Source organism: Lepeophtheirus salmonis, chromosome 10, assembly GCF_016086655.4.
Source record: "Lepeophtheirus salmonis chromosome 10, UVic_Lsal_1.4, whole genome shotgun sequence".
In the NCBI taxonomy this organism is placed as follows: domain Eukaryota; kingdom Metazoa; phylum Arthropoda; class Copepoda; order Siphonostomatoida; family Caligidae; genus Lepeophtheirus; species Lepeophtheirus salmonis.
Genome location: NC_052140.2, coordinates 10,884,146 through 11,028,324, shown reverse-complemented (window position 1 = coordinate 11,028,324; position 144,179 = coordinate 10,884,146). Strand labels below are relative to the sequence as shown.

The window sequence follows — 144,179 nt, the reverse complement described above, 5'->3', positions numbered from 1 at the left end:
GCCATACTCTGTATATCAAAGGCATTAAGATATTATGAGATCTTGGGAGGTAATGAATGACTTACTATCAGAGATAATATTTTTGTATAAAAAACAAACAAATTATTTTAGTAGTAAATAGTTGCAATACGAGTTTCTTAATTTCTGTGAAATTTTCATTGAGCGGAATCCCGTTAGTAAATAAAAGGTACTATGTTATTTGTGGTTTTTTTATACTTTAAGATTAAATAATTACTTTCAATCAAGGCATGCTCGTTTGCATATAAATTTTTATTAAATATCCAGGATAATTATTATCATTACCATTAACAATGAGCTTTTCTTCTAGAGGCCATGGTTCTTATTTATTTATTTTAAATTTTCTTACCTGATCCAATCCAAACAATAGTCTTCTTCATATTTTTGGGAAAAATGGACTAAGAACGTAGGTGTGAGATTCCTATTGTAATAAAGTTACATCATTCATAACATTATTCTAACTTGTTGACCATTATTTATTTTATTATGGATGCAAATACTGCATCATTTGCAAGACTTAAATCGTAAAAAACTTTAAACCGAGTTATTCTTCAATTTCTTAATGTTTAAGTAAATGAATTAAAGGTACGTGTACAATTTCACGCATCACGGGTGCTTACTAAGTGAGATGATTTATTTGACTTATAAAGATTTAAAGTAAGATTATGATATTCACATTTTAAATGTCAAAAGATTGATATGTCATTTTGTGAGGGAACAAATTTATCAATACAAAGCTCCAATTCTTTTTAATACTCCTTGGAATAACACTGATCAGGACGAACCTAATTCCCAGGGAACCTTTCAAATGGAAGAATCTCCAAAAAGAAGAGGATGTAAGTCACGTATCGAAGATAAATTGGCCTTTGGTTTCTTCAAGAACTGAAAATATAGACGGTTCCCGTTAATGGAGGCATCCTTAAAAAAACAAGAATTGATATGAAGAATACTTAGAATGTCGCTATATAGGAATTTTTCAATATGTGTATTTAACCAGAAGATTGCTTAGTTCCAACAGTGTCTGACTTTCTCGACGACGAAATTGTTGAAATAGCCATTCATAAATTGAGAATTCCTTTTTTTAACCAATCTCATGTCAGCTCCGAAATGGAACCTGGCAATGAACTCTTGGGGCAAAGCAGCCCATAAATATTCTAATTAATTTCAAACATCAACACCTCCCTTTTGATTACAAGAGCATACTGTCAGAAAATGAATTTAAAGTAGATATAGAGGGCATTAAAAAGTAAATTAAATTCCACTTTACAAAATCTTTGCGAATAAAGGCATTGAAAATTGTAACCCAACACCAAAGAAAAATCATATATCCCCTTTAACCTTTCTTTATTGCTTTGGAAGCTCATACATACTCCAAAATCAAAACAGCTATAAATACCATAACTCATTGGGAAAACCCAACACTACCTGCTAAGAGACTAATCTAAAGAATTAGCTAGGACAATGTTATGAAATCCATTGACAGAAGAATTATTTAAATTCTAACTCTCATCAAAATAGTTTTGATGAGAGTTAGCCACGAGATATATATTTAAAAATAAATCAAAACCAATCCCGGAAGATAAAATGTGTTCCTTTTGCATGAATGCATTTTGCATAAATAAACTAAGATATTATCAGGAATTACTCCAGCGTCAAACCTCAATTCTACTTTGTGTCGAACAAAAAATTTCAAATACAAGTACTGCCTTACCGATACAAAAAAAGTGGTCCAAGGGGCTTAACACACCAAATATCTCGCCCCAACAATAGTCATTTGCGTTGTGGCCTTTGTTGGAAAGAAGATGTCTCTATTGTTTTTCAAGGATGGATAGAAAATCGGGGAAGAGGCATAATAGAAGGTGATTTGATACATAATCTTTCTATGGCTGAAGGCCAACTATCCTGAGGGTAACTACGTGTTGATTCATGACGGCACCCCCTCTCACACGTACGCCAAGTGTCAAAAGTTATTCGTACAAAACATAGCTCGATTATGTTCCAAAGGGATATGGCCCCCTTTCTCACCAGATTGGAACACACCGGACTTTTCTATATTGGGCACTTTGGAGAGAGAAACCAACAGGATCTCACACCCAAAAATAGACTCACTAAACTCCTCCATGGGTGGACTCCTTATCCGAGGAGTTTGTCATCAACTCCTGCAAGGCCTTCCAGCGACGCGTAAAGTCCATGATTGATAATGAAGGTGCCCATATACAGTTAAAAAAAGTTTTGCAATACTCATGTCTACATGTTTTGTTAACATTACTTTCTTGCTTATTATTGAAAATATAAAATTGTAAATGTATTTCTCAGTCAATTAATCGTGTTTGGATTTTTGTAACTAGCTACAACTTTATTTGTCTTTAGATTTTATCTTTTATAAAATATATAACTTCATTTTTCATTTCATTACTTCTTTTTAATTAATAAAATTGTAAATCTAAAATATCACCCTGGTAAGTGAATGCTCATACTTTTTAATTTAAATAACCTGCACGCTATTTTTATAATAATAAAAATAATATTCTCTTGAAGGATGAGAAAATTTAGATAAAACAAAAAGGATTTGCTTTCAATGTAATGATATTGTTCTCAGTCAATATCTCTGATAATTGCCTTCTTATCTCTTCAGTATGCTTACATTTCGAGAAATCATTTTAATTTTCCCCAAAAACAATGTCTTTTTTTTGGTGTATTTTCCCATAAATGTTTTCAAAGGGTAAATCATTTATTATAGTTCAATAAAATGCACCAATCTGTGGAGAAGTCAAAACCAAATACTGCTAAATACAAAATTCATAACATCTTAAAAAATTAAACAAACTGTATTTTTTCTTTTGTTATTATTATAATTTATGAAAATAAAATAACTTCTTTAATTTATAATATACAAATATATTTTTCATGATTTGAACTTTGATGAATGATTTAATTGAGCATCAAACAATAATGATAGAAGGATCATATTGATCCATTAGATTTAAAGTGATGCATGAATTCTAATCCTGTTCACTTGTGTAAATCAAGTATTTGGAAACAGATTATTTCTGGACAAACCAAAATTTTGATAATTTTTGATAGTTTGGATATCATTAAATATTTAATAAACTAATGAACCACACTTTATACATCTAAAACTTCTTCACCCTGTACAAATCAAAAAATATTTTAGTATAGCCTTAGTATGTCTCATTTATTACATATTTGAGCTAATATTATAAATTCACTTTTTATTCAAATGGAATATATTTTTTATCAATTTTTGAATTAGCAATAAAAATGTTCCGTTCAAATGGCATATATACATACTAATTAGTAGCTTAGGCTAAAAAATTTATTCTTAATACTTATTTATATAACTTTTCATTTTCATAGCTTACCTAGAAATGAAGTTAATAGACAAATTAGTGGAGTAATATGCACCTGAGCTCTACATCCATTCCTTGCATTGTAAACAAAGATGAAACCCACTATGTAGAGTGGTTTTTATTTTTAAAGATTGAATGAGAAATGAAAATAGTGTGCTACTACTCCAATTTTAAAATTTTTGTTCAATTAATTATTTCTACTTATATTCAGGTTTGTTTGAAATGGAACATATGTGGTATGCTGCAATGATCCTTTAAGGGGATAATTAAAAGTTATTAAAAAATAAACATAAAAAGTAAAAGTTTTTGGCTAATTTAATGCAGAAGTTTTGTTGAATCAGTGATTCATCAAAAAGGAACGTCACAAATCTAATATGAATTTTAAAACAGTGTAAAACAAAACTAGAAGTTCGTCTTATGATTATTTAACAAAAACAAAATATTTACGATTCATAAAACTTGATTTATTACTGATTGGATAAAGAAAATTATGTTGGTGTACCTTGACTTTTAACAAATCACTGGTAACGAGGCCAGGTACTCTCGCTCGTAATTTTTTTTTTGTCATTAAAAAATATCTTATATTTCTTCAAATCTAGAAGTATAAATTATAAAATAAAAAGGTTAGTAATGTACAAGGAAATAGCAAACAATTAAAATTAGGTCAACTACTATAAGATAAAAGAAAACAACTCATAAATCCAGAGATAACGTAAGTGAATAAGATCATGGAGGGAGGATCTTGAGCGAGTTCTGATAAATAATTATTAGTATCTATCAATATGGTGTATTAATATTTAATCCTATCAATGGAAAAGGATTTAGGGATTATAATTGTCTGAGAGACATAATCATAGAGCCACAAAGAGAGCTCCTGGATTTTGTGGTTCACTACATATATTGTCCACTTTACTTTGGTGAAGAGCCACTCAATCTTCCACCTATCCTTATATAGCTAACGCATTAGAATGAGTCAATCTGAGGGACTCAGTCTCGTCTCAAAGTTCATCCAGGTCTCTTCTTCCACCATAGTAAGGCCTGGGGAATTTTTTTCACATTCGTAAAATTTTCAAACTCCTACTAGTAAAAATTGATATTAATCTATTTAAGATATTCCGGTGACGTATTTGTGAAAATGCAAGGCGTTCCTAATCTATATATCAACCATTTTTGGCGTGTATTGGTGAATGGATTCTTCGAAATGACGTTTGGATCTGCAAGTTCCATGGCATTGAGAATACTTACCCGTGTAAACCTTTGCCTTCGATAGATGAAGAATCTTTCTTTTCACGAACAAATCTATCAACTCAAAACTTACTTTATCATTTTGTATAAAATGACTATTCAGGCAGTAACTTTGAAATCTCGTCCCTGATACTATACTATAAAATAGTAATTTTGATTAAATGTAATTTAATAGAAATAGAAGCTGTTTCATATTTAGGATAATGATAACTCCATTGCAGTAACAACGGATAAACAACAGCTTCATAGTAACATAATGAAGTATAAAGTTATTAAAAAAAATATTGATAAATGTTTATTAATTACTGAGCCTTACATAATTATAAACAAAGTAACTATGTATGCCATAATTAATTATTCGTGTAGTTGTATATGGAAATAACCATGCCGAGGGTTCCATTAAACTCTGAATATATGAATTTAAAGCTGCAACTAGACATAATTCATTTATTTATTATAGAATTTCAATAAAATTAAAAGGTATAAATAGATGTGTGTCGATGCTCTTAATCATTAATATAGCCGCCTTTGCGCCAATTATGGCTTCCAGGGTCTTAGTGTTTGGTGGATGCACACTCCAGTTCCTCCGAAAAGGTAAAGTCGAGGGGGTTGGCATTAGGGTATTATGTGGGCCAAAAATATCAAAATAGAGTTCAAAAGAACTCAAAAGACTAATTTAAAATTTATTCTAAAAAGTCTTTCAACGGAAAGGATGGGGCTCTTTTATTGTTTTGGTCAAAAGTGGCCTCTCTACTATCACAAGGCACTTTCCACACACTTTTTTATAGCTCGCCAGACATTGTGGTGTGAAACCCCCAGATCTCCTGCATCGGGCTTCATGGACTTGAGGAGATTGTCCTCGGCTGTGTTTTCTTCAACTCCCCCAGGTCCAATTTGGCCTTTTGAAAGAACCTTTCTTCCTCTCCAACGTTTAGGACTTGATGGCGGCGTAGACGGTGGTCGGAGAGACGCCCAACTGCTTTACGTGAGTGAATGGAAGTTCGTTGATCCCGTTCAAGTGTTATTTTCTCGACTTTTATGTAAACTAACGAGCTCAGGTTTTTTCAAAGTAATTGTTTATGCATTAAAATAACACAATATAAATTAATTTCAATAACTCAACCTTTCATATTGATTGAATTTTTAATGCTTCATAATTCAATGGAAACCCGGTAAAACGGGGGAAACAGTAACTGCAACACAGTTTTATGTATGTAACAGGTCAATTTAAAAGTTCCCGGCCTACCATGGTTAAACACATTTTTTGCAAAATATAGTTGTTGTTTTTTTTCAACATAATTCCCTTCAAGGGTGATATGCTGATTTTAGCGATCCTCCAACTTTTCGATACCATTTTTTTTAGTACAATTTGTTATTTGCTTCAAAATAGTACGCAGTTTTGGCGATCACCACTTCATTTGACGAAAATTTCTTTGCATCAAGCATTCTTTTGAGGTCTGAGAACAGTCACTGGGGCCAGACTCGAGAATACATTGGATGAGGAAGCAATTCCAAGCCCAATTTATGGATTTTTGCCATCGTTTTCACTGACTTGTGACAAGGTGCATTGTCTTGGTGAAGCAGCACTTTCTTTTTCTTCAAATGCTGCCGTTTTTCGGCAATTTCGCCTTTCAAACGATCCAATAACACTATGTAATAGTCGCTGTTGATGAACCTTTCTTTTTCAAGGTAGTCAATGAAAATAAAATTATTCTATATGCATCCCAAAATACAGACGCCATAGCCTTGCCAGCCGACTGTTGCATTTTCCCACGCTTTGGAGTGGGTTCCTCGTGTGCAGTCCATTTGGATGACTATTGGTTGGACTTTGGAGTAAAATGATGGAGCCATGTTTCACCCATTGTCACATATCGAAGCAAAAACTCGGGTTTATTACGCTTGATTTATTTAAATATCCTTTGAGTGGGACTCAAATTGAACGTAGAGTTTCCAAAAAGGATATTCATAATACTTGAATGATAAATAAATAGATTTGATTAAATAGGTAATATTGACGATAATATTAGTCTTTTAAATCAGAAACAATAGCAAAATCACTTTTGTCTCTTTACTCTTCACACACAATTAGATAAATAACTTATAATTGACTACAACGATGTAAATTAAATATGCAATGTATTTACAGATTGTGACAGGGAAATTTTTGGCGTCATAAAGATGATTTTTTTGCATTAGTTAAGGTTTCAGGGTACATCTACAGCAATGTTCCAGTACATTTGTTGTTTTTTCTTGCGTATCGAACAGATTTTATCAAAATCGGACAGAAAATGAGTGAATAGGTATCAAAAAGGCAATGGTGTCGGATTTTTATGACAGCCATATTGATCCAAGAAGAATTTAAGACATTAATTGCGTAACTTTCAGGACAGTCCAGAATATCAGGGTGACCAAAAAGAATATGAAAGGATTCAAAAGGAAGGCAGGAAGTGGAGAAAATGGTTTGAAGCGAGATGAAATATTTCTGAAGCCCCTGGATTCCAAGTCAAGGAAGATCCAACAACATCAATTCTCCACTTGGTAAGAAGTTCAACGTTGGCGATATCACTATCAAGAAAGCTGTTCATGATGACCTCGGCCCTTAGAACTTTGTCAGGACTCCAAAACATCTCCTCCCTTATAGGATGAAGGTCTTAAGGCTTGAGAGATGCAAAAAAGTAAATGATAACCTGAAAAATTATCCGTCGACTGTGAAGATCTTCTCAGACAAAAAGATGATCCCATTGACCAGGTTTTGAACCGCAGAAACGACAGATTTATAGCAGTATAACCTGGTGAGGTTCAGGTACCTTCAGGACAAAACATCCGGTACAAACAATGTACTTGAGAGTTTAGGCCTCCGTTGGGAAGAAAATTGATCCCTTCTTTTTCAAGCCGAATGAGAAAATCGAAGTTGAGGCCTACAATGAGGTCCTTCGGTGGAAAATCTTGCCTTGGCTGAAGGCTTCCTATCCTGAGAGCTGATATATGTGGACTAAGACGGTGCCCCTTCCCCCTCCGTACGGCCTTGAAGACACAGAACTTCTGCAAGGAACACTTCGCTGACTTCTGGGACAAGACCTTCTGGCCCTTTTCAAGTCCTGATCTCGATCTGCTCGCCTTCAGTATGTGGAGTGTCATAGAATGTAAGGCATGGAAGACATCATACATAAACTTTGGAGTAGCTGAAGGACAGCATTTAGAGGCAATCGGCCAATTTGTCAGTCGATTATATTGTGGAAATTTGCACCAAGGTTTCACATCTTGGGGAAGCTATGATAGAGGCTGGAGGTCTTGCCATGTTCGTTTACTAAAAGTTTTTCAATAACATTTTCCATTATAATTTTCTTGTAAAAAGTCATTGGTTTTACTTTTTGATCGTGAAAAATTTCCCTGTCACACTCTGTCATATATGAATTGGGGGTAAAATAATGAATCTATATTTTCTCTTTTTTTTTATTTTTGTTCTAAAAAAAAATTTTTATTTTGAGGAATCATATACATTTTCTTATTTTTTAAAGTTAAATCATTCATTTAATCCAAGTAATATTTTTTTAAGACAGGTTATTAATGATATTTTAATAATAATATATAAGCTTGCAAAAAAACTTTAGTTAGACTTTTAAACAATCAATCTTTAATTGAGTTATAATTAGGAAGGAGAAACAATGTGATAATTAATTGTTCACTAATCTGGAAATATGAACAGCTGTCAGAAGATATTTTTTTTTTTTAGTTATTTTTGTGCAAACCTCTTTTATTGTAAATATGTTTAGAGTTTGCATTAAACTAAACTTTGTTTAACTAATTCAAGAAGCACAATAACAAAAAAACATTATACACCTAACAATTACGGATAGCTTATTAATAAAAGTTAGTATTTATCTTTAATATATTTAATTTGATAAACTGGGTAGATATATTAATAGAGTGGATAAAATATGACCTTGGATGGGTGCAATACATTTTGTTGTTGACTATTAAAAGAGTGTTTTTTTACGTAGCTGTAATGATAATTCTTTCATTCTTGAAGAGAAAACATCAAAGTATACAAGTTATCACAAGTGCATCTTCTCATGAATGAGGGAGAATAGTTCAAAAGGTTCGTCTGGAAGTTATATTTAGTTATGTAAATCGTGTGTATACTTTAGCTGGTCCACTTTTTGAAAATGAGGAACTGAAGAAATGATTTTTATTTCTCAGCTGTCATAATGATATATTTTTTTTCAAAATTATCTCATTAGTTTATTATGGATTAATAAAAAGTCAAAAAATAGCAATGGATTTACTAAACGTCGGAAGACAACCGATAACAACATCACAGATAGCTTATAAAATAGGGATAATTCGTCTAAAAGGGCTTCCAAACATTTTCAGTCTTGATTGTTGTTTTTTATGTTCAGGAGAAGGTGTAATGGAGCCTCAGCTCACATGGACTAAATCAGAAGATGAAACAGAGGATGAGGATTCGTTTGCAGTTGAATTCAAGAAATTAAGAGGTTTTGTAGGAAACTTCACTTGCACATGCCGTACAGCCAGTGATATAACGACCAAAACTCTGTTCTTTGTTTCTTGAGTTTTCGTCAACGTCTAGTAGTGAATTCAAGTCTTTTGGCATTTTCTAACTTTTTAATGGATCCCTCCCCTTGTCTTTGCAGAGCCTCAATCATGAGTTCCTTGAGTTTATCACGACGTTTGCGATTGAGAAGAAGCTTTATCACCTTGCAGTACAGATTAGTTTTGTACATAGATGCCTCGTGGTACATGAAAAACATGCCGATGTGTTCACGTCAAACTTGAGTCCGCAAAAAAAAAAAAAAAAAAATCCAGCCGTTATAATTATTATTAAACACCGAAGTAGTGAACTTATTTTCCTACTACATTCTATTTTATTAAAAAACCAAATAGAACTCATTGCTCATATATGCTCATAAAAGACCAATATTAGTGGTGGAGTTTTAATTATAAGTACTTGTTGGACTCAGAGTAGAAGTGAGAATCGAAATTGGAATCATTCTTGGCAATATCTTTCCCCCGAAATTTTTAGTCTCTTCGGTAATGTCCGTGACTTGATCCATAGAGAGTGGGGATCCAGGCAACACTACTTGGACATTAAAGAACTACCTATGAAGGAAGGGGATAGTATTCCTCATTTTGAGTTTCGTTGGGGCGAAAGAGCGGAAATGGAGATTAAGAAGTAAAAGATTTTAATTAATGTATGTCTGATGTACAATTGCCCACCATCTTATTTTAATGAGTTCATTTGTTTCTCCTCTTCCTCGTTTGTCTCACCTTCTTGTAGCTGATCTAATGAAAGATCATGACATCTTAGCTGGGCCCCTCCTAAATATTCTTCAAATTGTAAGGGTTATAATGTTGTTTTTCGGCTTCTGTTTTTAACATGCTCAAAAGACATGCGATTTAATTAAATGATAAACTGCGGTATGATTATAATGATTACGTCATTTAAATATTGTATCATTTTTTTGAGCGATTCCATTTATTTTGCAATCGTAATTATGAATTGAAGTGCTAAAATGCTAAAAATATAAAACATTGAAAATATAATATGCTTTTGTTTTTAAATCTGAACACCTTGAGTTTAAGGTTCGAATAAGATATAATTTTTTTTTTTTTATAATAAAAACATAAAACTTTATTTCATTTATATGAAATATTGACTCGTATTACTTTTTTCAAATTTAAGAAAACTTTTTTTTGTTTTTGATAAGGTTGCATGTCCTTTATAAAATAATAGCTACAACATTTTTTATTTGTAGCTACTTTTGGAAAGTAAAAAAACAATAGCATTCTTCTCAATTTTTTGTTTGACACAGCAGGAATTGAACAATTTTGGGGCAAGTCTTCCGGGAAATCTTTGTTTGAGGATTCTAATCATCCTTCTTGTAACGATTTTTGATTTTTGTGTCGAATTTTGTCATGCACTCGATTACTTTAGACAAAAGTGTTACGAATATTTCACTATTTAAATCGAACAAAAAAACACACCGTTTTTGTTTCTGATTAAAAAAAGACGAGGGTATGTTTTTCTAAGGAAATATAATAAGACACTGATGTGTTAAAGTGATATCTGTACATTACTTAAAATCCATTAGTGTGTGTTTGTATTTCAACCGATTTTTAGTTAATGTTATGTGGGTAGAGAAAATTGCTAACGTATACAAAACTACCCTCTACTTGTATGTTTATTATATATTTTAGGTTTGACTCAAAATATTCATTTATTAGCCTTCCAATTTTTAAATCTTGGGTGGTGTCAATTTTGGATACTAGCAGTCTCACAAGGAAAATTCTACAACACCAATATTCTAAACTGTATTTTTTTTTAAATTTATTTATATTGTGAAATAAATCGTTTTACAAATTTCAAAAGTATTTGGAAAACAAATAAACTAATTTTCAAAGCTTCAAAACCAAAGGGTTCATTTTTGATCAAGCAGTTCACAAAGGGAAGTGTTTCACCCACGTCATTCTAATGCATAAAAGTTTAATACTAATTATTCTACTGTTCAATTTTAAATGTTTGTGTCTAGATAGATTTGGATCAATATCTATATTCAATATCACATTCTCAGGCCTTGAACTGAAAGTTAATCGTTTTCAAATCCTGAATATTTTTTCTCGGAATTTAAATATATGTTCTGATTTTATCCTGCTAGTTGTATCCAAGAATATGCTCTGGTATCAGTTGTATCAAATTTTTGCATGAGACCATTACAGACAAAAATTATTTTGTGGACTGCATCATTTCGGTGGACAAAGATTAAAACACTCTTAAACCTAAGTCTAAGAGTAGTGTTTATAAAAAAAGTTGTTTTTTATTTGGTGCTTGTCCCTTTCCCTGAAGATCTCTTAAACTCCATATTTCATATAACAGCAGACGTAAGAGATGAAACAATTATACGTTGTAAAAATTTAAATAAATTTATTGCATGAATGAAACTAGAATTGCCAAGTTATTCGATTTTTAATAAAACAATAAGTAGATGAAGTGTGCATTTTATAATGATTAACATTATATCTACGTCCTTGGATTAAAAAGATTACATAACGATGTGGTTAGTAATTGATCCTTGCGGCATCAAATTGTGTATAGCCTTGGAGATAAGGATCATTAAAAATAACTAGTATATGCTTATTTTGTAGAATATTGAAGAATATATAAGATTAGTTAAATAGATTACTGTTAAAAATTTAAATAGATTTACTCCTTAAAAATTATTTACAATTATAAATATTTCAATATGAAAGCCTTTTGAGTTCGATTAAGATTTTCCTAGAATTGTAATCGATTTTTGCCACACTTATAGGCCCTATGTATACATATTAAAAAGAACACAATTTAACCAACCTTCCCTTCTCATATTTCTTTCTGAGCCTATTCACACGTAGTTACTGCACTAAAGTAAATATTAAAACTGCTTAGATATTCAACCTTCAACTAAGTTTATTTAACTTCCATGGTAATGTTAATTGTTCATATAAATATATATATATGTATAAATGGAAATAACTTAGCATCGGGATGAACTATTTTATATCAAAATCACTGAACCTCTATATTGTAACCATACCTTTTTAATACAAATCATTATTTTATTATATCGTTAACTAGTTATAAATCAATATATATTTTTAGTGTTGTTACACTTTGTCAAGAGACTGATTGCTGAAAGTGACTATTGCCAAATTATTACCTTGTCAAATGACCACTTTGTCAAAAAAATATTTGTTATATTTGATGATGACTCATACTGCAATAATATATTATTATTATCATTCATGTTAAACAAATTTTACATGATAAAATGTTTAATATTTAGGTGCGTATTCGAATAATTAAGTTTTTATTAATTAAAAATTGTTTCATTTTCGTTATGGGGATGCTTCAATAGTTGGCTCGAGTCTCTGTTACAACCGTTGCAATACAAATCATGACAACTACCCAATAATTAAAATAATAAATTTGAAAACATTTAGGTATGTTGTTGTTTGGTGAAGTGTCCCTTGACAATAAGATTTTTAGCAAAGTGTCCTGAAACCATTTTTGTACAAAATGTGACTCTTCTTTGTAAACGCTATATATCCTTTTAACTTGTGGGATTCATTGTTATTACACTCGTCGAAAGCTCAAAGATAATAAGTATAAGAGTGTTGGTGTATAGATTTACAACTTCAATATAAAGATTCTTTATCAATGGAAATCAGCTTTACCAATCAATTAGATAACTGGTAGAACAAATTAATATCAATTCTAGTAATATCTGATGAGTAATCGCAGATCACATTTGAAATGGTTATTATTTCATCCAAATACACTTTCTACCCATCTAACGTAATTGAAAGATATACTCTCAAGATCCTAGGAAATGGGTTGAGAAACGAGGTATTCGACTTAAAGTTTACTTCGATCTTGCACGTATCTTCCTGCGCTGACAATTTATCCTGTGCATCCTCTTCTTACGCCACTTCACTCTCATAGTTTAAGGCTATGCAAATTAGTGCATGTAACTACGTACCAAAGAAAATAATGATTATTTTTTATATGGATGGTGAGTCAGTTGACAGAAAAAGTTATATTCTCTCTTCATTTTAAACATGAAAATTTTGTAAGATAAATTAAGTAAAACAACGAGTTAACGAACAAAATGCAATTATTATAATAAACAATTTAATCATACAATTTTAGAGCTAACCTTATTAATTTTAAATGCACAGAAATCATTATTTATACGCAGTTAAAACTGGCAACTCAACCCTTTAGCCAAAGACGATATTTACCTCTTTTTATAGAGGATCAAAATGAGGAGTACAAATTTTGGCATTTTCAGTATTGAGTTCGTCTTTTCTTCGAGCAGCCAAAATCCAAACCTTCCCTCTTGCAAGGTCTTTCGGAAGTCGGTGACATGAAACGCTTCTTGGATTTTTACAAATAGCCGCTGCACATACTTATATAGTTTTATTTACCTAATTATATTAAATATATAAAAGATCAAAAATATTATAACTTATTATTTAATAACATGTGTTACATCTATGTCTAAATAATTTATATATTAAAAATTAACTTTGATTATTTTTCGTTGCTGTATTTTGAGACATTCTTTATTAAATTCCTATTGTTCATAAGATCCCAACTATAACTTTTCACTCTCGCTGTAAAACTGTAAACAAATGGTTGATTCCTCAGGAAGACAACGACTTTGAAGTCCATAGTGATGATGATTTTATCAGGAAACGTATGTCAGGAAACAAAACTCCTTTGATGTATTTAACTATTTTAGCCGCTCTACTAAGAGAGGCTACGGAGTTAACATTGTAGGTCATCTGTGTTCTCATGGTTTTTATTATGGAGTATTTTCTTTGTTTAACTTTTTTAACAAAATTTTAATTTGTTTCATATGGCTTTTTATATGTTACGTCTTCGATTATTTATGTTTTGCAGGTCTCCTCTTTTCTTTTTAGAGTGGCTTTCCACTTGTGCAGACAGTAAGACCTCAGTCACAATACACGGTTTAATTATATAATTTTGAGCACCAAGAGTTTGGGTTTTTTTTAAATCTGGAAACAATCTCCCTTCTTCATTTGGTGTTCCACCAATGGTATTTTCCTTTATTTTTCCTTTTCCAGAGGAAGGAGACCTCTGTCTTTTATATGATACCTATATCTTCTTTTCCAGGTAACATTGATATTGTGTTGCTTCTTTGCCCCCGCGATTACTGAACTCTTTACAGGATGGAAGGATAGTGGGGAAAAATCTAACTGATATAAGTGTCTTGTGTATAAAAGTTTTTCTACTTCACCTCGTATGTGCCTAAGAAATGAGATTTAAAAAACATTCTACAGTTATTGTGAAAAAATAGTTACAAATTTTATTTTCAAAGTAGGCACCGTTGCTAGCCACACATTTTCTCCCTCTTTCAGGCAATTTATGGATGTTTTTCCAATAAATTGTTCGTTTTTGGCTGCAAACCAGCCATCGATCCATTTTTTGGCTTGAGTGTGATACTTGAAGCGTAAATCATTGAGTGCATGTCCCATCCATGCAAACAAGTGATAATCAGAAGGTGCTAGGTCTGGTGAGTTAGCTGCATGAGCAAGAGGTTCCCGTTTGTACAATTCAACAAGCTGGCGGGTGGCTATAGAGTGACCTGGTGGTGCGTTGTCCTCGAGAAAAATTACCTTTTGTTGCCTGACTTCCTATTTTGAGCGTTATTGGTATATAGCATGGTTCAAATCGGCCAATTGTTGTTAATAGCGATTACCAATAACGGTTTGACTGGGTTGTAGAAGGTCATACTATATAACACCAAACTGGTCCCAGACTCGGTGGCCGGCCGCGCTCTTCATTTCTCACGTCAAAATCACCACTTTGGAATTTTTCAAACCACCTGAACAACTGTGCTCTTCTTAGAACATGCCCATCGAAAGCTTTTACCAACATTTGATGGGTTTGAAAAGTGTTTTTCTTTAATTAGTAATAGAAAATCAATGATGTCCGCACATAGTAGTTTGTAGGCCCAAAATTATACATTTTTACGGGCGAAAAAAGAACGTTGTTGAACAATTAAATATTATTGACACATGTCGACATAAGAATTTAGATTTTTGGACCGTTTTATAATGTCTAACTGGGATACCTAGGGACCACTGGCCGAAAGTCTAATTTCATAGGCGTATGCCTAGTACACTAATTGTTGGTTTTTATAATTATAGTTTATTTATTCTTATGTTTACATACCCTATCTACGATCAACGGGAATTTTCTAAGAGGAAAAGATGAGCAGATGCTCATCGTTTTTAATTCTTTTATCTCCTTCGTTTTCTTAAGTCGAAGGCAGGTGGGAAATATAAATTGCATGTATAATATTTATATTAATGTAGATGAGTTGGTGTTATAATAATGGTAATAATTATAATAATAAACAAAACAAAAAAACTCGTATCAGCTGCCTCAACTCCGAACGTTACAGGTCTCAAATCAATTTGTAGGTTCTCTTCACAGGATATGGCATAATTATTTACTTGCAGTCCTTTAATCTTTTCAGGTTTTTCCTCCGTTTGGATTTTCCCGGAAATGAAAATATTCGAAGAATAATGTTCCGGAAATAGTATGGGATTTTTCAATACATTGTCATCGTCATATTTACCACTTAGATAAATATTGGATTAATCTTTTCCTTGAACTGGGGTGTCCTCCAGAGATTTCATAATGACAGTGTGCCCCTCAGTTCTCTCACATTGGTTTATATAAAACTTTCCTGCCTCAATCTTTTGAATGTGCTTTTTGAACAACAAGATGGGGTTTATTTATCTGACTATTTGAAAAGGGTTCACTCTATATTTCTAGATTTGAACTTCTTTTCGTTTGAAATATAGCTTCCTGTACTTTGAGCAAAAGAGAGCCCTACAAGTTGGTTTCAGCTGCCTCTTTTATTGCTGGATGTTCTGAAAAACTTTTCTAAGTTTTCGTTGATCTCACAGGTCACAACAAAAACACTATTTTCGTAATGAGTCCTAAAATCGAAACAAGTTAGGCCTCTGACACTTTGGAAATGTATCATAGAGCTTGGATTTTGAAAAAGTGGTAAGTCAATTTTTCAAGAGAAGAATTTAAACCTATGACATCAATTTTAAATTTTAATACTGTTGACGTCCATTCGTAGTACATGTGACGAGTTAAAGTTGAAAATTTTTGTGTGATGATAATAGGCGTTTTTGTGCAATTAATTGCACGGCCAAGTCCCATTTCTGCACTTATATGTAATAAGTCATAGGCATGCACTCCCAGTTTATTGATCGCTACTTCCTCCTCTTGAGTACTGCCATCTAAGTATTTTATTTCTGCTTAAATTAGGACCATAAGGAAGATTTTGGTAAGTATGAAATCGAAGGACCTACTTTATTTTTTCCCACCTTGAGGTATTCTTTATTTCTCGATAAATTATGATCTGAGATATTTTTAGCAACGAAGGAAGAAAATGGGGGAGTTCCCCCCTCCTAATCACTCATCCAATTGAAGATTGATTAGCTCTTAACGGTTACTAATATAGATTAATTTAAGTAATTGCTAAAAATAATCAATCGATAGTTCAACTACTTGATCAAGAAGAGTAAACAACCGTGATTGTTTAGTTACATCTGCTGGATTTTTCCAACTCTTTGGAAGCGCGCTAACCAAGGAGCTAACCGTGATCTTACTCTGATATAGGTAAATACAATATTTTCATTCGGCAGTATAGACAAGAGATGAGAAGGAGTACACACTCACATTATTAGGGGAAACAAAGGACGTCAAAGCGTGGGAATGTAAAGGAAGGAGATCCCTTAGTAAGAATATAACTGTTCTTGATCCCCGACCTTTGTAAGTCTCTATTCCACTCTGGGGGTAATCCTACGGTGGAACTGAATATCTAGACTAATCCCCCAGAGTTTTAGGCTTCCGATGCTGAAATTCCTCACAACAAAGTTTAAGTCCTCAGAATCAAACAAAATAGACAAGAGCAAGGATGACACTTCCTCACTCTGTCATATACAACTATGAATAATATTTAATCTTATTTAAAAAAAAACGAAAAACATATTCTGTTTTGTTTATTCTGTATTTACATTTACAAAATTTATTGAAAAAATATCAAAAATACTAGTACAAGTATAATTTCTTTTATTTGGTGATACTTAAAGAGACAGTGCGGATGTTGGCCAATATTGCATTTGAAACACCCAAAGTACGCCTTTTCCTTAGACATTAGACCTTGGCAACGTTTTAAAACACAAGTATAGATCTCTTAAAGGAAAGTCCATTGTCCCTTCTCAAGCTCATTCTAGATGTTTCTCTTAAAAATAAATAGAAATTGTGTAAATATAATGGATAAATTATAAACGAGACCAATTTATATTTGTTCTGGCTCTCCGGGCTGCTAGGCTTGAAGAGCAGAACTTCTACTGATTTGCTAAAAAGAGACCACCCCCTTCTCCTCTATAGACAGCTGTTATTGCATACAAGAAATCAATTCTTTCTTTACCTTGTTTTTAGTTTTATAAACATTATAAGGAAACGTAAAGTTAATATACTTTTTTCAATTATTTTCTACTCTCCTGCCTTAAAAAATGGAATATCGTTGAAACTTTCTCTAAAATTATTTTTTTAAACACCTAACGTCAAAATAAAATAAAACTGGGAAAATTAATGTAAATGATTAAAAATTAAAACTGATCAAGATCAAATATTTAAAAAAATTCTAATTTAATTTTAATATTTAAATCCTATCCTTAACGATATATTTGCCTTTTTCTGACAGCCAAAATTTTTATTTAAACAACGTTCTTGATTGGATCTTGAATCTAGAGAAATGCAGCCCCCCATAATTTAATTTATAATAAGTATTCCAGAGGAGAAAAGAACCAAAAAAAATAATCAAAGTTCTTTATAAATTGAAAAAATCATGCTTATATGTCGTAGTAAATTAATTAACCTATCGACTGGAGTGGGTAAAGAAAAGGTGATTTTTAGGGAACCATGAAAAAACAAGTCAAAATAAATATATGATATTTTTTAAATATTATCTTTATTTGAATTCAATATGTCCTTCCTCTCAATCCTCCATACCCTAACAAACTGATTGGCAGCTCTTGATGATGAAGGCCATGCCCATTGTGACGACACTTTCGTAATCGCAGCTTGGAACCAAACTAAGTTTGGCTGAGAGATACGCCATATATTTTTGTCTAAGACGGCCCCAAAAAAAGTCCAGGGGGTTTAGGCAAGGGGCGGAAAGGCCAACCGGAGGTAGGCTTTTCTTATTTTTGCAGCAGAAGATTTGGTTCTTCGACGCTGTATGAACCAGTAATATATTTCTTGATGTAGGCAATCCTGATAAACATTTCAATGGTCTCTACAGTCTTCTCGGCACTGACACTGGCGGGGAGAAGATCGGACACACGTTGCTTTTTTTATTGTTCCTCCCACATTTTGATACTTGGAGTAACGGGATGCAAACAAAACTTATTGATTGATGTTTTAGCTGTCCTTTAATTGCATTGGAAAACCTTGTAATAAAAAATAACGCAATGAAATCATACTGGAAGTTTTGGTGTCTACTCTTTATATGTGAATAAAGAAACATCTTTGATACTTTATTCTTCAAAAATGAATTTCAAACATAAAAACCTTTGAAATCAAAACAAAAATAGTATTTTAAACACGTTTAATCTGTTAGAAAAGGGATATCAAATCGATTTTTCAAAAAGGGACACATTAATTACTTAAGGTAAAGTCATCTGTAAATTAAAAAATATGTTAATCATATGACGGTTCTCTCTAATGTAGAACTATAAAAGAACTGACAATACAATAATTACTCTTTCAAAAATGTCTTCCTTCGATAAGATTTAATAAGAGGCTCTTCCTTTATACTTACTAATTAAGGAGATCAGTGATTTTAAGTTAGATCTGAAAGGAATACAAATAAATCGTAAATAAGAAAATAGATCCTTCTTGACCAAATTAGATTATAGTTACTTAATTATTGCTTTTGGAGCACTCTTTCAAGTCTCACACCAAAGAAAGGAAATTTGTATGACAAAATCATTCATTTAGTGCTCCAGAGCTCTATGATAACTTACTTATATCAAAAGGGAGTGTTTAAATGGAAAAAATTATAAACCCCGTCCACTTAGTACATAACTCACCATTTTTTTTATAGTATTGATTCTTTTAGTTTGTCATAAAAAGTATACACATGAACGTGCTGTAAATATAACATCCTTTGTTACAAATGTACTTGGTGCTTCTAACAGGCCTATTACAGCAAAAGTACTTTTATGGCTATTGATAATATAAGTATATATAAATTTATACTTTATAGCCTGTAATTACTTAAAGTTAAATGAGCTAAATAAATCATCTAAACATACCAAATTATAAACATTAAATCTTATATCAATACATTTCTAATTTTATCCTAATGAATAAAAGTTTCATAGAGTTTCAATATGAAATTTTGACATATTAAATTGTATATGTAATATTTGTAGAACTAAATGCAGTCAATTCATGGACCACCTCAAACAAAAAATTAAATTAAATTCTGGCAAAAGAATCAAATGTAAGATAATGAGACCAGGCTTCATTTTCGAACTTATATTCCATTTAAATTTGAGTCAAATACATTATGTACATCATGGGGTTATCTCACGAATATAGATTTACTCTCTTTGTTGTAGGCTGATGTAGATTTCTGGTTTTTTTTATTTATATCCATTTTTGCACTGATTATGTTAGGAACAATTTCTTAGCCTTATTTAGAAATAAGTCCATAGTTCTTGTTTTTTTTCCATAATTTCCACCACTTTTGGCCTTTTTTTTTATCCCATAAGGGCTTTATTCCTTTGAAGAAGTTACATATATAAATAAACATTTTTATTTATAATTAAATTTTCTTGTGTGTGAACAACGACTCGTCCTAACCGTTTTTGGGAGCCGATCAAAATCAATTCCTTTCTTCCTTCAAGTATGGCACAATTTCACATCATATGGGGTACATCTCAGGATGTGGTCCACTCTTGGAATTATCACTTGATTCCAACATTTTATTCTCTCAACAAGGATGAGTCTATGTTTTAAAATTTCATAATTATATCTGCTAATAATAGTATCTATCTTCTTTAGTTTTTTTACATTGATGGAGATGGTATTTCCTAGGATTGTTGCTTCCTCCACTAGATTGAAGGATCATAGATTTTGTTGAATCGTTTTTATATTCGTAAGCATCTGAGAATTATATGCATTCATCCTTAACCCAGATCTTTCTCCGAATATTTCCAAAACTTCTCCCAGCCTCGACGCTTGGGAGGAGTCAATATTTCAACCAATTACAATGCCAGTTCCATTATCTGCATGCAACGGTCATTCTTAGTGGTTGCAATATTGTTCAACTGCTTATAATGTATTAAAATATGTCTATTTTTTGGAATTTCTTTTGACATAGTTCACTCGCCACCTTAAAAAATAATGTTCAATAACAGAGGGTTCCGAGCTCAGGAATATACATTTCATGCAAATGGAGAGAACTTTGAGCAATTCGAGAGGATGAGAATCATATATTAATATTTGGAATAAAAAGTGGGATTCTTTACTTTGTTAATTACAGGAATTGGGCTTACAACTGAACTGTCAAATACTGCCCAATTATATATTATCAGCTTTTTATAATAAGTACTGTTATAAAACAAACATGAATACCTCGTTTGTGGTTTATAGGTCGTTATTGTTTTTATTTTGGTTGCAATTTATGTTACCTTTGAATATTCCAAATCAAATATATAATATTTATTACTATAGAATGGATTAAATGTTTGTCTTCTGTAAGAATACTGAGGTAATTAGGCACTTGCCTCACAATACACCTGTTTGTATAACCATACCTCTTCTTTAGTATAACGGAGAAGTGAATAGAAATTCTTCTAACGGGTGGCCCATCTAGCGGTCGCATTTTTAACTACCATTTTTTTGACGTCTGACAGCTGTAGTAACATTCTCATTGTGTCTAATATTTTGTAAAAGGCTTACGAAATAGTTAAGTTTACGCTCGAAAAAAATTGGGTAATACCGAAGACTTACTTACAAAATGGAAAGTCTCCAAACGAAACTGCAATAAAATTACGTCGGTTGAAATAAAGCGCCTTCCAGGCAGTTTGTGGATAAATATGTTAAGCGTGTGCGCGAAACTGGTTCGTTAATGAATAAAAGAACGCGTTTTATGTTCGTCCAGTGCACTCAATCAAAAACATTGCTGCTGTTGCCGAAAGCGAAAAAACGAGCGAGGAGCTGCCGTTACGGTCAATGGTGAGCGCTATTGGGCCATGTTGGAAGATTTTTTGTTTCCCCAAATGGAAAAGGAAGACACCGACTACATTTGGTTCCAACAAGATGCCGCTACGTGCCACACAGTCAACGTTACAGTGGATCTTTTGCACACTGTCTTCGGCAATCGTATCATAAGTCGAAACGGCAAGGTCAACTGGCCACCTCGTAGCTGTCGTTTGACTCCGTTGGACTATTTTTTGTGGGGAACCGTCAAGAATAAATGTTACACCAACCATCTAGAGACGATTGACTATTTGAAACACGAAATTGGGTCGACAGAATGGGCTACTGTAAGACCACTTACGGCAGCTATATGAATAAAGTGGTGTTTCATCATGAACCAGAATGTTGAGGCATTCAAAAAAAAAAAATTTAAAAATATTCATCGGGTTTTTTTTATAGCGCTATCAAAAGGAAAAATTTTTGTGGGCCACTCTTTATTATAATCGTTGCTATATTTTGTTTTGTAATTTTATTATACTAATTTACCTACTTTATCTGTGGATCTAATTAATGACATAGTGATAGTTTGTTAGTGTACCCATTGAAACTTTGGGACATGATTCTATCTTTTTTCCGACAGAAAACAAGTATATAATGCGTTTAATAGTAATATACATATTTTGATTAAAACATTCCAAAAGAACATCAATTTTCATAAAAAATAAATAACAAAGACGTATAAATATCCTTTATTATATATAAAGACAAAATATTTTTATGGCTAAATGGCTTAACGTAGAATATTATAATGCAAAATAATTAATGAGAAATGTCCTGAGGCAAAATAGTTTACGACAAAATTACTATGCGCCAATATTTAAATGAAGTAAAAGATACTAGGCCGAGCATTCATGTGATAATACATTTTTGAATTATTTTTCCATATGGTATATAATTAACAAAAACTCTCTTCCAAATATTATTTCTAATTTATGAGCATTTGAAGCACATTTTTGTACAAAACTTGAAAGAGTGTGAAAAAAATTGTATAATCATACAAGCACAGTCTTTAAATTGACATTCTTACTAAAAATTAGAGTGGATTTGATTTATAAGTTCGAGTTTGGTCAAGTTAGAGTTTGTGAATTATGTGTCGAGTAGGATTCAGACAATTATTTTATAGTTTGTTCGAGTTATCAATCCAACCCTAAAAAAAAATTTTAAATAATATATCGTACATCTTCTTTTTACACCGCATAGATACAGCTATAGAAAAAATACTTCAAATTTTCTCAATAAAATATAATTTATTGTTATACCAAATAAAACCAACAAAAAAACATCTAAGACTATTTTCTAACATAAGACACTGTTTTTGTTTTTTTTTTATATTCAATTCCTTAATATATAACACACAAGGTGGGGATTTGTATATCCATAAATTTTAGAATAATGTATTTCCCAATTTATTTCCTCAAATTACCTCAGCAGTTTACAACTTTTATCTTTTGCTGTTACATGACTAGGTCCATATTTGAAGTGAATCACTCAAACCAAGCACCTCCAGCCTCCGCCACAGACTCCGACCTGGCCAAATCTTGCACAATCCTTGATCTGGAAATCCTTATCTGTGTTAGCCACTCCCTTGATAATGGAACACCACAAGGATCCAACAGTGTTATATGCACGTTTGTTGGACTTTCTATACACACATAAAAGTCCAAAGGGTTCAGATCTGGTGGGCTAAGAGGCCACACTTCGTTTGAGCATAACAAATCCATATTGTGTGAACGCCAATTTTGGATTCTTGCACCTCATCTCACAGCCGACGGCAGTTTGGATAGCTTGTGGGTCTAGTTTCATCCTGCCAACCTTGTTACAAATGGATATGATTCAACCACATCCTCCAACATTTCCAAAAATTACTGCCATTAATTTATAATCAGTAATTACCCTGAACGGTCATTTGTTTTCCTGGGAGGTGTTTCCGACCCATTAGACTCCTTGAAGCCTTGGCAACATTAGAAACAGTTGGCAGCTTTGTAAGTTCAAACATATCCTTGGTCATGCACCCAGAACGGATGCACACAGTAATGGCAGCACGACATTTGAATTTGGAATATACATTTGTAATTTTTTAATATAGTTTTGGAAGCTAATTGTTATGAGCACAATTTCACAAAATTGATCTTAGGGTTGCCAAAATATTAAGGTAAATATTTTCTCTGGATTTAAGATCCCCATCCTGAACATTTTTGAGTAAAATAAAAGTTTTTATTTAATATCTAGTCCTAAAAATCAGATTTAGGTCAAAAACCACTACATTAGTAGATCAAACAATTATAAAGCTAACATAAATATTCCTCTTTTATAAAAATCCTATTCTTTTCTTGCAAAAAACTAAGGAAGTTGATTTTGAATAGTTTACTTAGCTTTATTTCATCATAAGCAAAATCATTCTATATAAATAGGAGCAGATAGTAACTGGGTCGCTGTTCTGAACTATGAAGTTGATGCATTTAAATGGGTCTATTTTGATGCGATTGATCAAAAAATATCAAATGGAAAATGGGTCAATTATGTGTTTGTTTATTTTTTCATACAAAGAAACATTGACGAAAACATTTTTGCCGAAGGAACACTTTGCTGAATGAAAAGTTGGCCAAATGACAATTTTTCCAAACCGACACTTTGCCAAAAAAAAAAAAAAAAAAATTAATAATAATATACTTTGTAATTATGAATTCCATCCATGCTACTATAATCTTTAAGTGTAAAATCATTACAATCATTTTTATTATGAGAAAAGAATGCAATTACCTCAAACTAAATAGTTGTATCAAAATCATGAGAATCGTCAAATAAATTAATTTTGTTGTCCTCTGTCAATGTTGGTATTTGTTGGGTGAACATTTTTCTTATTTCTGTTTGCTTAGAGTGTAGTGGATGTTTCTCATCCAATGAAAAACCCATTTTATGAATTATAAAGTTATACAGAAACAATAATTAATAGAGACTTAATCCTACAAGTAATGTCAAATCATTTATTTCTTCAATTGGAGTACTTTGAATGACAATTATGACTGTAGTATGAATTATTGTAACGCATATATTGTTTTTTTGGCCAAATGTTTGTGCAGTAGAAAAAAAAGCAGCAATGTATCCAAAAACTGGTTTTTCTGCGTTAACTCTGTTGATTCACTTACAAAGAAGTCCTTTTTTTTTTATTCCAACTTAGATTAACAGGTTACAAACAGGTTCTTTGATGCAATCCTTAACTCCTTGGCAATCAAAACAGTGCTTACATGGCGGTTGGACTCTACAATGCTCATCTTTTTATTGCAAATATGAACAATAGTTCTTGTAGATGGCATTACAATTTTTTTATTTGAAAGTTATGATTTTCAAAAAGCACTTGAAAATAAAAATATTAAAAGGGAAGAATTACATAAATAAACATTATGAAGAGTAAAATAAAAACTGCGCTAAAATATATTTTATGTATCAGACACTATCTTTCGCTAAACTATCTCAATTTGATTGAATATCTTGTATTAATAAAATAAATACAAATTTAAAACAAAATCATAACAAATCCAAAATCTTTATATAAATTGGATGAAACAAAGAATATAGTAATAAAATTATATAGAATCTTTTGAACATACAAGTTTGACAAATGTGTTAATTTTAAGATCAATCTTCCTTTTTTTCTTTTGAATTATGGAAGCAATAAGCAATATACTTCAGGACCGAAAATGTGTCAGAAAAAAATTATTTTATTATGAATATCCCACGAAATAGATCAAATTTGCAGGATCTTCAACTCAAACGTATGCTATTTTTCTCATTCCAATTGTATCGTGTGGTGAGTTGAAATATGAGCAATTACTAAATCAATAATTAATTTAGGTTGCGTAATTAAAATTAATTAATATTTTGATAACTTAAAGCATATGCATTTAGTAACAAGCCAAAAAACCAATGAGCTCTTTAGTTTTCGTAAAAGTCGAGAAAATGAACGTGATCAAAGAATTTCCATTCAAGCACTATATGCAGTTGGGCGTCTCCAAAACCACAAATTACGCGGTCAACAAGTTATTCTTATGTTTGGTAAAAATCGAGGATTGGAAGACCTTTCAAAGCATTAAAAATGGGCAATAGATGAGACAATTAAAATTTCACCAGACATATACTATTAAGTCGTTACAATTTACGCAATCTTTCAAAAAACTTATATCCCAAGAATATTTGCACTCCTACCAAGTAAAAAAGAAGAGAAATATTTAAAATTTTATCAAAAATTGAAGGAAATGATTTCAATATCTCCTGACTCTGTTTTAGCTGATTTTAAAAAGGCCCCTATCAATGCAGTACAGACTATTTTCCCTAATTTTTTATTGATTGTTTTTTTTTGAAAAGAAATAAAAAATATTTATATACAAAAAATTGTCGATCTTCTTGATAACAGCGTTATCACAGAGGGAGTCACTTTAATTTAAAATTGAGACAATTTTCTTCACTTGCATTTCTACCACCAAATAATGTAATCGATATATTTGAAGAACTAATTGAAGATTAAACAATCCCCATTGAATTTATTGCATATTTCGAATGGAAGTACATTGTAAAATTAAGAGGAAGAAGAAACAAAATACGAAGAGATGCACCAAGATACCCCATCAAATTATGGAATGTGTTTGATCGAAGCAAAAATGGTGATCCCAGGACGAACAATAGGGTGGAGGGACTCCCTAATGCAATCACTAAGTGTGTTGTAGCTTAATCTTTGGCATCTAATTGAAGCATTTAAAAAAGAAGAATTTCTGTCCAGATCGAAGCTTGTTCAACACGATAGATCGGTTTTTAATTAATAAACAAATATAAAGCAAATTCTCAATATTGTTGGAAAATATGATGATATAATTTTATACTTAAAAGATTTATCATATAATTTGCATTTATTTTAGGTCTTTAAAAATTATTGTATAATATTTTTGTAGGAATTTATAAAATATAGGTATTTGTTTAAACAAAATTATAACTGTTAAAATTTTATTTCATTTACTCACAGAATTAGATAAATGTTTTCCAAAAAAATCAGTTAGATACTCTAACCTTTCCAAAAAGAAAAACAAAAAAGTAATTTAAAATTGATTGTACTCAATTAAACTATTTTGTGGCATTAGATGGGTTCTTTGGATGTTTTGAGGATCCAGGGGTACCCTCAAGTACCTCGTACAAGCTGTGTGGGTTATCATATTCCTTTTCGATTTCTTTTAATTTTACATACCGAAAATTCTTACGATTTTCAACCTTCATAACTATGTAGACCTTGAACTTTAAAAAGAAGTACCTCAATGTAAACAACCTACTCCCGTATTCCCTAGTCTAGATGTTTTTTTTGTATGTATATGATGCATTTGTGGTGGTTTTTAACCATCCTATACTACCCCCGGGACATTGGCCAATAAAAGAGTATTCAACCATATTTTAAGAGGCCCTAAGCTATTTATCCCCTCTCCCCTTACCAATCTTCTCGATCCCTTTATTATAAGATAGGATTGAATTTCAAAAAAATGCAATGAAATTGTATTCCAATAATATTACTAACAATTGAATAAAATCCTTTGGGGGATGGAACAAACAAATTTGTTTAGGTATTGGTCAAAAATAATATTAGAGGAATTTATAATGTGTTATTATTCATCATGAAGTTTTATCAAAATATGGGCAATTTTTTCCCCTAGTAATTTTCCTCCATAAAATTTTTTTCCCTGGCAATCTTCCCCATCGCAGTTTTCCTAGTACCAATTTAATTTAATAAGTTCTACAACCCATTTAAATATTTTAAGTGGCAATAAAGCCCTTTATTTTAAAGGTTGGACATCCCAGATAGTGAAAGTAATTACCCCAATGTTCATTGTCAATTATATTCCGAGTCAATCAAGGGCTTAAACTCATAACACTTTAACTAATCCTACGTGTTACTCTTTGTATTTAATGTACAAGTGATTAATTTGTACTCAGATGTTCAAAGAATAATAAGAAATTTAGCAAATAAAAAACACTGTTCAGGTAGATTGCAACTTCAAAAAGTTTTACACTCGTGCAATGTCATAATTTTTTTACAACCATACAGCAAAATACTCTTCCATAAAGATCCTTGATAATTGACCAACTATTTCGACTTGAAATACATACTTTTGGCTGAAAAACAAATAAAAAGAGGGATGTTGCTCCATTTCAAAATAAAATTTAAGGAATGTAGTTATTTTAAATTTATATATCTGGATTTTCTCCGGTTAGTATGATCATACATAAATTATAACTCTAATTTGAATTTAAGATATTTTTTTAAAGAATAAGCTTTATTCATTTAGATTACTGATTTTTTCTTTTTTTACTCAAAAATTTGTCTAAAACACTTGGGGCTGGAAACAAAATGGCCCTGATTTCCATCCCCCTCCACACCAATTGATGGAGTATTTTAAGGTTATCATATTATAAAAATGCCTTTTTGGCCAAAATGTTGTCATAATTTTTGAAAAATAATAATTAAAATCTGTTAAAAAAAAAATGGTTTTTATTACTTTTCCTCCATTGTTGCCATTATTATTTATTTCTTGAGAAGTTATCTTCCTCTCGTAGTATTTATAATTATATTCAAAACCAGATTGAACATTTTTGTGTACTTATAAAAAGCTATGAAGTTTCGTAATAAAGTAATATTTTTAAGTCCTTCTTGGGGCATAATTGAAGATCTGCATCGGAGTAATCCTTGCCAATATCCTTGTTCATTTCCTTAAGCCCCTCTCCCCTTGTTACAGCTGATTGTATATGATCTATAACGAAATGATATAAAAGCTTATCCGCTCTCCTCAAAACCATTCTTCAAATTCTCAGGGTTATTATCATATCGCTTTTCGTTTTTTTTTATTTTTGACATGCCTGAAATATAAAATATATTCATCAATGCGGTCTAGAGAAACTTTATTTTAAACTCAATATGTGTAGCTTAGATAGTCACTCGATCCTAGTGAAGAAAATCAATTACAAAAAACTTTTTTTCGAAATAGCCACCCTATGGCCGTATTACATAGAAAAGATGAAGAGCCACTTGTGCAGAGGCGTCACCGACAAAGTTCTTCACTGTTGAGGCCATCCACAACCCCAAAGTTACTGTATTTTACGTAAAACTATCGACACAATCTCGAAAGAGCATTACATCATCTCTAGGAGCCAGAAGTATCACATTTTGGTACGATTTTACGTCAGATGGCAAGACAATGCCTTTCATTTTAACCCTCCGTCAGGGAAAATGCTTTTTTATAACGCAAGGACCAAAGCAAAGGTATTTAATTAAGTAAAAAAAGATTATCTATTATAATAATTACGTCATCAAATCCATTTTTTACATATAAATAAAAGATCTAGAGTGATTGATGTATAAAAAACTATATTCTCTTTTTTTTGGTTAACTAACTTTTGGCTTCAAAAATGCATCTTACTTTTGTTACGCGTATGTATAGTAACTTTATGGCCTCAGTCCTGTCATTGAAAAAAAAATCAAAGAGATCAAAAGGAAAAACAAAGGAAGGACTTTTTGGGGAAAAAATTAATTAAAATAAGTAACCTTCGATTAACAAAGGCTTAATGTAGGAATAAATCCTACACTAAGCATTATCAAAAATAATAAATAATTGTATAGATTTTGATTGAATGTTTTAGAAGCATACTAATAATTATAAGCGATGAAATGTAGATTTTATCAATTTTTGGGTATATAATGTCCCAGTTCATTAATGCAGGATTAATTGAGGAGGGTATGGAGACCAATCAACACGCATGGTTTCAGGACACATATGAGGATGCCCCTTACATCTTCAGCTATCATCTAGGAATGGGGCAATATCTTTGAAAAAATTGTCTGTGTTGCTTCTTCCTAAGGGCCACTTTGTTTCGGCCATGTGATCTAGGCAAAAAGTGTCTATTTTGTTCAAAATAGACAAAACAAAAATGTTGTACAATTTGCCCATTTCCGCAAAAATCTGTTCATAATAATAAATAGTTAATCAAAAATATGTTTTCCCCTAGTTATTCCCGACCCTGTAGAATATCCCAGTTTACTAAAACGGAGAGTTAAATACTGAAATTTGAATAACACTAAATCTACAATTTACATAAATTTATTCATAGGATATTAATACTTATATATATATATTTATTAATAAATATTGCTTTCATATATATTTGATAAATTTCTATAGTTATCATTGGCAATAATTAAAACAGAACTACCCTGAGTGGGAATTTGTCACATTGAAAGTAAAAGTTAAATGATTAGACTATACATACATTTTTAATCAAAACTACATAGATATATACATCATATATAATAAAAGTAAACATTGAAATAATCAAAATTGTTGAAAATCTTAAAAAGTAACAATAACATATAAAAATATACCTATGTTTTTTATTGTTAGCTTTTTGTTTTTTTTCAAAACAATGCCATGTTCCATGAATTACAAAATGAGTAAATTAATTGATATAAAATACAAAGAATTTAAGTAAAACATTATATACAAAGAGTATGCTTAGGGATGGGAGAATTGTCAGAATTGAGGTAAGAGATCGCAATAAACTATTTTACTCAGGGGCGTCTGCAAAATAATATTTTGGGTGGGACTGGTATATGTGAATTAAAAAAAAAAATCCAAAAATTAAATTTTTTTACTAATATTTTAAATCGTTTAGCTATTCAACAAAAAATTACTATTTTTTAAAAAATTTAATTATAAATATTTATTTTTTGAGTAAAAAAATTTTAAGAAATAAACTTCAAATACCGTTTTTTTGTTTGGAAATAAATTCAAAATTCCTAGCTAATTACAAAAAAATAAAGTGTTTGCCCTGTTGTATAATTTAACGAATGAAAATTGTTATTTGTTGTTGTAAAAAACAAAAAATATTTAATTTTGGGAGGGCTACAGCTCCTCCAGTCCACCCTCTGCGGACGCCACTGCTACTCATTGCTTGCTGATCATAGTATCACCTCACATAAAAATACATTTTATTATTTGTCAACTTTTGAATTGATCAGTTAATTATGAATGAATTAGCTCTTATTCTGCCACATTTCCCACATCTAATGACTAATATTTCTGTATTTGGAAGAGTATTTATAACTTGTTATTAAAAACATATACTTCTTGAAACAAACTAAACTCACTCTAATTTCAACAATTTCCTCATCCCAAATTATGTTACAGAAAAGTTAATATTTACACAGGTTAAGTTTTGTATCTCAAACATCAAAACTCTTCATTTCTTTTTGACTTTGATTGCATAGCTCCTCACATGACCTCTTATCTTCTTGAACAACCTCTACATGAACATAATTCGGCTCTATCAGATCATGATGTCCATCGTTTTTTATGTTTTTGTTATTGTCGAATTCTATCATTGAATTATTATCCTCAGAGGGTGTTTTCTTTTGAAGAATTCTGAGAGAGACACAGCAAGTCTTTATTTTATTAAAATAAGTGAATAAAATATTTTTAAATACTGCTTTGAACTTTGGATCTTTATGCACATAGATGGCAATATTTGATGATGAGTTTAGAATTAGAAGCCAGTGGCTTAGTTTTGTGAGGAATTGAACCCATGGGGGCCAGTTCTCTTCTGGAGAAATAACAGACTCCCATATTTCATAGAGAGTGACGATAAATTTAACAGAATGACAAATGAGAAAGAACACGACAACAGAGACCAACATGGACGTCACTGTTATGTTCCTTTGTTGTCGTTTCGTCATTCTTGCTCTTTTTTTATTGGCTTCGTTCACCGCTCGTACAACCAACAAGTTGAAAACAATCATAATAATGCTTGGAAAGACACCCATAAAAACAAAGTTAGCAATGAGGATGTACCATTGTATATAAAGAGGATCCTTTCTCAATGCAGTTTGTTCCACACTAAATACTGTTAAGTTGGTAGAGGGATCGATCGTCAATTCGGGTCTGAATTCGAAAAATCGTGTAAAGTTATAGACAATGCTAAAAATTGCAGTGCCACAAATCAAACACCAAGAGGTTTTCTGCTCGGATCTTCCACAACAGCCTAACAATGCTGGTCGACAAATTGCGATATAGCGATCGAAGCAAGTTATAACAGTTGTATATACAGATGCTGTCATTGCTATTTGGGCTGCCGGGAGGAAAAAGGGCACGATATGAGGGTATAGGAGCTTTGCATAGGTGTCGCTGAAACATCTGGAAAAAAAATATATAAATTATCGTCATATTGTATTCACAAATATGAGTCTGGAGATTGATTGATCTCCAAACTTAGATAGACTAAGATAAATTGGATTTATTGGTATTGTAAATTATGGTAAATTAGATAACAAGGTTAAGATGATTGCGCATTTTCCAAATCTCTGGGAAATGTGCAAAATGCCCGTTACAATGGGCAGTATGCAAGATAACTGGACAATGTGTAAAATGCCTGGAAATTCATAAAGTTTCCAATAGGGTGGCCAATGGTAATTTTAACCTCATATACATTGTCAGGTAAAATTATTGTGAGTAATTCGATTATGAAACAATTAATAAACAGCCATTAGATCATAAATGATTTTATTAAAATAATATTTCAATGCAAGCAATTTGATAAATTAGTTAAGGAATATTAAACCTGTTGATAATTGTCAACATTGCTGCCTACCGAATGTTTAAGTGAGGTCCACTACTCATTCTAACTTCAAGTAGTATTTTTAGCAAAAATTATCACAATATCATCAAAACGCGTAGTGCACTCATAATACCTACAAACATTAAACCTACTTGATAGTATCTCGTATTATCTGAGACTCTCAAAATTAGCAGAGTTGCTTTTTTTAAGTAGTTTGACAGTGAGAAATTAAATTTGACCTTTATTTATATTTGGTCTAAAATTAAAATAAATTTGTGAATAATAATTTTGTTATTTTTCAAGAAATTTAACTTGATAGGTTTTGCACCCCATTAAAATATTTCCAATGGTAATCCATACCATTTATATTAAAAGGTTAGACATCCCTGATCAAGTAAATATTTTTTTTTTAAATTTATATTGTATTCAGACATTCAAACTATAGTATGATAAGAAATTGTCACAAAAGTCTCCATTATATTTGCGCAAAATATACCTTGGTCGACAAGTTTTGCAGGAGGATCAGAATCTATTGCCACCACTAATCTGACTATAGATGACCTTTCTATATCATATGGTACACCCCAGTCTACGGGTAGTAAAAGGGAACATCTGGTCCGAAAGATCTTTTTTCCCCAAATGATACTGCTTCCTTGAGCATCAAGGACCCCTTTCCATTTCCGATAATACGCCCCAGTCTACTAGTTGTGCAAGTGAACCGCAGGTCGAAATGGTGGGTGTGGTTTATAAATGGCATGCGGCTCCTCTGTAGCCGGAGGGTTCAAATGTTCTTATGTAGGTCAAATAGGTGTGCAATTTGAATGAGAGTGATACAATACGGATGTATCAGGATGAGACTTGCAACAAGTATAGATCTAATAAAAATTTACATTAGAATTGTTGATCTTATTTGATAATATTTTAACTACACGGTTGTATATTTCAAATAAATTTTATAAGTTTCTTTAAAATAGATGCGATAATAAACTTATTTAAATTTACTTTTCAACATCAAATGTAATATTTAAAAAAAATATATCTTTTTAAACATACCTAATATTACCTAAATATCTTTATTTAATATATTTTAAACATAAACACATTCACCAAATAAACTACTTTTGTAGCATGTTGTGCTATCATGGCATTTGCTATTACAGAGGTGTATCTTCTTCTGCAGATGAACTTATTTGTTTTAAGTCTGTTTAAAAGAATCTAAAGGGTAATTCAAAAGAGTTTTGCAACCCAAAAGAGGGTATTCTTTCACTGCTAATGTTAAAAGTGGCCTCTCACCCTCCAAAAGCTCTTTCCACTCACTTTTTTGATAGCTCTACGAAGAATCTAGTGTAACACCCCAAGATCTCTTACATGAACCCTCAAGGACTTGAGGGGATCAACCTGAGTTGTTTATTTTCACTCCTCTGGGTAGTGTTTGTCCTTTTTGACAGGTCCTTCTTTCTCTCCAACGTTTCAAACTTGATGAAAGCTTAGACAATGGTCCTGGAGACACAGAACTACTTGGAGTGTGCAAACGGAAATTATTCAATCACGTTCAAATGTCATTTTCTCAACTTATACGTAAGCAAAGGAGCTCAGCTTTATTTTGTATTGTAACTTATTGCTCGACTTTCATATATTAAAATATAAATTAATTTCAATCACTAAACCTTCATTAATTATTGAATTAGTAAGTGTTCAGAATTTAATGGACCACACAGTTGCAAAAATCATCAAATTTCTGAGCTAGCCCTCTTTTAGCCTCTAAGTGCATGTAAATTACACTTACCAACAATTTTGCTTATATTTTTAGTCAAAAAATATCAAAATACGAAGAATTTATTCATGATTTAAATTTATATTTTTGCTTTATTTTCTATGATTTTTATAAATCATAATTTGAAAAAAGTTTGTATGTAAGAAAATCAACATTTTAAATTAGAAAAATTATACCAACAACACAAGGATTCTATAAAAGCTAACAAACGGGGTTTGCCACTTATTTTACGTTTTGCGTTAATGTTCAAGTATTTGTGAGTTAGATTTTAGATTATTAATATCTAAATTAATATTTTGTACAGGTAGTTAGCATAATTAAATACTATTTTGGGATGTAACCCTATTTTTCAGCCTATATGGAAAATTGCCAATAATTGATCATAATTGTATCTACTGGCTAGAAGTAAAAATATTACCTTCTAATAAAACTTTATTTACGTATATAAATTTAGAGATGTCATCTTAAATTTATTTGTGATGAATTGTTTATTAATTTTCCGTAAGGTTGTGAATTTTTTTTTTCCGTTTAAACTTTCTTTACAAAAGAAAAGAGAGACTACAGAAGCAAGAAATTTCTCTGTTAGTTGATGTCTGGCACTTCTCTCAAAAATATTAACTGTTGAATGGCAACTTAACCGCTCAAAATGATTGGATTTGGTCAAAAATAATTGATTCACTCTCTTGGATATATTGGATGTACAAACTAGAATCACTGAGGATATAAAGTACCCTCACCTGGTCCAGTAATGTTGCGATTATAGTTGTCTCTGAGGGGATGGGGTCTAAATTAATAGAATTGAGCACTTACGTACTATCCTGGAGATAAGCCTCAACCATTAGCCAATTCCAACATTAGGTAAGGACTTAAATTTTGCAATATCAGAATGCTCATGTAAGAAATAATGATGTTGTCGTATCAGTGACAAACTTTAGGAGTGTTCATGTGTATATAACAAGGAGTTCCGGTGTTATGCTTATTATTCTAATTCAAATGCATTTGCAGTATCTGTTAAGATTTGAATTAAATATAAACACGTGTACATTTTGAATGCTTTTATTAGTAAGCGTTCTAAATATTAAAAATACCCATATTATTTTTGTTTCTCAAACTCCTAATATAATTACTTCAATCCTGAGGCAAGAATTCAAATGAATTAATATACGTATTGAATAGATTCACGAAATTTATGTGTAACAAGGTATAAGTCACTTCTGACATCTGTGATATTAAATATAAATAAAGGAGACATAAGTACTTCCCTATCTAATCATTCGATTAAATAGTAATTTAAGAGCCTCTTAGCTCTTTTTGAAGCCTTTGACTGACTTTAGACTGTCTGGATATCTCCTTCTCTTCTTTGGAAAGTTATCAAGGGATTTCATAATTGAAAAGTTTTTAGATGTTCATTTGTCTTCTACTAATTGTAATAACATATATATATTATACATAATTTTTCAGATTTGAATATCGCTCAACTTCTCTCTTCATGCATTTTATATATATTTATAAACAATATTTTATGTCTAAAATATACAAGAAGATAACATCGACACAACAGTGGGTATGAAATGGGAAACCATCACCTACAGCAAGTGGGGGAAGAGGATTAGATCACAAAACAATATCCTGAAGAAGGAACCAATAAGGGAATCGAAAGAGGCAAAAAAAAAAGACAAATCCTTTTATAAAGAAGAAGGATTCAAAGCAAGTCCCTAGCGTTATGAAAGGAGGGAGAGAGGGCCCAACTGATGAAACCCCTCCTTCAAAGAGGATTCATTTTCCTCAAAATGACTGCTGAGAACAACAATGAAAAAAAATAAATCAGGCCAAAAATGAAGTATCTTTACGTCGACATTGTTAAGGAGGCAAACGAAATTGTCATCATAAGACAGAATGGGGAACATATTTCCATCATTGAAATGAATAAAGTTATCAAAATACTTGGCAAAGACTACGTACGTAGTTTGTCTGCACCAATCGGAGACCAAATTCCAAGCTACGAAGGGCGTCGCTATACAAATGAAAGCGGTCATTTATGTAAAGGATGATGCTTCTGGAGAATATGTCCAGAAAAGCATTTTAGCAAATACAACTCTCCTTGCACCTCATGGGATGAAGTGGAGCGAATGAGCAAATTCAGAAAAGAGAAAAAATACCTCAGGGGTTTCGTTCGTGGGTGACTGATAACATTGTAGACGAGGTTCTTGCTCGTATTATAGCACACCAATGCAATATTCTTCAGATAAAAGGTAAGATAGAACTTGCAAAATCTGAAATTACTAACTTTTTTAAGGTACTCTACATATGTGTAGACCCACAGGCATTTCAAGCCCTGTAATTGATAGACTTCACTATCAGAATAGCTTCAGCAGCAAAGGTACATTTCCAAGATCCAAGGAAAACACCCATTATCCAACAACTGGAAGAAAATGTAAAGGGGACACCACAAAACCAAATCAAATGGATAATAATAAATCAAAATCACTTGTGACACTAGCATAAAAGATTATAATGCCACTGACGCCAATTGTGGAGGGACTTGGGCAGTCAATGAAGATGACAGACCAAGAGAACAAGCAACAGCAAAGACAATTACGGAAAAAGTCGATCAGGACCCAAAGAAACCAACAACGGAAGATAAAACCCCAATTTGGAAGAGTACGAAAAAAGAATCCATAATAGACATGTTCTTTGATAGTGGTGCAGGAGGATTGATGAAGCTACAAAACCCACCGAAAAAAATAGTGATGATTTGCTGCTCGTATATTATTACTCAACACTCTAAAGCAGCCAACTTGGAGCTCAAATCGAGAACATCCCAAATATCCCTAATAACTAAGCCATATCTTAGTAATGGCACAAAGAAAAGTCTCGCTCTTAAAGGATTTACAATCCACGACTCACCTAGGTCAAATCCAAGGGTTTGTATACGATCTGCTAACAATTTGCAAGCATGGTCAGCACCAGAATTTTCAAATAGAGACCTCAGCACCATATGTATCAAAACAGATGGGATAGTAACTTATATCTATATTGCTACCTTGACCGATTATTACCTATTGGAAAGGAATCATTGTTACATCTCATTAAGTATTGTGAACAAGAACAAAATCCACTTCTCTTAGTTATGGACTCAAATGCTCAAAATCAACTATGGGGTAGTAGAAAAATTGACAGAAGAGGAGAGTCTCTCGAAAATATTAGTGATGAAAACAATCTGACTGTTATAAACGAATGGAATGAGCCTACTGTTATCACCCAACGAGCCAGTTGAACCATCGACATCACAATTGTGAATCAACATGCGTTCAACAATTCCAGATAACAGGGCGGCATGTAGATCTTAGACCATCAATGTCTGACCATAGATATATAGTTATTGGATTAGGCAAATACATGCCAATCTCGGAGCAATCAAGAAATTTTACTGTTATATAATGGGGAAAAGAAAACGGTCCTACCTTTAACCCATCAATACCCCGTTGTGTGATCGTGTTCGTTGCCTTATATTTGTACAATTTTATTGTATGTATATATGGCAAGCACTAATATATATTTAATTAACGTATTGAGTAGTTTTATATGAGTAGAACTCAGTATTTCTTTTGAAGTTATCTTCTATGGATCATGATTAAGTTATAAATAAGTCATTTTTCAAATGCTGAAAAGTTTTTATTGATTTGTTATTTGCTTTGATTTTCAACTATAATTTTGTTTCTTGTCAAAATATAATATTGAATCGTACTTAAACCCTAAATGTTTTCTTTAAAAAAAAACAACTGTCTACATGTATGATAAAAATAAAATTAAAAAACATGCCATGTTCCTTTAACTTTATATTTGTAGTAACTTGTATAAACTTTTTTACTTCGTTTATAGAATCAGTTGTAATTATAAACTGAGTTTTTATGTTTATTATATTGTGAATTAAAACTATCATAGGAATCAAAAATCAAAAAGCGAAAAAATATTTTTGTATGATGCGTTTAAATATCTACTTGGTAAAAAAAGTTGCAATACCATCTATTAGAAATGTGATATAAGAGGAAAATACAGGGGATAGTTATTAGAAACAATAAATAAATCAGCATTTCAAAATTCAATCTATCAAATCTCTTTTATTTTCAATTTTTTTAAATCCATTTTTTTTTTAAATTTCTTTATAAAAATTGTTCGGTTCTACATTATCTCGGTTCTACATTGTGTACGTTTGACGTTTTGTCCGTTCAAAGTTTTTCGTTCTACGTTTTCTCTATAGAAGATTTGTCTTAGTGCCGTTTTTGAGAGGATAAAACTTTTTTTTTAAGGATTAATTTTATGAAATAATGGTAAGATTTATCTTAATTTTAGTTGCGGGTATTTGTTAGTATATCTACTTTTTTTTTAACATTTTTTATATGGTTTATTTATTACATTGAACATATATATATATAAATAAACCGGAGTAATTGGGTAAAAAGTACTTAAATAATCATTATAGTTGATACTAAATACTCCAATGTAAAATTTCAACAAATATTCACAAAATTGATCTTTGAGAAAACAACAGTAAACATGCAAATTCACCAAAAAATTTCTCCTGCTAAATTCCATGACTCACATTCTGATTTTGGAATTTTACTTATGAATGAGACATAGCGTGCTCAAGCTGCCAAGATGATAGATTTCAACTCATCTTTACGAATAGGATGATAGTTATGTAGTCGGTTGGCAATAAGGGCCTTACAATTAAGAATTGCAAAGTCCAGAGCCCTTGTTACCTCAGAAGTTCCAACCTTCCTCTTTGAAATTCCAGAAAGAACAAGACCTTTAACATATTTTTCTTCCCTATTCGTCAGCCCTTTTAGATTTATAGATACAAAATATTTAAGGATATAGATGGCAGGGCAGTCCACAAACATATGAAGTATATTAAGTAATTATATAGGTTTCCACAGTCCTTGCAGGGCCTAGTATATTTAATACTATCTGTGGAGATTTGTAACTGCACAGTAAACTTTTTATCATCATTTATTCCTCTCAGATAAGACACTATTTTTCTTTCCCAACCCAGAGGGAGCCCCAAACGCTTACTATGCAGCTCCCTGAATCCATTCACAGCGTCATCAAAGTTTAGGGGGACCATCTAAATGTACCATGGGCATGGCATAGAATAATATTTTGAAGAATTAACAAGTGGAAATCTTATTCTACCATCGTTGTGCAATTTTTCACAATTTAAATATGAACTGTTGAGCTACATGTGTTTTTCTCTAATTGAGAGATTTCTAAAAAATATTTTTTTAAATTATATTTTGTCGAATTATATCAATGGTTTTGTCATTTCTAAAAGAAGAGGTGAGGATCCAAATTTTTCTCTGAGCTGATCTTCAAACTGGAGAAATTAAAAATTAATTTTACTGGTCAGATTGGTCCCCATCATAAGCTTAATTTACAGTTCTTAGTTCGTTATACTACTTCTCCGTTCTTCGGCTGGATTTCTTGAAAGATCCGGAAAATTTTTTGACCAAATTTTCTGGCTAATAAAACAACCAGAAAATTAAACCATTTTACATTGGTATTTGGTAAATATCAATATGTTTAACATTTTCTCCTCTAAAGCAAAATATTTCTGGATTTTTAATTGTTAGCTCTAAAGTCACCCATTTAAAGTTATATCTAGGATGCCACTAACAGCTGTCTCTCTCTGAATGCTGTTATTTTCCTTTAGGATATTTGAGTAGTCTCTTACGTCAATCCTCGATGATTTCCTGATGTTATCATCAGGAGATTTTTAATGGTTTAGTATACATAAAAAAAAATTCCACTATTCATTTCTTTTACATAAGGACAGTTTGGTATTTGAAATAAAATATAAAAAGCAGAACGATATATAAAAATAACTGGCTTTATCCTTCAGATCTCAGGAGACAGCTTTCGATTCTAAAAAAACTGACTTGAATTACACTGTAGTCTAAAAATAACAGCGACAAAAGAGACTTCTAGCACTTCAAATACTTTTTACATATATAAAAATGCCAAAATAAACCATAAACACACTAAATCTGAATTTAATTTAGGCAAAACACGCTTTTTTTGAGCTCAACTTAAGCTGAAATATTTTGTTTGTGTTTGTATAACGCAATTCCTCCTGGAAATAAATATTCAAATAATTTTAGTTTTGTATACATTTCTCTCTCTCCCTCTTTATATATATATATATTTGCATGTATTATTTAAATAAAGATAAAATACGGAACGAAGATACACACGAAATTATTCTACCAAAATGAAATAGTTTAATAAATTTAATACAAAACAATTAAAATTACTTTCAATACAAAAATTAAAATTTATAATCCGAGATGTAATGTTACATCACAACAGTTAAACTTTTTAGCATATCATCGTTTAATGATGTAGTTTTTGAGTAATATAATTTGAAAGCTGAGAGGTTCCATCAATATCTAGTTAAAGTTCAGTTTGATAACATGAAAATGTTTCGTTATATTAGAATGACCTTGCCATGTTTTCGTTCAATAAAAGTTGAAGGATTTAATATTTAATTTATTTACTACATTTTTGTCATATTTTTTCACAAAATAATCGCTGTCTGACAGCATGAACCAATTATGGATAAATTTATTTATTTCGGACAGTCACTGAATTTTCGAAATTAGACAAAATAATGGTTCATATTTTCGGACCGTAGAAACAAATGAAAAATAATTCAATATATAGCTACATACCAAAAAGTAAACCATTCAAATAACTGTAAATGAGCAAGAAGGAGGTAGGAACAAGCGCACGGTACATTAAATAAAAAGATAAATCTCCCTTAGTTTTGCAAAGGAATATAACGGAGCTAGTTTGCCAAAATAATGTCATTGAAACCATGGATACCTCCATTATATGATGGATGGTTAAATCTATCTCCAGATTCTAACCTAGTGAAATATCGTATGGAGTCTCTCAGAGTCTATGTCGCTTCACTACTTGTGAAGTTATCAACATTTATTGTTCAAGCATAAATCATTGTTTTAGAACAAATGAATATCATTAAGTCTAACTAGATTACACGTCAATTCCACTTGAATCATTCTCAAGGTGTGGAGTTGAACCTTGAAGTCACTTGGATGAATACTTTTGTTGTGAGGGAAAGATATAAAAAGGCAGCAGAAGATTATTTAGCCAATAACATCATGCTCTGCCTCTTCCAATGGTGTATTACCCTACCAAGGAAATATATTCAAAATAATTAAGCAATTAAGGAATGAAAGTAATTTATATATGAATTGTATATTACATTATTGAATTAATTAATTTGTAAAACTATAAATTAAATCTTAGATTTATCAAATCAATGAGAAATTGAATTTAGCAATAATTGAGTAGTAAATTGTTGGATCCTAAATTCATGAAGAGCTAAGCGTTATGTATTCATTAAACATGATAAACTTTAGCGGGGTGAGCCACCAAGTCTAAGCTCTTGACTGCCATGTTTATTAATATCTCCAACCAAATGAAATATGAATCTTCCAACTTTACAAATTTTTAAAAGGAGATTATCTTTTGAGATTGATGATCAAGTTAGAACAACTCCATGATAGAGCTATTTGAGTTCAAATAATTTAGGAATCTTCAAACGATAAAAATGAATTGAAAAACAGTTTTTGTTTTTTAGAACCTTAATCAAAGCACTGATTCACATAAATTGCACAAATTAAAACTTAAAAGCTGTATTGCTGATGGCCTTATTCTATTTGTTTAATTTAATCAAATATTCTGTTAATTTTTTTTTGACAATTTTTATTTTTGTCGGCAAATGCACGTTTTTCAGTACAGCTACGCATGATAGTGACTAACTATACTTTAAAGAAAAAAAAAGAATTTTGCCTCTAAGAGGAAACCAGGCCTATTCCACAATTTCTACAGTCTTATTGCTATTTATGATAAGAAAGAACATTTTTCGTCTCTCCTTTCTTATACAAAGTTCAAATGAAGGATTCCTGGTAATTTCTTCTTGGCGTAAAACTCCAAGACATTTCATTATATCCCAAAAAAGTAACTCAAGTAAATTTGCATCATCCCAAAAATTACATTTACTGAGTGTGCGGTAAAATCCTGTACTTGACTTTACATTAATCTAGATTACTTTACCGTCAATATCCTAAATTACTAAATTGCTTTTTACAAAGTAAATTATATTTTGGTTAATAAACAATAAAAGTTATTTTTTTAAATCAACAATTGTAAACATCGATTTGAAGTGGAAATTGGTGTCTGATTTGCTGTGAGTTTCAATGAGATCATGAAAGTTGTACGGTGGTCCGGGAGCCTTTTTTACGACATTGAAAGCATGGTAGATTCAAATCAGAGTCTTGAGAGGTCATTTGGCAGTAGTCGATGCCAGAAAATCGAGATCATGGTGGATATGGACACTGCAATCACTACAAGTTCTGTCAAGTCGTTGAGGCAGAAGACCAAAGCTCTCAACCACAGTGATTGGACTGTGAGGAGGTATATGAAGGAGTTGGGACGGTCTTTTTATGTACGATGACATTGGTAAATGCTTTCAACTGCAGCCAAAGACAACTGGGTCAAGAGAGACCATAAATTGTTGATTTGGTTGAAGGATCTTCGTCGACTTTGCAATCCTTCTCCCCAGACTGTTTACCTCTCGACTATGCCAATTTGGATGACCTCAAGACTTCCATCGCGCAGCAGTGGGTAGTCATGTCCAAGACCTTCATTAAAAATTGCTGTATTGCCTTAGACCTAGGCTGGAGACCATGGTACTAGGCAAAATAAATAATTTTGTAAAATAGAAAGGAATATCAATAAAGACTCTTTTTCCTTCTAACAAGAGTTTACCCTATTTGTTTGCTGTCAGGTAGTTAATTATTTTACTCGCACACTGAACACAATTCAATGCTCAGAAAATATATTATTTCTCCATCTCCTTAGTATTGTCTAAGGATATGTCAAAACAATTCACTATAAACTCTATTTTCTTTTTTTTCTTTTAAATAAAAAAATACTTTGTATAATTTGTTTTAAAATAAATCACTACAATGGTGGAATTATGAAAGTAAATAAATCTGAAATAACAAGTCAACAAAAAGATTATTTGATACTGTTACAATTATTTTTTATAATCCGAATTGGTTTGGAAAATATATTTTATTTTATTTGGTTGTAACTATAATGTAATCTACATAATGAAGAACGGAAACCTTGAGCATACAGAACGGAAATTATACATTTTGATGAGGATATTTTCTTTAATTATATATTTTAAAAGATGCATGTATTAAAATTTTTGATGTGTCTTTTGTTGGTCATGATTTTTAATTTTTAAACACATTTTATTGATAAAATAATACAGACAACTGTCTAGTTAAATTTTAAAACTTTTACTTTAGACTCTGTATCAAATAGCTCAAAACTATTTTTCAGTTTTCTATCTACAAAAATTTCCCAATAATAAAAAATACTTTCAGATGCTTCAAGATGGATTAATTCATTAATATATTGCATAATAGCTAAATATTTAAATTGGCTCAACCGGGGGTAACTTGTCGCAGAAAAGCTGCAAAATAAATGATTTTTGGTTTTGTTTCTTTTTAAGATACTAAGAAAACAGCCTTGGGGAGAATTGCCAGTGGAAAATTGCCAGTTTGGAAAATTGCCCTGATCTTGTTTCAACATCATAATAACACTCGCATTTTTTCAAGATTACATACAACCTTCTAAGAAATAGATTGAGAGGATTGGAATAAGGGAGGGAGGAATAAATTTCTTAGAGCCTTTTAAAATATGATTGAATACTTTCACCCTTGGATTGGTCCGGGGGTATAGTGGGCTTGCTAAAAACCAATGCCAATTCAACCAATACATCCAAGGAATACCTCTATTACCAAAAAATAGTTGCATATCAGATTGCACGGGTACTTTGAGGAGCCCTGGATCCTTGAAAACCACCGCCAAAGCATCACATACATCCAAAGATCCCCTAATACTAAAGGGCAGAGATTATTCAGCCATATTTTAAGAGGCCCTAAAATATTTTGTTCCCCCTTCCTTCTAAATTACAATAATATTACTCACACTTGAAGTTACTCTCTTGGCAATTTCCTCATGGGTCATCTTCCTCTGGCAATTTTTTCCAGGGCAGTTTTCCGCGCACGTTTTTTTTTAGATATTGTATCCTCAGGATATAAATTTGTTAAAACATACGAAATAAATCAATTGATACAAAGCAAAGCCAATGTTTTCTGGGACAGAGGTATGTCTAATATTTTCAAAAAAATCGGATTAAAATATATTTTCACATCAGCCCATTTCTAGTACTCTCCTATAAAAGTTTTAAGACGAACTTTCAAGTGGATTTCGAGAAAAACAGCCTTCAAATGTGTATAATATCTAATATTACTATTAATGTTTTTCTATCTTAAAATATGTTATGTATTGCCTTTTATATACTTTTAGCTCATGACGTAGGGATTTGTTTTAAATAGATAGTAATGTACCTTTTGTTTTACGAGTTGATATATTTTAATAGTTATGTCTATGTACATCCTTTTAAAGTGTAATCCCTTATAGAATATATATTTAGTGTATGATTGTACCCCCCGATAAAAAGGTCTTCTTATTGGCTTTACTCCGGTCCGTTACTTCCGTCTATTGGTGGTGTTCGTAGAACACTACAAAATTGTATTAGCTCATTGGTAGTGTAGAAAGTCTCAGTTTCTTTGAGTCTTATAAGTATTGTAACACAAGAAATAAATTTAATAAATGGAAATTTGGTTTGGATTAGAAAGTATTGGAAAATATTAAAGAAATTACAGATATTTAAAGTAAACATCAACTTTATGTATCTAATTTATTGGCAAACAAATTTCGAAAACACATATCTGCAAACTTAACTTTTTTTGACAACTCCTATATTCATCGTTGGGGCCTATACAGAACTCACATAAATAAACTGTATTATATGAGCATATAGACAGATAAAAACATCCACTACTTGAATTGAACATCCAATATATTAAACAATATATTTTATTATATATTTTTCGCAATATATTGAATAAAATTGAAAAAAAAAAACTGCCTTTGGTAGAACTGCTTTTGAATTTGAACATTTTTTCTAAGATATACATTTTACATGTTTCTTTTGTTTGTTTGTTTTATCAAAAAATCCACATTTAACTCCTTGATTGATTGATTGATTCACTAAAAGTATTACAAATTTATACTTTTCCTTAATTTTCATTTTGCTACGCAAATATAAAAACATTTTATCATTTTATAGTACAGGGATTTTAAATCCATAAATTAATAGAATTAAAATAAATTTAATAAAATTAATTTCACAATTCACAAATATTTTGCCCATACATGACAGGGTCCATATTGAAGTCAATTACTCAAAACAACCACATTCAGTTACAAGCAAAACCTTCAACCTGGACTTTAACCCCTTGATGAGGATATTCTTATCCAAGTCGGCTACTACGAATAAAAGCTCACAAAGAGTTCAACAATGTTATGTACACGTTTTTCTGACTCTCTCTACCAGACACCTCACAAATAGCTATCCAAGGAACTCAAATCAGGCAAGATAAGACAAGAAAAATCAATTCATTTTAATCGTGTCTTCCATTAATTGATTGTCAGTTATTAGCCCAACACGATCATGAGTCTTCCTTGGAGGCATATCCTATGGAACATCTAAAATAGTTTATTTGGGGAGCTTTGTAAACTCATTTACCCCATTGGACACGTACTGGCACGGAAGTACATATAATAACTGCATAGAGTTCCTTACTGGAGGACATCAAGAATTTTGTTTTTATTCTGTTAAAGTTTTGTCAGCATAATCTGATAAGCACACTTTTATAAAAAAACATCTCAGTGTTGTCAAGATATTAAAGTCTAAACTAATTTTTGCTATGAGTTACAAAAATTTACTTTTACATAATACAGTTTTGATATTCTGATTTTTTTCATTAAGCGTCTATTCCTTGAAACAGTGAATCATAGAATAAATGGAAATTTTAGTCCGTTAATCAAAAATCTTTTTGTCTGTGTATATTCAAAATATTTACTGATTTTTAAAACAATAAGGAGACTTTCAAACCAATTTTTTTCCAACTGTGTAAGAGTAATATTTTTTAATGAATTGGAATGGTTACTCTTTGAGATAATTGAGGGAGTGATTGAGTTGCATGGAGATTTATTAATAATTAAAATGTAATTACCATCCATGCTAATAAAAAAAACAAAAAACAAAATTCTCAATGCGTTTGTTTAGGATCTGGAAGTGGTCAAAGTTTCTTCTATTTGCAATGCACGATTTCGTATTTTGATCATCCTTTCTTTAAATGCAATGTTGATTACTTTTGAAACTAATTACCTTTTGGATCTGTGAGTATTGAAGTAATTAATACTAAATCGTATTTTGGATTGAATACAATCCAATTAATTTTTTTAAACTGAAAATTGATATAACTAAATCTAAATAATTAAAATACTCGCATGGGATAAAATACCTCAATAACTTTTACATCTATGTTAATATTTAATTTTACTTGTTTGTTAAATCATAGTGAACCTATAATTTAAGTTATTCTGAATATTATATTTATCAAAGCTCTACCTGATGTGGCTTTTGTGTTACTCTATCTATGTATTCCCTTATCCTTAAAACAAAAAAAAAAAATAATATTGTGTGCAGAGATTTGGTAGGATGAGCCCCATTTCACATTGCAAATCAAGTATAAAAATAGCTCAAAGATCACTTTAAACAACTTTGGGATGATATTTTTGCCTACCTCTTCACCTTATCTTATCACACTTCTATTTATAACGTAGAGTATTGCCAGGAGGAGGGATATGTAGTTTCTGTCCTGAGGAAGGACTCCCTCTGAGCACCTGCAGAGGCCAAGTTGGAAAAAGTACCTAAAGACGTTCTGCGGACTAATTGCAACAAATTGGACAATATTTATAATTTTTTTTAAATAATATCTTGGACAAGTGCAATATTTTTACTAGTTGGAACTTTGACAGTATTTGACAAGATATTTCTCGAACTTATGACAAATTACATATAAAAGCGTTGTTGTTCGAAAAAGTTGAATAAGGTTTTAGTCGGGGGAAGGGGTAACATCAATTCATGCACCTCTGTGTAACGGTTCTATACTAAATCTATTCGTCCCGATTTTTTTTCTTTTGATGGAAACCACAACCCAAAACGTATTTCATTGTATAACAAATACTTGATATATGAAAATAATAACGTCATTTAAATTCTGCATTAATTATAACCATTCCAGTAATTTTACACTCGTAAATATCAATTATATTTCTAACAAAACTTGTATTAATATTTTTCATTTAAAAAAAAACACCTTTTTTTCAAAATACTTTTAACTACAGAAGAGTTGCGTTTTAATAAAATATAAATTGAATTCTTATAATAAAGACATTATATTTATATTTTTGATAAATATTTCGAAGAAATATTCATTACTTGATGCAGATTTTGTGAATCAAACTAGTTCCTCATCTGTTTTCATTAAATCCTCACAATTAAAAAAAGTAGTGAAGAAAACACATGAACGACTTTGAAGCAATACCGTCAATAAAGTTCGTAAAACCTTGATTAAAAATATCTAAATATACTAATAAATACTAAACAAGGCACCATTAAGGTAAATAGAAAATTGCAAATAATCTAACTTTATTATTCAGGAGCATGCTAAAAAGTATTGGTGTGATAAAATGTAGATTGAAAGGAATAAGAAGGATTTTTATATATCTTGGGGTGTATAGCAGGGTACAATTTTAATCTGTTAGGAGAAAACATGTAATTATTATAGAACTACTTGGGAGTGTTCTAATAACAAACTAAAAGTAACCCTAAGGTTTTCGTGTGGGTTGTATTCTAACCTATGAAAGGTATTGTATAGTTTGTCTGTGTATCGATGCCTAATAAATGGTAGGTATTACCGGTAGTATATGAATAAAAAAAATTGTAAGGTTAAAGAAAGTGATAGACTAATTAATTTTTGTTTTTGGATTTCAATAAGGGAAAGATCAACTACTTTATCTAAATTAACTGTATTTTATATCAAAGTTTATGTATTTTGTAAGTCAAATTTTAATATTAATGAGACTCTAATATTATGTATTAAAAATATGCCATAATTATTCCTTAAACTGCTGCATTGCCAACTTTTTTGTGTAATGTTTAGCTTAAAATATGTATCTTAGCAGTAAATCACTAATAACTAAGTAAAAATAGTTATTTTTCGAAAATTATGCCTTCTTTTCCTATCTTCCAACCTTAAGTATATGTAATTAATTATATGTTTTTAATTATTTTTTACATTATTAGAAATACATATCCCATTTTGTAGAGAGGAAGGAGCGGCTGAATGCATATGGTTACATCGAACTTCTGGATAAGAAGGTGCTATTTCCGGCTAAAAAAAAAAGTTGGGAGACCATTTTGTTTTCACTCAAGACAGAGCTAGATCATTACCTTTGATAGAGACAACTTTTGAGCTTTTGGTTACCTCAAAATATGACATTTGTCTCCTCTAGACACAAAAATCTTGGACTACTCTATCTAGGCGTGTATGGAGGAAAGGGGCTGTGATACTCCTCACAGGAGCTTCCAGCCTCTCGAGGCTATAAAAAAGAAGGAGTGAACCATGATCGAACCTTACTATATCGTGAATGTTCGCACAGGATTTAGGCATCGTATTCAAACAATCATTCAATCTAAAAAAGTTTTGGTGTGCCTTATTTTCAGATGATTTGTTAAATAAATGTCCTCACAAAACCTCACGTAAAATATTAAAGTGTGTACCTCTAGATAATATCAACTTATATGTTATCTAAGAATTTTTTTTATTGAAAAGATTTGTCAATATTTCATTTATAACTAAAAAAAAAGATATAGTTACCTATTTTGTTAAAAATCAAACGAAGTTATTTTAAAAGAAAATAATGTAAATATTTTGTAAAAATATTTTACCTATGTAAAAAAAGTTGTGAAATACTTTTAATGATATCTGCATATGGTTCGTAAGTAATAAAAGAAAAAGACAAAGCCTTACAAAAAAAACCTGGGATAATTTTAAACTATACGGGCGTTGAAGGACTTCTTAAACTTTTTTAAAATTTGTCAATCCATACTTTTTACCTTAATCCTTAGTTTAAAATTATGATAGCTCAACATTTCTGAAGGGAAGGATATAGATGTGGTAGTCTATTATGCATGGTTTACAGAAATTAGAGCGAACCAGAAAAATGGGATTATATTTTTTAATTTACGATATTTAAACTTTGTTAATACAATTATAATTAACTTTTCCGTAAAATTTAAAATTTAATTCAAATGGGACATCCTCAGTCTTCACAGTTGCCATCAGAAGTGACAAAAGTCCTTGACAGCACTACAAACAATTGCAGGACCGATTTGGTCCCATGCCTTAACTTAAGAATAATTTATACGCAAAAAATTGTGAGGCTTTACATTCGCCTTTGCCACAAGAACGGACCACGAAGAGTAGTCCATAAGATTTAAAATCCCAGGAGCTTGGAAGCAATTTTCCTCGCGATTTGGGTTTATTTCCTCCTTTTAACGGCTGCTTGTAGATGCTCTATTAAAACGTCATTACAGATAAGCTGGTTATGATGACCACGTTAAATTTTCTGGGTGATTTTTTTTTTTTTTGTATACCATCGTCATGGGATTTTTTGTTTGAAGGAACTTAAAGATTATTACCATTAATTTTCTTAGTCAAGATCATGGTCATAAATTAATGTTTCCATAACTTTAACATCCAAGAACTCACATTATTAGATCTCTCAAGCAATTTCAATCTTCATGTACTACCTCTTCATCGATAGGAAATACAAATATTAATATAAAATTTACTAACTATTATTTGTCAGAACTTTCTCGAGATCATCTCTTCTTGATCTAATTTACTTCTCAGATCGTTGGATCTACCAGCTTTTCTTTTTTTCTTTTTGATACCCTTATTTTAATCAAATTTGGTATGCAAGTTTTGTTTCTTTCTTTACCCAAAAACTTATTATTCTTTGTATTTTGTTATTTCAAATTTTTCTGCTGAATAAGCACATTAATGATCCACAATAAATATATTCCTTTTAGCAGTAAAAAAAAAACACTTTAATTTAATTCAAATATCACTTGTTTTTAATTTAGTATCAAGTTATCTTATATATATGAGTCGGTCAGTTTGAGGTGTTAGCATTCATAGAATTAAGTATAGTCGAACAGATGAGTCTGAAACAAGTAAAAGTATAATCAAACATTGATACTAGGATATTTTTTTGATCCTCCAAGACCATTACGAGGCTATTTTTGACCGAATTAAAACCTATTTTTCCGCTTCTCTTTTTATATCTCTCTCCTTCACTCTGTTCTTCACTTTTTTTTCATTTTACATCCCTCTCTCTGTCTCGTTCCTTCTACCTTCATTTTTTGTTTCTATTCCCCTCTATTCAGCCCAGCAACGCGGGCAGCTTCTGCTAGTATCTAAATAAAAATTAAACATATTTATATAAGTAATTGTATAGCAATTTTGATAACTTTTGGGGCTAAGTCCCCTCCCCCCTAAATGATGTCAGCTATTAACCCCTCTACATGTTACTATGATTGTTCAATTTACATCCTTCTCTCCCAATTCGTTACTTTATAGTATCACACAACCTTTCCTCAGAAAGAAACAGAAAAAAATGTTATAATATAAGTGTAGCTATAAATTTGTATTCTTTTTGATAGCCAATATTTCTTCCTTTAAATAATAAAATGGTCAATATAATGGAACATTATCCTATGTAGTATATTTATTTGTTTATTTATCAAAAATAATAGATTATGAAAGAACCATAACGTATTAAGTAAGAGGAAGGAATTGACAGCTGAAAACAAAGAACAAAGGGTATTTTTTTTAGCCAGGTAACACTGTTTCTTTACTTCTACCAAAATTCTTTATTTTTATTCCCATTTACTCAGTGCCCTGCTAGTAAACTATATTATCAAACATGAACGTGTTATCTTCCTTTAATTAAAAAAAAATAATAAACCAAATATTAAAATGAACCCATTTAATATTATTCAGAAATTTTAATATTTTTTAGGAAAACTAATTAATTTCAAGATTTCATTTATTTTTTTTAAATTGAATCACATATAATTATTTTGGGAATGTAAAAATAGAATTTTTTCAAAATTAATTTGTTAATATTATATAATATAACATTTTCTACAAAATATATAATTATTATTTTTTGTGTTAAGTAACAACTCCTAACTAAGTATGTAAATTTGAAGCATTTTTAGATTTGTGAGATTTGTTTTTGTAAGCTACAAGAAGATTTTTTAATCTTCCCAATCTGTTGTGTATTAAAAAAAACTTTCTGGTGTATGGTTTTACATAAACTCTATATAAACATATTCATAATACGAGAACTGACCAGTCATATACTAAAAAAACATATTTGGATATAAAAATCAATAAATACTGGGACTACTCTTCAATGTCCAATAAAAGTGTAGTCCACCGGGGCAGCATTAGGTAAGTCGGGAGGCCGGGAATACTTTGGAAAGATGCATGTACCTACATTTCTAGTGTGAGTTTGGAAGTGTGATAGCTGGCACCTTCCTGTCGTAGCAATCAGTCCTCTCTGTAGGTCCTCCTGGCCCAGGGGAAGACTGTCTTTCTCAAATACTAATGTAGGTGCCTGAATTCAACCTTTCACTATCTTCAATGAATACGAGACTGCACTTTTGTGTACATGTGGACTTTTTTTCACGTTATATGTGTTGGGGAATCTGCGAATGCAGAGGCAAAGGTAAAATAATCTTATTGGTGACACTATCTCACCACTGGAAAAAACTCCATCTGAGTCGTGTACAAAATATATATTGTTAGTTTTATAACTATTCCACTAATAAAAAGGCAGAGAAAATAGTTTTAAGTTGGTCAATGAAAAATACAAGGGAAACATGTTTTAAATACGGTGAGTGACGTCCTTGAAACTTGAATAAACTCTACTAGTATTAAAAATGTTCACAAATTCCCTTCAATAGTACTCATTTGAACCAAAAGTCAACCAAATATATCAATAAAACATTCTTATGTCGATAAATGAGCAGCTATCTTGCCATTAAAGATTTTAAGGATCAGTCTGTGGAAACAGCAAAGAAGAAAGACAATGTTTTTTATTAGCTGTAGTCCATTTGGGATCGTAATTGTATGTCTTAGCTAGATGAATCTAAAATATACAATAGATTCTGGGGTTTTATTAACAGGTAAACACTTGGAAGGCTTATTTTCTATTTGTGCAGAATGTAACCAAAGAAAAACAATCCTGCACATATTTTAAGAATGCAAGGTGTCAAATAAAATAATGAGAGTCGTTAGGAATGAGACAGGGGAAAGTAGTATTGTGTCTGCCTAAAACTGTGGTCCCATCCAGTCCAGTCTTAATTGATGGTCCTTAAAAAGGTAAAATCAATCCCTCGTGACGTCAATGACAGTGTTTTTCACTTTTTTTAATTATTCCATTATATAATAGAATAAATTATTTAACTTATTAACAATAAAATATGTTCGTATTATAATGAAAAATGTAATATTGTTTTCAAAATATATGAAATAATCTTAATATATATCTTATTTGGGTTAATAAACCATCAATATTTTAATGGAAAATTTCAAGGGCTATCGGCGTTAATGACCAGTCCTAAGAATGGACTAGGCTGAACTAATAAGGATCAACATAGCACTAGGAGAGAGAATTGAAATAAGTCCCTTTAACACTAACTTCAGTTCGGTTTTGAGGGAACATACAAAAATTTTATTGTGGCCTTAAAATTAATTATTAGACTCCAAGCATTGATTTCTATGTACAATAAAATAATATTTTGCCTACTTAAAAAAAAGTAAAAGATAGCTCATAGTGAGTTTGAATCATATCAATATAAGACAATCAGAATTATTTAAACTGAAAATTATACACTGATATATATAATAGATCCTATTAACTGAATATAACCTCGATACAACGTCAAAAGCACAATTTTGAGAACTTTATACGGAATCTTCAAACGACATTCGAATATGTAAGTTTGGAATACAATTAATATTGTTGAAAACTAATGATGGATTTCTTTGCACTTTGTGCTACACAATGGGTAACTCATTTTAAATTATGGCTGTAAAATATATTAAATTTAATTTGATTGAACATTGCACATATTTGACTTAAATATAGAGAAGATTTTTTTTTAATTTAGGAAAATTTACCATAAACGGAAGTTTGCACTCTACCGAGTGGCCATTCAAACTTTGTTTCTGTGTGTTTAATATTTTTACAAAGGATTGTTTTTATTACTTTTAAGAAATGTTTGTGTGTAAATATAAATAAAGATTTTTTTAGATTTTATTTCTGTATTTATTTGATGAGGTCTTAGAGATAAATTAATCTTTTTTAAATAAAGAATTAAGTATTCTTGATTTATTCAATTCATAATTAAAAATTTAATACTTACGGTATCGTAAAAATACAAGCTGAAGAGAGGATCAACGTTAAATCGAAAACAGCCAAGGCTATAAGAATTCTTGCAAAACTATCCCTCAGTTGAATTTCCTTATTTCGAAGAACCACAATCGACAAACTATTCCCCAATACTCCGATTGCTATTGTAACAGGCATAAAAAATAAGTCAATGATGGAGTCGAACATGGATTCACCTTCTTCACCCTCAGACTTCTGTAAAAGAATAAATATTAAGTGAAGGTATTGAATTTCTTAGATCCATAAATGATATTTCATAAACCAAGATTTGTAATGAGTCACTTTTTTTAAAACTAATTACAAGTTAATCCATTATGATATAAATTTACACTACGCTACAACATTTTCGTCGCCGGCTTAAACAAACATTTATTATTGATATTTAATCTATAGAACCAGAACGTGACGATTTAATTTTTAGTTGCATTACGTTGGCCTTCATAAGCTATTTTATATATATCGTTATTAAAGTAACATAATAATTCAGAGACGTGTTTAAAAAAAAAAAACTATTCACATGAAAAATAAAGTTAATATTATAGCTAATACTAAAGCCTAAACCTATTACCAGAACTTAATAAGTCTTTGGGAACTGAAAAACCAACGGTTTTAATTGAATTTTTAGTAAAACTTTTAATATTACCTATTTAAAATATTTAATAAATAGCTGCGTAAAAATATTTCAAATTAAATATAATTAAATGATTATTTAACTTATTGTAATAAGCGATTAATATTTTATATGAAGGAAAATTAACCTTAATTTAAGTATTTTTTATAGTTGATACTTTTTATTAGTATTTATTACAGATATTAGTCATTTATTCGACTTATTTATATTTTATTTTTGAACTTTTCCTGCATCTAAAATAATAATTATTTATTATATTTGAATTTATTGAAAAAATCCGGATAATCTCTCAGCTTCAGTGATACATATCTTCAGAACAAAAAAGGAAGTCTGCTCTTCTATTTTTGTAAAGAGGAAGGAGTGGCTCAATGCAGATACTCACATCAAACTTCTGGATAAGAAAGTGATTCTGTATCTTTTTCTAAACTCGATATATTTGTTTTTTTAGCATGAAAAATAAGGGAAAACGACAGTATTCTTTTGACCTTTATAACTTGCTCATAATACATAGTGATGAGGAATATTAGAGCTTATATTAAAGAAAATATTCAAAAAAATATGTACCTCCAAGATTCTTTGTTCTATTTTGTATTTTTTAAGTGATACCATTTTGAAAAATTAAAATTTTATACTCATTGTGACTGGATTGCTTTATTGTTTCAATCCTGGTATGTCATTCCAAAGGAAGGATCGTACTCTACTTGATTGTGAGGTCTGGTAGTTTTCCTGGGATGAATTCCACTTCTGTTGTCTCTGGTGGAATTGCGAATCTATATTCAAACATCTTTTGAAATAGATGATCAATTAAGAGATATCTTCCTACCATTACCTTAATCTTTCTTTTACGAGGCATGACCTAATAAAATTGGCATTGAAATTGGTGAAAATATTATGACTATTTGCTACTACACCCCCCAAAAAAATTGGATCACTACAAAACGGAACAAAAAGTTTGGAGATATGCGTTTTTAAATTGTACATTGAATATTTTTCCATAATATTAGCAATGATATTCCTACTCCAAATTTATTACGAATAAGTTATAAGGATCTAAAGAAGAGTGTCGTTTTTCATCATTTTTCAGGCTAAAAAAGAATAATAGAAAATATTAATACTCTAACGTAGTTTGTATTAATCCTAATTTTAACTTGGGAATTGTTTTATGAGTAAACAATGACTCTGAACGATAATTGTCCAGAATTATTCTAAACAGGAATATTTCATAATTCAGATGACTGAGAGCAAAGTTAAGATCTGTTTTGGATTCTACAATCAAAGATGAATTATTTTTTCGGGTTAAACTATTTAGATCTAAATGAGAATTCCCCTGAGTTATTCAGTTGATACAAGGTTTCTTGTTACCTCATATCCTGGATGTTGTTTTAATCAATTTGATCCTAACTAAGATTTTCGTATCAAAAGATAAAAAAAAATTTGACGCCTTTTGGTTTGTTAAATGTAAAATTAGTTTGGACTTTTTTGGGGGCATTAAGGCATGATTTCTTTACGTCAGTGTAAACTGACACTGGTCGCCTTAGGGTGTGTATTCCTTCTCCTTTTCGTGCAAGATAATGAATCAAAATTAGTCCAAAAATGCAAAAAAAAATTGTTTGTATTTTGATAGGCGAATGAAAAACAAAATTAGAAACTCAATATAAATTCCTATTTCTATTATATTTATTTTTATAACTAATAACTATAAACATTATATCAATCCTCAACTACATTATCTGTCATGAACAATTCAAGTAATGTAGTTGGAGAATCATGAGCATGTCGAGTAGGAACAGGATGGGGCCTAGAGTTTAAAATTATTTCATTTTGTATGTCGCGTTGCAGCCTCTACTTTCCATCAACTCCTTTATCTACTTTATTCTTTTTGGCCTCCAGTTCATGAGTACAATTGGCTTTGAGGAAGGACTTTTCCGTATTATGAGAAAATCATCATTACTTAAGTTCTCCTCATCTTGTTTTTCGTCACCACAAATGGCTCCCTTGTAGTATCATATTATGTTTGGATCTTCTTCATCAAACGAATCAATATTGCTTTTACTATTATTAGCTGGTTATTGGTCACTCATCCTTCCATGTTCGATATCGAGATCACATTCGTCAAGTTCATCCAAATATACCAGAACCTTAGACAAATTTAGTTTAGAGTCCATAATAATAAGAATGTATTGATAAACACAAATGTTGTAATATAATCATTAGTAATAGAGCTATTTTAAAGATGAATGAGAATCCTTTTCATAAAAAATAACGAAGAGATTCAATACATCCTACTATTATGACTTTAAAGTACTGTCCGACGACTTTTGTCCCCTAAAACTCCACTATGAACGTAGACATAAACATTCAATTATGAATAAAACCCTGTACCCTCCTGTTACCAGCTTCAGCTTAAACTAACATTCGAAAACATCGAATTTTGGAGCTTATACTGTTTGTATTTAGAAAATTTCTTTTTTCATGAGACAATATAAATTATAATTATTAATTTATATGATTTTTTATATTAAAAATTAAAATTTATCATATTTAAAAAATCAATTGAAATTTGTATAAGGAATTTTTCGTTTCCAATACACATTTGTAAATATCTATTTTAAAATATTAGACTTGTTAGATCAAAAAACTCATTTGTTGGGAATTGAAATGATATAATATATATATCGTATAAACCCGATAAAATGTCTGTTTAAACTGAAAGTGGAAAAATATAGGTTACATAACAACAGCGATGTAAACAATTCATCAAATATAAGTTTGCTTTTATCTTCATTGTAAAAGATGAAGAGCTGTGGAAGAGCATTTTCCAATTTTATCTCCATTCCACAGTAATCTCTGAATGTTTTCCTTTCATATACTTGAAGGTATAATAAATAACCACTACATGTATTTTGTATATGTATTCCTTCAAAATATATCATTTTTTTAATCTATTTTACAATTGATCCTCAACAAAATACAAGGAATACATAAATCCAATATTATATAGAGTCTTCTAGGAATTGGGAATGTAACTTTGGAAATGTTTAATTAGTCAGCACATTGAAAGACAATGTTGATATTCAAAAACTTCTTAAATCTCTACGAGTCCCCTATTAGGAGAGTTAAAAAGGAGCTAGAAGGGTCTGGAGGTGACAACATGATGTCCCACTATGCTTCACAGCTTTTCTAAGGTTGAGTCCATGCCCTTTTTGAGGCTAACGATGATTTTATTAAGTATTAGTATTATTTTGTATTTAGCTTTCATTTGGCATTTGTTTTATTAAAATCTGATGATTAGTTTACGAGCAAATCCATTTTCTTAAAAAATAAATAATAAATGATAAAAAGAGATCGCTCCCTCCCCATTCCTTATTTTAATTTTAGAGATCTCTTTGTAATACATTTTCAAGTTCGAATACATGACCAAATTCAAAGTATGTGCTTTGACACAACATATTCAAATTCACGTAGGACTGCTAAAGCTTGTTTTTTTCTTCAGAAAAACAGATAGCCAACATATTATGGAATGAGTCATAAGCACAGTATTCCATTCATGTTTTTGACCTATGTCTTCTCCTTGTGCTCAAAAAATTTAAAAGAAAATAGCCATCTATTAACACAGCTACGTATGATACTGGAATTGAATATCGTGAAATAGATCATCGTGAAATCGTAGAAAATATGTGATAAGAGTCCTTTGATGATGCTAAGAAATGTATATAAACAAATCATATTCGACACGACTATCAGGAATTATTAACCTGGTAATTATATTCCAAGGTGATGTACATCTACGAGGTGTAAAATTTATGTCACCTGCTGCTATAAAAGACGCCGAATTGCTATCAAAATTGGGATGGTTCGATTTCAATTCAGATTGACAAACATAGTTTAGCTAAGATTCAGTAATATTTGTGTTTTTATAATGCCAGTGTATATTCGAGCCTGGGGGTATGCTCGCCCAGCCTTAAGTGTATCTTATATTGACTTGAATTTCAAAAAAAATACCTCCATAAGTATTCATCCGTTTATTAAGACATGCCGAAGTCAAGATTTAAAAAATATGGTAATAATTATAGTACATGTCCGAGGAACTTATTGGCTAAGCTCAATTTGACAGTACATTGAGTTCAGATTCAAAAAGAGGTATGGTGAATGCCTTTCAAAATTTGAGTAATGAAACTAAATAAAGTCCGTTCTTTACTGTCACTGAATTAAAATACAGAAATTTTGAAAAATTTCCTTTATAAGGGAACATCATTGAAGCTTATATGCTTATAAGTATTTGAATTAATTAAAAATAATCCGTCAAAATTTTAATTTAAGTACATAGTTGTAATAGAACTTAATAAAATTTTATACCTTTATATTCAAAAATTTAATTATCATAAATAAGGAAAATCAATAAAGTCTTATCATTAGGGGAAAAAATATTTTCTTTACATTGCGATAATTCATTTATGCTTACCCAATTATAAAATTACTTAAAAGTAATATTATTCAACTAAAATTAGCCCCTAATATATAATTACAACTACTACGAAAACATGGGATATATAAGATGAATTTAGACTATAACGCGTTTTTTTGTTTATAAAAGTTCAAAAAAAGGTCAAATTTACAGTAATTAACCTTTTCTGTTTACTTCATTTCAAAAAAGTACAACTAATAATGACTAAAGAAACATAAATAATAAATATTTATATAATATCTTTTACGAGAAGACAGATGGATTTCGCAAAAAATGCAGGTCATTGGACACTTATTCTTTTTGATCAATTAGAACCCAACCTAAATAGAATTGCAAATTTATTCAGCTAAATTTATTGTTTTTTAAAATTTTTGTAACACAAAGTTCTACGATAATGTTAAGGTCGTAACTCTTTTAAAAAAAAAAAAAAAGTTTTGATCTGAATATTTACCAGCCGTTGCTCTAATGCTAAATATTTTTTTTTAAATCATTCCAAAATTTATATAGGATGTCTTTTTCCTAAAATAAAAAAAGTGGAATAATTGTACCTTAATATTTATCAAATTTAAATCATTAACTCGTTCCTAATACAGGAAAATGAACTCAAATGACTTTGATGCTAGCTTACGAAATCTGGCTACCATTTTTTTTCTTTTGGGCAAGTTTTGTTCAGATAGCTTGAAAAATACATTTAAAAAAGTACACAAGTTTAAAAATCATTACCACTCCCCACATGCTCAAAAGTGTTCAAAAGAGATTCTAGCCATTTTTGGGGTGTCTTTGTTCACTGTCTATGTCGTTAACAAGAGGATGAAAAATAACTAGTCTTTCTCCAGAGATTCAGGACATGGCAGAAAGTGCAAAAGGAACGAGGACTTTATTAAGAGGTTATAAGATTAATAATGGCCAAGCTATTTTCTAGAGGATATATTAGAAGAAGATGGTTCTGGCCAGAACTACTATGTAGGAGGCAATAAAACAGCTTAGGATAAAGTTACATATAAGATCATGAATGCTATCAGTCATAGAGAGGCTAGCTGCCCGAAATCGAGAGCGCTGCTAAAAGATTTTGAACTTAATGAAAAAGCCATTTAAATTGTACACTTTAGAAGAAACATGTCTTTACTTAAGTTCAAATTTGTAAATTTCAGGGCCTGTTACTTTGGCCCCATTATCTGCCAACCTGATCCCACAGTACTTTTATTGGTAGAACATTGTGGAGAACAAGTCTAGCAGCAACCATAGCAGAAATATAGACTCCTACAAGTGTTTCCTTAATCTTGTAACCCAATAGAATTTCAGCACTTTCCACAAAGGTTCAATGTTAGTTTATCCAAGGCCCAATCCTTTCATTTAATTTTATACTTTTTGTTATTCGATTACTTTATACTTGAATGTTCTGTTTTATAGAAAATTTCAAACAGTTATCATTATTCTGTTATTCTTAAAGATAAAAGCTTTAAAAAATAAAACATTTCTGTGATTATAAACTACAACAAAATTTTGTACTAGATGAAGTCATTTAGATGAACAAGAGGGCATGAATGAAAAAAACAATCTCATTCCGTATCTGTTAAATATATAAGAATGAATCATCCGCTGCCGATCCTCAATAGAAACTCAATTCCCCTTATGTTTAAAAAACTATTTGACTAATAAAAAACTAGCCTTTAGTAAAAGGGAGCATACTATTGAATACACCGATAAACGATAACATTATTTTGTATTCAAGGATGCAAAGCCCATCACACATAAATTTATAAAGAATCAAAAAGTTTCCATCCATTACCAAGTTACGACCCATAATTTACTAATTTTTCTTAATGTTATGGAATCATTAATTACTCCTTCAATATTAATAAGTATACAGCGTTAGGACTCAAAAATGAGAAAAATTTTAAAAAGCTGTTTTTTCACTTCTAGATATTTTTATTTTGCACACTTTTTATTTGAAACTTTTGTATCAAAAGTGAGTCATTCAACAATTTTCTAGTCTTTTTATTCAATATGTCCAATCCATTCTAAATTATGGCTTCAATAAGGGGACGAACAGAAACGCAGCTGGCCTCGCCATAGTCAGAGGACAAGTTGTTCCACTCCAACGTGATCATGTCCTTCAGAGTATCGACATTCAGGTTAGAAGTCTTGTTCGTCTTTCCCTCCAAGACACAACAAACCGTAAAGTCCAGAAGATTCAAGTTGGTTGAGGACGAAAGCCAGAAGTCTTCCGGCAAAAGGCAGCCATATTCTCCCTGCACAAATGATACACCTCCTTGGGCGTGTGGTAAGGCGCCGTCTAGGGAAAACATTGTTTTGCCTGGGGAAAATTCTTTTCAACAATGGCAAGACATGGTACCGAGGACCTTGTAGTAGACGTCTGTGTTGACTTTCTCGTTGACCTTGAAGAAGTATGGATGCATCATGCTGCTGTTGGACGCCAAGTCAACAATGAACTAAGCTGGATGTTTGGTCCGAAGGATCCATCGACCTAAGCCCGTGATTCAGTCATTGAACGATATCCAGTTCAGAACAGTATCCACTGTGAAGATGTTCTTGATGGATATCGACTTGAGCACGGAGAAGATTGAAAATTCACTGCCTTTTTGTTTATTGCTCGCACATTTTTGATCGCACATAAACAAAACATACATCAAATTGTAGCTTTTTATCAGACTTTTAGAACTGAGGCTAGACGGCCTCGCAGATTATTCTAAGTTTTTAGTCCTCTCCTTCTATATATTAGATTGTACCAAATGTGAATACATAGATAGTCGATAAGATCAGTTTGTTTACATGGGTGAAAAGGCTATATTAAATTAATTGAAAGATAGGCAAAAAGGGTTTATTTACAACTTTTCTTAAATCGTTTGAACTAATTAATTACACCTTTAATAATAATAACTATATACATTAGATTCTAGCGAAATTAAGTATTGTTGATTTAAAGTATATGTATATACAACTTTTAAACAACATAGCAAATTTATGTAATGATCAACAAAATGTTTGAAGGTCCGTACTTACATTAATATATACTCTGTTTTTTCGACATTGAATTTAGTTTTGAGGACTTTATCCTTCACGATATAATTTCGAAGAAGAGCGCTAAATGTAACTGTTCCTCTTTCCATAATGATCCGTAGGTGATGAATACTTGGATGGAGAATATAGTATGGACATGCTCTCTCACAGACAACTAAGTGCTCCTGCGAAACTCCGTTCTCCGTTTTTATTCAACTTTTGAAGAACACTATCTTAATGAAAAGTTTGGTGAGGATTTTTTATTAAAAGTCATCGAAAAATAATGCTTCACATAACTTTTATACAATAGTTGATCCTTCAGCTCTAATAATTGCCTTAATATGAGGCATAAAGCGCTTTCAGACCCTGACTAAGTAGTAAAACTCGAACTGGTCCACTCCTTATTGACGGGAGCTTCTAAAAGCTGGATACTCCTGTGAGGAGTAACACACCCCCTCTCCTCCAGATTCATCAAGGTAGATTAGTCAAAAAGGTTTGCCTATAGAGAAGAGGGAGGCCACATTTTGAGGTTCCAAAAGTAAGGAAATCTGTCTTTCAGGAAGGTCTGGGAGGGAGTTATCAGTGCAATGTCACAAAGTTCCTTCTTAAGTGAAGAAAAGTTGTTCCCAAACTTTTTTTTGGCCCAAGGAATCCCTTTCCTACCCAGAATATCGATATAAGTGTTTGCATTGAGCTTCTCCTTTTTGCCCATAAAAATGTTTTTGGGCAGGCTCCACAACGACAAAGAGCATTATTGTTCCTGATATATTGTTTGTTCTGAAGACATGTATCACTGAAGGTGAGGCACTGTCTGGATGGTCAGATGTGATGTAGTGGCAGTTCTGCTTATTATAAATTCTTCCTCAAAAGGGAGCAAAATTTTCCCAAAAATTGAGAATCTTCTTTGCTGTGTTCAGAGATAAGATGTCATGTTGACCTTTTCCGTAATTTTGAACCAATGTCATTCAATATTTTTAAAAATACCACTATATTATATCAACCCTGTACAATACAAATTTATACCAAAATCCTTTATTTCCATTCAACTTGAAAATTTTAAAGGAACTTTATGAAATAACATAATCTTTTTTTGTGAGGATTTAAAGTTATTTTCTTGTTTAGTTGAATAAAATGCAAAATAAAAAGTAACCTGCTATACCTATTTCCGTACTTTTGTCATTAAGGTAGAGTCTAATGCACATACAAGAAGAGTTAAAAGATCAAAGACAATATAGGAACAAAACTTGCATTGAAGAGAGTAAATCCCTCCAACACTCAAGTCCTCATAACCTTGCATAGGGGAGTCTGGGAACAGTCAAAGATTTCTTTACAAATATAAAGAAATTTATTGCCTCTAAATTTACAACAAAATATTACATAGAAAATATTGCAGATTATTGTAGCAATAAATTAATAAATTTTTTCAACTATTTTTGACATAATAGATAAAAAATGTTGTTGAAAGAGAAAAGTATTTTGTAATAACGTAGTCAGTTTTTTAATGCAATTTTATTGACGTTGTATCTGGTGAATTTTCTATTAGTTCCTTCAAATGGTTTTATCAAAATTCTTAACTCACTATTTGAAAATAGTTTTGTGGTTTTGTAACGTATCAAGTGTATATTTTTAACAACTGCTGCAAATATCTAATTATTATATATTATTTTTTAAAGCCTCCGTTATGGAAGTGGGATATAATAAATCCCAGGAATTAAGACCATACTTTCAATTCCTTTGAATCCAAATTTAATACCAAATCTTTTTGGTATTCACTTGAAATATTCAATTTGAGTATATTCATTTAAAAAATCTATTTGTTAATATATTTGTTAATTCTAAACAATTATTTAGGTATGTTAAAAAGTCTAAAGAAGATATAAATACAATTATGAAAATGAACTGTTTCTTATAATATAAGTACCTCAATCATTAAAATCCATGGACTGAGAAATCCGAAGATTCGTGGTCGAAAATTAAATTCGTATCTCCTTGAATCGCACGAACTAAGAAAGTGTTGCTTAAGACTGGCGTATAAAATATTACACATAGAGATTGTTAATTATTATCGCACTCAAATGATGTAACTCTTCATTTAGGACTGTCGTAGTTTTAATCTAGGACTCTACACTTTCCTAGATGTGAACTGTACGCGGTTCATTGACTGGAAAGGAATGACTACAAAACAAACATGACACTACTCTCATAATTTATTAGAGCCTGCAAACTTCTTCATCTAATAAAAACGGATTCCGTCTCTCAATTTTATATTATTTTCACAAATGAATAGAAAAATATTTCGACTTCCTTAGATTTAAAAAAAAAATTCATTTAGTTAGAAGGGTCATTTTGGGCCCAAAATGTCGAAGCCGATTTGGAGGTAATTTTAAGTTATAAAACGAAACAGATTCAGAGGGGATCGTGAGCCAGTTCTGTCAATAATTAGAAGTAAACATTCTATAAATATTGTTTAGTAGTATTTTCCATCGATGTACAAAGAGATGAGGATTATGAAATACGTAATCACGGAGCCACAAAGGGAGCTCCTGGTTCTTGTGCTTCACAGCGTATATTATTTATGTTTTATATTTTGGAGAAGAGCCACACAATCTTCCACCTATCCCTATTTTGTGAGGACGTTAAAATGAGCCAAACGGAGGGACTCAGTCTTGCCTCTAACTTCATCCAGTTCTCTTCATTCACAATTTTATAGATTGGGGTAGTTTGTTCACGTTCCTAGAAAAAAAGAAGCGAGGTCTTTAACTCCTTATGATAAAAGAGCGTTTTCTCTCTTCAGGATCTTCCTGTGACTTATATGATTTTTTTTATTTATCTTGCCAATGTCCTGCTGAGGATAAATTTGTATATTTAACCATTTTGATCAGGGATTAGTAAATCTAAATAATTATTTTGCTTACAATCGTTTCTTTGTTTTTCACTTTGATTTCTAAAATTCTTTCTTCTTTTGATTCTACTCCTAAAATTTGCATTAAATAATTTATAATTCAAAGTTTTTTTTATTTCTAAAATAGCAAAATGTAATGTTTTTACTATAAGAATAACCCATTATATCTTGTGAAAGTCATTTAAATTTTATTAAAAAAAAAAGATTTATTTTCATCCAAATGGTATGTTCTCAAACCTAAGATTAATTAAAGATATTTAACCTTAATCGACTATACTACATTCATATTTAATCATACCAAAGAAACAACTACACTAATTCAATCTTAATCGACTACAATACCTGTTTTTTTAATCATTCAACATCATGAACAATCTATTTCTGTATTCAACAAAATTATACCGTTCAGTCAAGTTCAAAGTCTTATTATGATGGATGTACATTGTGCATTGCGTAAAGTAGGTATAATTTAGCTTTAATTTTAAATGCAGAAATTTATTTTGGATATAAGTGTATACAGAAAAAGTATTTTCAAATACATAAGTTGAGCAAAATGCTATAAGTAAATCTAAAGCTCCTACACTAAGTACTCAATCCCTACAAAAATCTAGTAATTGTCAAGTGTTTAAGAATCAGAATCTATTTCTAATGTTTCGTCACATGAAACTTAAAAAAGCGCATCTTTCATGTCGGATGACCAATGGTTAGCTGTGGGAGTAAAAAGGGCTTATCTCAGTATGTCATTGTAGAGTATTATCCTCTGATAAACACTATTTAAAATGATCCAAAAGAGACTATAATTATTTAAGTTTTAAACACACAAATTAAATTATTTTCTACTCATTTAGAAATTATCGGGCAACCTTTTTGTTGTGTTCTGTAACCCTCACTTCGGGTACGACTGCCTTGTAAGAGAGTTGCTAAATTTGAGGAGTTGCATTGAAATACAATTTCTGTAAAAACTATTAAACAGTATAACCTTAAAATATATTCAAGCTATAGTAATCTTATGTACAAAGATATATTGTGTTAAAATTAGACGAGTTTAAGTTAATGTTTTGGAATTATGTACGGTCTACCCCACTTAAAATATATTCATTTAAAAGTATTGTAAAATACATGCATAAAATCCATTTCTATCTCGTTAATTAACATATACAAAAAATATACATTTGCAAAAGAGAAAAAAGTGAAATAATATATATTTGTAAATCAAAAAAAAAAAAATATATATATACTTTTTAATAGGGGAATGGTTTTAGGAACACTTTGAAGAAAAAAAATATATAATAAATATATTGGTTGAATATTCATACTGCTATATTATGTAATTACCTAGTCTTTTTCCAGAGATCCAGGACGTGGCAGAAAGTGCAAGAGGAACGAGGATTTTATAAAGAGGTTATAGGATAACCACTGGAACCACTAAAAATCCCTTCATTTCCCTACACATATATTACGTCATAAATAGGTTTGTTTATTTTTTTTGTAGGAAACAAAATGCTCAAATATTTCATCTACGTCTACACGTATATAAACAAAAACTGTAATAATTTCATGTCCGAATATTGAAATTATATTATTAAATACCATGGAATTCTAAGTGAATGGAAAACTTATTTTCTGGAAAAAAGAAAAAAAATAGTCCTTAATGAGGGTAAGTGCTATATTTTGGTTATGAAACTGATTCCGAAAATCTCTCCAGATCACTTCATTCTTTCCCCCAGGACGAATATTCGAAAAGTTCTTGGCTAAGAGTTATTCTTAGACAACGGAGTACTTTCTGATTATTCAAAGGTTTACTCACTCTTTTTTCAGCATGGTGATTTGTCCGTGAAAGTATTAACAAATGAAAGGATTTCGAAAATAAAGATACAGTCACAGGAGATTGAGGAATAAACTTCAAAAGCGTTATTTGACGCCTGTTGCTGTTCATAACAAATCTTCCAAACTATATCCCCATTCAGGCACGAAAACGTCAAAGATACGATTTTAAAGTCAATGCATCTGCTAGGATATCAAGTGAAAATGAAGCCATCAATCAAACAGTGCAAGCTTTTGTACTACTGGACTGTTTCATTTATTTCAATAACTTTTGCTCAAATTGTCAATTAAACGCTTTCAAGTAACACCCATTGAATAATTAAACTGAAAACTTACTTTAATTTTACTACCTGTTAGAATTATCTCTAGAATTCATTCCAATCTTTTTTTTTTTTTCAATCATAAAAATGATCCGTTCTTTGTATCATAAGAACTTCAAAGTAAGCCTCATGCTTATCCATGACATTATAGCAGAAAAAAAAAACCCCAAAATTTACCAAGAATATATTTTCCCTGCTAATAAAATTATATTTATCACGGAATAGGTAGAGTAGCTTGAAAGAGTTCCTTTATAATAATTATTTATAATAATTTCTATATCATAATTATCGATAATTTCCACTGTTGGCTTCCAAAATTTTTACCTCAACTAGTCAAAAAAATAAAAAAAATCCAAAACTTAACTACATAGCAAAATTAATGGTAGCGTTGGTTGGAATAACTTGCTTTACTTTTTATAAAGATGTGTCAATATACCTTATTTATAACCTCATAGTGAGGTTCTAAACTTGTTTCCTCAGAAAAATTAATATTACTTCAACACATTAATATTAATTTATCAAGACTGTTCATCAATTTTTATAAAAATAATTAATCTAGTTTTTTTTTTTTTTTTAATGATTCAGAAGAAAAAATTATAGGAGAGGTTTTGTGAGGACATTTACTTTACGAGGTCTAAATACCTTACACACATGTAGTCAGACTTGATTTATTCCACTCCTTCTTGAGGGAAGCCTCTAGAGATTGGGCACTCATGTGAGGAGTAGCACACACCCTCGCCTGGAGTGGAGGGTGGCCGCATGTTGAGGTTCCAAAGAGAGATATCTTTCTGAAAAGCCTTGTTCTTTGTTGAACTATGGCATGAAGCTCCATCTTGAGGGGGAAAAAGTTGTCCCTCAGCTTTTATCTTCCCAATTGAGCCGCGCCTTCCTTTCCACAAAACTTGGATGTCTGACTCAAGTACGACCAAAACTATGATTCCGCTGTTTTTTTGTGCTGAAAACATGTCTCACTCAAGTTGAGACATTCACTGGATGTTGGTCGTGATGAAGTGACTATTTTTTCTATTCACAGTGTCATCAACGGTGAAAATTTTTTCATCCGAAAAAAGAAAAAAATTGCCCGAATTTTCGTTCCCTTCAGAAAACTTAAAATATTTTTTTCTCTTTACAAACATCTCAGCTGGCCCTGTTCTGAGAAAAAATATTCTGCTTTCCTCCTCTGTTATTTTGCCCCAATGTCATTCCAGACTTTAAATTATTATATGTATACAACAAAATAAGTTCAAACTTTTATTAAACAAAATTAAAATTTTAATTGTTTGGAACTTTTTATAATGGCAAATCAAATTTGTCTTTAGTAAACCATTTACAATATTTTTTTATATATTTGTACAATTTATCATGAAAATATGAATTACTATACAAGCTTACACATAAATATTTGAGACATAATAAATCCTATGGTTTGGTGATGAGTCATTAACTACTGTACGAATATAAATTATGTCTTAAAGTTCATGCTTGTACGTGCCCACGATGTTTATCTTTTCTGTAAATCAATGTGCAGTAAAGAACTTTCATTTTTTTAGACTAATTTTACTATTTTCTTTACATACATTCGTTTTTAGACATTACAAAAAAATATATCAAATATACATAACAAAACGTGACATTGTAAAGATATTTAAAGACATCCTTAATACACATTCCGCCAACTGGGGTTAAAAGTTACCCCAAATATTAAATGTATTTTATTACTTGATTCTATGCGCAAATGCTTAATATTTTACAAACCATTGCATTCATTTTGAGCTATTTTTAAACAAAAATTGTTACCGAAATTAACTCAACATTGATTTGAAATTGCAAAAGATACAAAAAAAAAAACCATCAACAATGCATTATCAAGATGAATAAAAAAACTAAATTTAGTCAGATTTTATGTTTCAGGAGCATACTGAAAAGTATTGGTAGTAAATTGTAAATTCAAATAAAAATAATTTTTTTTCAAATCTGATGGTGCTAAATATTCTTATTCTATAATTTCTTAGCAATATTAGTTTCATATATGTATGTTTTTATAATATTATAGTTAAGACAAACTTAAGTTTTAACTTCAGGTGAAAATATTGTCTATAAAGAACAACTTTTTCATATATTTTTTATCTGTTCAGTTTCACCTTGAAACAGCAAAAGGACAAACATAGAGTCGTTACAGAATTAGTTGAGGCCGGCAACCATGCTAAGGCAATCATGCAAGTCAAAAATTATGCCAAAAGCACCGTTTACGGCGTCTGAAAGCAAATGAAGATGGATAAGGTTTTTTTTCATTCGTCATGTTGTTCATACAAAGCCAACAAGCGGACTGGACACTTCCTGGATTTGATAAACACGTCCTCCAATGTAAATCCGAGTATCTAAACTGCTCAACGAAGGTCTATCATTTAAAAGATGTTGGCCAGGATCATCAAAGGCGATCTTAGATTGAAGTCCGGAACATCAGGAAATAGTGTCACCTTCATACAACGAAGATAAAGGATATCAAGTCACAAAGAGACAAAAAACTTTGCCAAATTTGTAAATCAAATCCAGGCATCATCCAAATATTCAAGATAGTCAAATTTCATTTTAAGTGCTGTTTATAACGCGGGAATGACTGCTGGCTGGAAGAGAACTATTTTATCTTATAATTTTCTTTATTGGTAAGATAGAGTTTCACTGATTAAGTATAAGTTAAAATAATAATATTATGTTTACACCATCTGACGTGTCAACCTTTGCATATTGATTTAAAGAGGATAGTTTCTTTCAGTCCGTTTCCCACTGAGCTCTCTCTTTTCATTGGACAGTGGTAATGTTCCTCCTGTGATGAATAACAAGTTTCAGTTGAAGATAATGGTTATTTCATGTGTCTCTTTAGATATGAATGTCAATCTGCCTCAAATTTTTGATAATTCTCTCAACTTGACCTACTCGTTGTACTTAAACCTTCTTAAGAATGTTACCATGGCTAAAAATAACATACCCTTGAGATACAAAGCTCATGTGGATTCAAGACTGAACGCCTTTTAATAAAAACTTCCATGCATTATCTCGACAGCCAGATGGATTAAATGTAATACTATTTTGTTTACTTAGACTTAATCAGTACAACTCCATCTGACCGATTTAAGCAATGTAAAAAAATATTCTAAGCATTTCTTACCAATGTAACTCATGAATGCCGATAAATACTTTATAAATTAATTATTAATTGAGCTATTATGAATAAACAATTTTAGACATCCATAAATTTTTCTAGAAAATATACGTCTTTTGGATGAAAAAAAGGATGTTTTCATGCAATAAAACAAAGCAGATTTCAATACTTTTCATTCAAAATTTTACTAGTTTACTTTGGGGCAAAATGTTTAGAAATTTAAGTATTACAACAAAAGAGTATTCCAAATGCAGTTCAATAAAGTATGTCTTCATAAATTGTTAATCTCCAACAAAAGTTGTAACATTGACAAATTAAAATCCTTATTAATTGTAATCATTAATCTTATTAATGAAACTGTGTTATGGATATTTGAAAAATCAAATGGATACTAATTTTTTTTCTTAAGGATTAGAAAACCTTTTATTGGATATTAAATACTGAAATATAAGGAAATAAATCAGAGAATAATTTACAAACTAAAATACGGAAAAACGTTCGTAACTAAAAATTAAGACAACTAATTCCGGTTCCAATTAAAGTGGTAGAAAGTTTAATTATTAATTTTCCTTCGCCAAATTAATATTTGTATATATAACATTTGTCATATTTAATTTTTCCTTTAATAAATACTAATAAAAGCTTCCGTTTTAAAAGGGATAAATTTTAAAATGATTTTGTATTATATTCTAATAATTATTTTCCATTTTTTTTTATTTTAAAAATATTGGTTGTATCTTCAAAGATGAAAAAAAAAAATTAAAAGAATTATAGGGCTCTAAGTGCTGGTACATGATAGTATTGCCAGGGACCGTAAAATAAACCTAACGGTTGTATAGTGAATTACAAATTGACTTGAAACCCAAGGAGCAGCAAGGTCTTAAACAAGCAGTAAAAATCAACACCATGTTTATTCGTGTCAAACCCCACTTTGCTATAAATCCAGTGAGGATGATTGAGATTATGGCCAAAGGATTATTTTGAGCGAAGTTACTCTCCAAAGGATCATTAAAGATAACTTGGGTGCAAAATCAAGAAGAATGGGGAAGAAACATCTCATTACGACATTCAAAAAAGAAAAGGATGTCTAGAGCCAAGCTTCTTTTGAATGTGGCCAGTCATTAATGCTGAGTCAAGTTCCGTAATAATTTATTAGAAATATACTTTTATTAACACTGTTTATGTATTTGTTTTTAATCAAGTTTGAAAAGCAAGTTTCAGTATAAATTTAAATATGACAAATTATAAATTATAATTAAGATTGAAAAAGTGGATGAAAAATATTAATTATAAATTTTTTAATGGTTATAATCAAAATTTCCGGGAATTGAGGCGTGAAGATGAAAGATGACAATGTTTTCTCATAACCCTTTGCTATTTCAGATCAAATTCAAATACGAGTACATCCCAAAGGTGAATATTCATCTCAACATTAAGATTGATATTTTAGCTTTATAAAACTATTTTTTCTCGTATTATGTATTTATTAATTATAAATGCTACCATAAGCGAACTATGTTTTGACAAAAAAGTATCAATTTGTAATTTTTTTTCATTTCATTTTTTAGCTAAGCTCATCTAAAATTTAAATACAAATAACGACACTATCTGACTCTCAAAATAAGGAGGTAATTTACTGTAGAATAATTTAGATATTGTACTAGAGTAAAAAAAATCAATTGTATAATTTGACTATGTACAAGATTTAAGATTATCAATAAATATCATGTTTCACAGTTTAGTAAAAATTATTTATATTTCATTATGAAATTTAATTTGCTAAAATAAGGAATGGTTTATAACATAAACAAATTTATCAAAGTAATTTGAAACTGTAGATATTCTAAATAAAAGGTTAAAAGTAACCCTAATTGTAATTAGTATTTTAACATAGAGAAAAAATGATGTTTTTTTTAATTAAAAATATTTATTATTAATTGTATATTGAATCAATATTATTGATATTGTGAAGTTTTATCACGTTAAAGTGAGTAAAAATAACATTTGACTTTTGAAAAAAAGTTATAGGGTTGTATAAATTATTATCTAAAACAAATTGTCATAGATAAGGGGTCATGCGGCCACACTGGGAACGAATTTGTGGATGTCCTGGCTAAAATGGGGTGGGAAATGACTAATTAATCGCATATAGAAGTTCCACAGACTACGTTGCAGGTAGAAATTAAAAAATTAGACACCGCCAAAGGGGAACAGGAATGGCAAATTGATCCAAGTTGCCGTCCAATAAAATAGTTATTTACAGGTCCTAATCATGAATGGAAATTGCAATCACATTCTTGAACATTTCGTAAATATTTTGTGAGCTTTGTTTCTGGCCACATTCTAATGAAAGCGTCTAATAGAATTGTATTAGTCGATGCGGACTCACGCAAACTATGTAAATAATGATCCGAGTCTCTTATCCATTTCCTGACAGAATGCGACGCTCTTGCCAAGGCAAGAATAAGTTAGTGGGATAATTGTGAGAACGTTCGTTGGGGTAAAAGTGATGTACAAAGTTTCATCACAATACTCTTCTGCACTAAACATTTTGTGGACGTTTTTCAAAACGATGGCAACTTGTTCCTTCCACGATAATCAACTATTTAATTATTTATTTTATTTTTTAACAAAATATTATTTACCTTCATTTTTGTTTACTTTATTATATTTTGCTTTTATAGATGGTCGACATTTTTATTGTCTGTGTGCATTATTAATAGGCCTTTATTATTATATACAAGATGATTAAAAGGGTTAACTAAAATATATTCCACCTAAGGGTATATGCATCACGGGTTACTGTATTAAATTGCGATTTCCGGGACCCATATAGGGCGCCGTGTGTTTATGTTTCTTGGAAAAGGACAATGGAAAAAGTTATCATCATTTATCTTTGATTCTTTAAGTGGGAACATGTAAGATAATTTTAATAAGTTGAATTTGATAGAGTAATTATTAGAGAATGGAAAAAAAAGAAAATCCTCTTGAGAGTTAACCAAAAAAAAAGTATATATTTAAAAATTTTACTCAACAGTACTGCTTCTTGTTTGCATATACGTTTGAATTTTAGGATGTTTAAAATGATATATATGCTCAAGTGGATCGTACACTCGATTATATTGATATACATCTATTTTTTTGGAAGAAATGTTAAAATTTATATATTTCTGAAAAAAAAAATATATAAAGTAAATTGTTAAAAAACAAATTGAATACAAAATTTCAAATATTAGAAGAAAATTAAATATTTAAAGGAAAATATATATAAATAAAACCTATTTACATCAAATTATTTTAATGGAATTTGTATTGGAAAATTAATATATTCACGAAAAATTAAATTTTCAAAAAAATGCTCTTATATCGAAAGAGCACAGTCTATGACGTTAACAACCACTGGATGGAGGAAGGAGCATATAAAAGAAAACCTCACAAGTCCCTGAATAATAAAAAATGTACATACATATTCCTTCTAGGCCTAAAATATTCCTTGAAATAATCTTCTAGGAGTACAATTAACTCTCTCGGAAAAAATTGTCGAGTAAGCAATGCAACAGTCTCCAGGGCCATAAACACTGGCCTGAGGATGAAGTCAGACCGCCTCTACAAAAGACAAAATGAAGGCTACCCGGACTTCCAACGGAAACAAATTGTTGAGCAATTTGTAGTCCATGGCTAACCGAGTCATCTTTTGTTCGGATGAGAAACAATGTGCTGTCAACGGATTACACAACCTCCAGAACGGCAAATGGTTGGCCATAGAGAGATCAAATAATCCCAACATCTTTAAAACCATATATCTTGCCGTCTTCATGCCCCTTTGAGATCATTGATCATTCTTTTTTGGGGAGCTAGAAAGGAAGGTATCTGCCAATTTACACAACAGCATTGTCTTCTGGAAGGTTTTCATGATCAATTACTAGAACAAAGTCTCCCCAGAGACGTGCTCAAGTCTTTCAAATTATTTAGGCCACATATCGAGTGAATGATTGATGAAAATGTCAAACAGATAAAGTGATTTTTAATTTTGTATTATTAGAAATTGTAAATAAAATTTCAAACCTTAACTAGCTTGAGTTATTGATGAAGTTAAGGTGATAGGGATTTACTTTAACTACCTTTTATAGCAACATCTATCTTACAAAAAGAAAAAAAAAAAAAGGCCCCAAAATTCAAAACAAAAGTGTATGTCTTATGATTAATACAAAACTAGTTTTATTGTTTTTTTAGAAAATGAAAGTAATCCTGGTGCATCCTCTACATATCTCATAATAATCTAAATGATTTTATTATTTTAGTTCATTAATAAAAAAGCGGAGGAAAGAGAAGTATTTTGCATAAATTTTATGATGTCTTCATGCGATCAACAGAAAGGACATTAATTGTGCATCAACTGTCACTTAAGGGGAAACAAAATATTGTATTATTATTTGTTTGAAAGACAGTTCTTCCCATAAACATATATTATTTATATCAAACATCAAAAACTTTATCTATCTACACACATAAATGATTAACTACGTAATCTCCAATCATACGTTATACTTCATTCGTCTAAAAAGCTGGATATTTGTACATGTAAAAGGTGAAATGTGGGCTTTTGAAAAAGGGAAGGCTTGCAACAGTCCCTATTTATAACATCACAATCTAAAAATACATACAAATTTGTTTGTAAAAATATCAATAATGCAGCAATCCCAGAAGTAGTTTCGGTAAAGGTTGGCGACATCTTCCATATATACCGGCAAGTCGAATAAAGCGCAATTTGGATCTTTTTTCTTCAAAGAAGCTGTGGAGTCTTCGTTCCATTTATTTTATTTTTGTTATCAAGTAAGATCTCGATTACCTACGTTACATATTATCAGTAACAGTAGGCGTCAAATTGGACAAGTACTCTTAGAATGAGATGAGAAAATGAGTTTAAAGTGGAGGCAATAATATCAAAAACTTTAACGATATTTAATTCTTGACGATCAAAAAGGACTCCTCTTCTTACAGAAGACAACAGTTTTAAGATTGATATACTCAATGGACTTTAAAACAATAACATATTATATTTTTATTGTATCTTTTAACAACTTTGAAATCTTTCAAGAGTTAAAAAGTGAAGAAAACTTCTTTTTTTAATTATACATTTTTTGGTAATTTTATACAGTTGTACAATTTTATACATTTTACCGATTATATAATGTGGCAATTAATTAACAGAGTAGAGAAGATGGTTAAGAAACAGTGGTATCGGAGGATCACGACGGGTGATGTAATATTGTGAACGGTATCAAGTCACTCAGAAAAGTTTAATTTATAACAATTGATAGAAAAAATTCAATAGTGACAAGAAGTAATGAAGAATATGTTCAAGAAACTATTAATTATTATAGAAAGTTTTGATGAGAATAGAGAACTGGTTAGAGATATATATAGAGGAGTACATGTCAACTAAATTGAAGGAGAGTGCTACAGAAAATAATCCCGAATTATAATGCTAAAATTTCTATGTTAAACTTTTTTTTATTTCGTTATAAATTTGTAAATAGTGATTCCATAAGCATTTTTACTATTTTAACTTATTTTTAACATTTTTCATTTTATTGGTTGAATCGTGTACCAAAATACGTTAATCAATATTTTATTAAGATATTAAATAAAAACTTGTTTTTATGGATGAAAGAGTTTTTTCAAGATCATTTTTATGTAATGATATAGAAAAAAATTCTCCTATAACTGATATCATATGAAGTAATTTATTACTTTACTATCAGTGAATATATTCTTATAAGTGAGGAAAATTTATATATATTGAAACTTAGTTAGGAAAATACGATAACAATTGAAAGATGTGTTCCAATATTTCTTCCATTATTTTCTTTTTTTTTATTTACTCATAATTCTAAAGTTTTTTGGAAATATAGTCAGTTGGTTTGATGAGTTGGAATTTTGAGAAAAGTGCTTTTGTTGTCAAAAATGAATATTGCAAAAAAATGATTTGAATGAGTATATTTTATAATGTTAAGCTGATTGAAAGTTAGATCTTTACGATTTTATTCCTATGATTTATGAAAGTAAGATCGTTGTTTTTATTTATAATATCTAAATACACAATATTTTCAATTCTTTTATATTTTATTTTTTTATTTACAAAAGTAAATTTTCATGAATTAATGTTAATATATATTTTCAACAAAGTACAAGATAAACCAAACTTCGTGGGAAAAAGGCATACCAATTGATCTGTAGAACTTCAACACAAAATTAAAATTAAATGTTGATTACATTTGTATTTTTCGACGAATTATCGTCAATTCATATAAATAAAATATTCTTTTTTTTCTTTTATTTTAAAGGCCTACTAAATTGAATTTCAAGAAGCCAAAATCGATATTCACAATAAAATAATGATAAATTGATAGGTTTTATTTGCAATACTAAATTAGGGCCATTATAGATCCCTTTTATCAAAGAAAGGTTATAAAAATAAGCTGAAACTCTTCATCATCTGACTAACTCCAGAAATTTAAATACATATCTCGTATTGACTCAAATATATCATTTAACTATAGAGCTGTATGTATTTATACAGTAAAATAGTACATTGGGATTGTCTCTTGTTTTTTATTTTAGTTCAAGACTGTTTTTATGTCGACAATTTTTTATATAAACAAATGAAAAAAAGTACTGACTTCATTTACTTCTTTATAAAGATTACTTATTTTTTAAAGTGTTTGTTATGTTCATTTTTGCAAATTTTTGCTCGAAAATCATAATTTTGTTGTTCAAATATTGGAATTCAGTTGTGTATATTTGTATATTTTTTTAAATAAAATCAGTTTACAAAAACGTGCTTTTATAGGAAAGAAATATGTTTATATTCCAAATATAGAGATAAAGTATAATTTGAAAGATTGAATGAAAAGACCGTTGAAGTTATTTCACAGGATAAGCTAGAATATTTGCTTCTTTTTTTGTATCTGTGGTTTTTTAGGGTTTTTGCTTGACGATTTTGTCTTTTATGTAGCTGACCAGTATAGGGAGACATGGACTTAAATCCCCCCCCCTGAGGCATCGCCAGTTCCTTTGCGTGTGAATATTACATTGGAAGATAAATTTTCCCAACTGCAATATAACTTTAAATAGTAAATTGACATAAAATCTAACACAATTATAAGTTCAAAATCATCAGAACCATTTGCTCAACCTCAAACTAGTTATCAGGCAGTACTGGATGATAGTAGACAAAACCTTGTAATTATATGCCCCTATGACAGCAGCTTACAAACTTTTTGTGTTTATGGCACACCAAAATATAAACAATTTTTTTTTTGACACGCCCACTTTAATAAAACCAATTATTTGGATTATTATAAGCTATTGTAAATAATGTATGGTTGTCACAAATATTAAAGTACACTAGAAACTTGCCTTATAACACACTTTTTGGGAACAACTACTTGTTAGCACTTAATATTATCTGATTTACATGTGGTAATGTGAATTCTATCAATTTAATCATTGTTATTTTCTTATTTATACATTGTTTTCCTCAGCTACCATTGAGAGAGTAGTTTGTTCAGGTGGCAAATTATTTCAGTATAGACACTAGAGTTTAAAATATAAAATAAAATAAAACTTTTGTTTATGAATCAAATACTTAATAGTTGAATTATTGGATTAATCATTCTTTATATTTTTTAAATTTTAAACATCATTTAGGATATATAAGTTTTAATTTAATATTATACCTTATTTTTCTTTATTTTTGTAAAATAACTAATGTATATAAATTTCATAAATTTAATTGCAATTATAAAAAGTTGTGAAATTCAAAAACTCGTACACGATGAAAAATGATTGCCGTTCATTTTTAATTGAGCAGGAGGGCGCTCATTGCTTTAAAAATGAGCGAGAGAGCGCTTGAAAAATTATTAATTGAGCGAGAGTGCGCTCAGAATTTCTTGAGCAGACATATATGCTATGGGATATTTCATTAGATCTAAAAAAATATTTTACATTTCATAAATTTAATCTAATTAATTGTTTAAACTAATAAATTCCTTAAAATCCATTTTTGCTTAATTTATGTAAAAATAAATAATCTCAAAGCTAAATTATCAATTAATAACATCAAACAACGAAAGTATCACGAATAAAAATCAAAAAAGTATGTAAAAACTAAAGTTCAAAAACTACAAAATTAAATCTGAACGAAGAGGTAACAGATAATGAAAAAATAATTTGTTGTAAATTTGAATTATTATAGGAAAATAGTAAAAAAATAAGTTGAGTACAATAAAACTCTACAAACAAATTCGGAAAGAAAATAAAACTCGACTAGAAATTTTCTTATTTAAGTACATTTATATATAAATAAGGTTTTGAGTAACATGTTTTTACTCAATAATCCTTACAAACTCAAAAAAACATTCTAAAGAATTATCAAGAAACATTTTTTTTATTAATAAATTTAAAAACACATCCTTCGCAAACAATCTGCTCTTTTAATTCTAGAAAATACGAGTTGTTAAGGGTTTGTAAAATAAACAATTTATATAAACATGATTTTTAACATAAAATATATATCTTGCAAAAAAAAGTTTTTTACAATATATATCTTGATTACATTTATTTACATACTTATTAATACCGATGCTGTGCTTAAACAAACCAGTAAACAAACTTGTTGAAACATTAATTATATCACTAAATCCTAGCTTTTTTATCTTTATTCTAAAAGCAGACAACGCTAATAATAATTTAAATATTATTTTATTATTTTTTATATATATATTGGGGATGTTAAAAAAAAAGAAACGCATAGACAAGAAGGTAACCCTGACAATTTGAATAATGATTTGGAGAAGTGTAGCTTTCTGTTTCTATATATCTTTAGATCAGCTACTATCAGGTGTGATAATGGAGGTGGGAAAAAGGGATTTTAACAAAGACATTGGTAAGAATTACTCGTACGTGTATTCCTCAATTCTACTTTAAATTCAACAGTTACAATTATAACTCAGCAATAAATCCTCAAGTTAATTCTTCATCTTCTTGAGCACACACAAATATTCAATCAGGTTTTAAATATGATTGAATATATTAGGAAAAGAATTTCACTACTCAAGTGTTGAATAATAATGACAACATGTCAGGAAAAGAAAATTATAATGTAATATTTTTTTTCATACATTCTCAATTATACTCTGAGTTCGATAAATATGCAATAAATCTGAAAGGTTACCTTTTGTCTTTTATGATACGGGTGTTTAATCAGGTTTATAATATAGTAAGAGAAAAGATTCTCAACTCAATAATTGAGTAATGGCTAAGGAAAAGAAACCCAACTTCAAATAAGGGGCATGTCAAAAATGCTCGAGATTTATATCGCTGATATTGGGATTTAATAAAAAATGGTGCTCCAGAAAGCATCAGTATTCCTTTTTATTTTGATCATTTTTATGATATGATTTATTTATTTTGATCATTTTTATGATATGATTTATTTATTTTAATAAATTTTGTTATAAAATAGTCGGCAAATATTTCTAAAAATTGTTATAAATAAATAGTATATTGATTAATCAGCCTATTTGTCTTCTGTTAATTCGAACGGATGTACTTGTCGCATAAAAAAATTTACAAAGTACGTAAAATTGAAAATTGAATACAACAACTGGTTATAATGACGAATGCCTCCAGTATAACCCATTTGTAGTTCAAAGGCAGAGTTGAAAATATTAAAGTCTTAGGCCAGTCGTGTATTATGATTTGGAGGTCAGATCAGAGGCTGTTGGTAAAATAAAGGCTGGATTATCAATAAGAAAGGTTGTGTGTGAAATGGATATACCATACAAAACTGTTCATAAGTGGTGGATCCAAGAAAGGTGATATCCTGAGAGACAAAACTAGAAAGGAGTGAAAAAAATTTCTTAGAACCAAAGCAAAAATTATTATTTCCAAATCTTCGGGAAAAAGGCGTCAAAGCTGCAAAAAATTGGGTCGTCGTTTAAGAAGAATTGGCAAAACGTACTCCAAGGAGGTTGTTAACAGATATATAATCAAAACTCATGGTTATAAATAGAATGAGGTGTTATAAAATTTTATTTAACTTGGACAACCATTCTAGCAATTATTTTTGTAGGCAAATTATATTTTTATGTTACCTACAACTATTAAAGGAGTTTGAGAGGAAATCACATGATTCATTTATCATTACAATAGAAAGAAGTGGTAAAATATGTAAAATACTCGGCACTAATGGGCTAATAATAATATTATACATCCCATATTTCAACTCAAGATGCATTCTTAACGTTTCTACTTAATGCAATTAATTGTATTCATTAGTAAGACGACAAAAACACGACAAAAGATGAACGAAAATAAGATGATTTATATTTAGGTAGTTTCATAAATCAAGTGTTGTTTATTTTTTGTTTGGTTTTTTCCTTCTTCTTTTCTAAGCCAAAAGGCAAATCTTTACAATAAGTAACTTTTCTAAATGAATGGAAAAATTTGATTTAACCACACAAAGTTATTATCATCTTTTAGGTTTTAAATAAAAACAAAGAAGAACTAGTATGTTTAATTAAAATGAAACAAAATGAACTTGAAATGATTCTTTTGGAGGGATCAAATTTCTCTGAAACAGTTATGTTAATTATTTTCGACTTGCTGAGGTAGTATTGGAGGAAAAACGTAGTTTGAAGAGTAATGCCCATTTTAAACTAAAGCAGCTGTCAGTTAAAGATAATTTCTCAGCGCGGAGGACAATGAAAATAAAATACATGGTTAAAGTACTCAAGAATACAATTGATATTGTGAATTATTTTCAAGCTAGATTCCAGAAAATAGTAGGCACAAAAAGAAAATGTTTTCCTAGAAGAAAATCAATCTCAACTAAGCTCGAGAAATTGATATTTACAAAGGAAAATATCGTTCATTACATTAAATTTCATATGAAGGATAGTAAAGCATCAGGTCCTAATGTTACTTTGGGTATTTTTTTTTACTCTTTTTCCGGATGAAATTACACCTTATCTACAAAAAATTGGTTACTCCATGGAGAGATTCGAGAAAATGCTAAAAACGCAAACGAAGGGAAGGACTGCTCTCATTACAAAAAAAGGAGAGGGAACAGACTTTTATCCCTGGAGGCCAATTACAGTTCTCAACGAATCCTGTAGAATTCTTTCTTGAGTACTAGCCTATTTAATGGAACCAATATTGAATAAAAATATTGTAATTGCACAAAAAAGTTTTTCAAAATAAAAGAAAACATCGGATGTTTCTCGCAATATAGGATCCAATTTATTTTGGAAGAACATGATATTAGCAATGGGATTTTAGATAGGCATGATATTCACTCCTCAGATCTATTCAATCACTAGAGATTCAAGTTTCCTCTTGAGAGGAGTTCAGGTCTTTATATTATGACATGCCCTTGGCATTTGAAAATGGCATTGCTTAATTTTAAAGGTGAGACGGATATATATATTATGTGATATACGTAGGAGACGATTGAGTCTTCCTGAAAACTGGAAGAGCAGAATCAATTCATTGTTGAGAGGAATTAATGACGGAAAAAAAATCACAGTCCAATTAGAGATCTCCGCTAATTGTATTTTTTTCTCTAAACCATGTAAGAACTGTGGTAAAATATTCAATGACACTGTCCATGCGTTTGTAGATTCCCGTCTTTAACCATTCTGAATCAATTTATACAATTAAAGTAAAAGGTTTGATGGGGGGGAGATGGAAAGTTTCAGAAAGTGATTGTGCTGTTTGGACTTTCACGGAGAAAAAAAGGAGCTTTTTCCAAAAAAAAACAACAATTGACTTTGCTTTGCTAAACACAAAAGCTCTTACTGCGAGCAGGCTGACGTCATATGAGGTGAGGGGTATAATTTTGGCCGTATCTATGAGATATGGAGCCCATCACTGAAAATTCCAAACATGAGAACGGACACATGGACCACAGCATCAGAAGTCATCAAGTTTATTCCATCTATGGGATCCACCAAGGGAAAAGTTTTTAACAGAATAATCAAGAATTTTAAGAAAACCTTGTCGTAGTATTGTAATTTCATCGTTTCAATTTTATGTATTACTTTTAATTTGGAGATTTTATTTCCTTTGATGAATTTGTTCTGCTTGTATAATTATAGTAGATGTAGTTCAACTCCGGGGCACTAAATTTAAACTTTGATGTTTTTTATGTAAAATTAATTAATTACCCTGTACTTTATTATTATTATATTGAGATGAAGGAACCGAATAATAAAAAAAAAAATAAGGTTAAGTACACCAAAGAAGAAAAAAATTCAAGTTTTTTCTAACAAATAATCGTTTATAAACATTATATAGTTGTATCTTTTATTGATAGAGAGGGAGTTGAAGATTATAATTGCTTTAGAGACGTAATCATCAACCAACAAAGATAGTTTTTTTTTATTCACAGCGTATCTTATACTTTGTACTTTTGAGATAAGTCACTCAATCCTCCACCAATCCTTTTCATGAGAGGATGTTACAATGAACCAATCTGTAGGACTTGCGTTAAAGTGTATTCAGATTTCGTCCTCCGCCGGCCTAAGTACAGGGGTAATGTTTACACATTCATAGAATAAATTAAACCAGATATCAATTTCTTCATGACGAAAATAACAATTTATTTCATAAGGATCTGCCCAAGACTTGTTTGTAAATATATAGGATGGTCCTAGGCTGTACCTCAAACATTTTTTATGTCTATCAGTAAATGGTTCTTCAAAATGACGTTCTGTACTATCTTTAGGACCAAGTCTAATAAGTTTGTAAGTGTATAAATTATTATTATTATTATTTTAAAGCAGATTTTCTATACCATCTCTTTCATAACTTGAAAGATTTTGTTATACTTTAGAAATTTTTATTTAACAATAAATATGCGATAATAACGATATTATTATATAAATTATAAGTTAATGCTAGAGAGTATAAATTAAGCTGTTCTTTTTTTTCAACTTTTTTCGACATTTAATTGCAGGTAGTATGGGAAATTGTTCATATGGAAAACAAATGACCATGGCAAAATTTTATTGGATTGGTCACCCATCTGTATTAAAGTTTGATCAAAGGCTAACTTTTTTTAAACAAAGAAATAAATAAATTTAATAAACACGAAAATAAAGCAGTATTCTTTTTTAGACTTTGACAAAAAGTGGATCGAGTTTATTTTGTTTGAACAATATTTGATTTGTCTTTGAGATCGATGTTTGAAGCGAAGACTAGAACAGCTCCACAGTCATTTTTAGCACTTTCAAAAAAATTAACAAAGTTTTCTACTCCAAAACGCAGAAGAACCATTATTAGTCTATGACGTCACTATTCCTAGAATTTTCAATTTAATGTATTGTACTGACTGCTAGGGAAGTTAAAAATTTTTGGGAGAACACGCAACCACTCATCTACTATGATGTCAATATTGAAGAAACTTTTTATCTCTTTCAAAGATTTCTGGGGAATAATGAAAAGTTGACAACCTGTAGTGAAAAAGTTTCTTTTTTTAACATATAGATTGATTTTCAAATGTTGTTTTGTTTTTTATATAAATATTGGATATTTATTTTAATTTTTGAAGGAACTTCAGTATAAGGCTGTCATTTTTTGATTGTTTCTTATCCTATATCATTTCAATTATTGATAATTTTGCCATCAGTTAATATAATTTTATCATTTATATATCAAATTTATAAAATGATAAATTTGATGGAAACATTACCGACCAGTGTTAATCTTTTCAGTTTGACTAAACAAAACGTATGAATGTTGTTTTGCATGACAAGGACGATAAAAAATGAAACTTAATATTTTTTAATATTTCGTCTGAATAAAACAAATATGCAGTTTTCTGTATGAAATAAAGATGAAACTAAATGTTACAAAGATGGGACAAAATGTAATGAAATAAATGTTTCGAAACACGACGAAATCAAATAATACTGCTATAAATTAATAAAATCATAAAATAGATTCAAAGAAGAGCAAGTTGGTAAAAAAATTTAGATGTTTGATTCAAACAAACTATGAGTATTTTTGGCCTAAAAAGAAAGTGTTGCAACTGTTTCAGTCTCCCCTAGCTAATTGCAATTTTGTTTTGTGTTTTGACAAAGTTTTGCGAACGATCTGACATCTTTATACATGTAAGCACTTACATAATTACTTTATAATTTCTTCCTTGAAATTTACAAAGCAAAGAAACAAACTTAAATAGAGTAAAAAGTCATATATCAAGTAATTTGCATTTGAAAGAAAAAGATTCCTGTACAAAAAGAACTGTACAATTAGATAATTATTAAAAGAAAAGTTAAAAATCAGTTCTTTAGAAAAGTGTATGACAATAACGAAATAAAATTTACCTTATTAAAGTTCAAAAGACAAAAGAAATCTTGTCAATGAACAAGTATAATGTGGTACTTCACAAATAAGAAGCATAATTGGTACCCATAAAATCTAATAATGTTCAATTTATAATGTTTTGTATATATTCAGCGACGAATCGTAATTTTTTTAGAGAAATGATAACAGAAGTTTGTTCATTCTATATATTCGTTATTAACCTTTACAAAGGTCTTGATGTAAGGTCAGAAATATTTGGAATATCACGATAATGTTTGTTTTTGGAAAGTGGGATCAAACATTACAAATAGTTGGTTATAGAGGTTACAAATTTGGGTGTCTAATAGTGTTTGATCTACTTTCAACTACGTCCATTATTAGTGAAGGGAGTTAAGGTGAAAAAGTATGTCGAGGACAAGAGAGGCAAGGTCCCCGTCAGCGGCCTCTCCAGGGAGTTCAACGTCAGCAGAAGGACCATGGACCGGCTAGTTAAGAAAGATCTTGTCTTTAAAGTCTACAAGAGAACCCCTCATCAAGCCCTCAAGCATGTAGACAAGGAAAAACGCATTGCTAGGTTGAAGATTCTTCTCAACAAGCTAAAGAAAGAGGCCTCATTTGCCTGATTGTTCGCCACTTGACTTTGCAGTGTTTGAGCGTTTAAAGGGGATGCTGTCGAGAGTCCAATACAAGTCCAAAGACCATCTGAAGTCTGCCCTCAAGAATGCTTCAGCCAACCTCGACCAGAGCTTCATCGCCAAGTCATGTAGCAAGTTCCGGTCCAGGCTGGAGTTGGTAGTGGAGAATATGGGCAGCCATATTGAATAGACATGTGTTTAAGACTCTCATCTTTCATGTTAAATAAATTAATTCGTCGACCACTTTAAAAATTACAGAATTATTTAACTATTTAAAAAAATTTAGGAGTGTTCAGTTTAAGACGCGCACACATATATTTTGCTTGGTTTACGCAAAAAAATTAGAAAATTATTTAAGTATGGATATATTTGTATTATTTTCATCGTACTCTTTACATTTTTTATCAATCTTATTTCTGATTAAGACATTTTATGCCTCATCTCTTAAAATTGTCAAAACGACTTAGAACCTTGTACCTCTGATACAACTATTTGTGTCTTCATTTGAGAATACAAATAATAAAAATTTGATCACCAGGCTCATAGACTGGGAAAGTCATGTACCCCAAGAAGCTTGGTGTTATTACAGTACAACTAGAAGCTCAATGAACAACCTGCTCGAAAGAAATTATTCTTTTGAACTCCATGTGCATAGTTTTGCGCCCCGGTAATTCCTGGAGAAGAAAATATACTTTTATTTTAAAGAAATCAAGGGCAATATCAAGCTCAGAATGAGTAAATGTAATAACAAAACATTTACTTGTACATAATCACTCCAACTCATCTGACAAACTAAAGGAACTTTAAAAAAATGACAAGGATGAAGTACAAAATTGTCGATACTTTTGTATTTATTGCATAAAAGGTTTTTCTAAGAGTTAAATTGCAAAAAGAGTATGACTCTTCATATTTCTTTTACAAGTATTTTTATAAAAACATTCTAATATTTTGACTTTTTACCTCAATTCCTTCACAGTAGCTTCGTATAATGTACTCGTAAATCAAAAATATTTCAGAACCTTTCCTAGATTTTTACTACAGTATTGCAAATATAAACTAATAAAATCATGTTTTTACATTAATTAAAATTTTTACTGAATCAAAACAAAATAATTCTAATCAACGTATAGAAAAAAAAAACGTGAAAGCCTCACATATCTCGCAGTTTTTCTATTTATGTTTTTGAAATGTCTTTCTTTCTTCCTGAAAAATGATTTTCTAAGGGTATAAAAAGGCTTCCACAAGATTTATAATAGATATATGCCCTCCAATAGACTAGTCATAAATTTATAAAAATATTTATGACACACAAATATTTCTCATTTGATTAAAAAAAGTAGACATAATGTGTGGGAAGAAATCCTTCCACATGGCATTAATGAGTTTAAAGCCCACAATAGGTGGCAAATTATAAAGTTGTTGTCGGATAAGTGGATTTTTTCTAAGTTAATCCCACTTTGTTAGTGACGAAATATAACACTCGGATTTTTAGGTAGCCCTGTGGTCAGCTGATTAGAAGAGAAGAGGTTCGACACATCTTATTTAATCAGAGCAAAGAAGAATCATCCCTAATTATAGGATAATATAATTATATGAATGTTGCTTTAGTTAATCAATAGATATGTATTTCTTAATTGAAAGTATGATATATTTATTTAATTAATTGTAAAATAATAGCTTAAGTATGTTATCTATTTATATAATCAATAACCATCTTGAAATATATTACGTAATCAAGAGGATTTTTATTCAATTAGGACTATTTATAAGATTATTTTACATAAGCAAAGCATATCCGATTAATAACATGAAACGTATTGTATTTATGGAGACAAAGGTTAAGTATAATTAGATTGTTTCAAAGGAGGTGGACAAATAATCCATTTAATATGAAATCAAGTATTATCCTATACTTTTTTGAGAAATAATTTGATCACATTTCTACTCAAATGTTTAATATAATGGGAATAAATTATAAATTTATCTTAGTAACTTAATGATGTTATAAATTGTATTTAAACCAACTATGAGTTGTTCTCAAGGAAAAATATATATTGTCATGTTAGCACAATTTTGATTATCGAGGAGGTAAATATTAGTGTATTACTCTTTTTTGATTTCAAATTTGTCGGGGTTACTTGCAATATACTGTGAATTACATCTTGTTTTAATAGGAAATTGTTGCTCATCAACAGCTAAGTTTTGATTGGAAATATAACATGCTTTACAGTTGTCAATACATCTGTTCCACACAACAGAAAAAAGAGTCAACTTGTCACTTCTGGTTATTCCTGTTTCAAAAGTTATTTACTTTATTAATTCTTTATACTTGTTTCGAGAGATGATTTGGTTGAAAATTGGCGGTCCCCAGATCGTCAACCAAATATAATCCACAGGGTGCTCTTTAGCTAGAAGTCTACGAACATATATCCATATATTTCTTCGGTAGAAGTACTCCAGTCTGCGTTGCCTCTTTTAGAACAGGTCTCAACCTGAGTGCATTCAATTATGTTATCAACAATGAATTTGTCAATAAATAAAGACAATGCATCAATGGCATCTCCATGTACAGCACGCCTCATGGCGTGAGATATAGGCCCAGGATGATCTTTCATTATATTATGCGAAGTAACATGACAATTACAATATTTAAAGAACTGTCTTCTCATTTTGTTCCATCTTTGTCTGTGAAAACAGTTCCTAATATAGATGTCAAAATATCTAACTTTTGTTGGATATTTAATACCAAACTTTAGGGATATGAAAGTTCTCTTTGTAGGATACGAGTTTTAAGATGGATTTCCATGGTCGGTATTAACCTGCATAGTTGTTTAGTTGTTGAAGGGATTTTTATAATTTCCGATTTAGGCTTTTAGATATAATAATTTGGAAGTAGAATAAATGTACCGTGATGATATGATGGGAGTTGTTTTTGAAGATAATATTACCTGAGTAATTACGTAATATATTTTCATGACCAATTACGTTACATATTTTCATGACCCCGGCTGTATTACCTCTCAAGGAATACAAATGACAACCTTGAGAAACCTTCTTTATTACAAAGATTTAATTTTCAGAGAAGTATTCAATGTCGACAAATTCACTTAAGGTATATAAAACAAAATAATTTATTTTTTTTCAAGAAAAATAAAGAATATACTATTATTGCAAAGATGATATTTTTCAATTATATGTAGGCCTTAATGAAGATGGTTCCATAGAGATTGCAATGTATTTTTTTTTCTTTTATACTCATAGTTGTTTCAGTTAATTCACTTCTAACAAAAAAAAAATAGCGAAATCAACCTTTTGAATCTTTTGCATTAATGTTTACGTGTGACTTTTTTTTTTAGAAATGTCATTTTTTAAGTCAAAATTAAACTAACACACCTGGGAGTTTTGAGTATTTTAAGGAAAACCTTTTTGGATTTGGTTGAATCTTAGCGTAGTAAAAGGATCAAAAATAGATTGATATTTTTATGAAGGACTAGTAATTATACGATATGTATTGTGTAACTCTTGAACTATTATCAAATAGGGAGAAATAAAAAAAGGTTCTTAATTGACTAGTTGGTAGCTAGTCAAATATATCTCTCTCGCTCAAATGAAAGACTATTATTAGAAAAAGAAGTACGTGAAAGCAATATATCACAGATGTTAAGCAAATATTTTGTTCCATCATCAAGCCTGACACAGTTTTTTTATATATAGAGTTATATTCACCTATATAAATTTAATCAACGTATTTTCTTCATAAAAATAGGACAAATGGTGCAAGAACATATTTAATGTCATTGTTGTATGTTTCATTTTCCTACTCTGGGAACAGTTGAACCTTCACTTAAAGGGGATTTACCACATCTATTATCCATATACATGTCTTAGTATATATATATATATATACCGGGTGGTCCGTTGAAATCTGAACTCTTACAAAATCAATCAATGAAGGAGATAGTGAGCTTGAAATTATTTCATATTTCGATATATTAAAGCATAAACAATTAGTAACCAAACCAATAGGTCTCTAGATTACATAAAAGTCCCGAAAATCACCCTTTGAATGTGATCAATGGATTTCTGCTCTTCCACTCCAAGTAGTTGGATGTCTCCAAGACTACTGTCTACGTCGTAAGCAAGTCCAAAATGTTGGAGGGGTAGAAAGTGTCTGTCAATAAGACCAAAATGGAAACAAGAGGCAAGCTCACTAACATCTTTTTGTAGTACTATTTTGGTTGAATTTCTATTGTTAATGAATGAATTATATCTTGTGGAAGCTTAACATTCAAAGTGTTCAGATTTTAATGGACCATTTAGTACAAATATATTAATGATATTTTTATGAGAGCAGCCCTTCTTTTCATATCACTATATATATCTATACATATATTTAAAGGTAAGCAGTACTATATGTAGTTTTGGAAACGGGTACAACAGTAACGACAAAGAGGATAGCTACTTTAATTCTACCTTTATTTTTATTCGACTTCAAGTGACCTTGGCATGTTTGTGTTGGGAAAAACACTTTTAATTTGAGATTGTTTAGATTAAATCTCTTCGTGGGGGAGAATAAATGAGTGTGATTTGAGATCGTCTGGAATGTTTGACCCTGTCTTCAACATGTAAGTATTTAAAAATGATTAGCCTTTTTCATGATACAAGTTTTTTTTATTTTTCAGTTGCAACCTGAACAGTGTTTTTTTTTGTATTCAGCTGCTATCATTATTTTTTCCTTCTATAAAAGATAATAGCTAAGTAAGCATAGAGTTTAAATCTAAGGAACTGTTGGAATGTCATAAGTGTAAGTGCTTGTTGAACTTTGGGTAAAATTTAGGATCGAAATTGGAGACATTCCCCCCTTTTTCCCTTATGGATAAGGAGTGGTATTGGTGATAACTTTCCTCCTGTTATTGCTCCTTGCAGTTAATCTAATGAAACTTAATGATGCTGCTCTCCTCAAAAAAATTATTCAAATAGGGTTACTTTAACCATTTTTGGTTTTCTCCACGAAAGCCTACTATTTACAGTCCTAAATGAATAGTGTAGAAAAAGTTTTGAGGTTTTTTTCACTTTATTTTGATAATAAAATTAACATAATTAGGATTATCCAATTTAGTGGGTTCCAAACAATATTCTGGCTAATTGTCGGATTTTGCCCAATATAATACGTGCTCACATGCTGGTGCAACTGGACGTTTTCCCTTATTTAATCGTTAGTTTCAACATTCATATTACCGGAAATGAATCGTTGGAACGACCACTTTATTGTTGCATTCAATACTGTGTTGGGTGGAAAAACAGTACATTTTTTTTTCCTCAACCTTCTCTACCTTTTCAACTTGGTTGTAGGGATACCGAAAAACGTATTGCATTTTCTCTGCTTTTTAAATCCATTTTGAACTCTTTAACACGCAACTCGTAGCAACAAACACAAAACTGTAAATCAACTTTTTTTAAGTGTACGCTTAACCTTTAAGGATACTTAAAGCTTTTCTTTTGATACATTGTATTAATTGTGAGATATTTTGTTTACATTAATAGTTTAAGATACTAAAAAAGATTTTTCGTGTTGTAAAAAAGATTATACATATTTGGCAAAAGAAACAGTTAGGTCAAATTTTATATAGTTCTTACTGCCTCAATGTTCTAAGCTAGTATTTTATGGGCTAAGGTACTTCAGTTCTTATTTATGTCTTACTCCATATTTGCTTGACCATAACAACCCATGTAACAATGGATTTTCCGTACTGGTAGGCCTCTCATGCCTGCAATAAAACAACTTAAAAAGAAGAGCTGAGTTGCAGTCACAGACAATCGATTCGAAAAGTACACTTACACGGTGAATTCACTTCCTCACTACTCCAATGTATGATAGCAACGGACTCTATTTCAAATAAAACCTAATAATCTCACCTGTAGAACAAAATCATGCAATTGTAATTAAAAAATGTTAACTTATTTAAATATTACTAATTTTATTTATTTAGTATAAAGGAGGAGTCAGAGATGGTAAAAAGCTCATTTGAGATACTTATAAACTTTTTATAAACAATAAAAAAAGTTTTGGAGAAAGAAAAAGGCTGATAAAAATCCTAAAAACACCATCCCCATCATCAAGTATACAAATTAACATTATCACTAAAGTAGTAATTAGTTTATAATCAAATTAGTTCCAAAAGTTGCATATTTCTTTGAACTTTGGGACAATAAAACTCAGAATCTTAATATAACTTTGACAAGTGACTCGTGGAGCACTACTACAGCTGGGTTTCCAAGGATATTTGACCCCCTAGCTCCCCCGACCTTAATCCAATGAATTATTTTGACAATAGATATCTTGAGTCAAAGATCAACGGAGGATCTTACACCAACAATAGGGACCTAATACATTCTATCGTCCTGGAATGTAAGAATTTAGATCGGACTCTAGTTTTCAAGGCCTGGATGCAGTTCAGAACCCGAAAAAAAAACCCGTTATTTAGGCCAACAGAGACTACTTTGAATGAGACATTTTCCAAATGATTGTATCTACTGATTAGTCTTTGCTTTTTGAATAATTCTTAAATAACTAATATTTTATTTTAATTTAAAGTACATTAATTATAATTACTGGATTTTGTTTGTTTGCCCTGTATATAATTATGCTTCGTGTTTGATCATAACTCTTTTATTTGATTAAATATTTTTTATTTTGTAATGTATGTATTATAAGACAGACATATTATAAATTATAATAATAGATTATATTTATAATGAAAACCAATAGTGTTGCCGTTTTTATTATCTACTTATTATAGAATATTTATGATTTTTCAATAATTAACTATAATTCTATATTTTAAACAGAAAATTGAAAAAATAATTAATAATAAAACTATCAATCACTCATAAATTACAAACAAGATGATTATTTTTTCTAAAAACGTTTCTTTTTAGTAAGGATAATTAAAAAAAAAAATTTTTTTTGAAGAGGTATTGACGAACCCTAGAAACGCTGAATCATGTTGGGACGAGAAGTAAAATTAACTGAGGATTGTGCGACTGGGAAGTTTGATATTTCTTTTATTCAAACCTATATTACAAAGTTTTATAAAAGCTCATTTTCACTACTTTATTTTGAAAGCAAATTTACCTAAATGACACTTCCAGTAAAAAAAAAAGTGTCCCAAAGAACGAGGGTTTCAGATTTGTTATATGTCCAAATTATCACACTGCAAATTGAAAAAGCTTACCAAAGGTGCGTTGAGGTTCCAAACAAGATGGTTGTCTGTAAGGAGTGAATAAGTGACAATACAGGTTCGAAATACTCTTAAATTGAACAAATATTTATTAAATGATCTTCAATCCTGCATTAAAGCATTTATATCGACTTCCATTACGATAATGTACAAAATATACAAATTATATAAAAGTCAAGGACGTTGGGGGGATCATTAAACATAAATGGGACGACTTGATAAAAATATTCAAGGACTTGAACTTGAATACAAAGACGTGAGGCTTAAATTGTACATGCAGTATAAAGGCTTGTTATTTTCTCTGTTAAATAACGATTGCTCCATTTTTTAATCAATTCAAACATTTGAGTAGTAAAATAAAAGAATATGTATACACGAATTAATTCCAACTGTTCTTATTTAAGTAAATAGGAAAAAAGAATTGGAAATCTTATTTAAGCATTAATAATTTTATATCATCTGAGGGTATCAAAAACGCAATGACCAAAACTATATTTATGTCCCTTTTTCAACACCTTCACTCAGCTAATAACTTAGAGACAAAATAAGAGCAATTATTGACCATTTAAAAGAAGGAAATGCTTCAAGACAGTTAATTGACGTACAAATGACTAAATTCAAAGGAAAAATGTTCTGTCAGTAATATAAGAAAAAAACAATACAGTGGTATTCAAATGTTAGTATAGGTGCTACAGCAAAACAAAATACCTTTAATAGTTTTATTTATACCATGGGAAGAAAGAAAAAAATGAAAAAGTTACTGGAGAAAGTGTAGTGCTTGGACTGTCCCATAAGCTCAAAAATTCCTACCGTAATTTATTTTTAAATAATTTTATTCCCCAATTAGTTATTAAATTACACGAAAATTGATTATATTGTATCGGAACTGTAAGGAAGATGGCAATCCTTTATAAAAAGATACAACTCTAGTATGGAAGGTTTTAATATTTTTGATCAAATATTACTACTTATAGATGGGGTCGTGATAGGGGGAGGGGCATTATTATTTGAGGGTTTTTTTATCTCTTGGATATTTGTGTAGGTAATTCGTATATTTTGTTTACTAAAATTATGGCAAAGGAATGGATTTATTAGATTTCAAACTTTTTAACAAAACCACTTATAGTTAAATACTTTAGTCGAATTCAAAGTTTATAAACAAGTCATACACCAAGATGAAAATCATTCCTTATTCCATTCCACTCCAACTACCAATAATAATATATACGAAAAGTAAATGTTAAAAATATAACAATAAAAAAATAAAGAATAAAACTCATATTTGGTTTAATATATGTTAAGTATTTTCATGTATTGTTTCTGGACAAAAATCAACAACTTGTTTTTGGTGATGATCATGCACAAAAAGAATAGTTATTTATTTATGATTATAACAGAAAATTATTTATTTTAATTTTTCATATAGAAAATGTTGATGTTTAAGGACATAATTATAATAATGAAAAATACTTTTTGGTGTAAGATTATGTGTATTTGTCTTTTTACCCTTCAGGACAATAGGGGCACGGGTGTCCTCATTACATTATATACAAAAGATTTCTTCTGTATATCATATTGACTAAAAATTATAAAAAAGTTGGATAAAAATATAATCTAGGAACTAATCGTCTCAAAAGAGTTAAATAAATATTAAGCCTGAATATAAATATAATAATATTTAGCAAAGCTCAAATTTTTTCAAAATTTATTTAGCTTCCATTTTGAAAAATTAGTCTCAATATGAGCTGTTGTAGATATATATATTTTTTCTTAACGTTGTTTTGTAAATTATTGTTAATTTTCCTAAGGTGTCTACTTTTTATTAGACATCTTAGAAATGAGTTATCAATGTGCAAGACACTACTGAAATTGTGATGTAAGGATTTATTGATTAAGATGTTGAAGATGTATTGGATATGCATATAAAAAGAGTAGATAATACATTTTTCCCCTCTCTCTGTCTAGAATTAGTGATTGAGATACCCAGAAGTAATTAATATCCTACATATTGTAAAATTAATTCATTTGTATGTGATGTACGTCCTGGTAAGAGAATAAATGATAAAAAAACATTTATTTAAAAAAGGAGAACGATACATACTTTAGACTTAAAAAAGTTTGTTCAGCATTTTTGAGTTACGTACATCAGGCTATGAATATATTGAGCATACCGGATTCATGGTCTCTAGAGGGCAAGTTATAATTTTGCAAATAATTTGATATTTTCCATAAAACCATATCGATTCCCCGTGTCTCAAAGTTTTTTTTTAAAGGTATGGGTTGTTAATTCGAAAATGCACCAAAAAAATTAAAAATCCCAAAAACGAATTATTCTAATAACAGAACAAAGGGAGAGGGTGAATTAAATACGAATTTAAAAAAGGAAATAGGAAGAAAATGAGCGAGTTAGTCTTAGCATGTATCTTCAATCTTCATTATGGCTAAAGAAGGAACATGACAAGTTAGAAATGGTAATGCCCATAAAAAATTGCAGGATCAAACATTTAAAAAAGTTGTTTTGTTTTTACAAAAATCACTATTTCCACTTGGTCAATTATACTTTCTATTTTCAACAATGTCAAAAGGGGTGCAGATTTGATTATATTTACATCAATTTGACAGAAAACAACAAAAATGTTTTAAACAAGAAGGTTTTACAATAGAAATTTACCTATCATATAATTATAGTTTATAGTAAATCGTTTTAGTTTACAATTTCATCATAAACAAATTGAATATCAATATAATCTTTTTAATTTTTCATTAGCTATTATTAAGATAGTGTTTTCGCGCTAGTATTAATTATAATTATTCTACATTTTTTGTAGAATAAGTGTAATAAAAGCCTCCCTAACATTAATAGACACCAGTGCTGTCGTTTATATGTCAATATAAAGAAAGTTAATGTAATAAAAAAAAGTGAATTTAAATAATATACATTAACTAAAAAAAATATATATATTTAATGCATCAAGAGAAAGCTATGGACATAGAAAATTACCATTTCATTATTTTAACTTCTTAAATTACTTTTAAAATAATAGTAACTGACATGTTTTATGTTCAAACTTTACCCCTAATAAACTACAAATTAATTTGCAGTGTCTAAACTAAATGATCAACATTTATGACGGAAAATTACGCCATGATTTTTTAATTTTTTGGGAGAGCTATTTTTCATTTATTTTGTCATATAACCCATTTGTCAAGTTTAAATTTATACTGAAAGAAATATTTAAATGCTCGAATTTCGATTGGATTTTTTTGTTAAAACTGAAGTTGCAGAATATTTTCACAATCATTTGCAATTTTTGAATATTGTTTATATCTTCAAAAATGTCAAAATGGAAGCCAACTGAAGGTTCTTGTGCGGAAAATGTACGCGCATCAGAACACCCTTATCTACCTTTTCAAACCTCCTCTGATCTTAATTTTTTGGTAATTCCATTTAGGCAAAGGTCAACTGAGCGGCCTACAATGAGCTACACGGATTTGTAAGATCTTTGGAGTCCCTCATCAGTCTTCAGGAAGAGGGTGAAGGCCGTATTTAAATCTGAGGGTGGCCATATTCTATCGAAAATATCAGTTTAAGTTATAATACAATGGAAAGAAACTTATATCTTTTCCAACTGTTTTCACAAATTAGTTTTCAATAAAATTAAAAAACTATCATTATCGTAAACTTAAACACTTAAATATGACGCATGTGGGACATAATAATATGTATACGTAAGTAGAGAGCCAAGCTATGGTATTGCTTTATATTTAAAAAAAAAATTATAGATAATATTCCAAAGCAAGCCTAATGGTTAATTAGTGGGTGTTTTAATTTCACTTAAAAATTAACATAAATTATAAATATAATTTTATACGTTGACAATAATTTATTTAGTTCTATTGTATATACACAAAAGGGTGCATAGACACTTTACATAATTACCACTTTGCCAAAGGGACACTATGTCGATCAACTACTAAATATATTTGAATATGATACATGCTAAAATACTTTGTAAATATCAGCTGAAAACTTGAATCTAACACACTTGGAAAGAAAAAGAAAATATCGAGCAATTTTTGAATATTTATATAGTATTTTTTTTTTCTGATACATTGCCAATGTCGGATTTATTTAATGCATTCGGTCGTCATTGGCGAAACAGATGGCGTTAAGAGTAGCAAGAGTTGTGAATGAAGTTAGGGTCTATGGAAGCCAACTCCTGGTGGACAGAGTCCTTCATGGCTCCAACATTTAGATTGTGGATGGTGTCGATGTGAAAGAAAAATAAAAGGAGATAGACATCCGGACTTAATGGTGGTCAAATCCTTTTTTCCAAGAAAGAGATGTTCTTAGCTAAGAAGGTCTGGGATTTTGGGAGTGTGAGCAGGAAACAGGCTTTTATATAACTTATTCTACAAAATAATAAAGACTAATTATAATTAGTATTCATCCCTTCTATGTCGCTCAATCACTCCTTTTAGACAAAGAGAGAAAAATCATTTTTTCCCCCTACTTACATACATACCCAATATATCGACAACATCTTGCTGAATAACAACGTTCCCATCGGGGTTATTTGCCTCAACATAGAAAAGCATGTTGGCCTTGAAATTGTAAATATTTCTGGCTGCCGTAAGCTTGTAACTCCCTGGGAACCAGATTATGGTGTCCTTTAGGGCACCTGTATTAATGATGTTTTTTTTCTGGAGCCATCCTTCCTTTCCATATTCCTATATTCTTTTTGTGGTCTAGCCTCTTCGTAACATTGTATATGGTCTTCCAACCTATTCTTGTCACCCTGGGGACTTCTGTCAGAGTGTGACTCACACAAAGAAGAGTTGATGCCCTAATCATTGAATCTTGTAACGAGGATATTACTCGTTCGATTTAAAAAGTAAAAAAAGCATGAGTTGCTGGAGATACATGACTACTTTTATAATTACAGAGCGTTCTTATTTCTTAACACAAAACCTCTTTAATCAATTTAATACATGTTTTCGTTTCTGGATTCCATCCAGGTTTTATTCCCAAACATTTTATTCCATTTAAGAAAGTTTAATAATTTCCCAAAAATGTAGGTATTGATTCAATAATAATTGATTTAATTTAGTTATGAGGCTGATTCAACCTTTCACTCGAACTGCTTTTCAATCTTTGTATAAGATCAATGATTGGGATTTATCTGACAATGGGAATGAATCAGTCGGTTGGGTCATACATATGTGCTAAAGTTTCTATTAAACCATTTTTATTTTAAAGTTAGGGTATCATGAGTAAGAATCATATTTACAAAGTATAGTAGCTTCAATAATGATCAAATATATATATTATTTTCTTGGTTTAGGAAAAGTGCTCTAGAACAATATTAAAAAATGATCTTATTTTATTTTTTGTAAATGAATTTCACTTTTCCAGTTAAATTATTCTCTGGAACAACATTCATAGATTTTTTTTTCTTAGCGTTTTAATCATTACAAGATTAGTTAATGTACATGGCGTACAATATCAAGACCAATATGTTAGCGCTGATCATTAAAATACTTGACGATTGCAAATATACAGTGTTGATATTCTCTTGTGGAACACATTTTGAAATATTTAATATGAAATGACATTGGTGTATAATCAGAGAGGAGTACAAGACGTCTGATCTCTCAACAGAGCAAACTGATATATTTGGAAAGAGCAAGGATGAACAAAAGTTAGAAAACATCTTGAACCAGAAAAAAGTTCCGGGACTACTTTGTTTTTCTCTCATGACAGAGATCCTTGTCATCACACTGCACTAGGCACTTTACTTTGACTACTCTATCTGGGTGCGTCAGGAGGAGAAAATGTGAAGTCTGACTACCTAGCCAAGGTATTCAAGAGATTTAGGCCAAGAATTGAGGCAATCATTCGAGATGAGGACTCATATATTGAATGAAATTTGTGGCAATCTCTATTTTGAGTTGATTTTGCAAAATAAATAACCTCATTTTACAATTTTACTCTTGAAAATTGAAATTAATATAATGTGTACCACATAATAATATTAATATTTACGTTTGAATTTGGGGTGAAAAGCATAGGAGGACTAAGTGACTAGGAAGTTTAATTAATCTGCTAAGGAACAAAATTAATATAATTACATTTTTATAATGCAGTTAATTTAGGTTTTACGTGTTTTAACAATTTATATTGGAAGCATTTCTTCATTGACACTTGTTACAATGTTTGTAATACAAGGTCAAACAGTATTTGTAAATATGATTGTATCAAAACTTTATTTCTAGTTCTCTTTTGAAATAAATTGAAATAAAATTTATGAAATGACCAAATCCTTTAATTAAATATTAGTGAAAAATATGCAATAATTTTACTTTTGTTTAAATTTGAAATATTAATTAATTGTACTGATATTTAATCAATTATTTTTTTAAAGAAGTATTTAAAAACCTACATTTTTATGGATTTATATGCGTTAAAAACATTTTTTACAGAAAAATAAAAGTTATTTATCGTTAATAGATTTTCAAAAAATAAATCAAAATAATGTACCTTTAAAACATAAGCAAATAAAATAGGAAGAACATAAAAAATGGTTTAATACCCCAAACAAAATCTCGTAAAAACAGATCTGCTTATGTATAGTGTAAATCAAATAGCTGATAAATTAAACCAATATATTTATTTTGAAATCCACTGCATATTTTGAGCATATAATTACTTAATTATTTTTTTCAAAAAACAAAAAATATTGCGTGAGTTAAAACAAATATATCTTAAACCAAATCAAGAAAAGGAGAAAACCCACATTTTTTGTGTATGTGTATTGTCCGATATTTAATAAGATTTTTATCTAAACTGATGAGATGGGTTAAAATAACAAAAAAAAATTAGACCTACATTAGATTTATAAAGCTTAATTTGTCCTAAATAGGGTATTTTAGATAAAATCCAACATTTATTAATTATTTCATTTATAAGATATAGTTTTTTTCAACTTTAAGGTCCGGTTTTAGAAATTCTACTTAATTTCAATTCAATAACTTTTAATTTCACTTAATTCAAGATGTCTTATATTTGTATTGATGTGTTGCAATTGGCCCTAAGCATGAAATATTTATGAGTTAACGCTAAAACGACGAGTCTATCATTTTTGATAGCCATATTGGCTTTAATAAATTTTTTTTTTTGTCATAATTTCTTTTTATCTGAATAGCAGCAACATACTTCCATAGCTTATAAGGAAATAAACAAGATAAAAATAAATGAAAACAACACACATTAATGAAAATAATTGAATTGTAGAAAACTTTTGATTGTATAGTCTGATTTTTTTAAATTTGGATTTTTAAAGTTTTTTTTCAAATAAAGTGGGTATTTTAATTTTTGAAATTTTTTTGGTAAACTGCTACAGATTTTAATTTTTTTTTCTAAAATTTTCAATTTTTGAAGATATCCATGGATTTTTTTTCTGAAAATTAAGTTTTTAGAGAACAGCTGTATTTCCTTAATTTTTTTTCCAAAAATAAACTTTTATTAAATAGCAGTGGATTTTTGATTTTTTTGAAAAATATAATATCTGAAATTATTTTCAAAAAATTAAAATTTCGATGAAAGGCAATTCATTTTTGACTTTTTTTTCCCCGAAAATTTAATATCTGAAATTTTTCTTTCAAATTAAAATTTTGAATTTTTCAATAAAAAATTATGTTTCAAATTTTTTCAAATGAATTCCTACAACCAAGCCCTCCCCCCCCCCAAATAATATTGCGGACACCCCTGGATGAGCGTAAAATAACATTGTTTTTTGCCCATAAGTGCAAAAAAAAATGTATAAAACTTATTAGATCAACTTTATACGTAATTAGAGTGAAAAGCTGACGGTCGAATAAACTTTATTTGGTCATGTAGTTGTTATTTAAATAATTATTTTAAATTTTGTAACAAATGTTTCCTGTCAAATAAATAGTGTAGCAATATCAATTTTTTTAAGTTGAAAATGCGATGACAGAGTGATGTGGAACCCATTAAGTTTATTTTGAGCATTACATTGAATTAGATTACGAATAATATATGTATTAAAAGTAAATGTTTTATCAAGTGCATGTAAATACTTTTAGAAAAAAGTTATTTGGTGAATAAAAACATTAGCCTCTTATCTTCATAGTAAATATACATTAAAGATACATTTAGAAAAAATATATTACTTTAAAAGTTAAGAAAATGTAAGTCTAACATACATTGCTGTCAAAAAACTAATATATTTGTACTGGTTATTACGGGTTCAATACAGGTATATCTGGACAATCTTAAATTACATTCTGAACAATAAAGAAATTATTATTGTTATTTCAATTTTAAAAAGAAAGGTTGATACTAAGCTCAATTTATTGCTCAATTTTTAATTCCAATCAAGCATTTATGATTAGGAAACCTGGAGGAACACCATCATAGAATTTTCTAGCAAAGAATACTATTAATTTTACAACCAGAAGATCTAAAGAGCATATTCTACGAATATTTAAGGGAAAATCCTACTAGTCCGTGAGGGATAAAAAGCGCACTCCCATACTCTTTGAGAGCCATAAAATTTCCTTCAAGTCATCTCCTGGGACACCAATAAACTATTTTGACAAAGAGCACCAAATAAGCGGTACAAAAGTCTTCGGAGCCATAAACACTGACCTGAGGAGTATGTCACGACGCCTCTACAAAATACAAAATGCTGAGAGATTTGATGTCCAATGGTAACTGAATCATGTTTTGTTCAGATGAGAAACAATTGACTTTCGACAGATCCCACACCATCCAAAACAATCGGTGGTTGGTCATAGAGAGATCTAATGTCACGCATGCCTTTAAAACCAAGTTTTCGGATAGTATCATGTAATAAGACAATATTGGTATTATCTTTAGAGGAGTCTCTGCAGACTAGTAAGTATATAGTAGGACTACCTTGGCCATGAGTAATGAGTCATGGGGTGATTGGGAGAAGCATCAGTTCTATTTCAAATCATCCTTTAGCCAAAGCAGAGGGTGGCTGCTGACAGGTAATGTTAACTCCTGTCTGACCAATAGATACATTGTAATAACGCTGAGGCCAATGGTGCAAAGCATTCTCATAATGCGCGCAATACCTAAAAATTGTAAAAGAAGATAATGTTTCATTTTGTCACCTGGCTCTCTAACTCTTCCATATGAATCCCATGGATTAATTCTTTAAGGAGGAGTTAGAGATGAAACTCTTTGCCAATTTACACAACAACATCACCTCCGTGAAGGCCTCAATCCTCAAATAATGGAACAAATTATCCGCAACTGACGTGGTCAAGGCCTGCAAAACCTTTTGGCTTTGTATCGAGCAAATGATTTGTGAAAATGCAAACCACTTTAATTGTTGTTGTGTTTATGTATTATTATAACTTGTAAATAAAATATCCAATTTGAACTTGTTTCTCTTATTTATGTGAATGCGGTTAAATGTAGTCCTACTACATACCTACTAGTCTGCAGAGACTCCTCTAAAGGTTCCACTGAATTGCTGGAGATGTTCAATATTAATAGAAATCGAATTGTCTTATTGTTTGGTTTTTAAAGTAATTGTTTTGCAGATTTTCGTTAAGATGTTATTGTCTATTTTCATTTACCCGTGCTTGGTTTTTTATTTTTTTGTTTGTTTGAACAATGAATTGCAAATGATTGTCACTATTGTTAAATTAATTAATTAATATTATTTTGTGATGAAGTTAATGTATAGGTATATTTTATTAATGTACAGAGAATAAAATAATTGAGTGAGGGAAAAAAGACAATAATAAAAAAATATTTGTATTATAATATTTTTGTTTAAACAATATACTTAAAATAATATTAATATATGTAAGACGTTTGTAAAAAAAAATACAACTATAATGAGGGTATTAGGAGAGCCAAAATTGTCAATTAGAGTTCAAAATACTCATTCAAAAGAGTCTTGAAAAGGAGGAGATGGGTTTCTTTCATTGTTGTTGTCAATAGTGGCCTTTTAACAATCACAAAAGCTTTTTCCACATACTTGTTTGATACCTTTTTGGACATTCTTCTGTGAAACTGCAAGATCTCTTGAGTGGGCCCTCATAGACTTGGTGGGATTGATCTCGCCTGTTTTTTTTAACTTCTCCGTGCCCAGTTTGTCCTCTTTGACATACCTTTTCTTCCTCTTCAAAATTTTGGACTAGCTGACGGCATAAACGGTCGTCCATCAGACGTCCAACTACATGGAGTGCGCGAATAGAAATTCGTCGATCCCATTCAACTGTCATTTTCTCTACTTGTGCGTAAGCTATAGAACTCAGATTTGTAACTATTTTTTTATGCTTTAAAATGTCGAGATATGAATTAATTTCATTTACAACCTTCGTTGCGTTGATTATAGATTACTATACTATTCCAAGGTTGGTTATTTGGAGGTAAATCAAGATTATAGATGCTTTATTTTAAAAATTATTTGATTGGTATTTCCACTTATTAATTAAATAGATTTTGTTTTTAACAAATTTGGTTGATTGTGGTATGTATGGGTGGTCCATTTCTATGAGAAGGTTTCAGACCCTCAAAGATTTAAGGTGGCTTATATTTTGCAAAATATTTTAATAAGGCTTGTTCATTAATCCTTGAGTCGTTTCCAATATGAATAATCCGCTGTCGAATTTATTTATTTTCCTTTTATCTTAATATATATCATATTGTACATAGCTATTTTATTAGCTAACAAAAAGGTTGCCATTTTTTTCTAACACTCTTTAGATTGAACAAATATTATTGGAGAAAAAATAATAGTAAGTGACTTCAACAATTAGAAGCCACAGTATTTGACAATGTGAATAATATAAGACGGATAAAAAAAGAATATAAATAATTGCTTCATTCCAATCAATGATGATTTTATCCATAAGTATCCTTTATTAACGAGTGGATAATAATATTAGTAATTTGGATTGTCATGAACCAAATAATATAAGCCAGAACTATTCTAGAGAGTGCATTAATTGCAATTTACAGGTTTACCTAATAATGACCTATGCTGAGGTAGGTTTTTATTTTAAAATATTTTTTATTTCCACAACATGGCCGAAATGCAAGCAAACAAAAATTTGTTATAGAAATGTCCTTTTGTACTAAACACCCCACAGATCATGAGCAGACTTTACCGAATATATTTTTACCAGAGAAAAATTTCCCAGAGGACAGATTTACCCAAAAGGACCAATTGCCAAACTAATAACTCACCAAACAACCATTTGGAATATTTGGCCTTAAGATATGTTTAATGTTTTGATAATTACGATTCTATAGTTTAATTTAATTTAAAATAAAAGTATGAGGAATTAGTATTTTTCATATGGTGTGTATATAATATAAATTGAATTAACTAGTTTCTTTTTGTCCAAAATTAGTTTTTTTACTAATTTCATTCATTAATGATCATTTTACAAATACAACACTCTATTATTTGGTTAGAATCTTTACCGTTGTAGTACTGAAAATAACTAATAATAAAAAATAAAATGAAAACTAGAATCTAATTTTTTTCTGAAATGATATCGTCAGGCGTCGTAACTGTTACATCGACTCTGTGTTATATACTTTGATTTCAACAATACCTTCGAGAAAGTCCCACATGAAGAACTCCTTTATAAAATGTGGGGCATTGGTATAAAGAGTCGGCTTTTACAGTGCCTTAGTTTATGGCTGACAACTAGGATACAGAGTGTAGTGATCCATTTTCCTGTTTCTGAGCCAAGTTAAATTACTACATCTGTTCCACAAGTTAGTGCACTTTGACCCACGCTTTTCGACATTAACATTAACGACTTTGTAGATAATTTTCCAGAAGATACATGCTTATACGCAGATAACACAAAATATCAAATGTTCTGATTTAGACTCTGTCGACGATGTCTATACTAAATTTATTAACAGAAGTGTAACTTGGAGAATGCTTATATATAGTGACAAATGTGTCCTGCTTCCTTTCTCCAAAAAGAGTTCATCTACCCAAGTCTTAAGGTGGTAGATTATTACTTGTAATTAGGAATCTACATCTCTCGCAATATGAAATTTAAAAGGCGTATACAATACATTATAAAGAAAGACAATCAAAACCTAGGAATGATTAAAAGAAGCTTCAAAACTCGTGACCCTTTGTTTATGGTATAACTATATCAAATTTATGTCTTCCCGATTTTAATGCACGGATCTTAGATCTGGAATCCTTCAAAAAACTATTTGATTGTTTCCATAGTAAAGGTGCAAGCCAAGTGTGGGTCATTTTTTCCTTCATCGGGAGATGAAGAACTACAAATGCAAAATAAAAAGATTTGGCTATGTCACTTTATCTAATAGACGTGCAATTAAAGATTCGATTATACTACACCGAATTTTAAGCAAAAAGATTAACCCATCTCCCCCAATCTGGATACTGCATAAGGGCTATCTGCTCCACAAAACGAAGCTCTCCACTCAAAACACCATCAACCCACTGAAACCAAAGAGCGACATTTTTAAGCACATATCTAGTATTCCTTGGAACACAATACCTTTTTGCTTTCGCCAGGGAAGTGAAGCTGACCTCAAGCAATTTTTAATAAATTTTTATTTTGTGTTACACTTGTTTTTTTTTCTACACTTTTACATTTTTATATGTTTTTGTCTTATATATTTTAATATATATATTATAAATGCATTACTATTATTAAGAACGATAATTTATATATTAAATGATATATTAGTCAACCTTTATACACTTTGTATATCGCCCCTGGTCGAAATAAATCAATAAAAATAATACTATACAAACACGACAGCGATTCTAATGTAAGAAGTGCTAATCACTTCTCCGTTATCAATCAATCATCATTTTACAAGAAAGCTTATTTATATTGGAAAAATAATTTATTAGAAGAAGAGGCTGTAGTGATCAACATATCTCAAGGTGACTAAGAGACAGAGGACTGTGGCAAACTCTACAATAAGACACTTGATGCGTTTGTAGACTTCCCAGCCATCTACACCCTAAAATGTTTTGTATCCATTAATTTAAAAGTGTTGAGGAATACGGAAGAAAAATATTTTAAAGGCCTCATTCTTTTTGGAATTTGAAAGAAGAAAAAAGGGACTTATGATGTACCAAGTGCCTTTTACTTTGGAATTCTTAATTGTAAAGACCTTATCCCCACCCGACTAGCTACATATCTGCCTATGTGGGAAGATGAGGTGAGACGCATATTCAAGGCAGCCTCGAAATGAAAATTTTAAAGTTCAGAGTATGTTCTTGATGTTATTCATATAAATTTGCAGGAGATGAAATCTGTAACCTCCATTTGGCTTCACATAATGACAAAAATATATAATTAACTATTGTAATTCACAGCTTTTTGAAGCTTTGTTTTCAAGAATATACTTTAATTTAACTTTCCTTTTAATCCACTTACTTCCTAAAAATACTAATACATTAATTTTTCATTCATATTAAATAAAAGATTAAAATTATATCTTAGAGATTTACTCTTATTTTTCAAGAAATCCTTTAAAACATTAATAATATATTATTTGAAATTCAGCAAGTTGTTTAAATAAGAAATAAAAAACATATTAATGTTGATAATTATCAAAAAAACATATATATAGTTTAAGATCCTTAATATCCCCTTAAAAAATTTTATTATGTAAATACAGGGCTCAAAGTATTTACAAAAACAACATAATCTGTAATTTTTAATATTTTTATTTCAAATAATTCAGGTTTACTCAATATAATTACCCTCAAACCGCATCACATCTTTTTTACATCCTCAGACAATGTTCCTGGTTATATATGCAATGTGATTCTTGATGGTATCCACCAGAATTACCCAAGTTGTGTAGGGATGTCTATTAGGGTGTGCCTCGAAGTAGCCTCAGACAAAATAATCCATCGGATTAAGGGGGGGGGGGCACTGATTCTTAATCACAGAATACAACGGGGTTTTCTCAAACCAGGCAAGAGACTTGTTGCACACATGGAAGGGAACAAAATCATCTTGGGAAACCAGGATTTGTCACAGTTACTTTTTTGTCCTTGATTATTAATTATACACATAACTACGGCGGATCTTCGTTCCACCACATATATCGTGCATGTACATGCAAATTCATGTTACATTGTTATCATATTGATGAATATCATGCAAAGAGTTGTTCTAACGTTGACATATTTTGATCATGTAACAATAGTCAATATACATATAAATTTATACGAATAAGTGTAACTTAGGGTGATGATTTTTAAAATCTACGAAATATGATGTCTTTAAGGTAATAAAATATTTATTTTGGTCAACAATATCAATAGTTTTTTGAATTTAAAAAGATTTGGAGGGGGCTCACAGCTTTAGTTTATAAATTTTAGAATTTAAAAAAAAAAAAATGTGTGTTTGTTTGATATAATATACAGTATTGAGTATAGATTAAAGCTTTTTAGTTAAAAAAAGATTGTTCAAAGATAAACGAAAATTCCTATAGCTCCTTGAGATCAATGAAGCTCTCTTCGAAAATGAGCATGTCCCGTTTGAGCAATAAAGATGTAATAAAGGACTGCACACCCTGTAAGTTTCCTTTACAGGTCTGCTCACCCTGTAAGTCCTGTTTACATTATGTGATCAATACCGAAGGTGATCATATTGAATGATGCAACTGGTAATTGTTCAATTTAAATTTAATATGTGGCACATTTTGTCTTAAAATCTAATCTACTATTTATTTAACTTACATAAAAATATTGTCCGTATACTTCTGCTGACCTTCTACATCACGATTGTTTATTATAATAAATATTATTCTTGGGGGAAAAACATAATTTTGTAAAAAAATTTCGACATATGAAAGTAATATGATTTTTGAAATATTGTGGTCAGGTATTTATTCGGTTTTTAAATAATTGATACTTTTGCTCTTCGTTCATATAACTGTATCCCTTTTCAAAAGCCATGAATTGTGAAGAAGTTTGAGATATTGTAGTGTTTTGTACAAAGTTAACAGTAGCAGCTACTGTCAATTTGCTATGTGAACAATTGACGAGTCGTGCACAAATATTGGGAAATTTATGGTTGAAATGAAAATTAAATAGATTTAAATGATGGCCAACATTATTAATTTAAAATTAGACGAGTCTATGTTGGATCAGGCACCGAGTGATTGAGTCAGAAATAAAAAATGTTGCAAAAGTTCCTGATCTTCCTTTCAATCAAAGTTATGCTTAGTTAGGACATAACAAGACATTTTTTTTACTTCTTTCATTTTGTAACTAGAAGTTCCACGTTTCCATTAAGCAAAATGAATGTTCTAGGCCAAATGAGGTGGGTGGAGAAAGGTAAATTGTATTTTGTGCACTTATTATTTAATTATGATATATTGTACCTAGAAAGGTATATTCTAGCTACGTAAATTTACTGTAATTATACAATTGTCAAGAAATGAAAATTGTTGATTAGTTTATAGAATGTTTACTCATGTTGAGCTAATGTATTGAATAGTGTTGTTATTTGTTGTTGAAATTCAAAACCGGTCTCAGAGCGTCTTCATAGTACCACAGTCCTTCCTGAGAAAAAGATCTGTCCCATGCAAAACTTTGTTCTCAAATACTAAACTGTTGACGTCGTCTACTGTGTCTTAAAATGAGCAACCATTCCTGCAATGTCGTCATAATAAGTTTAACAGAGTGTACTTTCAATTTTATTTCACTAAGATAGATCCCCCATATGATAGCCCCTTAATATCGGTTTAATATCTATATCGTCGTTTATTTACTGAAATATATGTATATAAGAAAATAGAAAGATCAAAATATAAACATAATTTGATATTTTCTTAAGATTTAAATTTTCTTCATATTCAACAGAAAAGAACCCAGCATATTCATCATTTACGTAAGTGCTTCTTACGATTTTGAAAAGGATTTGAATAACTAAATTGTGATTAAATTTGCATATCAAAGAGTCTTGTAAGCCAACAAGCGCTTAAATTAAAATACTGATTTTCTGATTGCTTTGATCTGAAAATACATCAAAATGATCTTTGTACCCCTTTTTTTTTGGTTTTGCTCCTTACAGAGTACTTTTTTAATCATTTTTCTTTTTAGCCTTGAAATATCTAAACAAAAGAAATTAGCAATTTATATAGATTTTTGATGGAATATTTTCAGTTTCAAAAAGAAATTACTTTATTTTATTAATGTCGTCCGCTATGATGCATTTTGCCTATGCACACAAAAACACATTTACATTATTTCTATATCCTTTTTAAAGAAAGAAAATGCATTGTAAGTACAAAAAAAAAAGATAAAATATGGAGCTTTTTTTTCTTCATATTATTATGTTTGATGATACAGTTTGCATCAATAAAGCTTTCTTTTTTCAAAAGACAATCAAAGATGTTTTATCAATCAAAATAGTTTTATTTGTGTTTAACAATGATAATCAACATTAAAAGTCGTGTTATCAACAGTTTTGAAAATCATTTATTATTTAAAGTTTTTACATTTTATATGAAAAGATGTTAAATGTAATTGACAACATTTTTTTTTTTTTTTGAATATTTGTTAATTATTTTTTTCAAAAATATAAAATTAGGGTTGGGTGATTCTGCAAAAGTCTTAAAATGTAGGTTTTTCCAAGATGAATTTAATTCTAATTAATTGATTTAGACAAATTCAACTAATTTAGAATTCTCGCATGTCACCAGATGTAGAGACACCAATTTAGTTATATTATCCATGGAGTTATTGGCAGTCAAATAATTTTTCAAGCTTCAAATAATAAAAAGAGAATTGAAAAATTTAGTTTTCTATATATTATAAATTAAATAAATTGTATGACTTTTATCAATCGCACCTATCAAACCTCATCAGCAAACAGGTTTAATTAAATAAATTATTATCTTAAATAATTATTTAGCAATACTTTTTTTTTGTAAGCAAATACACGTTACTCACTGCTCCAAGGGATACTGGCCAAAAACTGTACATCCATTTTTTTAGAATGAGCTTGAATTCTTTCTAATTCAACAATTAATCAAGGTAAAGCGAGTGAAATTAATTCATGTATTCATAATTTAAAGCATAAACATTTTTTTACAAAATTAAAAGTAAAAAAAGCAACTCCAAAACGTTGGAGGGGAAGAACGGAGGAAGACTAAACTGGACCCTGCAGAGTTATAAACAACTACTTAGGCCAATCCCGTCAAGTCCATGAAGGAATTGCAAGATATCTCGGGATTTCGCAGTAGGCTGTACAAAGAGCTATAAAAAAAATGTGTGGAAATACATTTTTGAGGGTGAAGAGGCCACTTTGGACTCCACAAATTAAATAAACCCATCACTTCCGTTACAAAACTTTTTTAAATGAGTCGATCAGATTATTAAAACTCTCTTTGGACACATGTGACCCTCATACGGAACCTGATACAAACCCTCTTGACTACTAACTTGGGTGCATGTCGAGAGTAAGGCCTGCAGTATCCGTTATCCAATCACCCAGCACTAGGACGCTAGGACACAGGATTACCTCTGTAGTGGGTACCAGTCTTTTACCCCCACCTGTAAGCCATCATTAACGTTAAGGGCAGTTAAATGAATGATTAAGACAGGTTAGACACAGATCTATTTTAAGCAATATTTTTTTTGAAATTATATTGTAATTAATTATATCTTATTGAAGTTTAAAATTCAAATTATTCAGATTTTAATGGACCACACAGTATCATTGAATAAAGAATTTAGTTATTTTAACATAAGAGACAAATCTTGTGGCATATTATAATAAAAATTATTGATTCTATAGATCTTAGTGGTCCTGGAGTATGTCGTATTTTTTAGTTGATGTGATTGAAAATTTGAATGAATTTTTATAAAAGATTTAAAAAAAATAAACTAAATTACAAATTTTTCAAAATCTGATTTGATATGAAAAAATGAATTTTCGAATCGTAATCAATGCAACAAATCGAAGATAATCATTTAAAAAAAAAAATTTTTTGAAATAGTAAAAAAGTTTCTTTTTTTTCAAAAAATATTATATTTAGAATTTAATTTTAGAATTTTGTTTCATATTCATATACAATTTTTAATTGATACAGAAAGATTATTATAACGTAATGATTAAGTTAAAAGAGGAAAACACGATAGTAATTGAAGACATTATTTGATTCTAAAAATTCAAAGACTCTCATGTGAAATATTAAAAGAAAATAAATGAGAAAAAAAGTGAAGCACCACAAAGCTGGCTTTGGTGTGTAACATAACTCACATAAGATTATTAAGATTGTGTTTTTTGTATTCAATCATGGTCATTTAAATACTTTTTTTTAAGTACTAATTCACAAATTATTACAATATGTATATATATAAAAGAAGAAACGAAAAAAAAATTACCAAAAGAACACAAGGTATTTTATTAATTTCTTTCTGCCTCCAAATAGCATTTGTGATTCTAGTGTTAGCGAGTGCACCAATATCTAGTAATGCAATAAATTGCCTAAAAAAAACCAACACCAGTCTACAATACATAATCCTGATCACCACATTATTGTCGCATTAAATGAATTAAAAGTACAGCTTTATTACCGTTTATTTAAACTCGTCGCGAGCCAACTCGGCTATTCTTGGTGAAGGGCGGCACCATTGAAGTGCCCTAAAGAGATAAGAGTCTAGAGCGTGCACAATACTTACGACTCCTAATGGAGTCCCTCGATGGTTCTTGCGAAGCCGTATAGAACCTCATTGGGATCAGGGCTTATCTCTATTTTCTATTTTTCACCCTGTCCAACGTTCTTTATGATGCCACTCAGACTAACTCAGGACCTAACTTGGACCTTTTCTTTTGTTTCTGTAGCCAGCAATCGTTCGGCAGTTGTGGAATTGATCTTGTCCCAGAAAATTTTCACAAATTGAAGATATATAACTAGTATTTTATGTCTATATTTGTACTAGATGTGAAGTGGGTTTTCGTTTATTTTATTTTTCTACTTGTTGCTTACAGTTGATCTAAGAATTTGAGAATATATAGTCGTTGCTCTTGTTACAAACATTGTTCAAATTTTAAGGTTGTTTTTGACTTTTTTTGTTTGTTTTTATTAACATACCAGAAGATTTTATTTATAAAAACTCCATTTATAAATGTTAGTTCCTTTTGAACTCAGAGTATAATTGAGGATCGACAATGGAGGGATTTTTGTCTATGTTTTGCTAGATACGGAGTGAGACATGTATTTATTTTCTTTCTATATGGAAACATGATGACAAGGAAGCATCGATCCTTGAAAAAAAAAAGTATTTAAATCGTAAAGGATATTATCTTAATTTTCTTGTTTTTATTTTTTACATACCAAAAATAAAAAATGGTACAGAACTCTAAAATTCTTATTTACAATCTTTGATGTAACCGATATACAAATAAAAACTAAATATATCTAGCTATGAATAACAAATAAAAATATTTTTTAATATAAAAAAATGATATATAGGATTTTTTTTTATGTTTAGAAATTCTTAAGGGACTCTTTTTGCTATATCCATAAGTCCAAAATGATTGAAGTAAGATATGACAGTATAACTTGTAATCTTTAAACAAAGAATAACTTTAAAATGGAAGCAAAAAAATGATCGTTTTATCTTTTGATTAAAAATCATAACAAATAATGTTTTTGTTTTTAATACTTAAAATATGAGTATTTTTTTATTTGGACTCTGGGAATAGATAATAGTTATGAGGCACTGTTCATAGGTCAGATTTTTGAATTCAATTCACATCGAAATCAAAGTTACAAATTACTTTTGAGATTTATTTGTATAATTGTATATCGGTAGGATTTTGGAATTGTAGAAAAAAAACAGAAAATAGAAATGGGTAATCAATTCTTTTGAAGAAGTGGAGATTAGATATTATAAGATAAGCTACAAACACGTATGATAGAAAGGAAATAAATACCTATAAAAATAGGTCTCAAGCACATTAACATTAACATAAAAAGTATATGTTGTTAACCTGCAAGATAGAAGTGCTAACATTTATTATTTTCCCCTGTTTAGAAAATTTAAACATACCATACTAGCAGGGCAATAATACTTTTTTTTTAATAGTTATCTTCAAGGGTAAAAAAATGAAATGGTTTAAAGATTGGGCTATTTTACGAATTGCTACTAGAATTCTTTTTTTGCTTTCAACAAAAATGTCATCATTAATCTTTTATTCTTAAGGAGAAAACAATAATTATAAATTAATCAACTGTATGTACAAATAGGAAGAGTTTAATTTGAGGATTTATTTGGATCTATAAGAGTTAAACCTTGTTGTAGTGTAGTTAGTGCAGAATTGAGAGTCGACATCGTTATAATGGCTGGCTATATCGTCAAGGAAAGTATTAAACTGGCTATTTGAATTTTTCAGTAAAAGGTCTAGTGTTAGCTTAAAATTAGCTGCCCTATTGCACAATGTACAGTCTATTGTAAATCAAGAAGATGCTCAGGTATTCAAATAACATATTATACGACGTCTACAACCACGAGCTAGGAAAAGTGCACATAAGAGAAAAACCCACCAGTCATGGAGTGATTATAACGAATTCCAGATTCATCGTAGGTTTAAAACGGTCCTAGAAGGCATATCCTGGGACTCCGATGAAAACTTACTTGAGGATGAAGTCATACTGCCTCTACATAAGGCTGTTCATCGAAAAATTTGCAAAATAATTTTATGTCCAATTGTAACCGAATTATCGTTGATTCGGATGAGCAACAATAGATCCCACAAAATCCAGAACGATAGATGTTTGGCCATAGATAGAGCTACCCCACGTCTTTAATACCAAGATTTTGGTCCCTATTATGACCCTTGTGGTCATTCAGAGCCACGACAGTGACGATGCTCCTATCTTTTTTGAGCCAAAATAGAGGATGGGAACCGACAGTTTATGTGAACTCCTGTTTGATTAAGTGATACCATGGGTGAAAGCTAACCCCCATGGTATCGAGTTCCTGTTACAACAAAACTTGGCCCACTCTCACTAGGCCCACAAGTCCCAAAACTTGTTGAAAGAAGAGAAGGTGCAATTTTGAGACCCCTGGGCCTGCCCCTCTAACTTCACCAATATGAATGCCACTGACTATTTTTTTGAGGGAGTTAGAAAGTAAGGTCTCTTCTAATTCACACAATAGCATTGACTCTTTGAAGACCTCCATCATCCGGTACTAGAACAAAATCTTCCCCGTGGACGTGGTGAAGCCAGCAATTCCTTTATGCATCTTCTGGAGCGAATAATTGGCGAATATGGCGAACAAATTCAACAATGTTTTCTTTTGTATTATTATGGGTTGTTAAAAAAATCCAAAACCTCTGCTTCCTTACATTATAAGATGTAGTTAAAGGTGGTAGGGAACTTGTAGGTTCAAGTAAATGGAATTTCATTTTATTAGGCGACATAAAAATTATTGTAATTCTATAGTTAAGTAAAGTATGTCTTAATTGACTGTGAGATTTGGTTATAGTTAAAACTTTGTCTAAGGTTTTATAATTTCAAATTTGTTAATATTAGTAGTATCATCTACTTTTATAGAAAACCGAAGCATTAAGTAATGACTAGACTGGCCAACCTTTGTACTATTGGTGAAGAAGATAAAATTAGAATATATCAGTAATACAAGCTCGAGATTTTTTTCTATACTTCTGAAAATTAATAATAATAATATATTATTTACAAACAGGATCTCACTCAATGACAGTTTCTTTAGATGTGAGTGAACCAAATTTCTATGTACTACCATATAATTATCTTATTGTTAGAAAGGTTAAGAAATATAAACAAAAATCTCATAGGCTTGGACGAGAGAAAGCAAAAATAAGTTCTTACGTTTAATTGGACATGAATTAAACTTTCTTGTAAGACTTATTATACATTAAATTACTAATAATGAACGCACGTAATAATTAATTTATTGCTCGCATATTTTTTTTTTTTACTTTCTGAAGTATAATCTTCACTGATTTGTGTAATTATATCTTTAAGGGAAGTACAAGTATTTAATTTCTAAGAATGATACCAATCTATCCAGCATTCATGCTGAATAGATTATATGACGTTATCTTAATAAATCATATATGTTTTATAAGGTGTCAATGTCTTTAAACATTTTCCTTGAAGATGAGTTATGAACGTTGTTAACTGGTTGAGTTTACCAACTTTAAAGTGATTTGATGAGTTTCCAACAGCTATGGAATAGTAATTTTTAAGTTGGGATAAATGGACAAATAATTTGTAAACTATCGTAACCAGACACACTCTGAGTTTTCACTTTTTCAACTTTTAAGAAGCATTAAGTTTCGTATCAGATGCTTCACGTGAACGAACTCTAATTTTACTATATGCGTCATTTGATTCCACAGGGTCCCTTTGGCCTGTGTGTGTGGCCTGTATGGGAAAACATACACGATCGTGCTAACACATAGCGCATGTGCGTGGCTGTATGCAACATTATAAACTACCTCCAGAGGTGTTAGGGTTGCCGGTTTCTGGCACTGTTATTTTGAGGATCGTCGTCTTAAAAGGAAGGAATACCTGGTCATGGAGACAACCAACTATTTGGAGTGGGCGATTGGAAATTCGTCGATCACTTTTAACCGTCATTTTCTCAAGCTTGCATGTAAGCTAAGGTGCTGATGCTTTTTTTGTATTGTAAATTTTTGTTTAAGATTTAATATATGGATATATAAATTAATTTCAAATTCAAACTTTATAATTTATTGAGCTAGTAAATGTTCAGATTTAAATGGACGACCCAATACTGTATAACATTATTACCTATAAATATCCTGGTAGACGAATATCCCTATGAAATGGTCAGTTGTTACAGTTAATTTACTTTTGAATCGATTAGGCAAAAAAAAAAAAGGGAAAAGAAGGGATTAGAGAAAAAAATCGATCTTTGCCTATGTAATTGTTAATTTATTGTCCACAGCAGGGGTTCTCAACAGTTTTGAGATGTACGTAGTGTTGCCAGGACCATAGGGTTCATTGCTCCTTTCCCCATACTTTGAAGAATTTTTGTAGTTGTCAGAATGAAAAAGTTATTTGCCTACAAAATTCAAGTGTCACAATTTTCGAGGAAAAAAATAGTAATTCTTTCAAATTTTGTCGAGCATCTGAAAAGTTCAAAAAAATCTTTTGTATATTTCAAAAAATAAATAAATAATAATAATAATATTTGTTAAAATTGGCATGAATAAAAAAAAAACTTGTGTAAATTGTCTAAAAACAACAACAACCAGCCCTCTGCAAAAATAAAATAAAAAATGAAGGACCTCGATGACGCCACATAGTATATTTAGCCACCTTTCCACTCCAAAATGTATGTTAATTGTAAGGCAAAATTAGATGAAGAGAACATTCTAGTGCAACACTAATGAAACATTGGCACTAATTTTAATTGGCCGCAAAAAGACTTAAGTATGATAAAATTAATTGACGTTTAAATATTTATATTTATACTCGTACATATTACTACCCTAATGACTGTAATTTCCTTCAGAATTATGAGTAATTGTGATAATTTTCATTATCTTATGAAAGTGCTCATTAGTGAGTTTAGAACAATATTTATTTTTTAGCACATTCATCTAAGAGAAAAATACTTTTTTTTTTAAATAAGTATGTATTTAAAAAACAACAAGTATCAATATTTAGAAAACAAATTATAAATCAAGCTTACTAATATTGAACAAAGTAAACATAGTATCACAAATTGTCATTTAAATTATATTTTAAATATAATTATTGATTTTCAGAGAAAGAGATCGATGGAAAAAATAAAATACTACGTTCAAGTTAAAGGATGGTATTTGATATTTCAACTATTTCAATTTTCAAAACATGTAATATGGTCAAAGTTCAAACCTGGAGTTAAGGAAATTGGATTAATCATACAAATGGATAATTTAGGTTGTAGGACGAAGACTCAAAAATTATAATTTTTTTCGATGCCAAATTATAGTCTGACAATTTTGTACTTGTTTCCATTCAAACGAACTAACAAAGCTACAATTTAATGTCAATTTTGTTTTTGCGGGAACAAAAATGTCGGAGCAAATATGAAAATGTCAGAGGATGTCGATTTCCTCCGTACACAAGTCGATCTCTACAAGAAAATCTTAATAGTTGACGCTGTTCTGAACAGGATAATTTATCGCTACTTGGCTGAATCAAGAGCTAAGATTGAGAAAACGTTTAGGCCTAAACATCCTACTCAGGATATTTCATTCGCACACATATTAACACCGGGCGTCTCCAGCACCCCTGTCTACGCTGACAGCAAGTCCAAAACTTTTTGATACAGGTTGAGGAGAAGGCCTGTAGAGTCCGTAATCCATACACCACATGCATCATCGGTCTAAGACACCATGACGGAGGATTATATTTCCAGCTTGTACCATGCCTTCTGCCACAGCCTGGTGGTCATCATTGCCTCTAAGGGCAGCTCATTAAGAGATCTCTGACACAAATATATTGATAGTATTAATTTTCTCTAAATTCTATTGCCACTTAATAAAACTTATTTTGTTAAAGTTTAGCTTTCAATGTGTTTAGGTTTGAATGTACTTCTAAAAATCATAATTTGTAAGAAAAATTATGTTAAAAGTCTTTATAACAACTCATAAAAAATATTCCCAAATATGATTTTAACCACAGTATTATTTTCAAAAAAATATATTAGTTTCTTGTTACAAACAAGTCCTATTAGTCCTGGACTTATTAAAAAAATATATATGTAAAGCCTTTTTGACCTCATAAAATGTAGTGTGACCTTCTTTGAATAATAAACGAGTCAATTTATTTAGTGAACTGACAATAAAAGATAAGGTATCCTTGTTTATTTGAAAAATATTATCCAGAAGTCTCCAGGTATCGAACCTATGCAAAATGAATTATATATGAATAACTTATTTTAAAGGCAATTTAAATGATAATTCCTCATTTGATTTTTCATAAACAAAATAAAAATTTTGATATATGAAAATTATTCAATAAGAGCTCTGCTCTGACGATAAAAAATTGATTCGTTAATCAATATAAATCAATCTTTTCATTCAGAATGATTAATAAATATTTAATATCAAAGCAATAACACAGAGTGGTTTTCTGGTAAATTTAGCATTATACGATTATATCCTGATATATATATGTATTTGAAGTAAGATAATCATTAATCAATGTTTGATAAAAAATGATCTTAATTTTTTTTGTTACTTTTTAGCATTCACAGAGTTGATGGCAATATTTACATCTACAAGAGAAAGAGTTGATAAAAATATGTTTTCCTTTTTTTTCAGGTAATAACTATCACCATAGAGTAAGATATATTGGTTATAGTGCATGAACTCGCATAAATTCTCTGATACAAATGAATTAACGAGGGTTTGATATTGTATAAACTCAATAAGGATTGATCATTTGATTTTTAACTATAAAAATACTCTTCCCCTTACCTAAGAATGATTGAATGAATCTTGTTCTGACATTAATAGTAGAACCTATTGTCTGAGTCCTCACATCGAAAAAAAAACAAAAATTCAAGGATAAAAAAACCATTCAAAGGTAATAATTTAAATCAAAACATTTAGCTGAATTCACTTAAACTCGATTAAAAAATTGCTAAATATACAAATAAATCCTAAAGAAGTCATTATCAGTATAAATGACAAATTGCATACATATAATCTGATTTAATGTTTCAGGATTATACTCAAATATATTGGCAATAAAATGTTAAAATATGTTCCTTGATATTTTTTTCAAGCTCTAAAAATCTTGATTTGACTTAATATTTTTCTAGTTAAGATTGCAATATTTAATGCATTTAGCAAAATAACAAATTAAATGATTTTCAAAATTAGAAACATAAATATTAAATAAAGCTCGATCAATTACGATTAAATGTGGATTTAATTATTTATTTTTTCAAATAAAGGGTTATCTTGGATGAAAATGTCAACATAGAATTTGTAATAATTGCATTTCTATGATGTATGTATTTATTTAAATACATAAAATTATTAAAAATTAGCCCATGTCCACATGGTCTAGTTTTAATATATTTTCCAACCCGATTTGATATAATTAAAAAATAATAATTTTCTATCTGATATTCTGTTATGACCCGAATTTCTCAAATGATTAGAAGTACCCGTATCCCTTAAAACATTTGTTTTATGGTGACACAATTAGTTTGTTATGTTGGCCAACAGATACAACATTTAAAAAAATAAGAATTTTATATTAATTGTATTTTTTTATTAACAAGACTTTAAATTAGACTCTGGAATTCTACTGGATTATTGGAAATGTAATATTGCAGAAAAATATTTTTCTTTTGTCTTGTTTTATCTCTCCTTTGTTAATGGTTTACTTGATCGACAAAGCTGAGTTATACCTAAAGTAGATATTCATCCATTTGATCTAGCCCTAGTAATGTTGCCCAAATGACCGTTTAAAAAAACATTTTCAAGGGAGACAAACTTGACAACTCTTGGAGATGAGTTAATCTTATCTCATATTTTTTTACCTACTGTAATTTTCAGGGATATAAACTTGATCTCGCGCTATTTGTAACGAGTCACAAAAGATTCATTTATTATTTCATTGAAGTGTGAGTACAAAGTGTAACAAGAATTGCCTGGCTACAAAAAAATGAACTACAATTTTTTCCCTGATATACTTATTGCATCACATAAAATATTAGATAACTTTTTTCCAATACTGGTACGATCTAAATATTGGATATTTTCCTCGATATATCAGTTTTCCGATTTCAGTTCGAGATATCAGCCCATGTTTATTATGAATGTTACCTAATATTATTGTTTTAATATTAAAATTGTAATTTGTATAATCATACATCAATGATCTATTGCATACTTTATTTAATGGCCTTTGTTGTTTCTCTGTTTGTAAATAGGCTTACTGTAACAGTTAGAGAACATTTTCCGTAATACTTTTTTAAAGAGTGTTCATATAACAGTAAGGGCCCTTAAATTTTTGTAAAGACAAGGTTACACTAGACAAAAGTTCGAATATCTTGGTTTTATCAATAGCAGGGATCCAAATATAATTTTGTAGAATCCATTCATTGATATACGTTAAAAATAGATTACGAACGTTCCTTAATTTTTAAAAACAAGTCACAAGTAGATCCTAAAATAGAGAAATTGCTTTTTTTACCATTTGAAGTTGGAGAACTCATTTTATTTAATCTACGAATATAAAAAAATAACTCCAATGAACTTTTAGGAATGACTGAGTTTCTTGCTCATTGTATCTTCCTTACTATAAAAGGATAGGTGGAAGATTGATTTCCGGTTTTTTTATTTGTTTTTTTCCTTTTGTCGTTTCTTCATTGTTTTATACCCTTTTGTGGTTTCTTCTTTGTTTCTTATCTTTTCTTTTTTTTTAAATCAACAACAAGATAATAATGTTTATATTGTTTTATATGTGTATGTTTTAGAATAAATAAATATCAAAAAACATAGTTACTTATTAAAATAAGAATTTTTAATATAAGATTCTTTCAAAGGTATGTATTTATTTTTATTACTTATAATACATTTCTAGTACTTAATAAGTTTCACAAATAAGAAAAGTAAAAAAAGTGCTGTTTAGTTTTTTAGATATCAAGTGTACATAAAGCATTATACAAGCAACATCCCCCATGTCATGTGAACAAATTGAGATACAATTTTTATGATTGAATAGTGCTGATTTCAATTGCTCTACTAATTCTAGTTTTATCATTGTTTTGAGCTTAAATAGATATATATTACAGTGGGTTTTCAATTACTTTTGAAAAATAAACACCAAGAACCATCAATTAATTTCAGGCATTTTGATGAACTAGCGGGAGTACCATGGTGTGTCATACTGGCATCATGGCAGCTTGGAGCAAATCCAAATTTTGTTAAGAGCTATTGCAGACATTTTACTCCAAGATACTCATAACTGAAAAGTCCAAGGGGTTGAGGCTAGAGGAGGGCCAGAAATCCATATAGTTGTGGTATATGTATAATATAATTTGAAAATTTTGTTTTTTTATAAAATTTTGGTTCAAAAAACCCTTGACACTGGAGGCCACAAAAATATCATTGGGACATTCTTGGTGATCTTAAACGTCAAGTTTCTACAATTTTGATTGATCCATTCTACTGTTTTGGATTCCATACGCTGATTTTAAACTGAAACGCCAGTCATTTTCCCAAGAATTTTTCAATTTTTTTCATACCTCATTTTTCAATTTTTTAAAAGAAATGTCACAAAACAATGCACTTTGAACAGAAAAATAGAACACAAAATTATATAAGTGTATTTTAATTTTCCTATACATTTTATTTTACGGTTATTGCAAAATTAATTAGTTATTGAGATCATTTTTCGACAGCATTCTTCTCCATAACTTTTTTTATTTTTAGTATTTACGAAAATAAAATTTTGAATTGGCAATTTTTGGACAGTTTTAAAAAATAGATTTTTCATCAGGACAATTTTATTTCAATTCATAATAATTATTTTCATATAATATACAGCTGCAATAGAATAATACTTGGCCGCATGGAAGGGGTTAAACATTAAGAAAAAATGAAAATGACTATTATCAATGTCATTTCTCAATTGTTCCTTGGCCCGAGCAGTGCCAAGCTGCCCTTGTCTAGTAAAAGTATAAAAATGATTTATGCAAATGTGGGTATTTTTGAAAGTGTGCATAGATTTAGGAAAAGAAAAATGATTCAAAATCTCCTTCTTAAAAAAGATGGAAAAAAATCACGTGAATTAACTTTATTACAAAGGATAATTTATGCAATGCATGTAATGGATATATTGAGCCTTCAGTGAGGCAATTCATCAGTTTAAAAATATATATTAAAAATATATTATACGAACGAGCATTAGTATGCGACAAAAACACACAAATAATTTTTTAAGCATTGTTTTTTCTGTTATGTGTGCTAAAAAGTTACCCTATATATTAAACGAACTGTATAACTTGTGACAAAGTCGAAATAGATTCAAAATTACGCTATTTAGATTTGTTAACTTATGTCAAATATTTCATCTATATTTTACTTCTAAATATCAATTAAATGTTTTAAGAAATTATACTCTTTTCAATTAATTTTAACACTAGGATAATAGATCATTTGTTTCCGACTTTTCATCATACATTTTAATCAATATGCATATATTAATAATTTTCAATCGGTCGGAAATTATTAGAAGCTTAATATTTCAGGTAAATCAACAACTTTCTAAAGTTTTTTTTTTGTTTGTTTCGTCGAAATTATTTCTTTTGATAAAAATTATCATTCACCCAAGATTAACTCAAAAAAGTTTTCATTTTTTATACAAAATTAATATTAAAACTGTGGAAAATGTCGTTTGATGTTAGTCATGGGATTAAAATAGTTTATAAGTTCAAATTTTTAAGTTAAATTCATAATTTATAATTTTTGAGGAGTATCTGTAAAAAATATTTGTTGACAAATATTATTTAAAATATTACTAGAATAACTCTTTTTATATGAATATATATATATTTTGTAAATAATTTCTTATATTTGATGAAAAGAAAATACGCTATTACGAAATAAAAAAATACTTTATAATCTAGATTTATCATAAAAATAATCCTTAAACGTCCAAAACAACTGTGCGAGTTTCATTTATTTTTTCAGTCATCCTGCTGCTAATAATAAGATTTTTATTTTTGAAAAGAGAAACAAGATTCTCTAGTCTATATCAAGAGAACCTAAAAAATATTAAGATATTAATTAAGGCTGTGGTTAAAAAACAAGCTCCATTATCTTTCTCAATAAATAACAAATTCACAATAATAATTGCAGATTTGATTATTATTATTAAGGCAAACAACATCCAAGAAATTGTATTAATTATTTTATATCTTAACAGGGAAGGTTCTTTTTTTTAAACTACTCATTCCAGCTTTACACCCAATAACCTGGGAAAAAAGTTTTGCAGGTTCTCAACAAGTATTCAAAAAGTTGAAAGTCTTCACCATTTACCTTGGTGGAGTTGTGATGGTCAACATCATCATAGAAAAAATCAGTTAAGCCTTGATCAAAGAAATATGTTTTGGGTCCGACTCTCAAACGCCAAAAAAAAATTTGTTTACTTTTTTTTTAAATTACAAAGATGTCATAAACACTCAAGGTATATGTTGAGGAAAAACCCCTTAATGTCTACCATGCAAACACCAAGGCCTTCAAAGCCAATGTCATCCATCATTGGGACACCATGACAGAGACTATATCGTAGGGGGAAGCCATAATTGTCGCTAAGGGCGGCTATATTAATGATTAAGAGAGTTCATATCTACTTAAAATACATATTTGGTTAAAATTATATCATTAATTTATAAAATATAGATTGTGAAAGTTTAAAACTCTAATGTTTCAGATTATAATGGACCACTTGGTATAATCGTTCAACGTTTATTATGGAATTAAATATGTTTTTGTTTTTTTTGGTTTTTTCTTTACAAGTTCATTTACTGCGTTTTAAAAAGGAAATATATGAACTAAGATTATAAATTAATTAATAAGTTTAAAAGATAGTTGGAGTGCATTCAAATAATTTATCTGTCACAACGATGAATGCAGAAAAAAAGAAATTTCTTATTCCATATGGATCATGTCTTGATTGTTAATCAGTTTTTTTAGAAATTTAGAAAAAGTATATTCTTTACTGTGTACACATTATAATTTCCTTTTCTGCAACCACCATATTATATTATTAAACCCAGGGTGTCAAATATAATGGTAAAAAAGTATTTAATTTTTTCTATCATACTTTCAAATAGTAACATTTATAGCAACTAAGGGAAATTAAGTTTTAGAGTACTAAAGTATTTATTTTAACGTTGGTGTGGCCCTCTGGAAATAAGACTCGGATGAATGATATCTGTTAAATCACACTGTTTTAGGATTGACATAACATGTGTAGTTCAATTTAAAAAAATAGGGGTTATGATTTTTTTAAATTTTTTTCATTTTTCTAATAGACATTAATGTCTTAGAAAAAAAACTTTTCGTTCCAACAGAAAAAGTAAAAGATAAAACGGAAAATACAGAATCTTAATCTTTTCAAAGTAATTTTTCATTATTAAAGAAAGTGAAGGAAAATACAAAATAACTCAGGGTGGTCTAGTCCACGTTGAACTCGTCAGCCAAGTGGCACATTAATGTTGTTGTATCTTCCTTGATTTGGGGTTCCAAGAAGATAAGATGTATTTCATCACGATTCTAACCATTTTTTGCACTTCCTGGCTTTATTTTGACTCATTTCCCATTCTCCTTGACCACCCTAATGTTCCGAACTGTCTTTAAGGCTACACTGACCAGATCAGATTTTTTTTTTCTAATCAAAATCTGCGTCGACAAGATCCAAAACCCTTTGCTTTTTTTATTTCAGTTCACTCATTCTTGTCAAATTTTGATCAAATCAAAATAATGCCCAAGAATTAACACAAGTATCAAAAGTTTGATTAAGATTTCACCCGAAACCTTAATTGACGCAAAAAGAATACTTTTAATGACGTAAAAAATTTCTTTGTTGCACTCTGTAGAGGCTGGGAAATATCCAAATGGTATAGTTACAGGAAAGTAAAGTTCAAGAGGATCGAATAAACTCAATGAGCTTCTCCAAATCCTAAAGAATGGATGGAATACGATCCAAGACCCTCAATGAAATAATTGAATATACTTAGACTTGTAAGCGTAGGGAATTTTGACATTCCGATTTTTTTATTTTTTTTTTATTCACCCAATCACCTTTTCGTTACGCCTCCAATCATAAGATAATACCATATACACTGTAAAACAGCAAATAATGTATTTTACTTCAATAGTGTCAGGGAGGCCGCATTTTATTACAAGGTTTGAAGATTTTTAACTCAATGATCCAGTGAATATTATTGTTCAACTGAGCTACAATTGACAAAAATCTGTTCATTCATTGTCGAAATGGAGGGCAAAAGGCAAAGTATAACCCTTTTAATCGTCCCCTGCACAGCTACAAAACAAGAAAAACTGGAGCGTGGACCACTCGAGAAACTCCGGAACGATTGTTACTTCGCCTAGGCCGTCAATTAGGTACCACCGGTCAACCCAACTAATTTCCCAGTCCCTGTAGTTATGTAGGGAATTGTGGCATGAGACGCGTAGATGATACTCCTGTATTGGCTCCCAAAAGACCTGAAAATCGGGATCAATCAATACCAGGACTTTTTCAAGGAGGTGGTATATTCCTGGGGGAAGTCAAACGACCGAGAGGGAAATTACGTGTACCTGCAGGACTATAATGCGTCCCTTACAACCAAAAGAGAGCATAATTTATTCTTTTTAGTCACCCATTTGCTTATATTCACGGCCAAATCATGAATGTTGACCCTATGAGTCAGAATTATTGAATTGGTTAAGTTCATATGTTTGAGTTAAGTACTAATACTTTCATGTTCAATAAGAACCTTCAAAATAATCCTCCTCAGATCCCTCCCTCAAGAAATGACAAAAAATAGCTATCTCAAGTGTTTGTCTTTGCGTTATTAACCCTTTAAATCATGCTTGAAAGTAAAAAAATACATCAACTTTATTTCTTTAATTTTTTGTAAGTATTATTGGAAAAGAACGGTAAAATCTTATTCCACATTCAGCGTTAAAAAAATCTTTCCGTTCATGGAACGCATGTTGGTATGATTTAATCCACGGATGTTTTTACTTTTAAACAGTGTTATCAAAGATTAAGTTATTAAATTTATAAAGTTAAATAATTACTTTAAAAAATAAAAGTAAGAGATATGATAAATTTTAAGAAAATCATTTGTAAAAAGAAAAATCAATGAATCATTTTCACTTGAAATATAATTAGAATGGTTCCAAAATGTTTATATTTCTTTGCATATTTGTCCAAATATTTATTAACATTTTTGAATGAGAGTTCTAAATTTAAAATATTCACCCGGCTTATAAATATAAATGTAAATCCTAGAAACTTATCTATAAAAATCATTTTAAAACTTCTTATTTTTGATAAATATATTTTTTGCAGAAATTATGTTTACACTACTGAAAATTATCACAGTTATTGTTTCAAAAGGAATATTTTCAAAAATGATGTTCTGTTATATTTTAATAATCAATCCCAATATTGGTTACATTTTCAAAGACTACAAAATGGAATTCAAAAGAGTTCTTGTACTAGATGACACCAACCGAGGTTAACTATTACACCAGGATCAGCTGAATGGCCATTTATGTAATAAAACAGAGATTTGAAACCCAAAAAAGAGTTGCAAGAAATTCTGGGCAAGGTTTGCAGCGTACAGCAAGAACCAAGACCATGATTATGTGTATAATAAACATCCATGCTTAAAATCCAGCGAGGAAGACTCGCAGTATGGTCAAAGAAGATGAATGTGAGCCATGGTGCTCTGAGAATGATCCCTAAAGATGACTTGGGAACAAAATAAAGAGTGAGGTGGAAGAAAAATCTCATTATGACGTCGATATGGAAGAAGAGGTTATCTAGAGCTAAGCTTCCTTCGATTGCGTCCCAGAACACATAGCCTCCCAGCTCCCAAGATCGAAATCTTTTGGATTATTCCATATAGGCAAAGATAGGTAAACTGAAATGTAATGCATGGAGCATAATATTAAATTGTGTGATACAAATGATTACATCTTATTTTTATAAGATATATATTCTTAAAAATATGGATAATCCCCGAAATAATCTCATGTTGTAATACTATTTAAATGTAAATATGTTTTACAAGAAAATTACATATTAATTTATTATTCTTTTATTCAAATTCATATTTGCATATTTAAATTAATCAAAAAAATTTATAAGCACTTTCATAGACAAAAAACAAGTTAAACAAACTTAATGAAATATTAAAGCTGTTTTCTATTTCCCAAAGTGATGAAGTTGAGTCAACTAAAAATAACTTCCTTTCGAATCTATATTTCATGGACTCTATTTGGAAAAAAATAGAAGCTTAAAATCCGTAACTTTATTTTCTTCAATTTATTCGCCAATAAAATAAAGGAACATCCCTATAAAACTAAATTATAATATTTTTGGTGCACGGGGTTTACTTGTCATATTTTTATACATTCAACTTGTCCACTTGGTTTGATTTAAACTGAGTAGAGTAGTTGAAAATCAATTAACTATGCAGGCCAACTTTTTCTTTGCATTTTACACAACAACGTGTACATATTAATTGGAATGGGTATCTTCGTAACCAAATCTTGGTGTTACTCTATTTAGGCTATCTTCTTAGATATTAAAAGTATCACATTATAAATTATGATTAAATTTAAAATAAATAAAGAATGTCCAACAAATCTCAAAATATTTGATGAGGTTTTGTGATAAAACCAAAGCCAACTCATGTGTTTTATAAATTTGAAAATTAATCCATTATTAGAGCCGAGTCATAAAAATTTAATTTTCGAATCTACACAACATAAGCGTTAGTTAAAATATTTGTTTTTGTGGTCTACAAATTAATTTTTTTGTTTGTGAGGTAAAATAAATATTTGAAACATTTTTCTAGAAGAAGAAAGTAAACTAATAAAAAGTACTTTCATTTCTAAACAAGGCTTACATTTTAATATATTTCCGTATACTTTTTAAATATAAAAATGTAAAAGAAAAAAAAATACAAATAAAAAAATTAAGTATTTTTTAAACCTAGATATATAATTTTGTTGTAAATTGTAAGTATTTTTGAAATAAAAAAACAGCATTCTAACCTCAACAATGCGAAATCTTTTTTGAGAGGAAAATAACTTAACTTTTATGATGTTTCCAGGATTGAGTTCTACTGATTAATTATAAGTAAACGTTATTGTGCTACAACTTACTCATCTAACCTAGAAATTGCTTTTAAAGTCAATATGCATAAAGTATATTCCCTGCTCACGGAACGACGGGGGTACAAATATACTCATATTGAGTTCAAAGAATAATTTATCTAGATGGTGTGGACCACTGAGCAATGTCGTTCTATTTGTTCATTGTCATTTTTTATATCGAGGGGGGGTGTAGTTTCTTTTTAGATTTTGCCCTAGTACCATCGGCCAATAATTTCCCGTCCGATTATTTAATTGTTAATTTTCCATTTTTTTTTTCAAAAGTTCCTTTAATTGGTCAGATGGAGTTGCACTAATTATTATTACAATTACTCCGTCTGACCTAAGAATCTTCTTTAAAGTCCAAATACATAATGTATACTTAAGAACATAGGCAAAAATTACTTCGTTTTCCATCATCAAACTTCCTCTGACTCCAAAAAGGCCTTACATTTATAACACCCAACAAATCTTCCTCCTTAATCTATGCCATTTATTAGCACAAACACTATTGGATCAACTTTTTAAATAAATATCGTTTTCCCAAAAATGAGCTTTAGAAAATAACAAATGAACCTTGAATGATTATACTATTTCTATAATAGGCAAAATCTTGTATTTAATGAAAGATGCTTTAGTATAGGGTGCTGTTGAAAAAAAAAATATATAAGTCATGGCTATTTAAAGTTTTTCTAGGGAAAGACGACAACCCTTAGGGTAAAAAGATTGACCATTTGTCTTGATGCTGTTAACAATCCCGTGTTTTTGTTTCATTATGGAGTACTGTGTTTTAACAATTTCTATAAACTCCATCAAAAGCTTGCTGTTATTTTTGGAAGCAGTAGGTACCAACCCTAGATGATTAGAATTTTATATATGCGATATGTTACAAGGAAGTGATGTGAAACCGGAGGTTTCTACAAGTCTACAACATATGAGGTTAAAAGCACAGATAATATCTGCCCCGACGATTGGTTGATACACTCATGCTTTGATAAATGTCCCAGGAAAAACATGGTCGTTCTTATGAAGTTTTAGCTGAACACATACGTACGCTTGAATAGAGGAACCATTAGTAGCTTTTCTAAATAATAATGGTTTTTAATCTATTTGATGTATTATAAGAAATATCATTGATTTCTACGTCTGTATGGTCAAGAAGATTGGGAGAAATTTTATCGTAAATTTTCAGCAACTGTGAAAGAGTGAATCTGTACGAGCCAACTCCCAAAAATTTTGACTGTCTTTGGAGTTTCCAGAGTTTTAATAGAGTTTCCATTAACAAGGAAACATGCATCTCATGGTGCTTATTTCACAACGTTGATGATATGTAATGGCAAACTGCATTACTTATAGAACTCTGCATTTAAGAATACATCGTTTGCTGTAATTTCTAATGTGCAAACAACCGATCAGCTGCATTTGCTAGTTTGTATAGATCTGTAAAATCAATTTGCTATAGTTGGAATCGGACTGAAAACGATAGTGTATTTGGGAAGAACCTTCTGGCTAAAAAGCAAAATTTGTGTCCATCTATGAGATTTATGATTGGTTCTAACCATGCCGATGACGTAGAATTGTCCAATTCCCCAATACTTAAAAAAGTCTCAAAAGTCTTACTATCTTAAGCCTTATACATTGTAAGAATATGTTTTTGAAAGATATAATATGGGTGTTTTGGTGGATTTTGTATCGAAGGTACCACTCAAGAAGCTGTAATATTTTTCAGTGACAAGCATTCGTAGTCATAATTTGCCTGTTTTTGGGTTATACCTTTGATCCAAAACAGGTGTAAAGCTTGGAAAAGTCATAACAAAGGTTCTTTGATATAAATGTATATTTCCTTCTTCGATATTTTAACGCTCCGAGTAACCATTTAAGGAATGGTTTTTCTGCTCGAAAAGTATAATCTAATTACTTTTAATATTAGCCTAATCAGTGTTCATGTTAGTTATTTAAGTGATTGATCATTCTTATTCTGTATTGAGAGTGCTTCCTACTACATAAAGAGGTGTCCATATTACCATAATAGTTGGTAATTTGCATGACCAATCTTGTAAATAAGTAGTGTATTTGAAGACAAAAAAATTGCATAAGTTCAATTGATATACCACAACACAGGCTTCATATGGCAAAAAAAGTTTGAGTAAGTGAAATTAATACACTTGCATGTATAAATAATTCCATGAAAGATATACAATCATATACAAGTAATTGATAAATAATAATAACGCATAATCTTTAAAAACCTTGACAATTGATTCTAGAAGCGATTAAATAAATCATAAACTAATGAAATACTCGTTGTCTCCCTCCCAAAAAAATAAAAAACCGGAAGAATACTTATGAATTGTAGAAAGAAAAGTTATTTCGAGGATATTTGAGTATATATAAACAACCCAGGAAATGAAAGTCGGGTTAATTTCATGTTATTAAATATGGTGTTTGTTTTTTTTCATAATTGAGTAGAATAATTTTTGTGATACTAAAACATACAATGACATACATTGGAAATGTATGTAATTAATGTATGATTAATTGATTCATTATTTTATTCCTATATGAGTACATAAATCTTGAGACTCTTCTTTGACTTTTTATTTTTTTTCAATGTCATAACTCCCTTGTTGTTTAGGAATATATTTTTATTTTGATGCATACAAAAAAACAGGTGATAATGTAAAGAAAACGACAGAACTCTTTTCGGCTGATGTAGTTTGTTAAATAACACTATAGCTACTTTTTGGACACGTTAAGAGAATTCTACGAAATATTGTTGCTTCTTTATCTTTGGTTTAAAGAAAATAAAGAGTAAATCAGCTTCCAGCCTATATTCCATTCCCTTCTATAACCTCTGCTATCTTTTATATGGGCTTAATCCAGGATTTAATGTGAGTCGAAACAGTACAAATTCATTAAAAAAAATTTGTATGGCAACTAAAAAAACAGTCAAGTACTTTTTTCCAAATAGATGGCTTTGATAATGTTTATCTTGTGTTGTTTAAAAGCAACGGCTTATGCTATAAAAATGTTAAAAAGATCAAATTAACTACTATTAAATCATAAAGAAAGACACCACCTTCAAACAAGGTGTAAATGCAAGCCCAATGACTGAAAAGTAAATTGTATTAATATTTTACCAGGGAATCGCGTGTAATTTGAGTTTCGTCCACTCCATTCCGTTAATTTTTGATGTTAAAGCCATTTCAGGCTCTGGAAGTCAAAATGTAGAAAATATGAAGGAAATAACGGAAGTTGTCGAGTCTGACCGTCCTATACACATCAATGAACTTTCATTTTTTTTTTAAATCCATTGAAAATAATGGTTTTCTTTTTATTACAACGATTAATCAAAATTTGGAATCCAACAATTAATAAGCACGTGGATCTTATTTCATGACAAGATAACTGATGTCTTAACGACAAACTTCCGTTATTATAGGATGTATACGCATGTAGATTCAAACAATGTCACCATATACCTTGTTTTATTGACTCTTAAAAAGGTAAAAAATAAACATTATATGTGTAAAAACCCATTGATTGTGTTGTATCAGTCTAATTTATTTGTTTTAGTCCGAAGGGCCCATGGTCTTCAAGACCATGGGTCCTTCGGGCTGTCAGTAGTAGAACTGAATAAATATAGAATGTATAAAGTTGTGTCATTTCATCAAAGACAGAAGTTTATTAGTTGAAAGGACTGATATACAAGACCGAACTGGATCGGACGTATAATGATATGGACGGGCCTTGAGACTTCTGTCTTTAGCCAAAACAAACACACCACTATATCATATTTATATAAAGGTGTAGATAAGTGGTGCTTCTTTCCTCATAGCCTACATATATATACATATATACTCAAAAGAACTGTGTCATTTTCTACAATGCCACGTTTCCTTTTTTTTTCTTCTTTGCTATTTTTTTTTAATAATACAATATGACAAATTTTCAATTTACTCATTTTTGTTAAATTGACAAATTGAACTATAATAGTTACATAAATAATCGAAAAGTATAATATGCTGCAAAGTTCGAACGAAAAAATATGTTCACTTCCTGAGTCTACGAAGATATTTCTAATACAATTTGAGAACCTTGGACCTCGACAACTACCAGTCACACAAATAACCTTTCGCCATTCTTATTGATATAGTAATTATTTTAATAAGTTTTTGAAGTTTTTTGTCGAAGTTCAATCGTAATCACAGTAAAGTGGATAATGAATGAACATAACTCATTTATTCAGTGTTTCGAGTATTGGCAACGATGTGAAAAAGTGGCCTAGACCTTGAAGTCATGTTTATTTGCCAAACTACGAGTTATAATAATTATTATTATTGTCGTTCAGGGAATAAATAAAGGGTAATGTGGTTTTTGTACATACATGAATGAAGCTTTTTTTTACTTTCTAATACAATCAATTGGCGTACACTAGATGGTGTTACAAAGATAATATTTTGTACGCCAAAATCTAGGTTGACATATATTGAAAGATGTACACTGCGAAGAGAAAACACGACCTATTTTCGAGTTTTTCTTCAAGATCTTTAAAGGCAAAACTGCAACGCAGAGTACTGAAAATGTGAATAGTGTTATTGGCCTAAAATTGGATGTTTGAAACACTTCTGATAAAGGATTGTAATAAAGCAAAAAAAGACGAAACTACTTTTCCCCCAGACAATTATAAAATACAATGATTAGATGTAGTACATAAAAACTGATTATTTATCAATAGGAATGTGTATCCCGTTGTATTAGTACAATTGGCGTACACTAGATGGTGTTAGAAAGATAATATTTTGTACGCCAAAATCTAGGTTGACATATATTGAAAGATGTACACTGCGAAGAGAAAACACGACCTATTTTCGAGTTTTTCTTCAAGCAAGGCAAAACTGCAACGCAGAGTACTGAAAATGTGAATAGTGTTATTGGCCATAATACTGTAACAGCCAATCTTGCGGTATTTTGGTTTCGTCGATTCCCTTTCAGTAATTTTAATATAAAAGATGCACTACGCTCGGGATGGCCAACTATCGAAAATGTTAATCGAATAATGGAATTTCTCTAGTTTAACAGTCATGAAAGCATGGCTTAGAATTAATATTGAGATAAAGATTAATAGGATAAAAACTAAATAAAATAAATCCATAAACAAAATTGGATTTCTTTTAACTTATACCATATTTGCTTAAAAAATTAGAGGGAAAAGTAAGCATACTAAAGCAAACAATTATACGGGCCTATCACCTACTATAAAATTAATGGAGCTCTTGATTCCTCTAGGCATACGAAATCAACACATTTTTTTAATTAATTTTCAATAACTTATGTCAATATTTAAACCAAATTTACACTTTCATTCAATAATGAATTTTTAAATATATTGAAGATTGTAAAAGTAAATTAACATTTTTTTTCAATCTATCATTTTATCTGCTTAAAAAAATGATTCTAACTGGAATAAATTGAATTCAAAATTATATAAAAAGGTTGAAATAAGTATAACAAGTAATTGATCCTCTTAATTGTTCCTTTTTCATCAGTTATTGCAATTCCTATCGCCATTTTTTAATATCATATAAGGTGTAATAAAAATAAATCAAGGAGTAAATTTTGATACAATAGACCATAGAAATAATATTATACGTAGAGAAAATTGTCTCATTTTAAGACATATTTAAAACATTAGGAATACAGTATTTGAAATTCTGATAATTTTAAAGGAAATCGATTTTAATTAATTAAACAATTGCGTTGTAATGAATAGATATTATTAAATCACCTTTGAGTTATTTCTTTTCGAGGTAAATTGAGATCAAATGAATATTTTACGACGCTGGATTTAAAAAAAAGTAATTACTTTTTTGATAAGGAAGGAAAATTAATAAATAAAAATATTAAAAAACATTGGATATGAAACATAATTTTATACTAGAGTAAATATCTTTGTCTATGAAATATTAATTAATTTATAATATAAGTCAATAAAATTTACTAAATGATTTATATTAATCATCGGAAAATCTCGTCAAATTTGTTAGGTATAAATTAATAATAAAAGTAAAAGTTTACTTATTGCAAAAAACTCAAACTATTTATTTGTAGAGTCAATAAAATATGTAGAATAAAGATTTAGCAAAAAATGCATCCCTAGGGTACAATATCTCAAGAAAAAATAAATAAATAAAATTTCAATGAAAAAATCAATATATATTTTCTTAAGGCAAGTATTTTTAAGTTGTAATCAAAGGTATATTTCTTATTTTTAACTATTAAATAAAGCAATTGAAACAAATGTAAGGCTCTAAAGAAGATACTTCATTTAAATTAATTTTTATATGGTTCAACATATTTTGTAGGAACTATTTTTAAGACAGCTGAATAACTAATTTATCTTTCCAATGCTGCAATGTTTTTATACATTGATTTAGTGTTGAAATTTTTAAAACTAAATGATAAGAAACTGTATATGTTAAACAAGGTTTGAAAATATATATTTAAAAAGGTAAAAATGCAGTTGTTTAAATAATTTTTGCATCAAAAAATTTAAATCAAATCAATATGACTACCAAAAGAAAGCTTTTAGGGGTAAATACTCTTTTTTGTAAATCAACGACCAATTATTTAGTCCTTAAATGAACTCCAGTAACTTAAAAAACGTTTACAAAATCAATATATTATTTACTTCCAAATAAAACCCCTTTTTTACATTAATGTTTAAATATTTGTAATCGGCGCGTCAAGTAATCCTAGACTTAAAAATGGACCTTAAGCCTCCTTTAGTGAAGGCCATTTTTTATAACGCAGTTAGTGAACTAAGTAAAGGATATAACTTAACTAATTACATGATAAATAGTTAAATAATTACGTAGTTTAAGTTTCTATAATTATTTTAGCTATTCAATCCATTTTGGACTTGTAAATATCAAATAAAATGCTACAAATACGTTTAAAGTTATAAAATATCAAAAAATAATAAGCCCTTAGTGTATTATAATTGGAAAAAACATGCTTTTAGAGGTTCTACCAGATATGAATTGTTATTTTTAAAGAAGTAATCCTATAATTTATGTTTAAAGTATGAATATTTCCATAAAAGGTACATAATATAATACAAATTCTGGGCATCAAATTTGAAGCCATTAGTTTCTGATGAGGTTGTATATATAGCTAGGATATTAAATTTTTTGTAGATACTTTTGTTCTCCTGAGTTCTTAGATTGAAAAAAAGAACAATACAAGAACTCAAAAGTATTTATATTGGAAGGAGTTTCAGCCAAACAGTTAAACCTCGTTTATGAATTGTTAATATATACACATAAATCATGGACAAGTCATTATACATAAAATATTCCATATTATCTGAATTAATTTTTCAGAAGCATACTTAAAATTTTATTGGCAATAAAATATTCCTTTAATGGAATTAGAATCTTTATTATAAATATCGGGTACCAGAATATCCGAATTCACTCGAGATAGGTTAAAAAATATTTTTGAACATCTAAATTTTTGTTGAGTAGTAATAATTATGAAGGGTGAAAAAGTGTCTGATACTGCAAGTTCAAGTCTAGTCTCAAGTCCTTGTTCATACAGGGACTCAATTCCAAGTTTTTTCATTTTAAATTGAGTGAAAATTTGCTAAATTTTATTTTAAAATCATAGGCGGAATTAATATTTATAATAAAAACCAATACGTATGAAATTTGTTATAGAGCGGAGGGCCACATTATATTTATTAATATAATTTAATATTTAGAATATATATCTACATATAGTAGATCTTGAGGGTAGCCTGGTTCTTTTGTCCTAATACAAACTACGACCATTCTTGAAAAATGTATGTTCTCCCAATCAGATTAATAACAAGCGTCCTCGAGCTTTCATAACTTTAAATGTTTAGAATTTGTAGTTTATATCAAGTTTTGAGTCCAAGAGGAGTTTAAGCATTAAATTAGAGTATCAGTTCTTTAATTGAGACATCAACAGACCTTCAAAATAGTATTTCTATTCTCTATCTTAGGTAGTTATTCAATTGATACATAGAGTTAAATCATACAAATAAACGAAAACTTAAGTTCCATGAACATATTAGCAATCAAAAAGTAATAGAAACATTCTTACATTCTATATATCAATCATTAATTTTTTTAGTAGTTTGGCAATAATAAAGAGAGATAAAAGATCTACTTAAATTGTTTTTTTTATCCTTTTCTACAACTATAATAAGTTTATAGATCAAGATGAGAAATTACGTTAATTAATAATGGATATCTAATATAAAAAAATCCTAGTAAAATTAAATTAATGCCATTTCGTTGCATTGCAATGGAATTTTGAATTTGCTATTCAATAATGAAAGAATATAACTCAATATAAAGTTTTTTTATTATGAGTGATAAATGCAATAACTAGAATGGACATTCCATACAGTGCAAAGCACATGCATTATTACTTTTTTTTTCTCAGCTATAACTTTATCTGTTCATTGCCAACCAAATTTTGTTTTATACTTAAAATCTTTAGTTAACTATTAAGGAGGAAGAGAACAAGCGTAGAGTTATTGAAAAATTGTTTAAGGCCGAAAACGATGCTAAGGCAATCATAAAAGTTGCAAAATTTGCCAAGAGCACTATTTTTGACGTCTACAAGCAACCAAAGGTTGGTAAGGGCCTTTCCCATTCCTCATGTGATTCTCAGAAAGGAAAGAAAACCCGCACTAGTTTATTCCAGGCGTGGCTCAAGAAGTTCATCAAAGCAAATTCTGGTATAAAAATGGTTGTTCATGCTTGGAGGAGGTCAATCTAAAGGAAGAGGAGCATGTCTTGAAGTCTTACATCAGAGGAAAGCGGCACATTCTTATCATGAAGATGAATGACATCAGGTTGCAAAGATGCTAGAAACTCTGCCGAATTTCTAAATCATATTCACACATAATAAAGCTCTTCATTAATGATTCAACTTAATCTTGGACTCTGTCTCTAATACACAGACTAACTGCTTGCTGGCAGAGGACAGAAGTAATGTTCCTCCAGTGATTAAGACCAAGTTACTGTCCAAAATAATGTTGTTTGGCGTGACACCAGTGACAGAAATTTCATGCAAGCTCTCATATTTGACATTGGTCTTAAGTTGACCTTTTCAGTATTATTGGACCTTCATAAAAATGTTGTGATGCCATGGATGGAAGGCACATACCCTCCGAATAAAAGGTAAATTTATTCATGAATATTTCATAAAATGTTTTATAAAAAATTAAAGATTAACATTTTATTCCGTAAGAATAACAATTTTTTTTGTTGTAACCCATTGTTAAGTATATTTTTCTTAATGTATGCGCATTATTATTTTGAGCACTTTAATTAGTATTTACTAGTGCAAAAAAAATGGTTAAAATTGATTTAAAATTCAAATGAGTTAAAATATGATAATTATCTAATTAAATATGCTCTATTGGCCAATTTTGCATTTACAATTCGATGAACTTGTAATTGCAAATTTAATAGGTCCCTTACTGTTAACATATATAATATTCCCCATAAAGTTTCATCAAAATTGGTGCATCACTTTTTCTGTAATTCTGTTTACAAACGAATTGAAGAAAATTTATTGTTCGTTTAATTTTGTTGGTGGATGTCATTTATAATGGAAATTACTCTTACAAGAATAAATTTCTCTATTTTTCTTTAAGACTGGACTTTTTTTGTCGGAAGGAAAAGTTTGTTTCTACAACATAATGATAAAAAATATTTCAAGGAATACATAACCCTATAATTTTTAAATTGAACGACAGAGTCTTTTGTTTTTTCTAAAAGAGTGATTTTGTAACCCTTCATTTATTTTGTTTAAATATTCATCTGAGTCCTATTTATCTGGGGAAACGTCAACGTTAAAATATATACTTTACTAATATAAAACTTAATCCACTTTTTTTCCTAATCATGATACTATTTGAAAGCATGAGAAAACAAATGAAATACTTTTTTTCCCCAGATATTATGCACTTGAAGTTATATAATATGAAAAAGTTAGTATAGAAAAGGATATTTTATTTTGTTAACTATAGGGAATATAATTTATCTAAATTTAAAAAAAAAAAAATTATTAATTAACATATAATCAATACAGGATAAGACATTTTCTTTTTTTCCTATTCACCATTTTGATAGATAAATTATTAGAATGCATCATAAAAACATTCATTGAAACTTTTAAATTAATTAATAATTTTGAAATTAAAATGAAAAAGCATCTCAACAATTAAATAACAAAAAGTATAAAGGAATTACAAAGATCGTGAAGCAAAAATATGACGATACCAAAATGGAATACACTCTCCATTAGTAAAAATCCTTTTTAAAATGCAGATAAACACTGTTTTACTAATATAATTACTACGTCGTTAAAATTATGTATCGTTTTATACAATTCCATACATTTTGCAGTTATAAATATCAAGTTGAAATCCTAGAATTACTAGTATGAGAATAAAGTATCTCGAAAAAATAAATTCATATTCTAAAATAATCTTGACATGGATTTAGTGTTTCTAAATTTTAATATTTGTATGGTATTTGATCAAAAAAAAATAATTTTTAAAGACATCAATTTTAATCTGAATTAAAAAATCGTGAAAAAAATAATATATGATAAAGATAATTCCTACCTAGAATATATTCCTTTTTTTTTGTATCAGAGGAATGGAAACTAGATGCTTCACAAGGGTTTTATTGAATAAGGGTCAGATTATTAAATCTTTAAGAAATAAAATATCCACCTAGAAATAGTTTCTTTTGTTTTATTAGAGGATTGTAAAATAGATTTTTGAGACGGGTTTTGTTCGAAAAGCTTAGTCAGAAGATCTGTTTGGAAAAGATAGATAAAAAAATTGCACAAAAGAATTTGAAGATCATGACTACACAGGTAATAAGTTATCTGGAGAGGGGTTTAATGGATTCATCTTAGTACTGGTTCAAGTATAAAGTAGAAGCACTCCTTATCTTGATAGTATTTACAACAAGTCTTATGAATAAGAACTAGAGACCACAAACCATTTTTTATATGAATCCAGTAGTACAGACAAAATATAGGATCATGTGACACAATTAATAAATGGGAAACACAATTTTTTTTTATAGATTTAAGAGTAATTTTATAATTTATAATTGTAAAGTATTTTTTATAAATTAAAATGTTCAAATAATGTTAAAATAAATAAATAATACCAATTAAGAATGTTATGAATGTTTTGTTGGATTGTAATAATTATATGTATTAAGTGAAATTTTATGGTTGTATACAAATTCATAAAATAAAAAGAACCGAAGAATAGAACCCATAGTAATTATAAAAATGCTATTTTTCTTGGTTTTAACTGAGAACTGAACACTTATTATGCAATTGACTCAACTAACATCTCAAAAAGAACCAAAACCATTTAGATCCAAAATGAACACCCTAGTCCATCTTTAGAGCATGTATTTAAATGTTCTATAGAAACAAAAAACATCACTTACCATGTTACAATACTGTGGAGTATTTAATTTTCTCGTAGCACGCTTATGCTCTATATGTATGAAAGGATCCTTATTGATCAGATCTTCTTTAACTCAAAAAATATTTCAACCAAAATAAAAACATGAGTAGTAAATTGGTATTGTTGCACAAAAGGTTCGTTCAATTCCAAAGAAAAAAATGACTAAAGGAAGGAAAGAAGCAAATAGTAGCAACTAAATGTTTACCCGTCGTCTTCGAAGAAATTATGTTCCTTCAAATAAAAATAGAGCAACGACGTTCTCTCTTGGCTTTCATACGAAGAATATTTTTTATAACGCATAGAAAAAAAGATGCTTATCCGTATATTTGATATATATATATTTTTTTCTTAATCAAAAAGAAAAATAAAATCTTTTTATTTATATCTTTTTTGTGTAATAAAGAAATTTTAAATTATGATATTTACAAAAAGTATCAAGATCAGATAATTCTTTTTTAATTAGTTAGTTTTTTTTATTTAAACATAAATTACAAGAGACAAATATTTCTAATATAGCGTGAGGACTCAAAAAGTGTAATCCTTTTCGAGGCCTTCTACCCTCAGTTCCAAAAGTATGACAATTTTGACACCGTTTGAAAGTGCTGACAAAAAACTACAAATCGATGTTTGTTTTGTTTTTATGCAACTAAAAATGACTGGACAAGAATTTTAAGTGCACAAGGTGTGCGATCCCATCTGTGCACTGACCTCTGGGCCAGTGGCCTTAAGCCATGGCAGTATGGTGAACCTCAGCACCTTGTAGTAGGCCTCCTGGCCAATTTCCTGCCAGCCTTAAAAAAATGGAGGCATCTTCTTGCTGTCGGACGCCACGACCCCAAAGACCATTGTTTGGGCTGGTTTTTTTTGTAAAGAACACCCTTTTGACCTCCTCCGGTGTTCCTCCAAGCCAACAGTCGTTCCAATGTTTGTAGATCTGGTGCACGGTGAAAATATTCTCGTCAGAGAATTTTTTTACTGTGGATACATTTTCCTTGATCCACGCACTAACTTTCTTGTCCCTGTTGAGTCTCCTTTCTTTCAGGGTGTCCGTCAAAAGGTGGCGTGGGGTCTTTGCGTAAAAGAGTACAACCCCGATCCTCCTTCACGGCCTTCCTGATTGTCCCCTCGTCAACGTCAACACGTAAAAGTCACTCTACTACGCTATTCTTATAGGATAGTCTTTACAAAATAAATAGAAAAGCAAGGATATTTACTATCAATACCTACAAGGCATCATTGAAAGGTATAATGCCAATCAGAAACAGATCTGGGGACATGCACCCTGAGGCTGTGACTACAGCCTCAGGTTTGACTCGATACATCTTTGAATAAAAATCTTCAGACTTGAGTTTGAATTGCGGCTTGAGGTAACAAAGACCCGTCCTTGTTTCAAATTATTGTTATTTTCATGGTTTTATACTCATTTATTTTCTAACAGGATTTTATTTTGATGTTAATAGTGACAGAGTGCTAGCTAGAGACTCACTCTCGAGTATACTTAATTTTTTTTATACTGCAAAAATCGCATAATGCTTTACTTTAAAATGAAAAAAACTGCCAAAACCCCCAAATATAAATATTTTTGAATTAAGTGTTTTTGGGATACATATTATTAAAATATGTCCATATTTTGTTGTTGACGCATTAAAAACAATTTAATGAACAGTGTTTTGTTTTTTTATATCTTAATTTGCAAGTATATTATACGTTTGAAGTTATACCTATGATATACTATAATTGAGTTAATGTTTGAAAGTTATTTAGAGATTCATACACAATTTCAAAAAATATATATCAATGCAATAGTTAAACGTAACTAATTTACAGTAATTTTTTGTTACTGTGATATTTATATTTATTTTTGCTATTTGAAAACTTTACTATTTTTATGATTTGATTACATAAAATTATTTAAAGGAGCTAATGTTTAATATAGAAGAACATGCCTACACAAAAAAAAAAAACTCAATTGAGTTATTTGCACACTTTTCCGAAATAAGGATTTTGCTTCAGAGTGTAATGAGAGTGCACGCGTTGATTGATTGACTTGGGTTGTCAATCAATCAACACGTGTGTGCACGTATGCTACTTTCACATTGCTAGTTATTAAAGCCCAGTGATTTATTTTTGTCATTACTTGGTAGACCTTCATTTGTAATTTATCCTAGTGTGAAAATAACTGATATATATATATAATCTGTTTACAATATCGCAATCATGGAAATTAAACTGACTAGACTTCTCATATTAAGTAAAGTAAAGAAATATGGTATTAATATCATTAATTTACAATATATAATATTTTATGATATAGGTTTATTAAAATTTAATAATAAAGATATCAATTTTATTATTGACAACAATATTGGAAAAAAATTAAATAAATTACTGTCATTTTGCGAAACGTGTTAAAAAATTTTATAATGAGTATAATCGTCACTATGACCGAATAGAAACAAATAAAAGTGAATGGCCGAATGGAAATGTTGTTCAACAATTATTAGAAGCCATGTTAATTGTGCAAATAATGATATATTGAAGAATGGACGTCCCTCTATAAAATATGATGATAGATATGTCAGTAAGGTTCAAAAGAAGATTGGCAAGTTCCTTCTAAGACATGGATGAAAATAGCTTAGCTATGGTTTCTGCCCCTTCTGTTAGAAGGTACCCTTCTAAAAAAGATTATGCCTTCATAATGAAGTAAGCTATTGCATCTCCAACAAAATCAACAAAATTTTGACAAGCAATCACATTTGATTCTCCAATTATATATAATGATAATGAAGTTTCAGCTTTATCAATTCAAAAAGGCTTGTCGCAAAATGCGTATAAGATATTGAGGAACTCACCAAAGGTACACAATGTGTATGCTTTGTTTTCATTGAATAAAATTGCACAAGCCAGAAAGATTGTTATCCAGATATAAATGTAGAGAGTTAAATTAAAGCAGAATGTTCCCTTAAGAGTATTTTAACTCGTTTCTCCAACAAAGGTAATAATTTCCTTTAATTAAAAAATAATTGACCTAACTTCTTTCAAAGAAAATAATATAATTTATGCTCAACTATATTCAAAATTTGGATTTGATGGAGCATTGACTAAAATGAAAATGGTTCTATTTTTGAAGCAAGTATTTTTAGTACATGTCTTGTACCACTTTTAATGTCGGTGGGACGGAAAGGGCATTCAAAATCCAACCTAACTTGCAAGCACTATGTTAAATGGAAAGGTAGTTAAGCCCTTACTGATACAAGGTCCACAGAATCATGTAATATATTTGGAGCAAAACCTTCTGAAATGAATCATCTTCACAAAGTAGTACAGAAATCAAGAAACATTGAAGCAATGAAGTTTGGTATTTCTGTTCTGTATTGTTGGATTGAATTTATGGAATTTATACTCCATCTAGGATATTAATTGAAAATAAAAAGTGGAGTGTAAGGACAAAAGAAGAAAAGGATTGTGTTGGTAAAAGAAGATAAAAAAATTTAGGCTTAATTGTAGATCAACCTAGAGTGTGAAGTGAAACTAGTAATGATGGTAACACTGCCCAAAGAGCCTTTCAAAATTCGTCAAAGTCTTTTGAAATTACTTTTGTAGACTTTATGTTTATTGAAAGACTTAACACTTTTCTTCAAGTGATATCTGCAAACCCTTCTATTAATGTGGATAAATTTCATGACTACACTATCAAAACTGCCAAAATACAGAGAGCAGGGATTAGATTGTCGCCTACTTTAAACCTTGATAACTTGAAGACGACATTATCAAATAAAAAACCGGTTACCAAATAGGAAAGCTATTATCGTCAGCTGACGATACGTAGTTCAGTTAGCATCATGCCGTCATCATATGAGGAGAACATAAGTGGAACGAGGAGCTTTCGAGGTCCGCCGTAGTCATGGCATTGGTTAATAATGGAGGTGAAATCTCCAACTCAACGATTGCTTCAACCTTAGGAGTGAATTTACGGACTGTTCAGCGTATCCGTAAGAAGCTAGAGGACACCTGGGATGTTGTTGCTACCATAAAGAGGGCACCCAAGGAGGAGGGCGACGACAGGAAGGTCAGGGACACCGACTTTGTCAACAAGGTGAAAAAGATGGTTGAGGATGACCCTACCAGGTCCATGAAGGCCATGGCGAGGGATCTGGGCTGCCATGAGAAAACAATAAGGGACTGTGTATCTGAGGATTTAAGGTGCAGGAGCTACAAGATGCAGGTGGGCCAGATCTTGACCCAGAAGACAAAGGACAACAGGCTGATGAAGTCAACAAAATTACTCAACAAGCTCAAGCACCCAAAGCAGCACGGGATGCTGTGGTTTTTCTCTAATGAAAATAATTTCTGTCAAGATGAAAAGGTCAACAAGCACAACAAGAGGTGGATAGCCACCTGCACCAGCCATGTGAGGAAGGTAATGAAGACCAAATTCCCTGCAATGGTCATGGTATTCGGGGTGGTCAGCAGTGAAGGTCATGTTATGCCTCCCACATGTTTGAAACGGGGCTAAAGGTCAATACAGAGGGCTACCTGGATGTTATGGAGAAGGTGCTTCTGCCCTGGATCCAAGGGGTGGGGCTTTTTGTAGAAAAATATTTTGGCAACAATTTGATCCCCACTCCCTGTATATATCAATCTACATAGTTCGTAAATAATGCCTCCCTCTATCCATAATGTATTTATTCCTGAAGAACAGATAATTAAGAATCCTGTTATTCCGATTGGGTTATATTTCTAAGAAGCAGGATAAACATTGAATAAAACAATTTCAAATGCCAAACTTAATCACTCAAGAAAATTCTGTAAAATACACAACCTAACTGATAAATTCACAATTTATAAAATGTAATCTTTCACCTTAGTAAATATAATTTCTTAAGGAGATAAACAAGAGTTATCAACAGATGCTAAATCATTATTTCATATTGATACAGTAAATGATGCATGTGAAAGATTAAATTGAGTATTATATACACTTATATTTTAAATAGGTTAAATTTATGTTATCGTTTATTTGCTCTGCAACAGCAAATAAAACTATATTACATTTAAGTTATTTTCATTAATATCAAAATAAATGCTTCAAAAATCACTTGAAATCTGTCGAAGATAAAATATAAGTAATTGATAAATAAGTCATAAAAGACTTAAATTAAAACTGGAATGGTAAAAATCAATATATAATATCAATAAATATAGTTTTTGCCTCTTTTATGAGGAAATAAAGCTCTGTGCAGTGGAAACTTATCTCGAGCTCATGGACCAGTTTGATGTATTTTCCTTTTCAAAATATTACTGTTGACCTCTGTTTTGAATTCCTTGTAATTTAAATCAACATAATTATTTGTGATTTTACCACATAACCTTACTTAGTTTTTTGCTTTCAAATTATTTATTGATTCGATTTAACTCAAGTTCTAGATAATTATCCAAGTTCAAACGAGTCCACTATACTTTGGAAAGGATGAAAAACTGAATAAGTATGTTTAAACTATAAAAATTCATTACACTTTATTTTTTTAATGAATTTTTTGTAT

The 144,179-nt window shown here is 30.0% G+C and overlaps 1 protein-coding gene across 2 annotated transcripts; it reads right to left on the bottom strand.

The window, feature by feature from the left end:
• Positions 1-29,805: 29,805 nt before the first annotated feature.
• On the bottom strand, positions 29,806-138,831 carry LOC121125700 (FMRFamide receptor). 2 transcript variants are annotated; one of them, XM_071891526.1, is made up of 4 exons: positions 138,617-138,800; positions 56,128-56,314; positions 53,520-53,740; positions 29,806-31,739 (listed from the first exon to the last, which is right to left on the bottom strand). In XM_071891526.1, exons 3-4 carry the CDS (start codon positions 53,711-53,713, stop codon positions 30,773-30,775), a joined length of 1,161 nt encoding a protein of 386 aa, XP_071747627.1. In that variant the 5' UTR covers positions 53,714-53,740; positions 56,128-56,314; positions 138,617-138,800; the 3' UTR covers positions 29,806-30,772. The 2 variants fall into 2 exon arrangements, with proteins under 2 accessions (XP_071747627.1, XP_040576837.1); XM_040720903.2 differs by lacking the exon at positions 56,128-56,314 and having other exon boundaries at positions 30,647-31,739; positions 138,617-138,831.
• Positions 138,832-144,179: the final 5,348 nt, after the last annotated feature.

Coding starts and splice junctions, on each gene's coding strand:
- LOC121125700 (XM_040720903.2), bottom strand. Junction 31,740..53,519: donor GCTTGTATTTTTACGATACC/GTAAGTATTAAA, acceptor TTTTTTTTCCAG/ATGTTTCAGCGACACCTATG.